The 144,179-nt window shown below is 37.4% G+C and overlaps 1 long non-coding RNA gene across 1 annotated transcript; it reads left to right on the plus strand.

The window, feature by feature from the left end:
• Nucleotides 1-48,221: 48,221 nt before the first annotated feature.
• LOC118620830 lies at nucleotides 48,222-71,007 on the plus strand. Its single transcript, XR_004957542.1, has 3 exons — nucleotides 48,222-48,337; nucleotides 70,245-70,414; nucleotides 70,799-71,007. It is a non-coding gene; the product is annotated as an uncharacterized LOC118620830 (long non-coding RNA).
• Nucleotides 71,008-144,179: the final 73,172 nt, after the last annotated feature.

Below are 144,179 nucleotides of genomic sequence, written 5' to 3' on the forward strand. Positions count from 1 at the left end.
TAGTCACCATGAGCCATAGGTTTTAGGGCAGAAACATTGGAGATTGACCATACCACATTAGTCTCTACTCTGATTAGTTATATGCACATCTAGGATCACAAGCGTATATTTTACCTGGAATGCCACTTGGATACTTTTCAATTAATTACCATTTATTTATTTATATTAGTGAGAGGGAGAGAAGGAGGAAGAGAGAGAAACATCGATGTGAGAGAGACACATTGACTGGCTGTCACCCACATGATCCCAACTGGGTCCGGGGACAAACTGGAGCCAAGGTACGTGCCCTTAGCGGGAACCAAATCTGGATCTCTGTAGACTGCAGGCTGATGCTCTAACCACTGAGCAACTGGCCAGGGCCAATTAATTACATTTTAATTTCGAAAGCCCTACATTAAAGGTACTAAAAACTGTCCTTTAAGAGAGAAAAGAATGCCAATTTAATTATGATATATTGGCAATCGAATGATGCAAATTGATTATAGAGATTTTTTTTTAAAAAGATCTTAGCACCTAGAGCCTATAAAATATAGTACCTGGACTCAGTCAGTTCATTTTGACACTAATGTTTGGATAAGTATTAATTTGAATGAGTTGTCGAGGATGAAATGTACCCTAAAGGTTTTTCCTGCTGGTACCTAAATAGTCATCAACCAGATTGGACATTGTCATATCAGTGCGGTATGTAATATGATGTCAAACAGGCAAATTCCTTTCTAAGATGAACATGGGATATATTTTTCTTCAAGTGTCACACAATGTTAATCCTTACCTCTCAACAGCATCAAATCTGGGAAAAGGAAATTCGAATAAAGTTACTATGACTTGTTTCCTATCCTTTCCTTTTAAATTATGTTTGTGCTACTCACTACCATCCATCATCACCACTGCTTTTCTTAGCATCCCTGGCCATGTAGGCCAATGATTCTCAACCTGACTACACATCAGAATTATCTTAGCAGAGATTTTTGAAGAAAAATGTATTCCTAAATTTCAAAAGCTTGATAGCACACTCTGTTGGCCAGACTGTGGAGACTCTCCCAAACATTACTGGTAGGAAGGCAAAATTCATATAACCCTTATGGTGGAAAGTTTGGCAATATCTATCAAAATGCCTTTGACCCAGAAATTTTACTTTTAAGAATTTACCCCAAACTGCTGCAAATACAAAAAAAAAAAAAAAAAATCATATTCTAAAGGATATTTATTGTGGCATTATTTGTCATGGCAAAACATTGGAAACCACCCATGTCTATCCATATTAGGCAGATTGAACAAATTCAACCACATCTATAAAATGGAATACTGTATAGTAGAGCTATAAAGAATGAGGATCATTGCTCAGAAAGGATATGGAGTGAAAAAAAAGACGAAGTGCAACAGAGTATGCTACCATTTATATATATATAATGTTTGTTTTGGTGAAAAAAATAATTGGAAAGATAAACCAGAAACAAATATAAATGACATAAGTGGTTCTGTATCTTGAGTCAGAAAGAGAAGGATTGGAGTGGTGACAGGAATTGGAGGTATCTGAGACTTCTCTGAGTACAACTTCTTTTTATAGGTTTAGGAGTTTATAAGGCATGTAAATATTTCATATCTCCAAAACTAAAATTATATTGTCATTGGTTAGAAATAAAACCTAAACTTTAATTCAAGCAGAAACAAATGAACTCAATTTTATATTACAATAATGTAAGCACACTTTTTTGTAAAAGGATTATTTAAATAACCCTTTTTTATTTCAAATAACTCTTGGTAAAAAAGTATCATGAACATTACTTAATAGGATTGTTGTTGTTTCTTAAAACTGCTTTTTGTGGATTGCAGGGTAAAGCAAATGAGCGAATAATTTGGTGGTGTTAGGAGGATTCAGGGTTCTCATTGTGGGAGAAACAATGTATAAACATGGAATGGGGAAAGTAAGGAGGTGTGAATATAAAGTGGAGTTGTTAGCATGGACTGGTGATTCTGAAAATATATACATTCCTATCTCTGTCCACTGAGGGAGCCCAGAAGCAACATCACCCAGAGGAAATGAACATACTAGTGCTAACATCTTGGTTTCAAAATACTAATCACCTGGGGTAAAAAATCACCTGGAGAAATGGCTGATTCTGGATCAGAGACAGAGAATGTATTAGGAGAGCCTGGGACATCATATATCAGAAAACAAAGGAAGGGCCCAGAGAATGAAAGTACATGTCAAAAGGACAAAGCAGCGAGCATGAAGGGCCAAATGTGGGTCGGTTAGGACAAGTTGGGAATTGTAAAAATTGGGCAGAAAAAAAGAATTGAATTTTTAAAAATCCATTTGAGCCCTTAGAGGTACTGGAGAAAAGGGTTCTTTTCTTCACAAAAGAATGCCATCTAATAAATGTAGGAGTAATAATAAAACTGAGCAATTACTTGAAGATGGGGTATGGAATACTAAGCCATAAAAAAGATGAAATATTGCAATTTGTGGCGACATGAATGGATCTTGAGAGCATCATGCTTAGTGAAATAAGTCAGATGGAAAAGGACAAGAGCTTTTTGCTGTCACTCATACAAAACAAAAAGCAGCAAATAAAATAAACAAACCAATAAATACAAACAACAGAATGGTGGTTACCAGGGGGAAAAGGAGTGGAGGAGGGCAGAGAGGGTAAAGGGGGACTAATATAGTGGCAGAAGACTAGACTTTGGGTGGTGAGCACGCAATGGAGTATACAGATGACGTTTTATAGAGTTGTGCAACTGAAACTTATGTAGTGTCATTAACCAATGTTACCCCCAATGCATTTAATATTTAAAAATTAGGAAATCACTATATTCCAGTATCCAGTGTGACTCAGACAAGGATCATCAATCATGCTAACACTACTGGGTGAAGGTGTGTGAATATAATATTCACATAGTATCAAGATGTCATCTTATAGATTTTAAAACTAATTTTAAAGGAAGAAAATACCTTTAAAATGAAAAAATAAAATCAGCAGACATCTTAACAAGGTGACCAAACTTGGCACAAAGTAGCATACTGTGTCTCCTGAAGTGATGAAATGGAATGTATACTATAGCACATGTGTAGTATTCTTACTAAAAATGTTTAACCTGATTCTAATCATGAGAACATAATCAGACAGATTCAGAGACATTAAAAAAAAATAATTGGTCTGAACTCTTTAAAAATGACAACTTCATGCCCTGGCCGGTTTGGCTCAGCGGTTAGAGCATTGGCCTACGGTCCAGAGAGACCCGGGTTCGGTTCCCACTAAGGGCATGTACCTCAGTTGCAGTTTGTCCCCGGCCCTGGTTGGTCGTGCAGGATGCAACCACTCGATGTGTCCCTTTCACATTGATGTTTCTGTCTCTCTCTCTCCCTCCCACTCTATCTGAACAAAAAAATGAAAAAATGTCCCTGGGTGAGGATAAAAAAAAAAAAGACAACTTCATGAAAGGCAAAATATAGGTAGGAAGATGACTTGGACTAAAGAAGTCTAAAAAAATAGGGCACTATTTAGTGTGTATGAGGCGTGTAATCCTTGATTGGATCTAGAGTTTTTAAACCATTTAAAAATATATTACTAGAAAACAAAAACAAAAATTACTGGAATAATTAGAAAATTTTAATATGAAATGGTTATCTTATTCTCTGTACTATATAGCACTATTTAAAGAAAAAACAAAAAAATTATTGCCCTACCTAGTGTGGCTCAGTGGATAGAGTGTCAGCCCGCACACTGAAGGGTCACAGGTTTGATTTTTGTTCAAGGGCACATAGGATTCTATTCCCGGCCCGGGTTAGTGCACATGTGGGAGGCAACTGACCCATGTGTCTTTCACACATCAATGTTTCTCTCTGTCTGTCTGTCTCTCTTTTCTCCTCCCTCCCTTCCACTCTCTCTAAAATTCAATGGAAAAAATATCCTCAGATGAGGATTAACAAAAACAAAAACAAAACCTTATTTCAGGAGCTTAAATAATATGGTTTGTATGAAGTGGGTGTCAAAGTTTTAATGATCAAACATTACTAGTATTTGAACATACAAGTCTTCTAAATGATTTTATTTAGTACTTTTAAAACAGATTAGAGTATTTTATTCATCACAAACATACAATTTCAAATATGGAGATTGCTTTACATTTGGTAAAGATGAAGGCTGAGAGTAACATGAACTCTCCTGTTCCTCTTCTGCCCAACCAATTTAGAATAATTGTTTTACAGCTAGTTGACCACATACAAACCCACCATAGAAAGAAAATTATAAAGTAACCCACAGAACAAAATAAGCAAACAAAATAGAAACAGACTCATAGTTGCAAAGAACAGACTGATGGTTGCCAGAGGGATTTCAAGGGCTGAGTGAAAAGGTGAAGGAATTAATAAGAACAAATTGGTAGTTGCAAAATATTCACGGGGATGTAAAGTATAGCATAGGGAACGTAGTCAGTAATATTGTAATAACTATGGATGGTGCCAGGTGAGTACTCAAAATATCAGGGGGATCACTTTGCAGAATATATGATTGTCTAACCCAGTGGTTCTCAATTTGTGGGTTGCTACCCCTTTGGGGGTCTAACAATCCTTTCACAGGGGTCGCCTAAGGCCATCAGAAAACACATATTTCCTAAGGCGATTCAAAACAGTAGCAAAATTACAGTTATGAAGTAGCAACAAAAATAATTTTATGGTTCAGGGTCACCACAACATGAGGAACTGTATTGAAGGGTCACGGCATTAGGAAGGTTGAGAACCACTGGTCTAACCACTACTGTACACCTGAAACTAATACAAATAATGCTGAATGTAAACTGTAATTGAAAAATAAAGTTTTAAAAAGAAAATTAACCATAGAAAATAACAAGAGAAAAAATAAAATGGAAACAATTTGTGCATATGGATAGGGACCTTAACTTTTAATCTTTTCTTCTCTCATAATAATTAGCACAAGGCCTTTATTATGGAAGGTGCTTGTCATAGCTCAAGACCCAGCCAGTTAAATGAAGGTAACTAATATTGACTCAGAAACAGGTACAGTGTGGGGATAAAGTTCCCAGAACATGAAACAAGACAGAGAGCACTGGTGATCAGTAGTGCACAGGCATGTAACTCCCAATGTACTGCAACTCCACACTACATCCCAAAGTGTGGGTCACTAGTGGGCATGGCGAATACCTGGTGCTCTTCTTTTTTCTAAACCCATGGCAAATATCAATTGTTCATGGATATATTCTTTCCCATTGAGTTGGAACTTTATCTCATTGTCTTTTTCAATTCAGTGCTCAATGTCACCATCAACAGTCAACTGAAATGCATTTCATATGAAATAAGGAGTACAATTTAATTTTTTTTTTTTTTTTTTTTTTTAGATTAGACTAGAGTTGCAAGCAAAGGAAGGGACATATCCCCATAGCTTTGAGAGGAAGCTTGCCAGACTAACAACCAGGTAGGGATAAACAATGCACAATAACGCAAATTAGAAAATGAACTAAAGTATGAAAGAACAGCAAAAAGTAATTTCCTTCTGCATTGCAGCATGTATCATGTCCTCAAAATACAATATGGAAATATTTATTTGGTTGCAAACTAAGCAAAAGCAAGAGGGCTGCCCCACTTCATAAAGGCAAGTTGCTGATTGGGATATTAGAAACAAGTTTGAACCAGATGACTACAAAGATGTTATTTTAGGGTTTTTGTGGGACTGGTGGTATCTGCTAACCTGTGGTGTTTGAAATAAATTCAAGGGAATTCTTGGTTTTGGTTTCCCTATCTGACTCCTTTATAAATAACACCCATGCTTTTTCATTCTTTGAAATTCTACCATTATCAAATTTTTTTCAAAACTAGGCTTTCAGGCACAAAATAGGATATACCATAGAGAGGTATGAGGTTGTATGTAAAATGACATGTTTTTTGAGAAGTTTTTAAGAAGCATTTCTTATTTGCAAAATATTTTTTATTGCAAACATACCAACTAATTACCCCTCCTAGTTATTCAGGGACTGGCTTACCCTTATATTACATATGTGAAAAACAAGACGGAGAGATAAGTTCAACTTGAATTAACTAAACTTTGTATGCTTCCTAACCAGTGGAAATCAAAATAACTTACCAAAATTATACAGTAAATCAATCATCCAACCATGATTAAAACCTTTAGGCTCTGAAGTTACAGCTTAGTTTACTGAACCATCCAGCCTTTCATAAGGATTTTATTACTTTGTAATATATTGATTTTTTTTAAATTAGTCTTTCAACTTACATAGTAAAATGTGTAGTTGTCAAAACTATAGTTGTTCACTATTTAGGAAATAAAGAAATCATTTATATGTTCTGTATCTTTTTATATTCCCAACATTGCCATATTTTCTCAGAGCTTATAAGCAAACATGCCAAAACATGGAGATTCTTTCCAATTTTATGAAATCTCCTGACTCTACGACCCCATTGTTATATTATTTTATTATTCCTCTTTTCAGTTACACTTTTTGACAGAGTAGTTTCTATTCACTGTCTTCATTCTGGCACTACCCAATCACTCCTCAATCTACTGAAATTTACTCCCTGCCCCAACCAATCAACTGATAGTTTCTGTTCAATTGTATCAATAGATCTTATTCATTTTGCATAACTGAAACTTTATACCATTGCTATAAAACATAGCACCTACAGTATTATGCTGTAATGTGAACTTAAAAATGTATTAATAGAGTAGATCTTGTTCGAAGTGTTCTTAACACACACACACACACACACACACACACACACACAAATTAAAAGGGACACAAGGGCACTGGCCAGTGTAGTTAAGCGGTTAGAGCATCAGCCTGTGAATAGAAGAGTTGCGGGTTTGATTCCTGGTCAACGGCATGTATTTGGGTTGCAGGTTCCATCCCTGGTCCCAGTTAGGGCTGTGTGGGAGGCAACCAATTGATGTGTCTCTCTCACATCAATGTTTCTCTCTCTCCCTCCCCACCTCCTTTCCACTCTATGGGGGAAAAAAGCGGGGGAGGGGGGGACACAGGAATCATTTGGAGGTGATAGATATGCCTTGTGATAGTGATAGCTTCACAGGTGTACACATATGCCCAAACCCATCAAATTGTATACATTAAATATGTGGAAATTTTTGTATATTAGCCTCAATAAAGCTGTTTTTAAAAAGTGTATCTACTCTTCCCAACTCTCCAGGGCACTTTAAGACTTTATCTATCTTCCCAGATCTGACTGATGCATCTGACTTTGGTCTCTCTCAGCTCTCTGTTTTTGCCTCTGTCCATTCATTATTTATCTCTTTCATGAACTCCTCCTGACTTGTGTCTCCTCTAAAGTTGGAGAGTTCTATTTTTGGTCCACTGCTCTTCTCATGGTAGAGCCTCTCTGTGGATTCTGATCCAGTCTCAGAGCTTTAACTACCTTTTGTATCCTAGTGATTTCCAAAACTAAATCTGATTCCATGACTTTTCCTCCAGATTTCAGACTCATCTTTACAAATACCCATTGGACATTTCTAATCTTGTGAGATACACAGGCTAATATTCAAAGTAAATTTTACCCTCAATTCTGTTCCTTTGATATTCTCTATGTAGTTTAATGAATCAACCTCTAATAAATCTTAAATCTGAGAGCTTTGTTAGTTTTCTCCTTGCCCTCATCCTCCATATTCATTTAATCAACAATCTCCTTCAATTATACCACCTAAATATTTATTTTTCTTACCATTTCTGCATCTACTATCTCCAACATAGGTTAGTCTCTGATCATTTTAATTCTGCTCAAGTTCCATTTCTTTTTTCTAGTCTTGACTTCTTCAAATTCATCCACTGCGCCTAAGCCATAATAACCTGTGTAAAATAAAATCTGACAATCATTCTATTTCTTACAGCCCCCAAAGATTTCCTATGGTTTACAGATTAAAGTGAAAGCTTACAAGAGTGGCTATAAGACTTTCATAACTTGGCTTCAGTCTACCATTGCTAAAGATGCCTGATATTTCCGGCTTCACAATTTATTTAGCAAGATCAAAATGTTCAAAATGTTTATAGTTTCCCATCCACAAGGAACTTTATAAGCCTTGGCTGTTGGCTCCATCTGGAACACTCTTCTGGTCTGTCCCCTGTGACAGTCATTAATACAATTCGCCACTATTTCCAAATATTCTCCTCTGATATGTTGTAGAATAGATAGCACTCCCTATCTTCTTGAAGTTAGCCATATTCATGCTACTTGCTTTAGCCAATGAAAAGTAAGTAAAAGCAATATGTGTCACATTCAAACAGGTGCTTTTAAGAGCAGATATATGATTTTCCATCCTCCTTCCTCCTGTCACAGCAACTGGCAACATTCCAGATAGTGGAGTGTCTTTCATTCTCTGTCCCTGAATAAGGGCAATGTCCTGAGGCAGACATGAAGTATAAGAGAGAAAAAATCCTGTATTGTTTTAAGGCCTTAAGAATTTTGAGATGTCTATTACTTACTGCAGCATATTCTAACCTATCCTGACACAAACTCCTTATTCTAATATTTTTATCTGAATAATTACTACTTATCCTTCAAATTTTACTTGGTTATTATCTCCTCTCAGAAAGTTTTCCTTGAATTTCTAGAGTATTTCCTTCCTCAACTGCAAAATGGAGATAATAGGATTCAAAGAGTTAATTCACATAAAATGCTTGAAGTGGTATATATCTCAACATTGCTTAATAAAATGTTCCTGCTATGTGGTCATTATTATGTCAGTTACCTGATCCTCTTCTCTTTGCAATTTGCATTTAACTCATACATAACTTATATTCTTTATAAAAGATTAAGCTAGCCAATATCTTTTCCAAAATAGCTCTCTTTATATCAAAATGCCAACATTATAATTTCCAGTTTGAGGACTGGAAATGTCCAGGATAAGAAAAGAGAAGGTAATGATACTATAGTACAGCTTTAGCTACACTGAGTGGTCAGGGTTTGTTCTTGCAGTTAATGTCTCTGAGCTTCATTTTCTTCATTTGTAATATAGAAATAGTAACATGTAAAGTTGTTTTCAGGATGGAAGTAAACAGTTTAGCATTATATCTGGCACAAAGTAATTTTGCAATATGTGTTTTCGTTTCTAGTTACAGTTATGTTTATCACCTATCCTCATGAATCCTGAGGAAAGGCTGTCACTCTAGGGCTGTGAATAGTTTATAATTTTGTCTTGCCTTTACTACAATTTATAAGATTAGAAGCTACCCAAGAGCAGGTATTCCTATTGCATTTTATTCATCCAATGTGCCAAATATGGTGCTCAGTAAATATTTATTGGATTCAGCTGAAGTTTTAATAAAATGTCTTGCTTAATAACCCAAACCTATGGGTCTTAGTGACATGTTGATGACAAAGTTAAGGTTATACTTGGAGATGGCATGAATTCCAGTCCTCTCTCAGCTGGGAGAGACCTGCCATTGGCATGCTATTGGTCTAGGAATTGCCCCTCCATCTGAACTGATAGAGTTGCCACCTATGATATTGGTGGTGGTTCAGAAATATAAAGCACACATTTGTATCAAGAGAACAATGGCTGTGTCTTCTGGACAATGAGATACTGAGTACATTATCTTCCAGCTTCAGCTGACTGAAGAATTCAAAATATCTGGGGGTAGAAATCTCTGTTCCTCTTCCGATATGGCAGTTGCATGATTGTGCTAGTGCAGCAACACTCACAAAGTTTCTGGAAGAATTTGTTGAGCTTCCACAGGAAGGCAGCCTGTGGAGTGACTGACAAGAGGTTACATTACAAATGGAAGAATTCTGTCATTCACTGTAGAACACCTCATGGAAATAATGAACATCAGAATTTGAGAGTTTTGGAATCTCACTGTAAAGTATAATATATTTTGTCTATATTTCATACTTTGATTAACTTTCAGCAGAGAATGGGAGTTCTAAAACAATCTGTGGAAACACGGTAATCTGCAGAACAACCACAACCAAGAGGAAGAAAAAAGGAGGACTAAAACTTTTCAGAATACTGGATGCAGTTTAATAAGCCACATAGAAAAATTAATCAATAGGTTCTGATGAACTAGTATTGAACAGAGAGAATTTGTGATTCTTTTTCTGTCACATGGCCTGCAATAAATCCCTAGGACTACGGTCACATAAATATCATGACAGTCATTTGGGAAACAGACTATTTTTCTTTTTGATGTGACTCCTGACTTGTTCAAGTTTGCCCTTTGGGTGCTGTATTCATTATGGGGACCTCAAATGACCACGAGAAGTGAAAAACAAAGACTAGCCTCATCCTACACAGTGAAAATTTGCCATTTGGCAACACACCTGCCCCCCGACCACACTTTTGGTGTATGATCACCCATGACAATGCTGTCAGTGACAAGTGGCAGAGTATCATTCAGTCCCGAGGAGTCCCATGTGATCTCTGTGTTCTGCTTCCTTGTGCAAATACATTTGTCTCCTAGCTACGTGCTCACAAGCAGTTTTCAATTAAAGTAGCTGGTATAAAGACTTTGGATTTTATATAAATGTTTTCATTAGCCAAAATAAATACATTCATGTAGTAATATTTTAAAGTACATTATTATTTGTCTAGTTTGCATTCTGCTTATTTTGTTGGGCACAAGAAAAATTCTTTCTGGCCAAAAAGAGAAGAATTCAAAAAGAAAACACAGAAGAAAAAAGAAACAGTTGCTAGAACATTTTATTCAGACCTCTTCCTGAAACTTTATCTGAAAAGTCATTTTAGAAAACATAACACATAATCTACTAAAAAGTTAAAAAGTAAATGGGAATTTTTATTATCAATCTCAATGTGCTGACCACAACTTTCTTTTCTAGCTCTAAGGACCAAATTCTGTACTGACAATTGCTTTTCTTCCCACAGCCTTTCTGGATTTCATGGTGAATAAAGTTATTCTAAAATTTTAGAAATATAATGACTGTTTGGTTCATAATGATTTTGTGAAAAATGGTATTATCCTGTGAAGAGAATTGGACTGAGAGCTAATTTCTCCAGTGACTTTTCTTTTTCTGACCCAAACAATTAATAAATTTGTTGGCACCATAAAAATGTTTATTTGCTACCTGTGTTCTTAGTGTGGCAGAATGGAAGAAGAAGGGGGGGGGGGGGGGGGCAGAGAAGAAGAAGCTGGGCTTTACAGTTAAACTGAGAATTGGGCTCTAACTCAACCTCTTACTGGTTGCTTGAAAGCTATATAATTCTAAAATCTAGTTTTCTTTCTTTTCCTCCCCTGTCCTCTTCTCCCCTCCCTTATTTCCCCCTCTTCCATCACTGTCTATCCTTTCTCTTTCCTTTCCTTTACCTTCCCCTTCCTTTCCCTTCCCCTTCCTTTCTCTCCCTTCTTTTTCTTTCCTTTCTTCCTTCCTTCATTCCTTCTTTTTTCCTTCTTTCTCTCCCTCCCTCCCTCTTGTCCTTTCTTCTCTCTTTCTCCCCTTCTCTCCCTATCTATCTTTTAATCTGTTATCTATCACCTGTCTAAGTTATCTAGATCTACCTACATCAGAGGATTGTTAGGAAGAATAGCATATGAGAACCACCTTGAACAGTGCCTGGAATGTAGTAGGTCCTTTATAAATATTAGTTTCTATTCATTTCACCATTTTACCATCTGAGCAACCCCAGTTTTTTGATGTGCAGAAAATCTAAGTTGGCATCTCACACTTTGTCATGCATCAGAATCACCTGAAAGTTTTATTAAACACAGATTCCTAAGCCCCGCCCTCAAAATTCTGATTCAGTGGGCCTTTGGGTAGGCCTGAAAATTTATAGTTCTAACAAATACCCAGGTGATGTTAATGCTGCTGGTCCACAGACACATTTTGAGAGCCACTGATTATTTTAACAAATAGCAAACAAGCTTCATCTCTTGGGCCAACTCCAATTTATTGGTGTGCTTTGTTAGAGATTATGAAGCTGTGTCAGGCCTGAGTGAGATGGTTGTCTTTTTGAAATGCTGAGTATTTAACATCTCTATCCTCTATGCACTAACTTTTTTTCTCTTTCTTGCCATTTGCCCATCTCTCAGTCAAAATGCTAAATCAACCTCAAAATTCAGCTAGCTCAAACCATATAACCAATCTTCACATACCATCATGAAAGTGCTGAATTGCTCCATCCACTTCCTGGTACCAGACCTTTTTTCAACCCCAAAGATACCTGTAGGGCAGTCAGGGATAAATATCCATACATGCCCATCAACCACAGAGAACTCAAAAAGTCCAGAAAAATAAATAATAACAGCAGCAACTTATCTATGAGCCAGACCCTAAGATGGATGCTTTAATATACATTATTTTATTTAACCCAACAATTCTATGAAATAAGTATTACCATTTTAGAAATAAATAAATGATGCTTAGTAGAGTTTTCCCAAGTAATTTTTCCAAGGTTATTCAGAAAATATAAAAAATATTTCTAATTCCAAAGGCTGTGGGTTTTTTTGTTTGTTTGTTTGTTTGTTTTTAAATCCTCACCCGAGGAATGTTTTTCACTGATTCCAGAGTGAGAGGAAGGGAGAGGGAGAGAGAGAGAAACATCTATATGAGAGAGAAACATTGATTGGTTTGTATGCACCCTGACAGGGGATTGAGCCCATGCCCTTCGGTACACAGACAATGCTCTAACCAACTGAGCCACACCAGCCAGGGCCCAAAGGCTGTGTTTTTAATCTCTACAGACTAGGAGGCGGGGACACTGACATAATTTCTCCAGTTGTTAGGAAAAACCCGGTTGTCTATTTGACATTAGGATTTGTTTTTGTTCTTTCAAAAAAAAAATGGATGAGAACCATCATTCTCATGTGTCATCCAAGTGAAGTAAGTATTCAAAAAATATATAAATGGAGTTCTGTGCAATTGTAGAGCCACCTCTCCTAAATATAAATTATGTGTACATGCTCTGGCTGAGTATTCTTCATTAGTTTGTCATCAACTTTTCTTATTCACATAAAATGCAACACATCTTAATTCAGGTCTAATGATTTTTGTCCATCCTTAGGTTTTAAATTTAATGTACTTCCAGTGATTTGATGGGATTCAGTATTAGATGTCTTTACTTTTTACTTGTAAGGCACCAAGGTCATTTTTTATTAAAGATTTCTGGCTTCTGCACCTTCATTATCAAATTAATTTAATTTATGTATATAAATATATGATTCACTCCATTTTAAAGAAAAATAATATTTTTAAGTGAATCAGTTCACTTGTGAATTATATATATATGCGGAGAATAATTAAAACAACTGCCTAATAAAGAAAAGCTGCTATAAAATTGCTCTCTCAAAACTCAAGAGAGCTCTGGCCAGTTTGCTCAATAGTTAGAGCATTGGCCTGTGGTCCAGAGAGACCTGGGTTCGGTTCCCGCTAAGGGCGCGTACTCGAATGCAGTTTGTCCCGGGCCCTGGTTGGTCATGCAGGTGGCAGCCACTCGATATGTCCCTTTCATGTCGATGTTTCTCTCTCTCTCTCTCTCTCTCTCTTCCTCTCTCTCCCTCCCACAATATCTGAACAAAAAGTGGAAAAATGTCTTCGGTTGAGGATTAAAAAAAAAAAAAAAACTCAAGAGAATTTAGTTAGCCATAAGAGCAGGAGTCGCCACCCCCACCTCATTCCCCACTGCCCCAGGGTGTTGTTATGTTTATGAAAATGGATCATCAAAGCCACTTTGAAATGTCATTTATTCTATTCCTTTTATGTTTGGAAAAAACTTTTTTAGAAATAACATATTTGTTTGTGTTGATGGAAATTAATTTGGCACTTTCAAATGTTGATTTGAGGGTACTATCAGTTTTTCTTCAACCTTCTTATTCTTTTGGACAACTCATACCGTCATGAGCACCATGGTATTTGTTTTGCTCTGCACCTTACAGAGCTGTCTTTGAGATCAAAGAGATTCCTGTGTGAGAAGGAGGTCCACAGAGTACAGGGTGAGCAGGCAACTGATGCCAAACAGGCAGGGGAGTCTGATTGCGGAGATCAACTTCCAAGTCACCAAAAATATCATCAGCTGACTTACGGAAACAAGAATCACAGGATTATAGAGTTTTGAAGCCCAATGGTACATTAGAGAAAACCTAGCCTGACATTTTTATTTCACAACTGATTATAGTGAGGGAGAGAGAGAGCATCCAAGGCCACAAAGCCAATTGCAAAAAAAAAAAAAATAGTTTATTAAAATAATCACAAATAATGCTACCAGAAACCCTTAGAGTCTTGGTCCAAGCCAGACTTTTCCAGAATAAAAATCAAGTGATTCATTTACCGTGAAGCAGCCAAGTAAGTACAGGTGGGGAAGAGCTTCAATATGCTAAATGGAGGAAGAAAACCAAGAATTAAGAGATTTTGCAAAAAAAGAAAAAGAAAAGAAAATGAGATTCATCATCATACTCCTTTTACTTATATCTGCAAGCATCTTAAGAATGAACTAGAGAAACAGTCACTGAAAAATTGGGGAAAAAAACAAAAGCAAAAAAACTCCTTTTTACTAGAACATCTTTTGTTCTAATTAGGAACAACTAACCAAAGTGTGCCTGGTTTCCATGCTGACTTCCCGGGAGTTAAATTCAGCAAAGGGTCTATGGAAAGATGACTCTGGTCACCAGGAGAAAAGAAGCATTAAAATAAGATCTTTTGTGGAAAGGCAGAAATTTTGCCGACTTTACAACTTTACACTTTAATCCATGATGTGATATCCAGTACTAACTGTGGTATCTCATACCCGGTTTAACTACAAGACAAACAAAGTTGAGAAGATGATTTGAAAAAAGACCTGATCCAAGCAAATCTGTAGAATTGGCTCTACAAATTCAGATAAATATAGTAATGTAGAGTAAAGCTACAAGTTAATACACACATATGAAGCTACAAGTTAATAAATACACACATACTGGCAAATAATGACCATAGAATTAACTCATAATTCTACAGAAGGAAACTTAAATTGTCATATTCACCTGTCCAGTGAGTAAATATTTGTCTTCTTGGCTAATTAGTGGTGAAGGTATTTAAACAGTATAACAGTATAGGTACTTGTTTAGTCATAAGGCTAGTGTTGATTCCCTTGTTGCTATGGGAGATGGTTGAAGTTGATTTCACACTCTAACCAAAAGGTTTCATATCTCTACTCTGGGAGGAGTAGATGGCTTCTATTACTGAAAACCAGGGTGTTCTCTATGTAGTCAGGTCCTGCCAATGTTAGCATTACTCTAGATAACCAGGAATTGTTTTCTTTTTTGGATATCAAACACATTTATCCTGGCATGTTCACCAGTATTCAAGGGGGGGGGGGGTGATGATATAAAATTAACAACTAGGTGCTTATGCCAGGTGGCTTATTCACTATTTCCTGACCATCCATGCTCTTTCACACCTATGTTACTTTCACATTTCATCCTAGCTGCTTAGAATACCCTTTCTTTTTTCAACAATGCACTCCTATTTACCCCTGAAGAGTCAGGTTCCTCTATCTTTCCTTTAGTATTAGAGAATACTATATGTATAGCATTACAAACTGCTTTTGTCATTTAACAGTATATTTAGATTATTCTATACCTCATTATTTTATATCAGCATATAGGGATGTATTTTAAATCCACTACCAGTTTTCCATTGAGATACATAACATTATTTAACCAATCTCTTATTGAAGGATATTAGTTGTGTCTACATTGCAATTATACAAAAGGCTGGAAAGATTGTGAGTTTTTGCTTATGTATCTGAACAGATGTGAAAGTATATCTAAAACCTGCTGGGTTAAAGAGCATATTTATTTTAAAATTTGGTAACAATTTCCAAATTGCTCTATCAGGTGTTTACAACAACAGAAACAAGGATTCAAGAGTGCTTGTTTGCCCACCCAAAACCAACATCCTATTACCAATTCTGTTTATCTTTGCCCATCTGACAAGTGAGAAAGTGTCATATCTTACTTTAGTTTGCATTTCTTTAAATATGAGTAAGGTTAAATTTATTTTTTTAAACTTTTTAAGGCACATGTATTTTATTTTAACTCCTCCAAACCCATTTTATAAAAGTTGAATAATAATCTAGATTGCAATAAAAATTATATTGTGTCCTATCCCATCCTATCCTATCCTATCCTATCCTATCCTATCCTATCCTATCCTATCCTATCCTATCCTATCCTATTTCTCTCCCTCCCTCTTCCCAGTCTGCATCATGTATATATTTCATCTGTTCATTTTAGCTGTTCTGCCAGCCTGTTTCCAGATGCCATCATTTACTACATTAAACCCCCTCCCACTCTCAACCTTGTACTTTTGTAAGCTGTCTTGTTCATTCAACTTTCTGGTCTTATTATGCAAATAGGCAGGGCCTGTCTTTGGATCCTATGGCCCTTCCCATTCTGATAATATCCCTTGTGGCCTCTTTGTGCTCAGCTTTCTCTAGATGCTCAGTTTCCCACCTCTGAGCTCTGAAAGCTGCCTGGGAGAATTCTTCTACATAGGAGCTATAAATGGGGATGTTTCTGCCATATTTAAATAAGTGTTGTTCACCCCCACTTCTCACCACTCATCCTGCCTTCTCATGGCTGTTTTTGTCAGCTGTATAATCATTCCTGGTGAGTCATATCTTAACTACTGAGGAAAAGGAGATGAAGGGAAAGCTGAGGAAAACATATTCCTGATTTAGTCTTATAAAATCTACTGACTAAATGAATAGAAGTTCCGGGTTTGTTTTTCCCTCAACTGATAATTGAATGTTAAAGAGTCAACTGATTTACCAAATATATTTGCAAAAAAATTTTTTCCTTTTATTCAAAGTGGTAATTTTATTTATCAAAAAATAAAATTGATCAATTGAATGAACTCAATCCTCTTTGTTCTTCTCTTCATTCCTTATTATGCATATCTCATTTTTATCTGTATATGATTCAAATTTATTCTAATTCCTTAGCATATCTTTTCAAATCTTTTCTCAATTTTTTTAATTGGGTTGTGCTGCCTAAGCATATGCACAGCACTCTGTCCCGCAGCAAAAGGTATATCCAAACCCCTCTCCAGACAGCAAAAGGGTGGGGTAGGCAGGAAGGAATAAACTGCTTCAAAATCACAGCATGTCTAGACTTATGCCCAAATACATCAGTTCATGATAAAGTAGTAAGTAGGACTTTTGTGGAAAAATATATGGTAGAGAAAACAACACAGAAGCTTACATCCTTTGAAAATTGGACATAGCATAGGGTTCAGGAATTGTCTAGCCACAGGTTGTTTACATGTGGTCTGAGCATTTTCTTAATGTGATCCTGTACTTAAGTGTATATAGGTTCAGCCAGAAAAGAGAAAGATGAACATCAAAGTTGTTGCAATGCCAAAAGAAAATTACAGGGTGTTTCCATGTTTGAAAGATCACTAGTTTTCACTATTGGTTTGGAGCAATGAATTATCCATAAATAAAACCTTAGAGCCCTTTGACCAAAAACATATACTGTGTTTACAAAAAGTACAAGTTCAATGAGTAGCCACTCCTATCACAAAAGATCAAGTGTACTCAATTAGGAAAAAGGACAGGAAGCAAAGGCCTTGAAGTAGCCTTGGAAACATTCTGCCAACACATTATACAGTTTTCTTTTCAATATTGATTTATTTCTGTTACCAAAATGAAAAAGAAAAGGCTTTTAATAACTAGTTTTATTTTGAAAAGATCTGTGAATAATAATGGCTTTCATTTATTGCTTGCTTACTCTGTTGCTGGGCACTATCAGAAGTTTAGATGCATCATCTCATATGAGCCTCACAATAATTATGTTCATTGGTCAGCACAGACTCTGTAGCTGTGACAGATAAATTGGGGTATCTCAGCACAATTAACAACACACAAGTTTATTCTGGCCCAATGTGGGTTACGTGAATTTCCAGAGTGGTCATCCTCTGCTTCCAGATCACTCCAACAGGAGACAACTAAAGATTGCACAGTAGCTAGAACATTCTTTGGACTGGAAGTGACACTCATCACTTTTATTCACAGTCTATTGCCAGAATTAGTCATATATCTAGGCATAACTGCAAAGGAGCTTGGGAATGTGAAGAAGTACATGAATATTTAGTGAACAGCAAATGTCTTTTTACTAGTCTGTAGAATAGATATTATCTCCATCTCATAGATGAATAAATTGAAGCTTATCTATAGATCCTAAACTAAGGAGATGTAAATCTGGAATTCAAAATCTAAATTTTAACCACCTGCTGAACCTGGGAGCCATTTTTGCTTTGCAAATGGTAGTTAATGGTGCCTTATTCATCACTGTATATTTTATAATAAATTCTGCATAATGAGAGATTCAAATGAATTGAATGTAGATATAGGATGACTTTTTCATAAATTAAGTCATGTAATTTATTTTTTAAACCCTCAATTAGATCATAATTAGCTGAGTCCCATATTGTTATCTGTACACAGATAACAATTTCAAACACAGAGTTCATAGTAAATGCTTGATGAATGTGTTCTTTTTAATAAATTAGTTACTTTCTTAAAATTGGCAAGGTAATTAGCTAAAACAATTTTAGCTTCCCATTTTGGCTAGATATTTTTATTTTTACCTTCTGATATGAGAGAGATAAGTAAAGGCAAAGGCCTTTCCAGAAAAAGAACAAATTTATTTATTTTTGTTGTTTCAGGATTGCTTGAAATTTTTATAAAGAAACAGCATTTAAAAGCTATTGATGGCTGGCACATGCCAAAAGTAGCAGAAAAGGAAACTTTACTACCAATCATCATGATTTTATATGATTTAGTTGTTCTGTTTTTATTTTTTGTACAGATAGAGTGGGAGGGAGAGAGAGGAAGGGAGAGAGAGAGAGAAACATCGACGTGAAGGGACACATCGAGTGGCTGCCACCCGCACGACCATCCAGGGCCGGGGACAAACTGCAACCGAAGTACGTGCCCTTAGCGGGAACCGAACCCGGGTCTCTCCGGACCACAGGCCAACACTCTAACCGCTGAGCCAAACTGGCCAGGGCTATAACACATTATTTTATTTTCCAGGATACTTATGATTCTGCATGTTGTTGTTGTTATTGTTGTTTTTCACCAGATTTCTTCCTCTCCCTTTGTATACTTTTTATTTTCTATTTTTAATAGTCTTCTATTCTCTGATTTTACTTTTTCACATTTCTCCCACTCTCTTCCACTATATTATTTTTTATTTTTAAGACAATATCCAATCTAGTTTTTATACATGATTTTGTAGTTTTTTCCTTAATCTTTTCTTTTTTCTAAGCTTTCCAGATGTTTTCACTTTACATCTTCAACTGAACCTCTTTGTACCCCCCAATATCTCTAACATTGTTCTTATTGCCAACACATATTTAAGTGATACTTATGATGTAGAGGGTAGTGGCATCAACTTTTTATTACCTCTTTCCCAATCTATGTTTATTTTCTTTGTTTTTTCCAGGTTTTATGATAACGTGTTTTTTTTTTCTATTCTCTCAATGAGATCATACATTTTCTCTAACATCCCATCTTTTTTTTTTCTTTATTGACTTTAGAGAGAGGAAGGGAGAGGGAGAGAGAGATAGAAACATTGATGAGAGAGAACATTCATTGGCCGCCTCCTGCATGCCCCACACTGGGGATCGGGCCCATCACCTGGGCATGTGCCCTGACCGGGAATCGAACCAGTGACCTCTTGGTGCATGGGTCAATGCTCAACCATTGAGCCATACTGGCCAGGCTAACATCCCATTTTTAATTATGTAATAACTTAAACACCCTGTTTGTGATATGTCTTTATCACTTACTTTCTATATAACTTCTACACAATTATTTGTTAATGAACAAATATTCTTTATTGCTCTTTCCACTATGTCTTTTATATAAATTCATCTATACTTATACTTAAGCACTTTGAATAAAATGACCAGGTAATCAAATCTAGTTGAGCATAAGTTGTTTTGTTGTTATTGTTTATACATTCAAGCATGATTAATGTTGAAGACATCAATGATGTCACAATAAATTTCTTTTTAACAAATGAGTTACTTCCTTAAAATTGGCAAGTTAATTAGCTAGAATTTCTGCACTGTCATGATAATGGTGGCCATAAAATAAGTCTTTAAAACATTTTTAACGAGTTTTTATTGGGTGCCTCCCAAGCCCAGGCATCAAGTTGTGCTCGAGTCACATCAGAGAAAAACATAGATGAAAGGAAGACTTTCACAGACTTACATTCTGGGCAAGAGGAAAAACAATTAAAAATGAAGCAAACAGCCGTGAGAGACCTGAGATTGGTTCCCACTAAGGGCACATACCTCCGCTGCAGTTTGTCCCTGACCCCGATTGGGGTTGTGTGGGTCACAACCAGTCAGTGTCTCTCTCACATCGATGTTTCTCTCTCTACTTTCCTCCCTCACTTCCTCTCGCTCTATCTGAAGATAAATGCAAAAAATGTCCCTTGGTGGGGATTAAAGAAAAAAAATGAAGCAAACAGTTGCAAAAGATAACCAGTCACAAAGTTATATAATTTAAGACAAAATAAAACAAAAAATTTAAGGCATCTGTACTCTGAAAGTGGAGTCAGGAAAGATTTCCCTGGGGCAGACACATTTAAGCTTCTGTCTAGTAAACAAGAAGGTGCTTAAAGTGGGAACAGCACGGGGTCTGGAGGAGGGAAAGAACTCAGTGTGTTTGTATTATTTAGAGTAGTTGAAATTTTATTATGGTGGAAATGGGAAATTCTTGAGCTTTAAGCAGGGAAGGAGCATGATTCTATTTATGTTTACACTGTTCTAGCACTGGGGATGCAGCCATGAATGAAATGGACACACATATCTGGTGGCATGAAGATTTAATTCTGGTATTTTACAAATATCCCGGTTATTTTGCCCAGTGGAGAAAGGAGTGGAGCAGGTAAGATGATGAAAAGGCTAATAAGAAATTGAATGAGGAATCCAGTGGGTAGATGATGAATGCAGGAGTCTAATCCACCCTGGGATGATTTTATGAATAAAATGCTTTGTGTACATATTCACTGTCTTTTAGAATCAAAACAAGGCAAAATTGCGAAGTACAAAGGTACAAAGCAATATACAACAAAGAGTGTACACTTATCATTAAATCAAGATACATTTAGGCACATATAAATTCTAGATGGATTGAAGATTTTAACATAGATAAATAAAACCATAAAATATAGAGGACTATTTCCCCTGCAGTAGGGAAAACCTTTGTAAGTATAACATAAAACACATAAACAACAAAGGAAAACAATGAATGGTTTGACTACATAAAAAAACAACAACAACAAAATCTTCTATAAAGCCAAAACACCATAAATGTAGCTTAAAAACAACAAACTGGGGAGGAGGAAAACTGACAACACATACAAAGTTAAAAGATAATACAGAAAGACCTCCAAAAAATCAATAGAAACATTTTAATTTCTGTGAGTGTTAACGGGACATATTCCATCTAACTTATATGCCTATGACTGTGCTCATTCAACAAAGTTTAACCAATAATTATTTAACTGCTAATACGTAATAAGTGCTAGGGAAATCAACATGAACAAAAGAGATGTGTACCACTCTCTCATGTAATTTACAGGTCAGAGCTGATACTTATATGATAAAAATATTTAATAATAATAATAATAAATTGTATATGGTCAACTCACTACATCCCCAATATTAAGAAATAATCTCAATGTCTTTTTTTAAAACTCATCCTTCTATAATCATTTCCAGTGTTTTTGGAAATATAATTATCACATTATAGAGTCAAAAATGGGGTTAAGGTTATTTTTTAAGGATTAATTTCTGTTTCCTAATTAATATCTTTTTAATAAATTTATTGAGTCCACACTCTGTATCAGGCTGTATGGTTCTTGCTCTCAATGAACTTACACGTTAGGGGACATAGACTAATAAATCAGTAAGTATGGAGTGGTGGGTATACTCTATAATAGAGCATGTAAGGGACTGGATGGGAATATCAAGAAAGGAACATCCAAATCCTACTTAGGGGTAAGGAGATAGTAATGGATTGATGGTGGTAAAGTTTAATCAAAATATTGAAGTATAAGTAGGCTTCAGCCAAGTAAGGAAGGGAAGGGGACATTTTTAGCAGAGGGACTAGAATGTGCAAGGGCTCACAATAGTGAAACAACATGATGTTTTTGGGAAACTGCTAAATAACAAAGTGTTTATGACAATGAGTTCAGTAAATGAGGTTAAAAGGCAGACACAAAAGCTGCTGTCCTGAGGGTTTTAAAAAGTATTCTGAAAGCTATGGGAACCAATAAAGAAATTTAAGCAGGGGGTTGACAAGAAGAATTTAAATTTAATGATTACTCTAGAAGTAGTGCGAAAGACTAATTAGGTGTCAATTGCATAAATCCATCTCAAAAGTGATGGGAACTGAATGAAAGTAAGGCTGGATCAGCTGTGATAAACATAAGAAAATCTTAAAATGTAATTGATGATTTATTATGTGAGAGGGATGAAAAGATAAATGAAAGAGAGGGGTTCAAAATGACTTCCAAGTTTTCTGACCTTGATGCTACAGTGAATAATTGTTCCATTCATGAAGAAGAACACTTTTGGAAGTAAAGAAGATAAATTCCACTTGGTCACAATGGGGTTTAAAGTGACTTGACTGTCTAACTGAATGTACCCAAAAAGTTACTGAATGTTTGGGTCTGGAGCTCAGGAAAGATGACTAGACTGAGCATTCAGAATTATTACCACACAAATTGTAACTAAAGTCATTGGTTAATATAAGATCACCCATGGTGAATATGTTGAGTGAGAAGAATGGATATATTAATAGGAAATTCTATGAAGCCAACTTAAGGAGAGTGGAAGAAAAGAGACTGAAAAGGAGTAGCCAGAGGGATGTAAGAAGAATCAGAAACCTCTAAAGATACAAAAGCCAACAGAAGAATTTTAGGATGTGCCACTGATGCACTACAAAGTAAATGAAGATATACATTTGTCTCTTCATGATGTCTCTGAGCAATGTCATTTAGTTTAATAGATTTAACTATTCCTTGTATGTAGATAATTCCCAGATGTTTAGCTATCTATGGTCTTTAACTTTATTCGAAACCTCTATTATGCATTCAAATTACCTTCTAAAATTGTCTGTCTTTTAGTCCCAAAGCATTAGAAAGCAATATGTCTTAGTAATAAGACTGTGGACTTAAGAACCAAGTTGTCTTTGTTTTATGCCTTTTTCTTCACTTAATACTATATAGAGCTTAGGTCAATTATTTAGCCTTTGTATGCCTTTGTTGCTCATCTGTACAACTAGGACAATAACAATATCAAATTCACAGCACTGTAATGCGTATTACATGAGTTAATATATGGAAAGTGATTAAAACAGTGCCTAGCACAAGATGAGCACACAATAATTATGTACAAAATTAATATATCAACTTTTCTCTGAAACTTTCTATTTCTATATTTACTATCTATATTAATAGCCTCACCATCTTCTAATCACTTAGGTTGCAATTTTTGTATTCTCCAGTGAAATGTGAGTTCTGTGAGGGTTAAGAGTATGCTGCCTTGTCTACTGCTTTGTTGACACTGCATAGAGTGTGCCTCACACTGAGTGCTCAATGAACATCTGTTGAATGGATGACCCATAATTATTCCTTCTTTCCCTCACTCTTAACACCTCAGCTGTTAATACCTATTGATTCTGCTTCTACAATATCGGTCACTTTTCTATCTTATTCTTTGTCCATCTCTACTCTAATTCAGATTCTTATTACCTTTAGGGTGGTTACTATTAAGCCTTCTAACTGCTCCTTATGTTTATTCTCCCTCTCCACTTAGGCTCCCCTTCCTCCTTTTTATCCTTCTCTCTCACTCATTCATACACAACTGCATGGAATGCATAGCCACTAGATTAATCTTTCAAAAAATCTGATTAAAACACCAACTTGTTACCCTAGAATTCAAGGCCTTTTCTGATATCATTCAAACCTACTTTCTAGTCTTGGGTTCTGAATTGAATCAGAAAACTAAAATGGCCATAAATAAATCAATAAACAGTATTCATTACAATGTATGATAAATGAAAAAATGTAGTAAAGAAATAAGTATCATAGCATCTTATGGAAGAGATTCCTGTACATTGGTACAACTGGGGAATATTTCTAATGAAAGATAGTTCTGGATTAAGCCTTTAGAAAAGGATAGAATTCAGATAAGCAGAACAGTAAGAGAAGGTTATTCTAGGAAGATAGAAAGCATATGCAAATATAGAAATGTACATGGGTATGTACATGGACCTGTAGTATATCTGAGATGTTTAAAGAAGGCAAGTTAGGAAGCATGAGGTTTGAATTATGAGTTAATAGTTAATTGAAAAACTAAGTAACATATCAGAAGAAGAATTCGTTGGTCTTAGTGGTGTATCTAACGTCAATAAAAAGAAGATAGAGAGATCTCAAATAAATTTGAGTTATTGGAAGCATTGATAAATATGAAGCCAGGTTGACAGATAGCTGTTTGGAGGCAAAAAAAAGATAAGCACTGATTCAGTGAAGTTCCAGGAGAACAGGGCCCCAGTGGAGATATCCAATGGGGAAAAGCTTGAGCTCAAGTGAGTATAATGGACTGAACTAAGAATTTTGAAGACATATAAACATGAAAATAGGTAATATCCAGAGAAAGAAGTTGAGAAATTTTCAACAAAAAGTGTGCCCATATTGAGGACTTAAAAGACAAAAGGAATCTATTATGGAAGACCAGATCCATAGCAGCAGAGAGAACAGTTTTATCTATATCAGTGGAGAAAAATAGTTATAAAGGAATCATCAACAGTGTCAAAATTATTGGGTAGAGGTAGGAGAAGCATAGCAATGGAGAGGTCATAAAATAAGAGCTCAATGGTAATCTTGAAGAGAACAGTGTATACGGAAACTAAATTACATTCATTTATTCTATGAATAACTATTGAGCATCTACTGTCAGGCACCTAACTGAATACTAGAATCATAACAGGGAGCAAAATAGGTAATATCTCTAACTTCTGAAATCTTACACTGTAGATGGTGAAATGAGCATGTAACCAGATAATTAGAATACAGTGTAATAGGTGGGGTTAAAGGTAGGGATAGGTTCATGCCCTTGAGAGCCCACAGAAAGGCTTGGGGAAGTTGTTAGTGGTGTGTTATATTGTGTTGTGTTGTTGTTTTGAGAAAGTGATACCCAAGTCAGACAGCAGAGGATAAATTGGAGTGATGTGAGTGCTGTGTTGATGGCAGAAAGAAAAAAGTAATCCAGGAAGAAGAAATTATGTTAGAAGAAACTGAGACATGAAAGAATATGATGAGAGCATAGAGTGGAGAGATATGACATTAGATGAGGTCAGATTATATAGGGCCTTGTGAACTGAGTTAAGGATTTTCAACTGCTTTTATCATAAGACTAACGAGGAGCCATTAAGAGTGAAGATTGCCACAATTGGACTTGGGGTTCAGAAATACTCCTCCAAATGCATTGTGGCAAAATGTCTATAGACGAGTAAGACTGGACAGGGAATGAGAAGTGGTAGACAGAGAGGCCACTGACTGAGGGCAAATATTGGGTTGGATTGAGAACAGAAGTACATGTTCTAAAAGTTTCAAACATAGTAGAGATACCATTATGTTGTCAACAAGATGAGCATGGATTGTGTTCTGCTCAGTAGGATCCAACTAATTTTAGGTAACCTGAATATATAATGGACTATTGAATAAATGCTATAAAACTTTATCTAGCAATGCTAAATGACCTCGGAGGATTAAGAATTTAGGAATGCTCTGGATTAGTACCACAATCAGAGTGGAAGGTTATGATTCCTCATAGATAAATAGTTACATTGGAACAGCCCATCTTTGGCTCCCATCATCCAAAGATGAATTATCTAATATAATTTACCTGGAATAATGGTCAAAAGCTGGTTTGGGGGAGAGAAGAGGTGAGGCAGAGCAGAACTAGAATCCCAGCATTCCAGGGTATACATGGAAGCAGACAGGTAGGACAGAATATCGACCATTAGAGGCTGGTCACTTAGACACACAGAAGATTCTACAACATAAATTGAGGTATCTGGAAATATTGCATTGATGCAGAATATGATGATGATAACGGAATTTTGTCTTTTTTCTTCTTCTTCACTGATCCATCCCTAGCAATAGTGGTATACAGTATGTTTTAATAAATGTTAGCTGAATGAATGACTGGATTTATTAATAACACTTGACAGAACAATCCATGTAAAGGAATAAAATTACTGGAAAAAGGTCCAGAAGAAGAAAATTTTTCTTTAGCTTTAATTTTCAAAGGTAGTGTTATGGAAGTTGCTTGGAAAAGAACATCTAGTACAGGGTCCAAAAGGGAAAGACTTTTTGAAACAATATACAGAATGTTAATACACCCCCAAGAGCTCCCAGTTTGACATATCTTCCCTGGTCTGTACGGCAATACATAGTATTGGCTATATTTAATTGGAAAGGCTCAAAGAAAACAATATCTTCCTCTTCAGCATCATGTGTGTCAATAGACTTTGGCTTTAATCCTTAGCTTTGTATTTTATACTCTAAGGCCTGTTAGGAGATATTTAACTACATACAATCAAACAAATATTTAACTGTTTTAATACTATCTAAATATTAGTAATTATAAACATTGATAGTAATCTACATCTCTTTAACCCATAAAATCTACAAATACTCTTCATTTCTGTTACCTCATTTGCTGATTGGAACAACTCCCTTATAGGCAAGACAGAGGTACATTATAGATAAGTACCTATAATCCTTTGAACTCCCTGTACTACAGGATTGACTCTGGATCCCCTGATTAGAGGCCAAGCTGGGACTAGAAATCAGTGTGCCCAACTCAAACTAGCATTTTTCCCAGTACCCCACACAGACAAATCTCAAACCACAGTTGAGTCACATTTGAGAGCATGGCTATGGCCCTTGATGCACACGCTTTCAGTCTAGTGGTTAAAACGTTCCTTGGCTTCAGCACAGACCTTCAGCCCAGTGACCCAGTACTGAGTCTCAGAGTGTATTGTGGAAATTTGGTATGAATCCTAAGACAAACATTGCTGTTTTCCAGAACAGTAGGCACTGGCATTCCTTAGTGTGCATTTTGTTCAGAGAAGGTAATTGCTGAGGTCAACACAGAGCAACTTAGCCATAGATTTCTACCAGCTTTCTTTTATAGTACTGATCCTGGGGAAGATCACTGGGACAAGCCAAGCAATCCAATTTTAAGTGAACAATATGAAAAAGTGCAAGTAGCCTCTCCAAAATTACTTCATGAAAGAATTAAAAAAAATATTGTGATAAATAAATAAAACCCCTTTCTATCCATCTGTTATATATCCCAGAAAACTGATTCACTGTGATTTTTCTAAGGGAAAAGACATTTTATCCTATACCAAGAAGTTTGGTTTTTATTTCTCCTTTGCCACTATGAGACTTTGATCAAGGCACTTGCTTTTCCTGAGCCTCAGTTTTCTTACAAGTTGAAAAACAAACAAACAAAAAACTTCCAATTCTGTGATGTCGTCATTTTGGTATTTTAAATACTGAGATTTGATTGAAATATCTTTTAAAAGTTGAACACTGAAAATAAGTACAGAATAAGTCATAGAAACATTGAATCATTATAATATCTGTCAAAACTGGGGGTCAGTAGAAATACATTGGGAGGTATGATTTTTTCATATTTTTTTTATTTCCACTCTGAGGTTTCTTGGGTCCTTATTCAAGAAAGCTTAATTTAGAATCGGCCTGATTCAGAGTCTTTAGGATTGGTTAGAAGAGGCTTAAGGGCCACTTAAATGCCACCTTCCATTTCCTGGGCAAGAGTGCCTGGGTTGGCACAACCCCACAGCCCAGCAGGGCAGCAGTAGTTGTGGTAGAAGCTGTGGAGGGGTTACTGTTTCAACCCCTGAAATTAGTGCCTAGAGAGCTGGAAATTCCAGTAGTCTCTGATCAGATGGTCCGGAACTGGAAATAACAGGAGTAAGAAGTTCATGAAAGAAAAGGCTACAATCCTAAGGGAAATTTGCACAAGTGCTACGCACTGCTTTCAGCAAAAGGGATTTTTACTCCCTTCCTGGCTGTCAACCTCCAGTCTTCTGTCTTCTCCAGGCTATTGATATTTGTACTAAATCACATGGTACTTATGTCTAGACCTACTCAGAAAGAATACCAACTGTCCTCACCCCACCTCTTTCATCCTTCTCTTTCTCTCCCTCACCTTCCTTCTGTTTGTTTTTCTTTGTCACTTCCCCTCCTCTCTGATTGTAATTCCCCTAATACAATACATAGCAATTCTCACACACTTTTTGAAATATGGGGCAGGAATAAATACAAAACAAAATGTGCAAGCTGAATCTTTAGTGTCAACATTGCCAGAGGAGGGGACATGATTTCTGCATAGCAATCGTCAGTGATCCACTCTCTATGAAGACCCCAGATAAACCCTGGCAGGTAGAGCAGCCAGGTAGAAAGATTCGACCCCTTAAAAGCTATGTGAAACTACTTGTCATAGGCATCAGCATCTTTTTTTGTTATTGTTACAGATGTTTCTCCCTTTTCTCCCACTGACCTGGAAAGTATTATCCTAAACGAAACAAGCCATCAGCATCTTTTTTTCCCAGGTGCCAGGTTCTTATGGTCACTCATTCCAGTGACTGATTAGGTGACTTGTAAAAGTACAATTTTCACGTAAAAGAAGAGACTATGTATGGTCAGTTTTTGCTAAAATGTACCTTTTATTTTTGGAAGTAAACTAAATTATGATTTCCTAAATTTGTATTCAAAACTGACACATAACCACCTCTGCCTGGAAACTGACAGCTAGTGATTCTAGACAGTGAGGCCAGGAGCTGGTACATGGGAAATGCTGATAGTCTGATTACACGGCCACTGAGCCCAGTAAGAGGAAGGCCTGGGGTTATCTACATCAGGATAAAGAGCTTGGGGAGAAGATTAACCAGAGTCAGTGTTTGAGAAAAGGAACATCAGTTAACTGACTTTCCTAGCTATCTTGAGAGAACAGGTACTAAGCAAAAGAGTGAAAAGGACAGAAGACATATTTGTTCTTACCAATCTTCCAGCTGTACATATACATTCAGGAAAGCAGGATAACCTATGTTTACATAACAGTGGGAAGCTAGTCAAATCTTTTAGACTTTAGTCATATAGCTTCCATTCTGACTACCAATTTTCGTATCTTCTTCAAACCAGCCTGGCTCCTTGGCCACCTCTAAGCCTCTGATTGCACTGTTACCCTCCCTTGTCTGAAAAGCCCTTTTCCCCTCCCAGGTTTTAGTCTGCTGTTACCCATTCCTCAAAATCAGCTCAAATGCCCTTCATGAAACCTTTTTTTCAACAGACTACCCTAACCAGGGTGAGAAACTTTTTCATGGGAATGGTTCACAAAATTGATTTTTGTCCCCTTAGAGAATCAAGTACATTATAGTATAACTAAGTGGGCAGGTGTCCCCCCTTCCCATTTCCCCCTCCCCACATTATCTGAGAACCTGAGTTTAACTGGAGCAAAGCCATCTATTATATTTTTAGTCTCTAGCACAAGTCTGACACATCGTGGGTGCTCAACAGATACTGAAGAATGAGTGGAGAATGCAGCGGAAGTGAAGTTAGAGATAGGTTGGAGATACCAGGGGCCCAGCAAGTAAATCCACACAAGTTCATGGAGTGGGGAGGCTTTGGGTAAAGCTCTCATATCTTTGTAATACTGTATTAGACAATTAAGAGGGAAGTAAGTAGTATGTTTGTGCTGTGAAATCTTGAAGGCTGCTGTATTCAGCAAAATGAGATGAGCTTTCTATAACTTTACAAAAATAAAGGCAAAGAAACAATTCTTGAACATGCCTCAATGATAATAAAAGGAAAAATATGCATTCTAAAGTCTCAGATAAGGACTAATACATATTTCTAAATTCTGGGTTAATTCAGACCTTCAAGTATCCAAAATTCAGGAATGGAACATTTACAAGGAAAAAAAAATCTATAACTGAAAGTGGAGCAGTGATGAGTACCTCACAAACATTATAGAATTGTAATCTCTAGTTTTCTGTCTTTTTAAAGAAAGCTTGCAAATGCTTCCACCCTGTGTCATTAATGTAATGGTATGAAGAGATACCACTTCTAACTTCCCATAGTTGACAAGATGGGGAGATGTCAGGAAGGCTGGGAAAAACTTACTGTTACCTTATACATTCTGGGAACAGACCTCTTTAATCTGTATGACTGCATGTATATTGGACTTGAGTCTGAAGAGAAGCCCAAGAGAGGAAACTCAGAATTTTTTAAAGAAGAGAAAATAGCCCTGGCCAGTTTGGCTCAGCGGTTAGAGCGTCGGCCTGCGATCTGGAGAGACCCGGGTTCGGTTCCCGCTAAGGGCATGTACCTCGGTTGCAGTTTGTCCCCGGCCCTGGTTGGTCGTGCGGGTGGCAGCCACTCGATGTGTCCCTTCACATCGATGTTTCTCTCCTCTCTCTCTGTTCCTCTCTCTCCCTCCCACTCTACCTGAACAAGAAAAAATGGAAAAATGTCCTCGGGTGAGGAAAAAAAAAAAAATTAAAGAAGGGAAAATAAAACATCATCCATGCCTGGGAACGACCACTTAGTCCTCAAACATGGGAATGATGAGTTACGCGTTTGGAAGAGGCAGAAAAAAAAAAAAATATATATATATATATATATATAGTGTGTGTGTGTGAGAAAATATAGCAATTATATTTATGTATTTTTATGTACAGAAATTTGTGAGCCTTGACACAGAAGGGAAAAAAAAAGTCAAGACAGCAAAGCTATTCCACAGTCTCCTCTGAAGTGTGACAAGTGAAAATCTAAAGGTGAAGAGACCGGAGCTGAGTATCCACTGAGTGGGGCAGGCATGGCTCTCTGGTTGGCTCAGCCACTCTAACAAGTCTTATCTGCAGAAATCCACTCTCAGAAGACACAGCTGCAAATGCTGCTGGTTCACCAGAGGACACGAGGACGAGCAGGTTTGACAGGAATGGCATTTGTGCTGCTGACGGTTCTGTTGTGCTCTGTGTGGTTGCAAGGCTATCAGGGAAGCAGGACAAAAGGGCATTGATGCTCTTTTGGCTCTGTCTGAATGAGAGAAAGTTGTGTAAGGGGCCAGCAGGCAGGCAGAATGAATGGGATCATTTAGAGCCAGAAGTCAAGCAGAAGGGATGGGGCAGGAACATTTTCATTTGTATGTCCCATCCACACAGTCCCTAGGATTGTTCTTCATATACTTGGGAACTCAGTCAATATTAATTAGGAAGAAGGAAGAGGCACACTTAGAAGCATGAAGTACCATTGGAAAAGACTGAAGATGGGTAAAAGAGATAGAAAAAAAATGGGGAAGGCATACTCATTATGAAAGTTGGAGTCAAATCTGTAAGCTTTCAGCCCAGTTGAAAAGCTAAATCCAAGCTTCTTACATAAATTCTGTTTTAGGATCTTAAAGCAGACAGGATTGAGTCAGTAACTACAGCAAATAAAAAAAATTTTTTTTGCTTGTTTATTTATTTGTTTGTTTTCTAATGAGAAAAAAGAAAAAAGATAAGGTCCAGAACATCAGGCATTGCTGAAATGCTGTTATTAATGAACCAGGGGCCTGGAAGGCAAGAAGCTCATTAGTGGCTTCTGTGGAGAAGTCTGGGGCACTTGATGCTAGAAGGAAATGGAAAAGCTGCCAGTTAACAGCAGGAACATCTAAATCATCACACTTAGAAGGGGAACTGGAAAAACAAGACAGCATTTTACCCTCCACAGAAAAATAATAGTGAAAGAAAGCCTTCATTGAGTTTATATATGGAATGTTTTAAATCAGGCTGCTAAATAAATAGCTGCTGTTGATGAAGGCAGAAGATAAACAGGCATTCATAACGGTCAGAAGGGCAGGGATCATTGACTGTGGGGTAGAGGGCACCTTCAAGGCTAGATCACTAAATCAAACATACCCCGGGCACCACTGACTCAGATCATCTGATTGCCCCTCAGCCTGTGGCAAAAACCAGGTTCAGCCTATTAAAATATAACACAATTTAGTGGCCTGAGTCATATCAAACAATCAATATTTATTAAACATTTACTATGTGCAAGTGCTGTGCTAGTCAGTGTGGAGGGACATGAAAACATGCATCCCTCTTCTAAGAGCGTCTCCCATGTATTTGGAGAAACATGATCTAAACACATGGAAGAATGGTGCGCAGTGCAGCTCCCAGCGCAGCACTGAAATGCCCAGGTGATAAATATTTCAGGAGTTAAAAGGAGGACAAGATTGCCAGGGTGTGAGGTGTTTAAATGGACTGTTCATTAATGTAAAGTGCATTTGAGCAGAAAGGAGGTTTAGAAAGTAAAGCTTTTTAGAAATGATAAAATGAAGGTTCTAAGAAGTCATAGTTTGCCCACAGTATTACAGTGACTATGAGTCTTTCAGAGGGATTTAATATTTAAATCCCAGCTAGCTGTGTATTTCTGGCAAATTAGTTAACCTGCCTGCACTCAGTTCATGAATAAAATATGCATAATAATGCTAAGTACAAGCTAGAGGGCGAATACAATTATTTTTCCGTCATGACGTCCTTTTCCTCTAATCTACACTCAGCCTCAGAACCCTTTCCACACAGGGCACCCGGCAGTCAGCCATCCCTAAGTGAACAGAATTTCCTGTGATACTAAACATAGTTTTTCAACATATTAAGGAGGTTTTTACTGCTATTGATGACACATTTCTACAGACAGATTAACAACTACTATTTTTTTAAGTTTGTAATCTAACTTTCTTCTTAAACCTAAATTATTTCTTGGTTTGATTTGTAATTTCTAAGCCCCACTATGTCTGTCCATTAGTTCAAACCAATGACACAGAGATTCTCTGAAGTACCTGGACAATTCCCTAGAGGCTGCTTCAAAATGCAATTTACTTTTTCATATTGGGGTATGACAAACGGTGGTCTGGTTTATGTGTATGTGGCATGTCATGCAGTGGACATTTATTAACTCCTTTGCATTAAATGACTGGAAGCTGAGCTTTCCCCACCTCAACCTTTCAGATGAGGAGGAGGATGCCAATTACAGTCATGCCCAGTATTTAGATACTCCCCTCTACCATCAGTTAGCTATTTTATACTTAATGGGCAGAGTAAATCTAGGGGTCACCAAATTAGGTGTGGGAAAGGACCTTAGAAGTGATTTAGTTCACTGTCCCTTCTGATGCATAGTTCCCTAACACGGAAGGCCACCATCTGAGGCAAGCTGGAAGTTAGCCAGACCCTTTATTCAGCAACACTGAATTAAAAGCATATTTGTCATTAAAAGCATGAAGACAAGTCAAAACAGCTGGAGCAGGGGTATCTGTGAAAGAGAGTTCCCACCTATTCAGTAATCTTCTATAGGGAGACCATCAACTTCTTACCCAATTCAGTGCAATATTATATCTGTGTTCAATACTGTGATATCTGAGAGGCAGGACTGAAGAAACCCTAATTCTGAGTGATCAATGTCCTACGTAAAAGAAAGTAGACATGTGAAAGTAGTTGAGACTAAACATGCCTGCCTTACATGGCACAGATGGCATGTTTGCAAAGCAGGAACACCCAACTCCAGAAATGGGGAGATGTTGGGATGGAACCAGGCCTGGATGATGGTTTCCTCCAGACTGTTTAATGGGAAGATTATGTGTTGTATCCAGCTTCATAATGGAGGCTGGATCTAAAGGGCTTGCCAATAAGATGCTGATGGAAGTGCTCAGCAGCAGACCATTATTTATCTCCTTTGATTCACCAGAGTATAAATAATCAAAATGATACATAAATTTAATTGCCAGTGTCATGTAGTTATTTTTGAGGAACAGCCGCAAATCTGAGATCTAGTATTTAACAAACAACTCAGGCTACCTACTCAGACTAAACACATAGTGTGTTTTCCAGGCTGTAATTTTATAAAAACAAAATATCTTTAGAGAGAGAACAAGCTAGTACTATTGCTTTAAAAATCACTTTAGGAAAAGTTTTCTTACTAAACTAAAATAAAACATAAACGATCTAATCCATTTTGCTGGCTGGCCCTGATCCACCCTGATGGGCCATGTCATTACCTTCATTTTATTGACATGCCACACGAATGTCTTTCCTCTAACAGTCTCTGGGAGTAGGTTAATTCCTCTCTTCATATGGTGGGGCTTTGTTTCTCCAAGAATAAAAGTTTGCAGAATTTTTGTTCTGGACTACTTTACACTGTTAAGAATTATCAAGTCCCTAAAGACCTTTGTTATGTGCATTATATATATCAATATCTACTTTATATATTGGAAATTAAATATATTTTTAAAAAATAACTATGTTTCAAACCAAAACAAAATTTAGTGAAAAGAGTAGCACTGTTTTACAGTTTTGCATTTATCTTTAATATCTGATTAACAGAAGGAAGCTGGATTCTTATATTTACATCTTTGTTCAATCTGCTGTGATATGTCATTTTAGTCAGTGTGTAAGAAAATTCAGTCTCACAGATATGTAGATACAAAAGGGAAAAGTATTCTAATGGCCTTATCAGAGAATTATGGATGTTTTTCTACCATTCTATTCAAACTCAACTAGTAGTAATTTCTCCAGACCGCAGGCGGACGCTCTAACCGCTGAGCCAAACCGGCCAGGGCTGTAATTTCTTAAAGATTAGTTGCAATGTGGAATCTGAAATATTATCAATGAACTTTCCATATTCTGTCACACTAAAATCCATCAGTTTGTCTGGTATTTTGAATAGATATTTTACTCATATGTCATTTTATAAGATCATACATTGGTCATTTACAGTTGTTATCATACAATATCTAAACATCCCATACATCTACAAGATCATAGTCTCACAGAAAAGTTGAAGTATTAGGGACTTTCCTTCTGGAAGATGGCGGCAGGCAGGACCAGAGGGAGGGTGAGTATGTGAGAGAGTGAGCGAGTGTGTGAGAGAGTGTGAGTGGATGTGAAGGTGGACAACCAAACCCGAGCGGTGCAGAGCCATAGAGCAAAAACTTCCTGTGCTCTGGACAGCAGCAGCCAGCTACCATGGTAAGTGGCCCTTCAGAGAGCTTCTCCCTGCACCACAGGGAGGTCCCACCATTTTGGAAGATCCCATGTCTTCCCTGGGAGGAGGCAGTGGGAACAGCTAGGGTCCAGCAACCTGAGCCCACCAGCGCACCAAGCACCATTGGACCAGTGGACACTGTGTCAACACAGACCAGTGCACAGTAGTGGAGCTCCCAAGGTGCCTGTCTCAGATGCCTCAGACAGCCCAGAGCCCAGCACCATCCCCCATAGTAGCAGCCTGATCAGAATCCAGATATACCCCCAGCAACAGAGGCTGGGGAGCAGACATCCATCCCCAGGCAACAGAAGCACAGACAAGCAGCTGAGACCCATCCACCAAAACTACAGCAAAAGCTGAGCAGAAGTTGAACCCCACAGGGCAGCAGCACTCCCCAGCCATAAGCTGCAGGACCTAGGGCTCCACAGAGGCCTGTTCGGTCCAGTAGCTCACAAGAACGGTGGGAAGTCTGAAACGTAAAGAGTCTGGTGCGATCCAGCTGCCTGCCCGCAGGAACTGCAGGGTGCAGGGGCACAAGAGAGGCATGTGGGACTCAGCAGGGACAGTGCTATCCAGTTACCTGTGGGGTGCTGAAGCACCAGAGAGGCCTGTGCGACCCAGCAAGGACTGTGCCATCCAATTACTGACGGGCCCTGTGAGGTGCTGAAGCACCAGAGAGGACTGTGCCACCCAGCAGCCCATAACATAGGCATGGAGCCAGGTCCCCAAAGGGACTGTGCTATCCAGTTACCCACAGGACCTGCAGGGTATGGGGGCACCAGAAAAGCCTGTGCAACCCAGCTATTCACAAGCTAGGGTTAGAAAATGTGAAAATGGAGGTGGAATGAATATAAACTACCCAGAGGATCTCTTGGGAACAAACGGGAATTAAAACTAAAATGAAGACAAATTCTCAGAAAAAAGTAACAGAAAAGCAGCAGGACAGGACCATATTACTAGGGACACTGGTAGGATCTGTGGAGGCGCAAAAGGGAGACTGGCTAGGAGCCCAAGGACAGCAGCAGTCTTAGCTGTGAGCAGCGCCCTTGAGGAATAAAAACGAAGCCTGCTCCACAGAGCAGGGAGCAAGGACAGAGACTTAAAAATAGCCACAGCCACTCACCTAGGGGCTATGGCAAAGGGAGGGCAGACTGGGCTGGAACTCTGTGGGGACACCCGGGATTTGGAGGGCACTCAGAGTGTTTGCTGGGAGTTGCAGCCACAAAGGACAGTGGCCAGTGTACTCCTTTCCAGAGCTGTGGGGAAAATCAGCAACACTCCCCCCCCCCCCCCAGGAGATTCAGCTTTTCCAAGGTGAGGCAAAGAAATGCAAATTGAGGCTCATTAATAACCAGCATCTATCCCACTCACTGGAAATCCTCTTATGCAGAACACCAGGGTTATATTCCAAGGCACTGAGTAACTGAGACTACTAGCCACTAGGAAAAAGCTAGAGGATAACTGAACCTTTCCTGGGCTTGCAAATCTACCCAGGAAAGTAAGACTTGACAGTGGTGTTAAACATGGGCCCACCCAGGTTCATCCAAACCCAGTAGAGGGAGCCACAAACAGCAGGACACCAACACCCAAAAGGCAAATTTCACAGGCTCCAAAACCGACTGAGATAGCCAAAATGGTGAAACAAAAAATACAAATCCCAAATGAAAGAACAAGAGAACTCTATCGAAGATGAGCTCAATGAAGTGCAGCTAAGCAAATTATCAGAGGTAGAGTTCAGAGCCATGATCTTCAGGAAGCTCAACAGTATGAGGAAGGACATTAGCACAGAGAGTAAAGATATAGAAACATAGAAAACCAACCAAGTGGAAATGATGAATGAGAGCAGAAATTAAGAACACATTGGAAGGACTAACCAGCAGAGTAGAGGAAACTGAGGACCAGATCAGTGAATTAGAAGACAAGGTAGGAAAAAATCAACCAATCAGAAAACCAAAACCAAAAACAAAAACAAGAAGATAGCTTAAGAGAACTGTGAGACAACTGGAAATGTAATAACATTCGCATCATAGGAGTCCCCGAAGAGGAAGAAAATGGGCAAGAGTTAGAGAATATATTTGAAGAAAACTTTCCTAACTTGATGAAGGAAGAAGGCATTCAAGTTCAAGAAGCACAGAGAGCCCCAAGTAAGAAAAAAATGAAACAGGCCCACACCAAGACACATAGTAATTAAAATGCCAAAAATTAAAGACAAAAATAGAATCCTAAAGGTAGCAAGAGATAAGCAATAGGTTACCTACAAAGGAACCTCCATAAGGCTCTCAGCTAACTTCTCAACAGAAACACTACAGGCCAGAAGGGAGTGGCATGAAGTAATCAAGGTCATGAAAAACAAGGATCTGAATCCAAGACTACTCTACCCAGCAAGGCTATCATTCAAAATAGAAAGTCAAAGAGCTTTCCAGATACACACATAAAAAAAGGCTAAGGGAATATATTAACACCAAACCAGCACTGCAAGATATGCTAAAAACACTGCAGTAATTAGTAGAAGAAATAGGAAGAAAAATATAACCACACTAAACAAAAATGGCAATAAATGAGTCCATATGTATCAATTATCACCTTAAATGTGAATGGTTTGAATGCTCCAATTAAAAGACACAGAGTAGATGACTGGATAAGAAAGGTGACTCACATATATGTTGTTTACAAGAGACCCACCTCACAACAAAAGACTCACCTTTGTTGAAAGTGAACGGATGGAAATAAATCTTTCAAGCAAACGGAAAGCAAAAAAAAGCTGGGGTAACAATACTTATATCTGATAAAACAGATTTCAAAATGAAGGCCATAACTAGAGACAAAGAAGGCCACAACATAATATTGAAAGGATCTACCCAACAGGAAGATGTAACCTTGGTAAACATATATGCACCCAATATAGGAGTACCAACATATATTAAAAATCATTTGGAGGACTTCAAAGGAGAAATCAACAGCAATACAACCATAGCAGGGGATTCAATACCCCGCTGACATCACTGGATAGATCTTCTAGACAAAAAATTAACAAGAAAACACTGACTCTAAATGAAGCACTAAATCAAATGGATTTCATATCTACAGAGCATTACACCCCTAAACTGCAGAATTCACATTTTCTTCTCAAGTGCATATGGGACATTCTCAAGGATAGACCACATGTTAGGGCACAAACTAAGTGCCTACAAGTTCAAGAAGATTGAAATCATATCAAGCATCTTCTCAGATCAAAATGGCATGAAACTAGAAATCAATTGCAACAAGAATATGGAAAGACATTTGAAAACATGAAGGTTAAATAGCATGTTAATGAAAATAAATGGGTTACCATGGAGATCAAGAAAGAAATTGAAAACTCCCTAGAAACCAATGAAAATGAACACACAACAACACAAAATCTATGGGATGCAGCGAAAGCAATTCTGAGAGGGAAGTTCATAGCACTACAGGCCTACCTCAAGAAGCAAGAAAAATTTCTAATAGACTATCTAACCTCACAACTTAAAGAACTAGAAAGCAAACAAAAAGAAAACACCAGAGCAAGTAGAAGGAAGGAAATAGTAAAGATCAGAGCAGAAGTAAATGACATGGAGACCAAAAAAACAATTCAAAGTATCAATGAAACAAAGAGCTTGTTCTTAGAAAAGATAAACAAGATTGATGGACCCTTAGCTAGACTCACCAAGAAACAAAGAGAGAGAACCCAAATACACAAAATCAGAAATGAAAGAGGAGAAATAATAACTGACACCACAGAAATACAAAGGATTGTTAACAAATATTATGAACAATAATATGGCAACAAATTCGACAATCTAAGCAAAATGGACAAATTTCTAGAAACACATAGTCTCCCAAAACTAAACCGGGAAGAGATAGAAAACTTGAACACACCAATAACAACTAAGAAAATTGAGGATGTAATCAAGACTTTCCCAGCAAACAAAAGCCCAACCCCGGACGGCTTCACGGGGGAATTTTACTGAACATTCAAAGAGAACCTATACCCATTCTCCTCAAATTATTTCAAAAAATTCAAGAAGAAGGAAGAGTTCCAAAATCGTTTTATGAGGCCAGCATAATTCTAATTCCAAAACCAGAAAAAGACATTACAAAGAAAGAAAACTACAGACCAATATTCCTGATGAACATAGATGCCAAAATTCTGAACAAAATACTAGCAAATAGGATCCAGCAATACATCAAAAAAATTATTCACCATGACTAAGTGGGATTTATCCCAGGGATAAAAGGCTGGTACAATATTCGCAAATCAATACATGTGATACACCACATAAACAAAATGAAGAAAAAATCATATGATCATATCAATAGATGCTGAAAAAGTATTCGACAAAATCCAGCACCCATTTCTGATAAAAACGCTCATCAATCAGGGAATAGAGGGATCATATCTCGACATAATAAAGGCCGTATATGAAAGACCTACAGCCAACATCATAGTCAATGGGCAAAAATTAAAAGCATTTACCTTAAGAACAGGAGCAGGACAGGTATGCCCACTTTCGCCACTGTTATTTAACATAGTACTGGAAGTTTTAGCCACAGCAGTCAGACAGGAAGAAAAAATAAAAGGGATCCAAATTGGACAGGACGAAGTGAAACTATCATTATTCACAGATTACATGACACTATACGTAGAAAACCCCAAAGACTCCATCAAAAATTTATTAGACTTAATAAATGAATTTGGCAAATTAGCAGGATACAAAATTGATGACATTCCTATACACCAATGATGAACTTACAGAAAGAGAAACTAAAAAAACAATCTCATTTAGCACTGTGGCAAAAAAAATTAAGATACTTAGGAATAAACTTAACCAAAGAAATAAAGGACCTATTCACAGAAAATTACAGGTCATTTAAAAAAGAAATAGAGGAAAATATAAAAAAAGTGGAAGTACATACCGTGTTCATGGATTGGAAGAATTAACATTATCAAAATGTCCATACTACCCAAAGCAATCTATAGATTCAATGCAATCCCCATCAAAATACAAATGACATACTTCACGGAACTAGAACAAATAGTTCAAAAGTTCATATGGAACCAAAAAAGACCTCGAATAGCCACAGCAATCTTGAAAAAGAAGAACAAACTTGGAGGGATCACATTACCAGATTTCAAGTTATACTACAAAACCACTGTAATCAAAACAGCCTGGTACTGGCACACAAACAGACATATAGACCTGTGGAATAGAACAGAGAACCCGGAAATGGAACCAAGGCAATATGCTCAATTAATTTTTGACTAAGGTGGCAAGAGCATACAGTGGACTAAAGACAGCCTCTTTAATGGTGTTGGAAAAATTGGACAGCTACATGCAAAAAAATTAAACTAGACCATCAACTTATACCATAACAAGAATAAACTCAAAATGGGTAAATGACTTAAATATGACTCATGAATCCATAAAAATCCCAGAAGAAAATGTAGGCAACAAAATTTCAGATGTCACATGCAGCAGAATTTTTACTGGTACAACACCTAAGGCAAGAGAAACAAAGGGAAAAAAATAATTCATGGGACTACATCAAACTTAAAGGCTTCTGCACAGCAAAAGAAACAAGACTCAGAATGGAAAAGGAACTCACTATATGGGAGAACATAATTGCCAACAATAAATCAGTTAAGGGGTTAATTTCCAAAATATGTAGAGTACTCATACAACTCAACAAAAGGATGACAAAGAACCCAATTAAAAAGTGTGCAGAGGAGCTAAATAGACACCTCTCCAAACAGGACATACAAATGACCAAGAGACATATGAAGAAATGCTCAACATCACTAATCATCAGAGAGAGGCAAATTAAAACAACAATGAGGTATCACCTCACACCTGTCAGAAATGGCTGCCATCAACAAATCATCAAACAACAAGTGTTGGCAAGGGTGTGGAGTAAAGGGGACTCTAGTAAACTGCTGGTGGGAATGCAGACTGGTGCTGCCACTATGGAGAACATTATGGTGTTACCTCAAAAAATTAAAAATTGAACTGTCATTTGACCCAGTGATCCCACTTCTATGAATATACCCTAAGAAGCCTGAAACACCAATCGGAAAGAATATATGTACCCCCATGTACATAGCAGCACTATTTACAATAGCTAAGATCTGGAAACAGCCCAAATGTCTATCAGTAGACGAATGGATAAAAAAGCAGTGGTCAGCCCTGGCCAGTTTGGCTCAGCGGTTAGAGCATCGGCCTGCGGTCCGGAGAGACCCGGGTTCAGTTCCTGCTAAGGGCACGTACTTCGGTTGCAGTTTGTCCCCGGTCCTGGTTGGTTGTGCGGGTGGCAGCCACTCGATGTGTCCCTTCACGTCGATGTTTCTCTCTCTCTCTCCCTTCCTCTCTCTCCCTCCCACTCTATCTTTACAAAAAATGGAAAAATATCCTCGGGTGAGGATTAAAAAAAAAAAAAAAAAAGCAGTGGTCATATACACCATGGAGTACTATGCAGCTGTAAGAAAGAAAGATTTCTTATCCTTTGAGACAACATGGAGGGACCTAGAAAGTATTATCCTAAGCAAAACAAGCCAAACAGAGAAAGAGAAGTATCATGTGATCTCACTTATTTTTGGAATATAATGAACATTACAGTCTGAGGAATGGGGTAGTCCCAGAGACGTGGAAGTGGGGTACAGACTGACAATCCCCAGAAGAGGGGGTGGTGGGGGTGAGATAAGCCACAAAACTTATATGTATGTATGCATGAACAATGGACATGCACAACAAAGCTGGGGTCAGCCCTGGCCGGTTCGGCTCAGAGGTTAGAGTGTCAGCCTGCAGTCCAGAGAGACCGGGTTTGGTTCCCACTAAGGGCATGTACCTGGGTTGCAGTTTGTCCCTAGCCCTGGTTGGGTTGTGCGGGTGGCAGCCACTTGATGTGTCCCTTTCACATTGATGTTTCTCTCTCTTCTCTCTCTCCCTCCCACGCTATCTGAACAAAATATGGGAAAATGTCCTCGGGTGAGGATTAAAAAAAAAAATGCTAGGGACAGGGACAGGTAGGATGGGGAGGGGGGAATCAGTGGGGGAAAAGGGGGAAACATCTGTAACAAAAATAAATTAATTAATTTTAAAAAAGAAAAAAAAAGTTGAAGTATTAGGAAGCATTCAAGCACATGGTGGTGGATATGTTTTCCAAAATTTTTGGTTTTGCTTTAAAACTTGCATTTTATCATTGACAAGAAATATTGTCAGTTATTTTTCTTGAAGACACAGTTTTGCTTTGTTCATTTTTGAGAAGACTTGCTTGTCTATCAGACATTCTTTCAAATAAAAATAGTGTTCTTTAAAAAAAAAAAAGGAGCTGGTTTAGCCTATACTCAAACAATTGCAAAGTACTTTTCCTGGAGATAACCACCATTCTTTAATATGCAGCAGAAGTGATTTTTGTGTACTGCTCATAGAATATTACAATGATGTGTACTTAAGGGTCAAGACAAATTTAGTAATTTTGCTGCTTCAGCAAGGACAATTTAAGTGAAACTGCTTTTTTAAACGTCTGTTTGTTTGATTATTTATATTTATTTACTGTGAATATTTCTTGGGAAATATACAGTCACAATGACTACACTTTGGAGCCTCTGCCTTGATTTGTGCTAAGGCAACAGCAGTCTTACTCCCTATTGTTTTGCCCCACCACTGCAAATGTTACTCAGTGAAAAATGCAAGAAATGCCTTAAGTATTGTTATGAAAATAATTTTAACCTGGCAGACACCCTAAAAGTGTCTCAAGGACCCTCAGGAGTCCAAGAAACAGAGTTTGAGAATTCCTGTCCTAAAGAACTTCAATAAATTTTGCAAGCAAGTATAATTAAGTATAAAAGGAAGACTGTGCAAATGGTAGTGATTATTAAAAGAAAATTCATAAGTGCTTTATAATGAAGCCAATGAAAATCTCAAGATATAGGAATGTTATGCACTCAAAACAAAACCTGTTCCCCTTACCTCACAATTTTTGCTTATAACTTGACTACTTAAATCTCTCTGGGCCTCAGATCTTATAGTTTAAAAGGAAAATAATAATAGCACCTATCTCATAGGATGATTTGGAAGATAAGATATCTCAAGCCAGGAGAATAATTAGCACAGTGCCTGGCACATAGTAAGTGCAAAAGAAATTTTATTGACTACTATTTTTTCTATAATTCCTCATTAGTCTTTATTTTTCTCATTGTTGCTCAAAATGGATATCTTCCTTTATGGACATTCCAGACATCCCCTCTTCCCCAATTGTAAGCTCTTCATTGAGGACATCTCTTGACTCATGAGTGTGAAGTTACTTACAGTACTTTTCTGTGATAAAAATGTAACTGATTTCTCCTTAAGCGATCTCACATCACAACACCATTTGATACTTTTCTCCTGAAATATTTCTTAAAATAAATTTTATACTGTCAAGGCAAAATCTGAAACACATTGCAAAGAGTCTACATAATTAATGCCTACTATACATTATCTCTAGGCAAAGGACAAAGGGTAGCTCTAGGCGCTTGTATGGTATGATTGTTAATTTGGACTGACGAAAGTTATGGTGAGTTTGTGAGTTTCATTGTACAGCTCAAGATTTTAATGGCTGAATGGCATAAAATATTACTCTTGACATGACGACATTTTCATTTATTAGAAAACATTTTTAAATAGTTAGGGAACAAGACCATTAGCAAAAATATTTAATTTTGTAAAATATTACTCTGGGTGCCGGCTGGCACAGGATGAGACATACCGTTCAGTACAAATTCCTCAGGCTGAATGAAGGCTTTGAATTTGAATGAATGTTCACATACTTCATAAAAATGTTGCCTTCCTTCTGGCATGGACTTTGAGAAATACCTCTCTCAGTGTTTACACAGTTTTAGGAAGGCTCCATGGTTTATGGTCAGATTAGCCTGTTTTGGCTCTTTAGTCCACATGTGGGATGTGTTTCTCCAAGAGCAGTAATAAGTGAAGCCTGTGCTTTAAGAGTTCCTGAAGTCATGAATAATCAAATTCTAATAAAGGCAATCAGTTTGAGAAAGACTAGATTTCAGTTGGGATGTTATTTTAGTAAGCTAGGTGATAGGAAGAAAGACTTGGATGTTTATACTTAAACAGTATCTGAAAGTATATCCTTCTTACCCCACTCTCCTCAAAACCAGTAACATATCTATATGACTTTAAGCAGCAATGGAGACATTAAAAATGAAAGCCAGATATAGGATTGGGACAGTGCAAAATGTGGCTAGGTCACCTTCTGTGTCTCTGCCACATGCTTCAGAGCTGTTTATGGCCTGGAAATTGAGCAAAACTGAGCCAATAGGAAGACACCCAGCAGTCTGGTGGTTGTGGACATGTGTGTGTGTGGATGATGATGTGTTATCTAATTAGTTTATGGATGTTGAGGCACTCGGGAATACGTTTGGTAGAATAATATGAAGAAGAGCTATGCATAATGAATATCAATGTCTAGAAAACATTGGTGGGAATATATCTGTCTAACACAGTCTATCAAAAAGTCTTAATGTGCACTTGATTGTAGTCAATGCACCTAACTCAGATCATTGGATGATAATGTTCATCACCACAAGGGGCAATACAGGGTGGAGCAAAAATAGGTTTATAGTTGTTCATATGGCAAATAATACAATACTAAACAATAATACAAAAATAAACTCTGTGTTTAATGTACTCACAACAGTAAACCTACTTTTGCCCCACCTTGTATGCACCACAGGAAGAATGACCACTGGGCAGGTTGGTCTTGGCTACAGGGAGGGAAAAAATCACAATATGAAGCTTTGCAATCCACCTTTAGCAAGAGCAACAACATTTTTTCTAATATATACATGAAGACAAGTGAATGAGTGAGTGAATAAGTAGACAAATAAACAAAAGGATCATGAGTAATCCAGCACTAGAAAACCCAGGCATCTTCTGCAACTTGCATAGGTACTGTAATGAATAATTCAATTTCTTATTTAGTTTCTGAGGCCACTTGAGCTCAACTTAATTCTTGCATAAAGTGACAGCTGGAAGTAGTATTTCAGTTTTATAACTTTAAGAACATTTCTTGTAGTCAAGTATTTGGTTTTGTGCCCATGTTTGTTTTTGCACCTCCTTGTGCTACACAGCAACCCTGCCTTCTCCAAGCCAAGGCCAGACAGAGTCTGGGAGGCAAGTTCCAAATGGCTGACAGTGCCAGGTTCCAGATATAAGAAGGCATCTCTCCTCTGTCTCTCTCTTTTCTTTTCTTTTCTGGTAATAGGGAGAGTGATTTCTGTGCAATCAATGCAATATGACATTTGAAATCATGCCTAGCATTTGCTAAAGATAACCAAGCTTGCCAGCCCTGAAAGAATTGGGAGGACACAGGATTCAGGAACCCAAGAAGTATTGGAAGGCTTACTCCTCATCCACTGTGGGGTTCTTGTAACAGCCAACCACTCCCAGTCACCATCTCTCCATTTCCAGAACCCCTGGACTTTACGATGACGGATGACAAAGAAGAAGAAATAAAGACAGAAGTAAAATAAAACAGTCTAGAGTGGTTGATAGAATAAGAGAGGTGGTTAGAACTTCCAGTAAAGAGAGTAAGAAGGAAAACCAAAGTCATATTAGATATAGGCTAAATATATTAGCTCATTCTGTAGGTGTCAAAATTAAGACCACACAAATTTTTAAAAACTGTGGAAGACTTTAAGGTTAAAATTTAAGGCATAACCTTTTTCTTTTTCAAATAAGTTGGCTTCCCTTCTGTTGAATTTACAAAGTATTTAATAACCCTGCTTTCCACACTATATTAGCATTAACTATAGTAGGCCTGAGTTACAGGGAGAATTGTTAAAAATTAAATTCTGGGAGCCCAAAACCATAGTCCTACAGCTTTTCATTTCTTCCCATTCTTACTATCAAAAACAAACTTCACACCATCTCTAGAAAATTTCAGGTTATTTCTCCCTTCCTTTCTAATTACCCTCTGCAAATATCATTTAGATATTGCTACCTTCAGAAATGTCTATAATGGCACCCAAAAGTTCTCCAGTTAAAAGCAAAGATTATCGTTATGGCCTTCCAGATTCATCGGTTGGTTAATTCATTCACCATTTATTGCCTACCTAATGCATGTCAGGCATTTGAGAGATGTGGGGATGTAGAGATGAAAGTCGGGCTTCTATTGAGCAACATACAGCTTTAGAGGAAAAACTGGTATGTACATGGTTTCCCACCAGTGTTTTAAGTGCTATGGGACCTTGGAGACAAAAACCTCTAAAATCCAAATCTGAAGAATGGGAAAGACTTTTTAGGAGAGATAATGATCAGGTTGATTTTGAAATAAAAAGTAGACATTATCTAAGTGAATAAAGTCTATATTCAGGGGACAGCATGTACAAAGACATAGAGGAGAGAGAGAACGTGGTTCAGGGAACTGAAAGAGAAATAGCGTGTCTGGAGTGTAAAGGACATGCAACAGGTGATGAAGCCAGTCAGTTACATAGGGGACAGCTAACAAGAGCCCTGCAAAGAGTTGATATTTGAATTCTAATGTAATGAGCTGACATCAAATATTTTAAGTAAGAGAACATAAATATGAAAATTTTTGTATTGTAGAAAGATTTCTCTAAAAGTTCCATGGAGAATGGATTAATGGGGGAAGACCATTCCAAAAGCTATTAACAAACCTGGTAGATAAATGATGAGGACATGGAGTATTAATGATGGGAGAAGAATGTGAAAAGAAAGATATAGGAAGATGAAATTTAGAAACAGAACTGATAACATCTGGTCACAAAATGTATTGGGGAGCCATCACTGAAACAGAGAGAAATAAGATTCCCAGTTAATAATTTTGTGACTGAAAAATTATCCGGTCTGAGAGGAGAGATAGATTCAGTTGTGGACATGTTGCCTTTGAATGACCTTTATATGTACAAATCTATGCTGCAGGGCATGTACTGGAGCAGGAGGCACATACTTAATAGTCACCAGCATATTAACTACATATATATTAGTTAAAAACTTGGAGAGTAAATGAGATTTATTTGAGTTATATACCTGAAATCCATAATCAATAATCTGCCCAGTTGGTGTGGCTCAGTGGTTAAACATTAACCCATGCACCAAGAGGTAGGTCACTGGTTTGATTTCCTGGTCAGGGCACATGCCCAGGTTATGAGCCAGATCCCCAGTGAAGGGCATGCAGGAGGCGGCCAATCGATGTTCTCTCTCATTGATGTTTCTATCTCTCTCTCTCCCACTCCCTTCCTCTCTCTCTAAAAATCAATAAAGAAAAAAAATTGTAATCAATAATCTGAAAAGTGCTTTGAAAGAGTGATGTCATGGGAGCCAAAGAAAAGAGTTTTAAGAAAGAACTGGTTAACAGTGTTAAATACAGCAAAGGTGTACAGTGAGCTAAAGCCTGAAACCATCTTGTGGCAACTCTGTAACCTTTCCACCACAGCTTCATTTGAAGGTTAGAGGTAAATATCAGAGTGTAGGGAGTTAAGTGACTGAAAGGCCAGATAGGGAGAAAATGTGAGTATAACATTTGAATCATCCAGGATAGACTAGGTTATGCTGCAGGAAGAAACAACTCTCAAATTTCAGTGGCTCAACACAACAAAGGTTTGTTTTTCATTGTGCTACATGTCTAATTCAGATTATCAGGGTGCTCTGCTCACCACAGTAGGCTCCACTCAAAGTACACATTTACAATTGTTGCAACAAGAAAAAGAGAGAACTGCTGTCTAAGAACAATTAAGTGCTTTCTCCTGGAAGCAGTACCAGTCACTTCACTCTTATTTCACTAGCCAAAGCAAGTCACGTGGCCAGACAAGGCAGAGAAATACAACTTTACCACATGTCCAGAAAGAGACCCAGAGATATGTGTACTCAACAGCCCTCATGAGGGAATTACAGCACCACTAGCTATAAAGGGTTGTTAAGTTTGAGAAGAGATTTTTGTTTGGCTGGTTTTAAGATGGAACACACAATGGTACTGGTGAAATGCATTTCCACAGCTCACGCTCTGTGCTCTAGTTGTGCAACACACCCAGTAAACACCATTCATGTCTTACCTCTCTTCAGGAACATCCTTCCTACTATACTGCATTGGGTACAACTTGCTTCAACTTCAAAACTCTGCTCAAGAATCACTTCATGCATGAAGCTTCCCTTTGATGAGGCTACTTGTGTCTGATTTTATTTAGGTAAATATTTTTTTTATATTTCCATTGATGACTTATTTGTATCTTTCTCATGGGTTTTGAAGTTCTTTCCCCTAAGTCTTTAAAGGGCAAGAATGTTCTATTTTGTTTTCTTTTCTTTCCGTGGGGTAACCAACCAGAAGGTATATGCTCAATCCCCGATGTTGGCCAAATAACTGGTTTCTCCATGAAGACCTTTCTGCAGAGTTGTTTGGATCTGACTACTCTGGGCCTACAGAGTCATTTATACAATGGTTTATGAAGAAAACTACAGCTTGTTTTTTTCCATGGCTGAAGAGGCAGGAAAGTGAGCAGTAGTGTCCTAACTCTATGGAAACTCCACCTGTGTACCAGCACCATGGCAATTTTGTTTAATCTGCTCACTGGGACTAGCCCAAACCTGTGAAGTTCTCACTTTAAAAATTTGCACATGCATCCACCGCATATTTATGCACTCACATTCGTATGCAAAGAAGTTGCTATCAAGATGAGACACCTCATCCAGAAGGCTTAAGGCTGTGCTGTTTACATGGTGACAGATTTATTCTGATTCGCCTTCCTTCTCTCATCTGGTCCTCCAGGACCATGGCCATACATTTGCTGGGCACCTCTCTAGGTTCAGAATAGAGTCAGTCCTGTGGGACATTGTGTGCTAACGGGCACCAAACTAAGCATCAAAACCATAACCTAGACCTCATTACACAATCCAATCTACTGAGCTAAACAACCACAGATATGCAAACTCAGGAGGACTTTGGAGGTAAAACAGGTGCATATGCATTTTGGTAAGGATTTCCATTATGCTCAGAGCTGAAAATTTAGACTCAGTCATTAAATTTTTGAGCCAGAAGTAGTCACAGAAACCACCCACACACAGAATAAATAGGTCAATACATAACCCAGACAGACCAGAAAGGCTTTTTTAAGAAAGGAAAAAATTTATTGAGAATTGTGTTTAATGAAAAGATGGGTTAGGCAGCAAAGACATTGTATGATTAGGGAAAAGCTCAGCAGTAGCTATTTGGATGTGTCCTGAGGACAAGTATCTATTGTGGTCCATTGAATTTACTAAATACCATTTCCACAGAGGTGAGAAAATGCAATTTTTGATCCTGCTCATTTTAATTCTTGATTCAGGGTAGCAGAAACACTAAAAAAAAAAAAAAAAAAAAGCTTGCAGCCAAATTGTAATCATAAATAATTTTCCTCTCAAGTGAGTTGACTCCAGTTGGCACTTATCGGCTTACAGTTCAGCACAAATGTTTTTATAATGAGCCATAAAATGGGGAAAGTATAGTCTAGACTGGCAGTTAGAAATCCTGCTGCTTTCTCTCAGCAACTCGACTGAGTAACTAGCCAAAACTGATAATATCAGCTCCCTGACGCGTTAGGTGGGGACAGGATCTTACATTTTAAGTGGTGCAATATGTTGTAATAATGGGCAATGTGTATACTTCAGGGCTGGCCTGTCTGGGCCACTGAGTGGCTCCCAACACAATTGCTGGTTGCCCCTCCCTATCTCTACCTCTACTCACTAAGCACACATTTCTTTTTATTCCCCTCCACTCCTGCCTACTCCTCCAACATTCTAATTCTCTCAATTGTTCTCCAGTCTAACATATAGTTTCCCTGCTAGTGGAACCTACTATTAAGCTTCTTAGGAGGGTTAAAGAGACCACTGTCCGATTTTCTATAGTGATGATGCTACTGAAAAGGAAGCTCTATCGGGGCAAAACCCATGTCTGCCTTGCACATAGTAAGCATTCAATGGATATACGCATGTCGCATTTAATACATTTTCAGTAGTTGAAACACATTTCTCTTAAGTTTTCTGATGAAAATATTGTCAAAATGTGTCCCTTCTGCATTCCCCGATATCCTAAAGTAGAAAGAGCAGAAATCAGCTTGTTATAAACTGAATGTTTGTGTCCCCATAAAAGTTATATGTTGAACTCTAATCCCCAGTGTGATAGTATTTGGAGTGAGGCTTTGAGAGGAGATTATTAGGTCATGAGAGTGGGATTAGTGTCCTTATTAGAAGAGACTAGAGAGCTAGCTATCTCTCTCTCTACCACACAAGGGTATGGGAAGTTAGAAGTCTGAGCTCTCACCAAAACTTGACCATGCTGCCACTCTGACTTCATACTTCCAGCCTCTAGAACTATGAAAATAAATTTGTTGTTTATAAGCCACCTAGTCTATGGTACTTTGTTACAACAGCCCAAACAGACTAAGACACTGTTTATGGAATATCAAGACCTCAGTTTTTTCCAGCCAGCCTCTCAATCAGTGGTTCTATTTCAGTAAAATCAAGAGAATATAAATGGAAATAGAACCAGAAAATAGTTTAAATGTCCCCAACTTACTCATTTAGAACCAGACTTCACAGAATTTTGGAAACTCATGTTGTCACTGCTGTCTTTCTAATATTTTCCCCTGCAGCTAAAAATCTCATGCCATTAAACAACATCAAAAAAAGGTAACTGCAGTATGAAGTCTGTGGGAAACTCTGAGACATGGGAGCCTTTTATCAGAGAGGTGCTAGGTTGCAGATCAGCAGATTTGCTGAAAGAGAGCAGGTCCAAACTGTAACAGAAGGAAGTAGGCAATATTCGGCACTTCTGATCTATAAACAAGGAGAGATGTTTTCCAGTTTTGCTCTTCCAGTACTAAATGTTCTGACGTATCCCTCCAAATTTCATTGACTTGTAACCAGAACAGGCCAGTCAACAACTACTTACTAAGCACTACTATGGCCAATGAAGCCCTTTAAACCATTATTCAATTTGTTTATTCCATGACATGTTTTTAATTTAGAGACTAAAATACTAAAATCACCTACTATAAATTCAGGCTGCTATTTTAAATTTGAGGCTGTTTTTGCCAAGACCAACAGAAATTTTAGAATAAATCATCATTAGGACAACCAGCATCCTACCTTCCAAGTCATCTTTAAGGAAAAGGTCTACAACACTGCTGTTCTTTGAAAACAGAAACACAAACTACTTTTACAGGAGGGTCTTTGCAGACCATTCCTGCAATTTAAATTTAAGTAGAAGAGAATAACTTAGGAAATACAAAGATCTGTAATGTATTATAGTTCAAGAAGGTAAAACTAAGTCTCACATCATTTACCAACGGGGTGAAAAATACTTTCGCTTAATATCACAATTTAATTTTGTGACATACCTTTTGGCCACCATATTTCAACACATGGCCCAATGGTACTTTGCCCAGTTCCTATGTTATCCACGGAATCCTCATCACAACCTGCACCTCAGGGAGGGAAGTTAGTATTTATCAAGGAAAGAGAGCCCAACAGAACGATGTTATGACAACTTTACCCAATCCCAACATGTCCCCCTATTCAATATTAGATAAACCTTTAAATCTAGAAATGTAATGGCCACATCATACTTTAGCATATTGAAGAATCCCTAAACCCCAAGGGCCAAAATTATAAGGCAGACAGTAATCTTTAGTACAATAATTTGAAACCAAATTTTATCTCCTCCCAGGCACTTTAATGTGAAAAGAAAAAAAGAAAAAAAAAACCTTAAAAAGTAATGAAATAGTCTTATCCACAGATAAAAAAAATCACCTAAATCATTAGACTTTTTATAAATATATAGAGCCTGAACAATATAACAAAACAAAAAAAATCATTTTTAGAAAACTGATAAAGTGAACACTGGCTGGTTTGGCTCAGCAGTTAGAGTGTTTGCCTATGGACCAAAGGGTCTCGGGATTGATTCCCAGTCAAGGGCATGTACCTGGGTTGCCAGTTCAGTCCCCAGCCCCAGTCAGGGTTATGTAGGAGACAACCAATCAGTCTGTCTCTATCACACCTCTCTCTCTCTCTCTCTCTCTCTCTCTCTCTCTCTCTCTCTCTCCCCCCCACCACCCTTCCCTCCCACCCAATCTAAAAATCAATGGAAAAATATCCTCAGGTGAGGATTAACAACAACAACAAAAAGAAAAGAAATAGATAAATTGATTAACTTTTTTTTATCCAAATCTTTCAATCTGAGAAAGAATATGAAATAACACCCTTTCCCCCCTTTTTAAAGTGAGTTCTCTGATTTGGGAAAACTGTAATGTCCCTCCCTCCTAAATAAATATTTTTGTTTATTCTTTTGAAGTTTAAAAATTAGTATTTTTATTATTACAATACTTAATATCATTAGCAGATGTAACAAAGTATATGCAAAATTGGCTTAACAATTTTCAGACAAAAATACATTATATTTAGGTGGTATACTTTTCAATAAAAGGGAGAATAGTTTAAAACAATTTAGAATCTAACTCATTAAAAATAATGCTATTGAATTTTTTAAACTCTAAAAAAATCATGACACCAAATTATTAATAAGTTTATCAACTGCCACATGCGGTTCATGGAAACATTCTGCTCTACCGTAGACAACCTTGTAGTTTCAAATAGTAAACAGTAAGACATGAAAGAGATTGTAATGCACTAACCCATGGAACACTGCAGAACTTCCATCCAAGTTAAGACAAGGCACATGATGGACACTGAAAAAGAAAGAAGGAAATTAACTATTCTATAATGCTAAATATGAATTAGGAACACTCTGAAAAAGTATCTCACTTATCTTCACAGCAAACTTTAAAATCTATATTATCCCCATGCAAAATAGGAGGAACCCAAAGCTCCATGAGGTAAATAATTAGCCCAAGGTTTGTCATTAAGTGATCACTGGGGTCCTAAGTTATTTTCATGTGAACTGTACTGCACAGCCTCACTAGTATAGGTCTACATTTGTGTTTTAAGATCACACTTTTTCTGAGCCCTCCCTGGAGACACAGAAGGCTCGGTTAGTGCTGGCATGCTACAGAAGAGCTCAGTGAGTTTGCATCCAGATCCTGAGGCTCAGCTTTGCATATGTGAGTAATAAAGCTGGTCAGAGGCAAAACTGTGAAGTTGGCAGTCATGGTCTTTACTGCCTCCACCCTACTTTCCCCTGAGGCACCCTGATGCCTTGCAGATGCCTGGCACCTTCAGCTGGCCCAAGTGCTGAAATGGATTGACCCTCCAGTCTTGCTTTCTTCTACACACTGCAGATTGTCTTGAATTATAATCACCTGCGTGCCCACCTCACCACACTCTCAACTAGATTGTGAACTTGAAGAATACAGAGAGCATGTCATTTTCCTCTCCTCTATGGTACTTACTACAGAGTAGTTGCTCAGTGAATATTTGTAGGAAAAAAAAAATGATGAGTCTTAAACTGGGCTTCCCTTCCAAGACTAATCAAAATACTCTAGGCCTGTATTTCTACCCTATAGTTCTTCAATCTTTGCTTCTTAAGGTGACAGACAACTAATATTATGTACTGTTAACTTATTAAGAAATGACTCACTGCTTGACCCTCTCAGATCCTATGTAGCAGTATTGTTGTGTGTGTGTTTATGTGTTTTAAAGTCTTTGCACTATACCCATTAGTTATTTTAAACTTCGCCATTTTGACTCAGGTTATTAGAGAGAACAATATCTCAGTGAGATTGAATATGGAACAATAACAATGTCTTAGGGGCACAGCCAGCATTCCAATGCCTAGGCTGGTCTGGTTAACACTAGAAAACAACAGACAGAAAGAGGAATGAATGCTAATACTACAACTTGACACGTCACCTCATTTAATTCTCACAATATTCTTTAAGACAGGTACTATCTCAAGTTCATTGAGAAAAAAAAAAAACGAGGCCCAGAGAAGTTATATATTTTGCCAAGACCAAATATGGAGTTAATTGTAGAGACAGGGTTCATATTTGGTCTGGTGATAACTTTTTTTTACTATTCTTGAGTCCCCTGCTTCTAAAAATCCATGCAGCAGCTGGAAGACTGAAGAAGTAATCTATTCCAAGGAAGTTTACCATGAGGACTAGAACTGTCAACCTTCTATTCATATAATAGAGTTTCAATTAATTATGGATTTTATTATATTAGAGACTCCTATATATTAAAAAGAGGTTGTTATTATTTTATTATTTTTTTTTTTTTTTTTTTTTTTTTTTTTTTATTTTTATGAATTTTTATTTATTTTTTTGTTACAGATATTTTACCTTTTTACCCCATTGGCACCCCCCACCCCACCCCCTCCACCCTGTCCCCGGCTTAGTTGTCCATGTCCATTGGTCATGCATACATGCATATAAGTTCTGTGGTTTATCTCTTCCCACCCCCCCACCCCCCATCCCCTCTTCTGAGGGATGTCAGTCTGTGCCCTACTTCCATGTGTCTGGGTCTACTGTATTCCTCAGACTGTTATGTTCATTATATTCCGTATATAAGTGAGATCATGTGGTATTTGTCTTTTTCTGCTTGGCTTCTTTCACTTAGGATAATACTTTCCAGGTCCCTCCATGTCGTCTCAAAGGATAAGAGATCTTTCTTTCTTACCGCTGCATAGTACTCCATTGTGTATATGTACCACAGCTTTTTGATCCATTCGTCTACTGGTGGACACTTGGGCTGTTTCCAGATTTTAGCTATTGTAAATAGTGCTGCTATGAACATGGGGGTACATATATTCTTCCTGATTGGTGTTTCAGGCTTCTTAGGGTATATTCCCAGCAGTGGGATCACTGGGTCAAATGGAAGTTCAATTTTTAATTTTTTGAGGTAGCACCATATTGTTTTCCATAGCGGCTGCACCAGTCTGCATTCCCACCAGCAGTGTATTAGAGTTCCCTTTTCTCCACACCCTCGCCAACACTTGTTGTTTGATGATTTGTTGATGGCGGCCATTCTGACAGGTGTGAGGTGATACCTCATTGTTGTTTTAATTTGCATCTCTCGGATGATTAGTGATGTTGAGCATTTCTTCATATGTCTCTTGGCCATTTGTATGTCCTGTTTGGAGAGGTGTCTATTCAGCTCCTCTGCCCATTTTTTAATTGGGTTCTTTGTCTTCCTTTTGTGGAGTTGTGTGAGCTCTCTGTATATATTGGAAATTAACCCCTTATCTGATACATCATTGGCAATGATGTTCTCCCATACAGTGGGTTGCCTTTCCATTTTGATGATCGTTTCTTTTGCTGTGCAGAAGCTTTTTAGTTTGATGTAGTCCCATGTGTTCATTTTCTCCTTTATTTCTGTTGCCTTAGGTGATGTATCAGTGAAAATTCTGCTCCGTATGATGTCCGAAATTTTGTTGCCTACATTTTCTTCTAGAATTTTTATGGATTCACGGGTCACATTTAAGTCTTTTATCCATTTTGAGTTTATTTTTGTGTATGGTGTAAGTTGATGGTCGAGTTTCATTTTTTTGCATGTAGCTGTCCAATTTTCCCAACACCATTTATTAAAGAGGCTGTCTTTACTCCACTGTATGCTCTTGCCACCTTTGTCAAATATTAATTGAGCGTATTGCCTTGGGTCCATTTCTGGGTTTTCAGTTCTGTTCCACTGGTCTATATGCCTGTTCTTGTGCCAGTACCAGGCTGTTTTGGTTACAGTCGCTTTGTAGTATAACCTGATATCTGGTAATGTGATCCCTCCAACTTTGTTCTTCTTTTTCAAGATTGCTGTGGCTATTCGGGGTCTTTTTTGGTTCCATATGAACTTTTGAAGTATTTGTTCTAGTTCTATGAAATATGTCGTTGGTATTTTGATGGGGATTGCATTGAATCTATAGATTGCTTTGGGTAGTATGGACATTTAATTATGTTAATTCTTCCAATCCATGAACAGGGTATGTTCTTCCACTTTTTTATATCTTCCTCTATTTCTTTTTTCAATGACCTGTAGTTTTCTGCAAATAGGTCCTTTACTTCTTTGGTTAAGTTTATTCCTAGGTATCGTAATTTTTTTGGAGCGATGGTAAATGGGATTGTTTTTTCAGTTTCTCTTTCTGTGAGTTCATCATTGATGTACAAGAATGCCGTCGATTTCTTGACGTTAATTTTGTATCCTGCTACTTTGCCAAATTCATTTATTAAGTCTAATAGATTTTTGATGGAGTCTTTAGGGTTTTCTATGTACAATATCATGTCATCTGCAAATAATGACAGTTTCACTTCCTCCTTTCCAATTTGGATCCCTTTTATTTTTTCTTCATGTCTGATTGCTGTGGCTAAGACTTCCAGTACAATGTTAAACAAGAGTGGCGAAAGTGGACATCCCTGTCTTGTTCCTGTTCTTAATGGAAATGTTTTTAGTTTCTGTCCATTGAGTATGATGTTGGCTGTAGGTCTTTCATATATGGCCTTTATTATGTCGAGATATGATCCCTCTATTCCTACATTGCTGAGCGTTTTTATCAGAAATGGATGCTGGATTTTGTCGAATGCTTTTTCAGCATCTATTGATATGATCATGTGGTTTTTATTCTTCATTTTGTTTATGTGGTGTATCACGTTTATTGATTTGCGAATATTGTACCAGCCTTGCATCCCTGGAATGAATCCCACTTGGTCATGGTGAATAATTTTTTTGATGTATTTCTGGATCCGATTTGCTAGTATTTTGTTCAGGATTTTGGCATCTATGTTCATCAGGGATATTGGCCTGTAGTTTTCTTTCTTCGTAGTGTCTTTTTCTGGTTTTGGAATTAGAATTATGCTGGCCTCATAGAACGTGTTTGGAAGTCTTCCTTCTTCTTGAATTTTTTGAAATAGTTTGAGGAGAATGGGTGTTAGTTCTTCTTTGAATGTTCGGTAAAACTCCCCCGTGAAACCATCTGGGCCTGGGCTTTTGTTTGCTGGGAGAGTCTTGATTACCTCTTCAATTTCCTTAGTTGTTATTGGTCTGTTCAAGTTTTCTATCTCTTCCGGGAATAGTTTTGGGAGACTGTGTGTTTCTAGAAATTTGTCCATTTCGCTGAGATTGTCGAATTTGTTGCCATATAGTTGTTCATAGTAGTTGTTAACGATCTTTTGTATTTCCGTGGTGTTGGTTGTTACTTCTCCTCTTTCATTTCTGATTTTGTGTATTTGGGTTCTCTCTCTTTGTTTCTTGGTGAGTCTAGCTAAGGGTCCATCAATCTTGTTTATCTTTTCGAAAAACCAGCTCTTTGTTTCATTGATCCTTTGAATTGTTTTTTTGGTCTCTATGTTATTTATTTCTGCTCTGATCTTTACTATTTCCTTCCTTCTACTTGCTCTGGGGTTTTCTTTTTGTTTGCTTTCTAATTCTTTAAGTTGTGAGGTTAGACAGTCAATTAGAAATTTTTCTTGTTTTTTGAGGTAGGCCTGTAGTGCTATGAACTTCCCTCTCAGAACTGCTTTCGCTGCATCCCATAGATTTTGTGTTGTTGTGTGTTCATTTTCATTGGTTTCCAGGAAGTTTTTGATTTCTTCCTTGATCTCCTCGGTGACCCATTCATTGTTTAATAACATGCTATTTAGCCTCCATGTGTTGAAATGTCTTTGCATGTTCTTGTTGCAGTTGATTTCTAGTTTCATGCCATTGTGATCTGAGAAGATGCTTGATATGATTTCAATCTTCTTGAACTTGTAGAGATTTAGTTTGTGTCCTATCATGTGGTCTATCTTTGAGAATGTCCCATGTGCACTTGAGAAGAATGTGTATTCTGTAGTTTTGGGGTGTAATTCTCTGTAGATATCTATTAAATCCATTTGGTCTAGTGCTTCATTTAGAGTCTCTGTTTCCTTGCTAATTTTTTGCCTAGAGGATCTATCCAGTGCTGTCAACGGGGTGTTGAAGTCCCCAGCTATGATTGTATTGTTGTCGATTTCTCCTTGGAAGTCCTCCAGAAGATTTTTAATATATTTTGGTGCTCCTATATTGGGTGCATATATGTTTATCAAGGTTATATCTTCCTGTTGGATAGATCCTTTCAATATTATGTAGTGGCCGTCTTTGTCTCTAGTTATGGTCTTCATTTTGAAATCTATTTTATCAGATATGAGAATTGCTACCCCAGCTTTTTTTTGCTTTCCATTTGCTTGGAAAATTTTTTCCATCCCTTCACTTTCAACCTATGTGAGTCTTTTGTTGAGAGATGGGTCTCTTGTAAACAACATATAGATGAGTCATGCTTTCTTATCCAATCAGCTACTCTGTGTCTCTTTATGGGAGCATTCAGTCCATTTACGTTTAAGGTGATTATTGATATGTACTTATTTATTGCCATTTTTGTTTAGTGTGGTTCTATTTTTGTTCCCATTTCTACTGCTAATTACAGCAGTCCTTTTAACATTTCTTGCAGTGCTGGTTTGGTGCTAATGTATTCCCTCAGCTTTTTTTTGTCTGGGAAGCTCTTTATTTGATCTTCTATTTTGAATGATAGCCTTGCTGGGTAGAGTAGTCTTGGATTCAGATTCTTGTTTTTCATGACTTTGATTACTTCATGCCATTCCCTTCTGGCCTGTAGTGTTTCTTGTGAGAAGTCAGCTGAGAGCCTTATGGGGTTCCCTTTGTAGGTAACCTGTTGCTTATCTCTTGCTGCTTTTAGGATTCTCTCTTTGTCTTTAATTTGTGGCATTTTAATTACTATGTGTCTTGGTGTGGGCCTGTTTGGGTTCTTCTTACTTGGGACTCTCTGTGCTTCTTGAACTTGAATGCCTTCTTCCTTCACCAAATTAGGGAAGTTTTCTCTCACTATTTTTTTGAATATATTCTCTATCCCTTGCTCCTTTTCTTCTTCTTCGGGGACTCCTATGATGCGAATATTATTACGTTTCCAGTTGTCCCATAGTTCTCTTAAGCTGTCTTCCTGTTTTTTAATAGTTTTTTCCTTTTGTTTTTCTGATTGGTTGATTTTTTCTACCCTGTCTTCTAATTCGCTGATCCGGTCCTCAGCTTCCCCTACTCTGCTTTTTAAACCTTCCAATGTGTTTTTCATTTCGGATATGTCATTTTTTATCTCTTCTTGTTGGTTTTTAATTTCCATTTGGCTTATTTTCAGTGTCTCTATGTCCTTACTCATGCTGTTCAGCTTCCTCAAGATCATGGCTCTGAATTCTAGCTCTGTTAACATGCCTAATTGCTCCACATTGATCTCATCTTTGGTGGAGGTGGTTTGCTCTTTCATTTGGCTTCTGTTTCTGTGTTTCACCATTTTAGCTCTCACTCTGGGCTTTGGAGCCTGTCAAGTTCTCCCTGTGGGTGTTGGTGTTCTGCTGTTTGTGGCTCCCTCTCCTGTGTTTAGATGAGCGAGGGAGGACCCGCGTTGAACACCACTGTCAAGTCTTACTTTCCTGGTTAAAGTTGCCAGCCCAGGAAACGTACTGTTATCCTCTAGCTTTTTGCCTGGAAGCTAGCAGTCTAGGTTAATTGATGAGTTTTGGGTTGTCAGTTGATTGAAAAACTCCCTCTGGTGCTCAGCCAAGGGGCTTTCACGAGGGTGGGGCAGATGCTGGTCCTTAGTGAGCCTCAATTAGCACTTCAATGGCCCACAGGGTGGGGTTGGATCTCCGAGGGAGGGGCTGCTGCCTCTCTCAGAGCCCTGGGAAGAAGCAATGTGGCCACCGTCCTGAGTGGCTGCACTCAGCCAAAGCTCCGAGAGCCCTCCAAACCCCGAGTGTCCCGACACAGTTCCAGTCCAGTCTGCCCTCCCTCTGCCGGAGCCCAAGGTGAGTGGCTGTGGCTGTTTCAGCCTCTGTCCCGGCTGCGCTGTGGGGCCGCCTGGGAGTGTAACCCGCGGGCGCCGCTTACAGCTAAGGCCGCTGCCGAGCTGCCGACCGTGCGCTCCCAGCCCCGTCTCGCGCCTTCGCAAGCCTACCGGGATGGAGTCAGTGTCCCTCGTTGTATGGTCCTCGCAAGCTGCTTTTCTGTTGGTTTTTCCCGTCGATTTGTCTGTGTTATAGTTGTAATTCCAGTTTGGTTCTGGGAGACGGTCTGTGTAGCTCCGTTCACTCCGCCGCCATTTTTCGATCGAGGTTGTTATTATTTTAAAAGAAGGTTGTGAATACTGACAACCAACCTGAGACTCACTAAGAGAAATTCATACTAAAATAACCTCAATTGTTTTGTGATAATCAAAATACAGTTGAATCTTACAACGAATGTCACAAAGTCTCTCATGATTATCATGGGGGAATGAATACAACAGGGATTGTTAGGGGGTCTCATTGCTATTTAAAAAGTCATATTCAATATTATTATATCTCAATATACTAATAAATATCTAGTGCTTTGTAAAGGCCTTGCTTAATTTTTAGAAATGTGTTTTTTAATGAATGCAAATAACACATGTTCATTGTTGAGAATTTGAAAATCCTAAACATTATATGGAAGAAATTAAAATCACTCCAAATTCCAATATTAACTTTGGGTTTATGTCCTTCCAGTCTCTCTTTTTTTAAGTGTCCAAATGTATGTGTGTGTATGTACATATGCATTACACACACAACAAATTGGTTTTGCATTATACATAAACTTTTATAACATGCTGTTTACATGAAATATTTTATGACTATTAAACATTCTTCAAAAACATAATTTCTAATGGCAGCCTCATGTTTCATTTACAAATTTATTTTATTTAACCAGTTCTTAACTGGAATTTTGATTTTGTTTTTAGAATTTTATAACTTTAAATGTCAGTGATGAATATAAGTGTAGACAAATCTTTGTGCATATTTCTTATTATTTTCTAAAATAATTTTATTTTCTCTGGCATTTATAAGTGTGTTAGGGAAAACAGAATGCACATTTTCATGGCTTTTAACGAGTTTATTATGGTAGGAAAGTTAGGAAGGGATTCAGGATAGAAACATGATCAATTAAGGAAGAGCATTTGGCTGAGATGAACTTGAGCTGCATTTTCTAGGTAACTTGAGCTTAGTAATTAGCAGAATTGCAGAGGAGAAGACCCAAGTCACAAGGTCAGGTCATGTCTAAGAAAGGTATTCAGGGCTGAGTGCTACAATTTAATTAGAGAATGTGATAAATCAGGGAACTTATAGAAGAGGGGGACTGGGGATAATAAAGGATCTAAAAACCACATTCTATGAGGAAAGGTTTATGTTTATGTTATGTTTAGTCTGCAAAAAGGTGAATTGGATCAGAGGATTCCATGTCTATAAGTGTATGAGAAGCTTCCACATCTCTAGTTTCAAAAGGATGAAACAAGAGGGAAATGGTACAAATTATAGGGTGGCCAAATATACCTCTAAATTAGGAACAAAAAACAATTCTAAAATTAAAGAGTTGCCTGATGGAGTAAATGAGAGCCCATCACAATTTGTGTTTAAGCAGAGATTGGAAAAGATTATCTTATAATTCATAAAAATAATTCATGTTGTTTCTTTATTATTCATTTATTTTATGGGGCATCAAATGTGGGCTAGGCCTATACCAGTTGCTGGAGGGACCAAGAGGAATAAAACATGGTCAGGCAAATAAAGAGTTCTCATCTACTGGAGGATATTGATAAGAAGGGTAATGGGAAGGAAGACAGCAAGAGGAGAACTCATGTAGACTGGCAGGACTTGACTTAAGAGGTAATTCCAGGTGCAAGGGCATAGAAAAGATGCACCAGGTCTCAAGAGCAGAATCAGTCCACCTGTGTTTCCTCTGCAATTTGAAACTTCTAAGGCAGTCCCTGAGGGTCCAATGTTCTGCCAGAGGGAGAATTCCCCAGGTCCAGGAGGGTATTTCTGAAAGTGGTGAGATTATAGGCCTAGAATCTTAATTGAGGTCTTCTCCTGAGCCCCAGTAGTATCAACATATAACTAACCAATTTAGTCAGTTAAGTGCTGATGGCCTTATAAAATGTTGAAAATTATATATATATATATATATATATATATATATATATATATATATATATAAATGTAACCTTCACTGGATGCTCCAACAGTTTACATTCACCAAAGTGCCTAGCTGTCATCTCAATAATAGCATCTGCATAGGTGCAAAGAGGAAAATAAATTCTAAATTGATTTTTGACCTTGTTTTCGCATAAGGAGAGCCCTCTGAATATGTCAGCATCAGCCTCATAAAAATAACTGGGCATGTGGGGAAGAAAAGGAAAAAAGAAAATGGGCAGAGTCATAAAGGAAGATAAGGTTAACTACATATTAACCAGCATCTATTTCCAGTACAATATATCATAATTATTTTCCATTAGTAACACTTTCCAGTCAGCTACTACCCACAAGGTAAGATGGTTAAGATCAACAATGTGGGTAGATGGAGTGAAGCCCCAATTGAGGGCATTTCAGTACTCTGAGTTCTTGCTCTCTCTTCTAATTCTACTTCTAGAAAGATAATAGATAGATGATAGATATAGATAGGTAGATAGATGATTGATAGATAGATAGATAGATAGATAGATAGATAGATAGATAGATAGATAGATGATAGCTCAGTAAGCATTTGTGGCCTCAGACCTTTATACCACTCTTACTTCACTTTTTTGGTCACTATTAAAATGTATATTCTTTGGAAAAATTACGTATTATTCTATCAGACATTGATACTCCCTAGGGCTAGGGATGCTAATGCAGTATCACTACACTTTAAAGCTTAACTTGAGAGTTACTGAGGAAATGAAATGAGAATGTATTGGCCACAGTAAGTCCAAAACTGATAAACGTATTGGCCGCACCATAGGTGTTCAATGAAGGCTAGTTTCCTCCTTCCACAGCCATACCTCTTACACCTTGCTTCTCCCCTAAATAGAGTAAAAGAATCACATGGCTAAAGTCATGCTAATTTTCCAACTGAATGGTCCAGACTTGGAGTGATAACAAGTACAAACTCCTCATGTGCTTCGGTTCTTTGCCATAGCACTTTATTTTACCAACTATGTACCATTCTCTTTTTCTTAGCATGTAAGTCCTCAAAAAATGCTGATTTCCTCTGTTTCTCCTTCTTCCAGAGTAAATGAGCTTTCTCTTCCATTTAGTTCAACTTTATTACATTCACCTCAATGGATATAGTGTCTTTTAGATACTATATGCTACATTGGGCTCAGCTACCCAAAGTTACAAAATGCACAGTATGGTGTTCCAGAACGCCTAATACTTCTGAGAGGCTAAAGACTGGCTGAGGTGGTTGGAGGGTTTCTCATAGATGAGTCACACTGCACTTCGCACTTTTAACCCAAATTTCAGGAGAGATGCTGTGAGTCAGTCTTCACTGGTAGACATTGCAGAGTCTAGCACATGCTCAGAATGCTTTTTTCCATCGAAATTCTAGATTTGAATGTAAGAGCAACATGTTGCCTTTGGAACCCAGATTAACCCAGTTTGCTGAGACCATGACTAAGCTTATCTAATATCAAGGATTTGACAAACATGTTTAAAATTAGGCACATTCTTTCCTGTAGGCATTGGGTGTGGCTAAAGAAATAAACCTGCTTTATTTCCAAGCATGACTAGCATTTTGACAAAACGGCTTATGTTTACAAAATCAACAGCTCAAGGATCATTTTTGCCTTTCAGGCATCTTTTCCAATGACCCCCAACAAGTCTTCATTAAACTATATATCTCTCATTTTGAAAAGGCTTAAATGATGTGATTAGGAGAAATATGCAAGACATTATCTAGAGTAGTTCCAGAATTTTCAAAAATGTAAAGGATGTGTATTCTTATTCAACCTTCAGAGAAGTTAAGAGGTGTTAGGTCCACAAGCCCGTGGATTTGTTCTCACGTGATCTCACATCAGCTAAAGTCTTTACCCTCTCATTCATGTGGAGCATTTTTCCAGGAAGGCAATATAACTCTGATGCCGTCTCCAGAACAACACACTATGCCTGTCTTCACAGGAAATTTACTTGATAAATCCAAAATTTTAACTCCTAATACCTAACATTTACTGCATCTGTGTCATATGTCTGGCACTGTGCTAAGTGCTTTCCATGAATTATCTCATATGACACAGAGAATATGATGATGTCCACTTTACAGATGAGAAAATGGGTTAGAAAGTCACTGAATCAATACCACCAGTAAAAGGCAGAGCAGGGATTTGATCAGACCTCACTGGACCTAGACCCGCATTCATAATAGCTGTGTCTAACTTCCATGAATAGAAGAAACTCTTTAGAGCTGGAACAGCCTGACCACTGTGATCTCCAGCATAACCAATCTCTCTTCTTATGCCAAAAGCCAGATTGTTTGTTTGTTTGTTTGTTTTTTGATCAAGCAGAATATAATGGACTCATACCCCTACACATACACTTTTCATATAGAAAGTCCTCATGAACGTATACAGAAAGTAAAGATATTTACTAACAGCCATTAAAAAAAGAAGTGCAATCTCTATACAGAGATCATCTAAATGTGAAGTGATATGATTTCTTGCAATTTCTTACAATTTGAAGAATTCTGATAAATCTCTTTTCTCAGAAAATTTCACATTCAGGTTTTGGAACGCAAACACTATGAGGACTATTCTTTTGCTGAACATTACCCTTTTTGTGCTATCCCTATTTTAAAATACAAATATTACTGGAAGAGTAACATAATAAGTCATGAACAATTTTGTGTAGTTTTATTATAACCCTCAGTTCCCATGAGTTGGAGAAAGCATTGGGGAAGCATGAATACACAGTGGGCCTTAGCAAAAACAGAACAAAAAAATCCAATAAGCATCTAGGGGTTGTCTGAAAGTCAGTGAACAAGTATGCAGACTGACCAACACACAAGAGGGTGATGATATATCTTCTGTTTTAGGGGGAGCTAGATTATTCTGTTTGCTAACATACCAGTAATGTGATTTTGATATCTAAGTTATTTCCCAACATTATTTGTGGCCTCTGGGCTTTCTTAACATTCTCATATTCTATACCTAATGATTACTTTGCTTATAATAAAACACCCCAGGATACTTTCTAAACATTCCTAGTGAATAAAAAGATAGACAAGGACTTTCACTTCTGGGAAGATAGAGCAGATATGCCTTTCTCTTTTCCTCCCACTAAGTACAACTAAAAACCATGGATATTATATATAAAACAAACATAAGAGACTCTGAGAGGTGGAGAGAAAAAGACAAACTGGCTGTGGAAGTTGGGACCTACGGAAAAACACAGCAGTGAGTTCTCTGGATTTGTTTTTCCTTCATATATCCCAGAATGGAAGCTGAAAAGGTCAGCAACCCAGAAATGCCAGTGGGTACAGATAAAAGTGCCCTCCAAAAGTTTGCTCTCTCTAGCCTAAGGATTATAAAAGGTAGCAAAGAAAGAAAGATAACAAAAAAGAAAACACTCACATATCACTCTCTTCCAGCCAAACATCAGAAAAAAAATTGTAGCACCACCTATTCATACCAGCTAAGGCCAAGTGGAAGCCTGAACTGCCACCTTCATGAGGCTTTAACAAGGCACCTTAATACCCCCACCAGGATGGTGTCACAGTAGGCTAAATACCTAACTGGGATATTTGTCCCGGCCCACCAGTAAGGAGCTGCTGGCTTAAGCCCATGGTGTCCACCATTTGTGAAGTGTGAACTGCCACCCATACATAGTAGTGATGAAGTGCTCCCTCAGAATGGTGGGATGATGTAAAAGGAATAAAAATGGGAACCCAGGTCTTTTACGATTGTCAGATGTAACAAAGCCACTAGGACAACAAAACGCTAAAACTCCTCTCTCCATCCAGAAACAGTGAGGAGCCTCTTCCCCCTCCCCAGTTCAAGAAAGGATGAGTGTGAAACCTGGACTTTTACCTCCACCTGATAGTAGCAAAGTGAGATTTCCCTGCTGGAGCAATTTCATGGAAACAAACAAACAAAACAAGCTAAAGAAAAATGTTTATATAAGATCCAGAGTCTCATAACACAATCTGAAAATTTCCAGGTTTCAATAAAAAAATAAATAAACAAAAAACACTCAACATAGCAATAACCTAAAAGATCTCAAACTAAATTTTATAAAAATAAAGAAAACAGAGATGCTAGAATTATCTGACAAAGATTTTAAAGCAACTGTAATAAAAATGTTTCAGTGAGTACTTACAAATACATTCAAAACAAATGAAAAATTAGAAAGTCTCAACAAAAAAAAGTAAAAGATATAAATACAAGCCATATATAAATTCTGGACATGAAAAATATAATAACTAAAATGTTTTTTTAAACTCAGTAGATGAGCTCAGTATCAAAGGAGAGGGCAGAGGAAAGAGCCAGTGAACAATAAGATAGAACAATAGAAGTTCCCCAACATGAACAAAAAGTTTAATTATAAAAAGAATACCCAGGAGCCTCGAAAACAATATAAACACAGTTTATTTGAAAAATATACATTTTGAGTTACACGTGTATGCTATTTGACATCTTCTACCAGAGCTTTGGAAACTAAGAAATTTGATCATGGAGATTAAATAATTTATGTTAATTTTTTAAAAAAATTTTATCCTGGAAGAATGAGAACAAGTTGAATTGCACGTGGAGATATTATTGATGGTGCAGAATGCTATGATGAAAGAACAGTGTTTGTCATGGGCCCCAGAGGTAGGGGAGTTGCAGTCTATATATCACCATTCCTAACTTGGAGTTTCAATCTAAAGGTTTATCAGTACGATCTCTGACAGCTTGGGAGTTTCAGAGACTGGAACTTCCCAAAACAGCATCCATTTTAGATTCAGTCAAACCCTAGATTTAAAAGCTGCTAAATCCCCTGAGCTGTCATTCTGGCTATGTAAAGTGCAATCCCTGGGGTACAGATTTGGCTGTTCAGCTGATGTTCAACAATGATCATTTGCTGCCCCACAAATACATTATGCAGTTCATTGCTCAGGAAAATTTTCCCTTTGTTTGAGTTATAGGGATTAAAAGCATTACAGCTTAATCCCTTTGCTGCATCCAGGCCATTTTGAAATTGAATGTTTTTTCTATTAACTCTCCTACTGGGAACCAATTCACTGCCACTGTAGCAAGGAGCAGGCAATCCTCATTAATTACAGAATTTCTGCCCTTCTGCCTCTGTGAGTCTTTCTAAAATACCTAATAACAAAAGCACTTAAATAAATCTATGGGGTTAATCAATGTTTCATGTAATTTGGAATAAGAAATTTCAAAGCCTTTCAATAAAAATAGTGGGAGAGAGATATGAGAACTAGTAGATTAAAGAAACCAGTGTTTAAAAATTCATATGTATTAAGGGCTCAAGCCATATCAACTCTCTAACCAAAACAAATCCATGTTAGAAAATCAGCACACATTTGGTTTATTACAATTCTTGAAATGGAGAACATGAGTTTATCAATTAAATTAATACATTCAGCTCTGGCCAGGTGGCTAAATTGGTTAGAGCATTGTCTCGTACACCAAAAATGTTGCTGGATTGATTCTGGTCAGGGCACATGGGCTCATACCTAGGTTGAGTGTTCAATCCCCATTCAGGCCAGAACATGTACGAGAGGCAAGCAATTGATGTTTCTTTCTCACATTGATGTTTCTCTCTCTCCTCTCTTTCTAAAAATCAATTGACATATCCTTGGGTGAGGATAAAAAAATTATACATTTAATTTAGAGGCTATAATGTTGCTGTCAGATTTATAGCCTACAGTTTACAGAGACCAAGGTGTAATAAACTGTCAGGAAAGGAGGCTGTCTGTCCATTGGATCTGCTTTCAGTAGATGGGTTAGACTAAACGTTCTTCATATGGGGACCACAGATGAATAAGGCCTTCAACTTTGATTTCCTTTGTCAGTGGAACCCATGGAGAAATATATATTTGAAGAACATATCTGATGGAAAAATGAATATTATACTTTATGTACTATAGAAAATGGAAGAAATCAGAGCCGGGGAAAATGTAAGCATCTCAAATGTAAACTAGCACATGTTGATAAATAAATCTGCCCATTGAGTAATAAAAGTGATGACTTCAGAATAATCAGCATCACAGGAAGACCACTGAAAGGAATGTTTGTTTCTATGCTTAAAAAACAGAATTTGTATAAAGTTAGTATTCACAACCTACTTCAACATATTATTTATCACTGGCAACCTTGTTACTATTTGGAAATTATTTCATACATCAACGAGAGTCAGCTCTAGTTTACACTGTATATCATGATTGTTTTATACTGTTTTATTTCCTTACACCCTGAAATGAGATTTATATTATAGACCTATTCTAAAGAAGAACAACGATGCTTGCGAGACATTCAAGGATGTTCAAGGGAAAAGCATTATGCTGGATACATTGTGAAATTATTATATGGGGCCAATACACACAGACAGAATACTTAGAATAAAATTAGCTATTTTTACATGTGCAGTGAGATACACCTCTTTGAAATTTGAAAGCTGAAATCATCATTTCTGCTTTTCCCTAAATATTTCCCTAGGTGTTGTACCCTTTCCTCAAGATAATCTGTGCATTCAAATGTTGTACATTCATTTATTTTATTTAGCAAAATTGGATTCATTCTGGATATCACAGACTATTCACAGGTGTTCCATTTTATTTTCTAATAAATATCTTCTTCCCCTGTCCCCTCTGTATATGTTGTTTACTTTTTGTAATTTGAATGTAATCATTGTCACCTGTATTACTGGGCTTCTATGTTTGCCTAAGGCATTATGCTAGATACTAGAAGAGATACATAGTTATGAGTCCTGATTGTCCCACTCCAGGTAGCTTGCATTCTAGTGGGAGAAAAAGACATAAACAAAACCCACAAGGAGCACACTGAGGGCCTGCTGTTCAGAGGGTGGCTGTCAGACAGGAATTCTCATCTGGGAGTTTTTTACAGAGACAGAGGAAGAGGCCCCTCACCAGTCCTACTGAATCAGAAACTGCATTTTAACAAAATTCCCAGTACAGTATGAAGATTAGACAATGGGGTTGGTGTTGAATATGAATTGAATATGCTAAAAAAACAGCCTCAAATTTCCACACAGTGCCCTGGACAATGTGGCTCAGTTGGTTGAGCACCATCCAGAACATCAAAAGGTCACCTGTAAGATTCCTGGTCAGGGCACATACCCAGGTTTCCAGCTCAGTCCCCAGTAGGGTGTGTGCAGGAGGAGCTGATTGATGTTTCTTTCACATTCATGTTTCTCTCTCTCTCTCTTTCTCCCCCTCTCCTTCCTCTCTCTCTAAAGTCAATAAAAACATATTAAAAAGATATAAACTTCCACACTAGCATTGATAGAACAATTTTGTAAGAACTGCTTCACAGTCATTTTCTAGTGTTGTATTTTGATTTTGAATTTTACCTGGGTCTGAGGATAGTTGAGCAAGGCAGGTGGATAGGGATCCATTTAAAAATAAATAATTTAAAGGCTTTGAGAAATTTCTAAAGTTAAAAGATGCCCCAATTCTGCTTGTCATTTTGTGCGTCAGATTTTTTAAATGTAATTCAGAATTCTCCTGACACCACTGGCTTACAAGTAAAACAAAGGTCAGATTTGCTGTAATATTCAAATTACATAGATTTCTAGCTCCCCTGTGGTCAGAGGAGCAATGAATGCAGTTATTCATCTAGATAATCTTTAACACCTTACTCTTTTTAAAAAATGTTTATTGTTGTAAATTATAGATAACATTAAATTTACCATTTTAATCATTTTTAAGTGTGCAATTCAGTGGCATTAAGTACATTCATATTGTTGTGGAATCATCACTACTACCCATTTCCAAAACTTTTACATCACTCCAGATAGAATCTCTGTACCACTGAACAGTAATTCCCTCTTGCCCCTCCCCCAATCCCTGACAACCACCATTTACTTTCCATCTCTATTAATTTTACTACTTTAGGTACCTTACATAAATGGACTCACAGCATATTTGTCCTTTTGTGACTGACCATTTCACTCAGTATAATATCTTTATGGTGCACCCTTATAGTATGTGTCAGATGGTTATTCCTTTTTAGGGCTGAATCATATTCTATGATCTGTATATAACACGGTTTGTTTATTCACTCATCTGTTAATGGACATTTGGGTTGTTTTCACCTTCAGCTGTTGTGAACAGTGCCTCTATAACAGCTTTACTGTTTTTATGTTACAGAGTGTAAAGCTGTGGAAAGCTATCTTTGCCTTGCTGTCCAACTGAGCAATCTCGGCACCTTTTATGGAAGCTGTCACCACAACATAATAGAACCCCTGGGGGACATGTACCCCATTACACTTCACTGTGGCTGAAGTGTAACCTCACTGCCAGAATAAAGACACTCCATTGTAAGTTCTAGTCATTACTGCTGCTGCTAACTTTTACCAAAATGCAGAATTCCTCATGGGAAGGACGACATGTCCTCCCTTTGTGTTAAGTTTACACCCAAAATTGACCTTGCTGTCATATACACAGTGTGGAGTGTCATCTGTTCCTGTCATTCGAAGGCAGCTACTTCCCCAAAGCTCATAATAATGGCACTCCATGGGTGGGTTAGAGGTGATCTCAGTACCAGGCAGAGCATTCCAGAACCAGTTCTCCCCACCAACAACCTTGCCCTGGGATGCAATCTAAGGAGCCAGTTTTCCTCAGTTATTTCTTAATGACTTTAATTTCAGGGGAGTTCATTAGTCTCTTTTTGTTTGTTTGTTTCTGTCTCACCTCCATTACAGTTACTGTCAGTCCCTTGAATGTGCTTTTAAAACTTTGAATCACCAAATGAAAGAACTGAGATCTGCAGTGTTTCCATCCCATGAGCCTCTGTGTAGCAGGCGCTTTTTCAGAATGTGGACCTCATGGCCTCCAACATCTGTAGCACACTGGGTTCCGTGGAGGGGCGTGAGGACTCCATCTGCCTGCAGAACCAGAGCCAGGCCCTGGCTTATTCATCAAGTCCCATTATAGTGTCTCCCAGGAGAGGAGTGAGTATTTGCCTTACACCTCTGTGTTACTAAATGATGCCATTCAAGTGTTTTTTCCCAAACTAAGGGAGTCCACCCAAACAAGACTGAACAGCTCTTCCCTAAAACTTGGAAAAGACATATTTTAAATGATTTTCCAGCCTAAAACAATTTAAAGCTGATTTCTTCTGGAGACTCTGTTACACAATTGTGCACTTACTTTTGGAGGTCTGGTCAGACAGGCCCACAATAGCTCTCATTAAATCTAGGAGTAGCCCACTGGAAAAAAAAAAAAAAAAGTCATCCTTGGGGGGAAAGCAAATCAGGCAAATAAGTTTGATCCACAAACTAAACCTTAGGTGTGAGAGGGTCATGGTGGTTCTGAGTGCTGCACGTGTCCACCTCTCAGGTCTGACTTCACATACAAATTGCTGAGTGCTAGGGAGCAGGGGTGTTTGGAGAAAAACTGGAAGGGCTCTCTTCTTAAGGACTCTGTAAGGCACTAGAAACTTAGCAAATGTTCTGGTGAGATAGATAGATGATAGGTAGGTAGATGATAGATAGATAGATAGATAGATAGATAGATAGATAGATAGATAGATAGATAGATGCCAGTATGTGACACAAAAGTACTGGTTTGGGGGAGGGATGGGTCACTCCAGTTTTGCAAGGAATATGGTAAAGTTTAGGTATCTGCATGGCTTGTGCGCCTTGGTGGACCAGCACACAGCTGCAGTGTCTGGAGAAAGTGTGCAGGTGGAAGTAGTGTGCCTGGAAAAGGATAGTGGCATGGGCATGACTAGGAGCAGTTTCATTGTCTGCACAGGTATGAGTGCCCATAGTCATGTTGATGCCAGCTGATAGAAGCATCGTTTCTAGAAAGAGCAGCTTGTGGGGAGGTCACAGAGAGGCAATTTTGTACATTACTAGCCGTGGCCTTTAGGGAACTGGGCAGAAGAGTAGAAGATGGCACATGCTGTGATGTGCCTTATAGGATCTGTGCCTGATCATGGATGACACACTCCTGAAGATGTTCAGGAATATCTGGAGAAACAGCCTCAATGATGGTGAGATAAAATTCTGACTCATACTGTCAGAGGGCTACCATGACTTTACCATGGTTTTCCTCAGATTTAGGAGGCCCCTTAAAGTATGTAAATTTGAAAATGTTTCTTTAGGATAATCAGATGATCAGATTTTTACTTCTTATCTCATTTCTTAGGATATTTTTTTACTATGTTATTGGTTTCTAATAATGTCCTATATGTATTTAATTCATTAATTTTTATTAAAGCACAGTTAACATACAATATTATATTAGTTTTAGATATACAACAGAATTTGACATTTATATGCCTTCGAAGTGGTCATCACCACAGTCTTATCCCAAATTTATGGATGAGGTAGCTAAGGCTAGAGTCACACAAGTGGTGAAGCGAAGATTCCATGACTCCAAAGTCCATGATTTTAACCAAAATGTAAATACTTATGATAAAGCAAGAGTGAGTCAGCAGTTCAAGGATTATGCAATCAGGTGGAGGGAAAATATTGAACATAGCTAATATTTAACAGAGATTTATTGTCTGCAAAGATAGACCTTGAGAACATTATAGAGAAAGTAACAGTGCTATGTCCAGGGGATTTTAGAAAGGAGCTTGGTGGTGGGAGGGGAAGGTCATGGGACGGGGGTGGAATGTGGTCAGACCAGGGACAGGTGGAGATAGCCATGAGGCTGAACTGCTCTTCTACCATAACTTCTCTCTCTCTCCACCCTTCTTCAGTCTGCTTACACAAGTTCCATCTAAAAGAACTAAACTAAAACTTAGAAAAAATACTCTATTTTGTATATTTAAAGCACATTTTATTTTCTCTCCATCTACCAGTCCCCCTGGAATTCGGGCCTCTATCAAGTTAGGAAAACAGTAAGCTTTAGTAATGTGGAAGAAAGGACAGAGTCTTCCCCCTTCATATTACACCAGAATCATGTTCTGGGGGTGAATTTGTTTGTATCGTGGGTGTTTTCTTCTGAGGAAAGGGCTGGAAGAGATCAGAAAAGATGAATCCCAACCCCCACAGGAGCTCAAGAGACAGAGCAAAGAACTACTCTGCCTCTTGTCTGGACTCTATATGTTGGGGTGATTTCTAATACTAACATTTCTGACAATGAACAGAATCTTCCTATACTTTCTAATGTCACTCTATCATGGTTAATTTTATGTGTCACTGGGCAAAGTTATAGTACCCATATATTTGGATGTTTCTGTTGAGGTATTTTTTAGATGAGATTCACATTTAAATAGGCAGACTTTGAGTTAAAGCAGATTGTCCTCCACAATGAGGGTGGGCTTTATTCAGTCAGTTGAAGGCCTTATAGAAAAAGACTGACCTCCTAGAAGGAGAAGGAATTCTATCAGCAGATCACCTTTGGATTCTGCAACTCTCCCCTGGGTTTCCAGCATGCTTATAAACCTCTATAATTGTGTGAGACAATTTCTTAACATAAATCTCTAGATCTATATACATATCCCATTGTTCTGTTTCTCTGGAGAAACTTGACTAATACACACCCTATTTTATCAATTCTAAAATGTACATTTTTTTCACATTTTAACATCTCTGAAATCATACGGTATCTTAAATTGATATTGTTTTCAATGAAATACGATTGTTCTTAGTATTTGACAAAATATTCATATTCCCCCAATTAGATCTTAATTTGAAATGTGCAGGCCAATAATTTGCTGTATTGAGCCAACTCACTGTAGTATAACCATCATTATTTGTAAAGCCATGCAATGACTTCTCTCCAAGAATCTAAGAACTCTGCAATTTTAAATAATTATTTTCTATAACCCTATTATTCAACTACTATATGTAAGCTCTGAAAAACACATTTTTCCCTCTCAGGGATGCAAAATATAAACCTTATGATGTAGAGAAAAACTAAAAAGGAATGTTTAGAAAGGGGAGAATAGGAAAAGAGAATAGAATATATTTGTTCTCAAGTAAGCCTCATTGTACTGTTAAGCCCCACTTTTCTTTCAGTACAGGTTTATAGCATTTACCCAATAACTGTGCTTTCTTGATTCTGTCTCAAGTGGCAGTTTGCTTTTCTCCCTGGCACATTTTCAAAAGAACTGGACAGTTGGCCAATATGGCAGCAATTGTTTGACATATCTATTTCTTACACCAAAAGGTAGGATTAGGTCTTAGCTGTATGTGTATCCCAAGAACTTAGCATGTGCACAAAGTGTATATGAAGAGTCATCAATATATACATGTCATTGGAAGTGCACACTATAATGCAAAGTGTTGATAAATGTCCAGGTATCCAAGGGAGCCCCCAGAATCTAGGTAGTCCAGGTAATCAAATAAACGAAAAGTATTCCTTCCTCTTTTATATATTTATGTGTCACATTCTCCCTCATATCCTGGGGGTAGGGGAAAGAGAGAGCAGTTGAGTAAATGAGAGAGTAATTGTCTTTTCTAGGTTATGACTACCTATAGCATAGGTTTGGTGCCATCTAAACACTCGCTTGAATATTGGTTCTGTCAGGCAGGCTGTGTGACTTTGGAATATTACTTAACTTTCCTGATCTTCAGTTTTTGCCCTAGGAAAGCATGCACTGTAATATCCATGTTGAAGAGTTTGGTGAGGCTTGCAGGTAACTCTTGAAAGAAATGGGCACTTCATACTCTCACGGGAATGGTAGCTCTCCTTGTTCTGTCACTACTCTCCTGCTGTTCCTGCTCCAGCGTTGGGCATGATGCCTTGAACTTGAAAGACGCTCGGTCATGTTTGCTGAATGATCACAAAGAAGTGTCTTGACTAAAAGCACACACTATTTTTGACTTTCTATACAACATGCAATAAATTTTATAGCCTGACTCTTAGGAATACAAAGAGTCATTCTTGATGTGATCTTTTTCACTCCCAGTTTTCAATATTTTCAACTTAGAAGCCATCAGCCACATTGTGTGACTCGTGTTCTAACTTCCCTCATTTATAAATATCATCTACACTTATATGAAAACAACCAAAAAACAAACAGGACTACAGAAACTTTAGTTAAACCACACAACTTACCTAAAGTTTATATACTGTATTACATTTGAATTTTCACATAGGAAACCAAAATGCTCACTTCTAGTTGTGGAGGTAATCATAACACAGACATGTTAGTGCCAAATTATTTCCTCTCTCACATCTTTTTTTCCTTCCTTTTTCTCCTGTCTTTTCCCCTACCCACCATCTGTTTGCTTGGGAGATCAATAAATGAATCATCCAACAGGCAAATGAACTCTGGATGACACAATACTTCAAGCCACATCTGAAACAAATTGAAAGTTTAAAAGGTCACATAACATTCATTGGTGTGCATGCTATTCTTGTTGAAATACGATTAGCTGCCAGAAGGGCCTTTTGTAACACACTGTCCCAGGGACCATCAATTCCAACATCCACACATGCGTTCCTCGTGTAACACACTGGTAGCCATTTTGTACTTACTGTTGTGCCCTCAGAATCCTTCAGATAAACGATTCACCATGTATGGTGGTGTTAATTCAGAGAATCTAAAATGATAGCTAGAAGAAAGTGTCAAAACCACATTTCAGGTGGCAATGGGAAGAGCAAAGCCTAGATAGACTGCAAGTTAAGAGCAGAGAGATGGAAAGAAGGTAGGAAAGAAGGAAGTGTAGGTGGATGGATTGGGGACCAGATTAGTTCAAAAGCCCGAGGCAAATTTGAACTCTAAACTGTGGAAATTGAGTGGAAGCTGGAATTCAAATAGAAACTTTGTTTATCAATGGAACCATTCAATACTCTTGTGTCAAGAGATGTTCTAGATACTAGGGATACATCATTGAACAAAACAGAAACTTGTGAACTCTTAGAGATTTTACTCCAGTCAGGAAAGATACAAAACACAATTAATGTAACCAATAAATAAATTATAAAGTATAGTGAAAGAAAGAGGGGAGTACCATAGAGGAAGAAAACATCAGAGGAAAAAGGAATTTCAATGCCAGGGTGCCAGAGTAGAAATTTCTATTTAAATGATGTAGTCTTAATAAGATGGTTATTTAAAAATCTATTATTCACTGGAAAAATAGCGGAATCACAAAACTAAAAAGAAGCCTTTTTTAACATGACACAAGAGATGAATTTTATGACATATATTAAAAAACTATTCACAGTTGTCATCAAATTATATACTATTTATGTAACACCAGAATAGCTGAAAACATTTCAGAAATAGTTACTTGCCCATTTTCTTCTTTAATAAAGCACTGTGCTATTAAAACAACACAGATATGTGGATTATACTTACTGTCAAGCAAAGTCCTTTAGACACAGTTTTATCTCATCATTTTCTATGTGACCAATACCCTTATCCCTATTTTACAGGCGGGGACATTGAGGTCCAAAAAATGTTTATGGTTAAAAACAATAAGTCAGTGGTAAGAATTATGAAAAATGAATGTCCCAGGCAGCATGCAAATAACGTCATCTTACATGGGTTTGGCCATGTAAGAAGTTAAATTATCTCAGCAATTTTGTGAACATGACTTTCTTCACAATTAGTTCTCTTCCTGTCTGGCAGTCTCCAAAGCCCCAGTTATTGAGTAAAACTCTCTGAGAGCTAAGGATACATGCAAATGACTGAAAAACACCATAGCAGTATGCAGAAGGTTCTATACTACGGTTTCTCTAATAAGGAAATTCAGGGAAGGCTAAATACTGCCAAAAAGTTTGTTTCAAAGTTTTTTATTTTCCTCCTAAAAAAGTGCTTTTTCTGGTTCTCACTTCATAGAAAAATGAGAAAAACTTCACAGTAAGTCTCTTGTCTCCTTTCACTCTTTAAATCTTAAGAACATGGTTAATACTACATATTTGTGGTTCAGCTAATGAACTCACTGATTATGCTTGGCAAATGACAGTAATGGCAGCAACCCCACAAAACTTAGGCAATGATGATTTCTTTAAATTTGGAATTCACAAAAAAATTGGGAAATTTGTCAGGAAAAGTGAGCTTTTTAGGTTGTTCTATCACATAATCTGAAATGTGTGGCCAAGAGAATGCAGCTAAATATTTATTTTATATAACTTGATCATTTTGAAAGTTTTCCAAGTTACTGCAGACTAAACTTAAAGCAGGATATTGTGTTAATTGGCTCAAATATTAATATAACCCCACCAAACTGGTTTCCTGGAAACCTCTTTTATTCGTGTTATCCTACTATTTTCTCATGTAAGAGATGAAGATAAATGCATTATGCTGTTAATCTTTTGTGCTACTTGAATTATTATGTTCACACATTTACACACACACACACACACACACACACACAGTGTCTAATTACACAGGAAAAAGGCCACTTAATATTCAAACTATTTTTACTCAAGGCTTACTTGTTTTTAAGCTTCAGAACTTATTCTAAGTGCAACCAGAAATCACTGAAATGTTTCACATTCTGAGTTATGTTATCTTATTTATTGTTTTTTTTCCTTGTTTTATTCATGTTTATTTTTTATTACATTTATTTGGGTGACATTGATTAATGACATTATATCGTTTTCAAGTGTATAATTCTGTGATACATAATTTGTATATTGCATTGTGTGTTTATCACCCAAAGTCAAGTCTTCTTTCATCACTATATATTTGACCCCTTTATCTTCTTCTACCTCCCTCTCACCCCCTGTTCCTCTGGTAACCACCATACTGTTGTCTTTGTTTTTCTTATTTGTTCACTTGTTACATTCAGTTTTATATTCCACATGAGTGAAATCATATGGTTCTTTACTTTTTCTGTCTGATTTATTTCACTTAGCATGACATGTTCTCAAGATCCATCCATGACTTCTTAACTTATCCACCTGTCACTTCATTATTGGCCATTTTCTTTCCCTTGAAAGGTGTCAGTATTAAAACTCCAGGAATTCTGAAATGAGTAAATCCTCTTTCACTCTGTCATCTTTGCCCTGCTGCTTCTGACCTTGACCCTGAAACCCAATCGTTGGCCAGTTTAGCTTTAGGTTAAGGTTGATTTAATGAAAACTTGAGTGTGCTATCAGGTGTGTGAATTTCCCTCCTTTTAGAAAGAGGCCAGAAACCTGAGGATGGAACCCCAAGAAGTAGACTGGTCTGGTTTAAGAGAAAATAAGTTGGCTTCACAATGACCACTGTGACATCTGGTAGTCTAATCTCTCAGTTGGATTACAACTAGGTGCCCTACATACAGCTACTCTCAATAACTACACAAGGCTACCAGTAGGAAACTCTAACGGGTGAGAATGCTGGAGCTGCCGCTATCCAGGAAACTGGAAACAGGGTGACATCAGCTGGGCTTCAGAAGTATTGAGGCCTTCTACTTGGCTTCCAGGAATAATCTGAGGTGTTAATTCTGATTTCTAAAGCTGTGTTTTAGATTCTAGTTAGAATCCAAATCTTAGAAATCAGCTCTAAGGTTATAGGTAAGGAGATCCCAAGTTTACACTTGAGCTACCCAGAAACAATATCCTTCCAGGAAGAACCAAGACAGCTGGAGTTAATTAATGGCTGCCTTAATCTGACAGAATCCTACTTTGTAAATTCAACCCCCCCCCCCCCACCATCACCACCACCACCTTCCCTTGCTGAGTAGAAATATGAATGTGGAGGAAATACCACTTTGAAAACTTTGGCAAACAACTTAATATTGCTAAGTGTTAAACCATTTAAAGTATAATTTTAAAAGAATATAACAACAAATCCCAGTGTATATTTTAATAAGATTCCTGTTTATGACTCCATATCACATATTTATTGTATTAGATCATATATTTAAACCATTATCTTCTCATTGGCAAGCACACATTCCCATGAGAAATGAGATTTGAATAAATTAGGTGTAATCATCTGTAAATACATTTTTAAAAATCTGCCTTTTATTTATACTGAGTTTTCAAAAAGTTTGGGAAGACTTTTTTTCTTAACTTTTTTGTGAGATTGATTTAACCTACATATACTTGTATCATTTCTGCTATATCCTAATTACTCAGCTAACATCTCATTTTTCCCAGAAATCCTTTGAATGAGTCAGTGAACTGTTGAGGTTGTCTGGTATTTTAACATAAGGATTCTGGAACTAGCAGCATCATCAATGCTCAAAGCTACTCCTTTTTAATATTTTGCAGTGTTAGGATCATTCTGTGACATTCCTTTCACCGGTAGGTTGTCTTCATAATATTTTTTTTCACAGAGAAGAAAAGAAAAGCAAAATGGTTAAGAAGCTTGCCCAAGGCTACCCAACAGATGAATAATAGGAGTAGGATTCGTATACTGTATCTTCTTGAAGAAAGCTTTTTCTTTGTGTCCATTTCTCTACCAACTAAATTACCCTGTATACTATCAGTAAACAGTAAAGTCAGTCTCAAGACAAACTGTTCTTGCTGTATCCTGAAGGCCATATAAAAGGAAAAGAAATGAGTAGAGTGAGAGTAATTCCAACATTTAAACTTGAGTAAAAATACATAAATTATGTACAACTGAAAGTGCATGGCTTTGAAACTGGGTAGTTACTAAGAGTCTCTTGCACGGGTATTAAAAGCAGAGAAAAGCTGTGCTAAAATGCTGGGAAGACCAACAGTTACTCATTCCTTTTTATAAACTCACCAGTACAGTCACTAGCATAAAAAATACAGATTGTTAGCAATGCCTAACCACCTAATTGCCCAAGTAACTGTCTTTTCTTTTCAAGCCTCATTATCTTGAGCATGAAGGAAGTGGTAAACCAGTAGGACTGTAATCTATTATCTGTTACCACTGAGAACAGTGATGTGTTGTAACACCAAGAGAGAATAAAACTAGGGAGACAGATATAAGGGAGACCCATCTGAGAAAGACCTGGCTAGACACTGCCTTTTTCTTCCTTAAATGACTCACTATAACTGTGGATATTATATCGGGTGTGCATGTGGGCCTGTGGGAAAAAGGAAAAGGGAAAGATTTGATAGAAAAGCTTGAATTGGGTGGACAAGAGATGACGACACTATATAGGTAGGCTCCTCATGCTGGCCCATATGCCTGTGAATCCATTACACTCACAGGTACACACACCTATGAGCTAGTTATTTCTACAGATTATTGAATGGAGAAGCTCACACACTGGGTAGCAGAACACATGATGAATCCACATGTCAGGCCCCTTGGATGGTGCATACAGTGGAAATCGATAGACTTATCAAAGGCACTCTTGTTCTAGTCACAAGAAAGCACATGAATACAAGTAAATGCAAAAGGAGCTGCAGTTGCAACACTGTCTTACCAAAGCTAATCTGCTGCCAAGTATGGTCAAATTTTTATTTGCTTGTTTTAAGCCCTAAAGTTTGTAGCTGTTGGCATTATGACTAAGATATCAATTTTTAAGAAAATCCTTTAATTGTTATGCTTTTTAAATCGTAATGCCTGAATACTATTCTAAAGGTTCCTTTCCTCACTTCTGTCCTACACTCTATAAAATGTCAGCTTCACAGTTCTTCCAGGATCCAATACAAAGCTGGATAGATAGATCATAAAACTAGATGGCGGGAAAAGTAAAAATAAAATAGTTATTTCTTTACCCATGAACCAGAAACTAGTATAAATTTTATATAATTTAAACTTAAAGTTAAGTTTCAAATAATCCTAGAATCAGTCAATATAAATTATGGTATAATAGCAGCGAATAAATCATGTTTTTATAAATACTTTGGTTCTGTAGAAAAAAATATCTGAAGATTCTTAATGAAAGTTTCAAGAACCTAGATTGGAAGAAAGAGAAAACCTTATTTGAAGTATTTATGTGAAGTCTGGTTGAATGATTTTACTATCAATGAGAAATAGAGATAGGTATATGTATAGATATCAAAATATTAGATATCAGTTAGCTATAATTTGGTGTGCTATGTAAATTTATTCTGATTGGATTCTAGAAGATCCATAGATGGACTTCAGACCATTAGCATATCCCTTAAAATTGTATGAAAAATCATGCACCTATTTCCATCAGAATCTCAACTGGATCTCTGATATATGTAAGACTAATTTAAAACCACTGACTCAAAGGATATATCTTACATAACTGAAGTCTTTTTAGTAACCAGAAGTGCTGTGCTCTTTTTAATGGTTCTTCTAATTTAAGGTTGTTATATTTACCCAACTAGTAAGGCATTATTGCACACTTTTGTAATATTTGGTCTGCGCACTCATTGTAAACTAAGTTCCTTTTCATCTTCCACAGTATAAGAGAAAAGGAAAGAAGTGTCTAATAAAATAAAAACTAAATTAAGAGTGGAATTAAACCCAGTGATCCCACTTCTAGGAATATACCCTAAGAAGCCTGAAACACCAATCAGAAAGAATATATGTACCCCTATGTTCATAGTAGCACTATTTACAATAGCTAAGATCTGTAAACAGCCCAAATGTCCATCAGTTGATGAATGGATAAAAAAGCTGTGGTATATATACACAATGGAATACTATCCAGCTGTAAGAAAAAAGATCTCTTATCCTTTGAGATGACATGGAGGACCAGGAGGCTATTATGCTAAGCGAAACAAGTAAAGCAGAGAAAGACCAATATCATATGATATCACTTATTTGTGGAATATAATGAACTAAACAAACTGATGAATAAAATTGACCCAGAGACAGAGGTAGGATACAGACTGACAAACCTTAGAAGAGGGGGTGTTGGTGGGGAAGATAAACCACAGAACTTATATGCATGTATGCAAAATCAATGGACATAAACAACAAAGCTGGGGATGGGGTGGGGGGGATGGGGAGGAGGGTGTCAATGGGGAAAAAATGAAAAACATCTGTAACAAAAACAAATTAACAAAAATAATTTTTTAAAAAAGAATGGAACTAAAACCTTAGAGGATTTACTTTTAAAAAAATTTAACCTACATATATACTGCCCAATTTTATTATTCATAAATTTGAAACCTTTTCTTTTTTATTACATTTCATAGAAAAAATAAAAATTTTCTTCCTCTGCATTTGAAAGATATTCATAGGAAATATAAGTATCTTATAAGAGGTTATTTGGCAATATGTTTAATTATTTGAATATTAAACACTAATCTTTAAACCATACAGACTTTCTTAAACAAATCGGCAATTTTTTATTTCTAGAACAGTCTCATAAAAAATCGAATAGCTTCTCTTCTTTACTGCCCAGGAAAAATGAGCAAAGGCAAGGATATTTTTGTTTATACAAAAGAATGTATCGTCCTTCTCTAGACTTCTATGCCTCAAAATCTTCTTAACTATTGGGACAAAAAGAAAGTTTTCACAAATTTGATAGTACAAAATTCTCCTTTCAATGGTAAAGAGTTTGTCTACACAATTAGGTATAAATGCTCAGTTGTTGTAAATATACATCAAGCAGATGAAAGGAAAGTGTTTCTTAACCTGTTTTGTTAACTTTATTATAAACATAACTCAAGAGATGTTTTAGAAAAGCCACAGAGTCCCAGTAGTAGTATCTCTATTTATATTCTAATTAGTATAATCAGGTTTTGAAAGTTGACTACATACTTACCTAGCTTGTAAGGCATTATCTCAAGCTTTTGCATTATTTGGCTTTTGCATACATTATTTCCAGCTAGTCATAAATGAACTCCAAAATCAAAAGACAAAAAATATCAGAGGAGGAAACAAATGGATGTTTGGACATTTAACTTTTGGGCCAAACTTTCAAGGATTTGGTTATTGGTTTTCTATATAATATTACCCTGCAAGACAAGATCTGAATATTTATTCTTCATATTCAAAGTATTTATAACTTTATCCTAAGAATAACATGTATAGATTTGCTTCCCAATTCAGCAATGTGCCTAAGGTCATGGACCAGAGAAACCTTGATTCCAGCCCCAGCTCCACTGTCTACTGATTGAGAGACCTCAGCCACTTGTTTTATGTCTCTAAGCCTTAGTTTTCTTGTTTATGAATTGTGTGTTATCTGATTTAATACTCCAAGTAACCTGACTCAAAGTGTTTCTGTGAAGATCGAATGTGGTAATCTCTATAAAGCCATGTACACTGCCTGGCACAGAGTAACTGCCTAGTAACTATCAGCCACAACTCTTGAACTATATTTCCTGCCTAGTTGTTTACTATTGTTAACTAAGATGCATTCTGCCTCATCTGTGTGCCATCTCGAAGGATGCCACCCGTCCAGATGCCACCCATCTATGAAGTCTCTGATAAAACTCCTCATAAAATCTTCTCTCAAAATTTCTTTTCTTTTTTCAAACTCTTTTCTTATCAGGTAATTATTGACTACACATTATTTTATAGTTAATTCCTAATTGACTCTCTGTTATCTATAATAGACTCTCTGTCTATATTTTTCTAAACTATTATTTAACTATTATTTCTAGCATGTGTGGTTTATGACATCAAGGACTTACATTCAGTTTTCCAAACCAGACTGTAAATTCTTCAAAGGCAAGCATTAATTTACATATTTTTTTTAATTCTCCATAATACCTAGCAAAATGTCTTGGCCTTGTACATAATATATATATATATATATATATATATATATATATATATATACACACACACACACATACACACATATATATTATATATATGTATTGATTTAATTTTTAAGTTTGTAGCAGAGAGAGAGAGAGAGAGAGACTATCTAAAATGATCTTAGATATATTTATTTGTACAAAATCTAGCACTTCAGACTTGGGAGCATGAGAAGTAGTGTGCTAGAGCCAGACTGTACTATTACAATGGGCATCTCTTTCTCAACTCTACATGTAATTATTTCTCATCAGAAGCTTGAAACAGGCCATGTTAGGAGTACAGGAGTATTTATACCACAGAAATTGGCAAATACTTTGAGTCAGGGACTTTTCTTTCTCTTTAGCTATTCTCTTTCTTTCTTTTTTTCTTTTTTTTACTTTCTCTCTTTTTCACTCTCTCTCTTTTTTGGAGAGTATGTTTATATATATTTACCAGCACATCACTGTTTATAACCCATGTATAGATTTAAATGCATCTGAACTATTGAGCAAAGTCAATCTATACTTCTTTGCCAAAATCAAAGGGCATTCTGTGTACATAGAAAAGACATATTCATATTATTAGTGGAGAGAATCTGTAGTTACCATTTGACATTAATTTCCTTTGCAAATGAAATGATCTTGATATTTAGAAGATAGCTCATGTGTTTGTATAATGCAGCTATGGTCTTAGTAGTTATTTTCCAGGGATTTTATGCATTTATAACTTGTAATTCTTCTAAACTTTGAGTTCTTCATTGGAATTTACTGGATCAAAGACAGTTGTAAATCAATGGCTATACTAATGACTGCGCTAAGCTCACAATAGTCATTCAGGGGGGGAAATCAATTTATTGCTTAATTTTAAAATCCAACATTGTTGAATATGAGTGGGAATTCAATGGGAAAATAATATATTCTATAAACTAAACAATTATCAATGCACAAGTAATTCTCAGCCTTGGAAGTGCAGGGAGAGATTATAGCAGCTTTTAAAAAACTATTATTGTGTCTTTTTTTGTCATTTGTTCTGTAATTTAAGCTTCAGTTTTTTAATGAGTATATGCATTATCTGCACTAAGCCAGCAATATAACCCCTGTGAAATGTATATTTGTTCTTTAAAACCATCAGTTTGATTGTCTTTAGGTCATTGTGAAGAATGAAAGGAACAAGGGAGGGCACATTAATAAAATCTTGGTTTGCACATGATATACTTTCCTGACATGAAAATATTTTTCCTGTGAAGGCAAATATAAAACACCACTGAAGATAAAAATATTATTCCACACCAAAATCACATACTAAAAGTCCAGTGATCCATCAAACACACTCAAGACAAGACTTTATTGTATGTGAACATAGAATTCATATACTATTTCAGGAAAACCAGAAATGATTTCTTACCACAGAGGCACTATAGTAAATCACCTTAACCAAGAAATCTAAAGCAAAGCTGAATCCCCAGTACTATAAGTCCTCACTTACTATCGAGGATAGGTCCTGCAACTCTAAGTGAAAAGATGTTTAACAGCCCTGGCCTGTTTGGCTCGGCGGTTACAGCATCAGCCCGTGGACCAGAGAGACCCGGGTTTGGTTCCTATTAAGGGCACGTACCTCGGTTGCAGTTTGTCCCTGCCCTGGTTGGAGTTGTGTGGGTGTCTTTCTCACATCAATGTTTCTCTCTCTCTTCTTTCCACTCTCCCTCCTGCTCTATCTGAAGATAAATGCAAAAATGTCCTGGGGAGTACCCCAGGGAAGAGTTTCCCATCCATTTGGAGGATTAAGTGTGCTTGGCTAAAGTTTTTTGGAGTATGTGAATGAGCCTGTTGACCAGTAAACTAGATCCCTACTACCTGCTGCAGCTTCCCAGATAGATGAGAACAAGTACACACAAATTCTGTTTTACAAAATGGAGATAAGCAGTTCATCAGATGCAGAGTTCAGAAAACAGGTTATAATGTTGCTCAAGGAACTTGGTGAGACATTCAAGGGACTTAGTGAGACCTTCAAGGAACTTAAGGAGACCTCCAAGGAACTTAATGAGAACATCAACAACATAAAAAAGGACCAGTCAGAAACAAAGGATGCACTAACTGAAATAAAGAATAATTTACAGGAAATCAGTAGTAGAGTAAGTAAAGCCAAGAAGCAAACCATCGATTTGGAATGTAAAGAAGCAAAAAACACCCAATCAGAACAGCAAAAAGAACAAAGAATCCAAAAAAATGAGGCTAGTGTAAGGAGCCTCTGGGACCACTTCAAATGTGCCAACATTCGCATCACAGGGATGCCAGAAGGAGAAGAGAGCAAAAAAGAAATTGAAACAATAATGACAGAAAATTTCCCTAACTTGGTGAAGGAAACAGACATACAAGTCCAAGTAGCACAGAGAGTCCCAAACAAGATGAACCCAAAGAAGTCCACACCAAGACACATCATTATCAAAATGTCAAAGGTTAAATACAAAAAGAGAATCTTAAAAGCAGCAAGAGAAAAGCAGTTTGTTACCTACAAAGGAGCTCCCATAAGACTGTCAGCCAATTTCTCTAAAGAAACTTTGCAGACCAGGAAGGAGTGGCAAGAGATATTCAAGGTGATGAAAAGCAATGACCTACAACCAAGATTACTCTATCCTGCAAAGCTATCATTTAGAATCAATGGACATATCAAGAGTTTCCCAGACAAGAAAAAGCTAAAGAAGTTCATCACCACCAAACCAGTATTATATGAAATGTTGAAGGGTCTTCTTGAAGGAGACAACAAAAATATGAACAATAAAATGGCAATTAATACATATCTATCAAAAATTGAATCTACAAACAAAATGAGCAAGCAGAACAGAAACAGACTCATAGATACTGAGAACTTTTTGCTGCTTGCCAGATGAGTGGGGGTTGGGTGAAAAAGATTAAGGAATTAAGAAGTACAAATTGTAAAACAACTATGAGGTATCACCTCACACCTGTCAGAATGGCCAGCATCAACAAATCATCAAACAGCAAGTGTTGGCTGTACTGACCTGCTCCTATCACTTTGTCCTGATTAAATAAACAAAAGGCCAACGATGAAGCTTTCAGAGGCAACATGAGGAAGCACCAGCTGGCCTGGTACTCCTCTAAATGAATTTGTTCTCTAAGCGAATTTGTTAGTTTTTAGAACTTAGATAATAGAATAAATAGCAGGATAGATGTATGCTGACCCAGTTCACCCAGTTCCCTTTCACCTCAGCTCCCTTCCACCTTTGTTCCCTCCTGCTTATTGCTAACTGCCTCCGCTTCTGTACTTGCTTGCTTGCTCTTCCCCAAGGTCAACAAGAAATGCCAGCTGCAGAAGTTTGTAAGAAACCCCCTATAAAATAAAAAATCAGCTGAAAGTAGGGGCTGCTCTCCAAGAACTGGGGATCAGTCGCCGGCTGGCTTTGCTCTCTATTTGGCTTTAATTTGGCTCTGGTGGTCTCTCAGTTCTCTTGCGCCACAACATTGGCGAGGGTGTGGAGAAAAGGGGACTCTAGTACACTGTTGGTGGGAATGCAGACTGGTGCAGCCACAGTGGAAAACACTATGGTGTTACCTCAAAAAGTTAAAAATTGAACTGCCATTTGACCCAGCGATCCCACTTCTAGGAATATAAAGAAACCTGAAACACCAATCAGAAAGAATATATGTACCCCTATGTTCATAGCAGCACTATTTACTCTAGCTAAGATCTGGAAACAGCCCAAGTGTCCATCAGTAGACGAATGGATAAAAAAGTGGTGGTACATATGCACAATGGAATACTATGCAGCTGTAAGAAAGAAAGATCTCTTATCCTTTGAGATGGCATGGAGGGCCCTGGAGAGTATTATGCTAAGCAAAACAAGCCAAGCAGAGAAAAACAAATATCACATGATCTCACTTATTTTTGGAATATAATAAACTAAACAAAATGCTGAACAAAATTAACTCAGAAGACATAGAGGTGGGGTACAAACTGAAAAGCCTCAGAGGAGGGGGATTTGGGTGGTTTCACAGAACTTACATACAGGTATGCATGACCAATGAACATAGACAACAAAGCTGGGAATGGGGCGAGGGGGAAGTGAGGAGGGTGTTGATTGGGGAAAAATGAGAAACATCTGTAACAAAAACAAATTAATAAATAAAAAAGAAATTAAATAAATAAATAAAAATAAATAAGAAAAAAAGAAGTACAAACTGGTTGTTAGACTAATGAACCTCAAAGGGAAGGGGGAAGGGATGGCGGGATGAGATAAACCAAAGAACTTCTATGCATATATGCATAACCAATGAACATTGACAATAGTGTGGGGAAGGCAGAAGTGGGGCAGGATTGGGGAGGAGGGGGCTCAATGGGGAAATAGGGGGTACATCTGTAATAGATTCAAGAATAAAGATAAGTCAAAACAAAACAAAACAAAATGTCCTCAGGTGAGGATAAAAAAAAAAAAAAAAAGATGCTTAACAAAACCAATTTTACTGCAGGCTAATTGATATAAGCAAGAGTTAAATTCCTATGGCATCTCAACATTATAATCAAACAACGTTGAATAAACCCATGTCATTCATTCGAGGACCTACTGTATACAGGTGGAACAGACATGGGATTCTAATTCCCTTGCAATAAACTTTAATGATTAGATTTCCTCCTTTTGCAACTTCCCAATTTTGCCATTTCAGGATTTTAGTCCTGGAATGGTCCCTGTGATCCCTACCAGGAGCTCAGTTTCTCATCCTTCCCTATGCAGCAGCATCTGGCTACAGACAAATCAAATCTAGAGCCTACTTTCTCTATTAAAGTGGAAACTTACAGGTGTGAAAGACATGTGGTATTTAGATGCAGGTCTCACCTAGGAGAAACTAATGAATATTTGGACAGTAATTGTGCATTTCTGGAATATATTTTGTGACAGTAGCAAACATTTCAAATATCTGCCTTTTGTGGGATCACAAGAACCTACTCACATACATTCTAAATGAGGAGAGTATCCACTATGGGATGTCTAAATAGAGACCCAAGATTATGGTGCTTACTAGGGCAAAGCAGCAAGGAAAAACATCCAAACTAAAAGGGCAGTTGACTCTGTAAACAGTAATTTTAAATTGACATTTGACTTTAGATAAGTTGAAACATCTGAGCCTGAGTCCCATGCCAAATTAAAACATACATAAAAACCATACTTGGAGGTTGCAAAGCCTTCAGATGAAGTGGTAATGTAAGAATATTCTTTACACAGACCTGTTACTAATCATGTCTGTTCCATGTTTTAAACACTTCAATTGTTTCCTATTACATGTAGGATCAAGTCCAATGCCTCAGAATGGCGTGCAAAGCCCTAATAATCTGATTTCTCCTGCCTCACAGTTCACTCCTAGCCTCCTCCCCAAACATTTCTCTGTGTCACTCATACTGCATTTCTTTCAATTGTCTAGTTTTCGGGACTTTAAACAAGTTATTCTAGAATTTTTTTCTTTATTGATTTTAGAGAGAGAGGAAGGGAGAGGGAGAGAGAAATTGAAAAAATCGATGAGAGAGAGAACATTAATTGGCTTCCTCCTGCATGCCCCTCACTTGGGATTTGGCCCACAACATGGGCATGTGCCCTGACCAGAAATTGAACTGGTGACCTCTTGGTGCATGGGTCAATACTCAACCACTGAGCCACACTGGCCAGGCTAAACAAGTTATTCTGTATCCTACACTCTATCTAATTAATTCCTATATGTTTTGGGGATCTCAGCCTGGACCTTTCTCCTTCCGGGAAAACTTTTATGAGTCCTAAAGGCATATGTGGGTGCCCCTCATATGTTTTTCATAACATAAGTACTTCCTGCGTTAAAACTTTCTCTAATCTCATGATGTCCATCAGAATTCCTTGCCCTGGCCTCAGGACATTACTTTCTATACAAATTAATCCTTTCTGTTTTTTTTTTTTTTATCCTCACCCGAGGACATTTTTCCATTTTTTGTACAGATAGAGTGGGAGGGAAAGAGAGGAAGGGAGAGAGAGAGAGAAACATTGATGTGAGGGGACACATCAAGTGGCTGCCACCCGCACGACCAACCAGGGCCGGGGACAAACTGCAACCGATGTACGTGCTCTTAGCGGGAACCGAACCTGGGTCTCTGCGGACCGCAGGCCGATGCTCTAACCGCTGAGCAAAACTGGCCAGGGCAATCCTTTCTGTTTATATAATCTTAACTAAAGGATAGCCCTTTACTGATTAAGAATGTCCCTTTTCCCATCATCAGATGGTTTTCACAAGTCAAGAAGGAAGAAAATATAGCAAAATTAGCCCAGTGAGCAAGAGGCAAAAACTGAAATTCTGCCTTGGCTTCTCTCAACTTTTACATCACAGGATGGCAGCCAGATTAGAAACATATACTCGAGGAGAAAACACACTGCAGTGATAAAAGGTGAAAATGCCTGACTAAGTGTACCTAGGGCAGAAATAACCATAGCTGACCATGAGTCCATTAAGTTTACTTTTAAATCTGACGTAAACATTTTTTCAACACTTCTTTCCACCGTTGAACCTGTATTCAAGGAATCTGTAGCCTTTGATTGTTTGTTTCTGGTTTTCTGAATACGTTGTGTGTGTGTGTGTGTGCGCGCGCACGTGTGTGCATGTGTATGTGTTTATTTTTTCTTTATTGATTTTAGAGAGAGGAAGGGGAAAGGGGGAGAGAGATAGAAACATCAATGAGAGAGAGCATCAATAGGCTGCCTCCTGCATGCCCCCCACTGGGGATTTGGCCCACAACCTAGGCAATGTGCCCTGACCAGGAATTGAACCTGCTCTTGGTGCACGGGTTGGCACCCAACCACTGAGCCACACCAGCTGGGCGAATATGTTTATTGTTTTCTCATACACATGCCTTAGTCTTCCCTGTTTCTGCTGGGCATGTCCTATCTCTGTCTCTACCTGACAAAATCTTACACATTCTTCTAGATGCTGCTTGAATGTCTAAAGTATTCCCTTTCAACCACAGGGATTTCCTCACTTCTTCAATTTTCATAGCTCTCAGTCTCTCATGCTTACTATATTCATTACATTCTGTGCTGGGTTAAGAGTTTCCTGTTTCTATGTTTATAGGGTTTGCTCCTAGTGATTATTTAATAAATGTTTATTGACTTTAAAAGAAGCAAGCATTCTTCTCTTATATATGGGCACAGAACATACATGCACACATATGAGTTACACAAAACAACACTATTTTTTTTAATAGAGTATTATGCCCAACTAAGAAATTCAGAATTCAAAAAAAAATTGTGATACCTATACACTAAGACTCCATAGAGAAAGTGCAGGGATTCAAATCTATTGGAGACCTGGTCACCATGTAACATATAGTTTCATTCTCTAAAGTCTGGTCAAAACCATCTTCTTGAAAAGACTCATATCTGTAAATGCTTTCAGAATCTTCATGAAAACTACCATGTAGTCAAAATGAGATAAGACAACTGAGATTATCAAAAAGTCATGTGAAAATCATATTTTGGCCATTCACTCATTCTAATGAAGTCCATTGAAGCTGAACATAGCAGCCAGGGGCTTTTCTTTTTTCTTTATCAGAAGGATAAACTGCAGTTATTTCGGAAGGAAATCTTCATGGCAAGGTTTGTTTTGTTTCCTTAGTAGTGGTTTCATAAGTGACTTAGAGGATTAGGTCAGAATGAGAGTGAGCATTGAAGTCCTCTTAACTTAGAAACACTGGCCTTTAGCTCTCTGGTTTTCAAATAGTGCTGGGTCGGGTGCAGTGGGGGAGAATGACATATTCCACATGGCCTTGAAAGTACACATGATCAATCCCTCCCATAATCAACCTTTGCATGGCTTTCAATTTTAAATGAAATTATGATAGTCCTTTTTCTAAAAAATCATCCATATTCCTTCTCCAAATTAATAATAATAATAATAATACACAGCTAAACCACTAATCTTTTTTTATTTTATTTTTTTTTATCCTCACCCGAGGACATTTTTCCATTTTTTGTTCAGCTAGAGCGGGAGGGAGAGAGAGGAAGAGAGAGAGAGAGAAACATTGATGTGAAGGGGCACATCGAGTGGCTGCCACCCGCATGACCAACCAGGGCCGGGGACAAACTGCAACCGAGGTACGTGCCCTTTGCGGGAACCGAACCCGGGTCTCTCTGTACTGCAGGTCGATGCTCCAACCGCTGAGCCAAACCGGCCAGGGCTAAACCACTAATCTTTATTCTGCCACAGGTGTATAGTGAAAAGAGAAGAGCTAAGAATATGAGAAGATTTGGGTTTCAGTTCTAATTCAACCTCTGGTCATGTAAAGTTTGGTGAAACACCTCACCATTTAAATATTCCATCTCTAGTCTATAAAATAAAGGAGTAATCCTGTTGACTTACCTATTTCTTGGTGAGACTTGAATGCAATAAATACAGGTAAAAGGAAAGCACTTTGTATATTGTTAAACACCCAAGGCTCTGATGATACTGATATCAGTTCTCATTAACCCTCCACTAAGCTCCATCCAGCAACTCTGCAGTGGAGCCAGCTGCTTTCCTGTTTACCTCACCTGCACCTCTCCAGACAGATTCTTTGGTTTCTAGTGACCCATACTTTAGAGGGTCTCCAGCTTTTCTTGTCTGCCCATCTGAGTCTTGTGTTTTATTCAGACTTTATTCTTTCATGGAACATTCATCCCTAATCAACCCAATAGTATCTTTGTTTTAAGAATTATTTTCAGCCCTGGCCAGTTTGGCCCAGCGGTTAGAGCGTTGGCCTGCAGTCTGGAGAGACCCTGGTTCGGTTCCCGCTAAGGGCATGTGCCTCGGTTGCAGTTTGTCCCCGGCCCTGGTTGGTCGTGCGGGTGGCAGCCACTCAATGTGTCCCTTTCACGTCGATGTTTCTCTCTCTCTCTCTCCCTCCCACTCTATCTGTACAAAAAATAGAAAAATGTCCTCGGGTGAGGATAAAAAAAAAAAAAAAAGAATTATTTTCACACTTATACCCTCAACCTCAAAAGAACATTAGTTTATGACTTTATATACTTAGGTTATTACAATTTCATGTCTTGGTGACACTACAGTGTGAATTTTCATGTATAAAGGCTGCATTATCTACCTCTTTTATATGACTCAAAGGGCCTAGCTCAGTGCTAAGAAGCACACAGCTTCTTAAAAAGAATGACTATTTATTTTTCAACTTTCTTTTTCCAAAGATATTAACTGAAGTATACTTTGACCACCTAATTTATGATATCTAATCAATCATCAAGTCCTCTTTGTTTTGTCATCAAAATGAAGTCTCAAATATGCTCACTTCTATCTCCCCTCTTATTCCCAAATCTCATCTGCAGCACTACAAAAACTTCTGCACTCTGTTCCCACATCAGCAATAGCTTTCAACTAATACAGCCACAACAATCCATTTTAAAAATAAAATTATGCCTGCTTTATACTTAGAACCATATTATACTTAGAACCCTTCAATAGTTTTTCAATACACCTTGAATAAAATTGTAATACCCAAGGCCATGTGTGATCTGGCCATCATCAACCTCTTCAGCCTCATCGTGGGCCACTCTCCCCTTCTCCCTCCACTCCAGCCACATGGGCCTCCTTTAAGTTCTTCTCAAAGATCCTGATCATTTGCCCAAAGACCTTTGTACATGGTGTCCCCTCACCACCCACCCAAAGTACTCTTCCCTGGCACTTTGCATAATTAGTTTCTTCTCTCCATGTACAGAAGTATAATGCCTGCTTCCCCCCCCCCCCCCGCCCCAATTCCTTCACTTCTTAGCACTATTTAAGCATTTCTGTACCCTGTTTATTACCTTCATCTTATTTATTATGATGGGTAATTATTAGTTATTTTTAAGTTTCCTTTAGTATTATTTTTTTCTTTCTCTGGATTATAAGATGCATGAATAGAGGGACAATGGTATGTTTTTTCTGTCATTGTGTACTTAGTGCCTAGCACAATTGCCTGCAACACAGAAAGGCACTCAAAATTAAACAAGTGAGAATTGAGTATTTAATATATGCCAGGTGCTAGAAATACAAAGAAAAATAATGCCAGTCCTCTACTTAGCTAGTATCTTCCTAACTCCATGTTTACTTAGGTAAGTAGCTTGGATTTGGCCATGGTGAGAGTATTTCACAAGAGAAATCAGCAAACATTAAAAATCAAACTGTTCCACCATCCCATACCCTACTCCTTCGTGAGAACAAATTTATAAGCACTTCACTCCAGATAGGTAAATACATAATTATAAATACATGTGCAAAATGTTATGGGAGTTTTCAACAAATGTTGCTGGGGAAACTGAATATCCATGTACGAAAAGTAAAACTGGATCCTTACCATATATCATATGCAAAAAAATAATTTTAAATGGATCCAAGAGTTGAACATAAGAGCTAAAGTTATTAAACTCTTAGAAGAAAACATAGGGGGAAGACTTCATGCCATTAGACCTGAAAAGTATTATCCTAAGTGAAAAAAGCCAAGTAGAGAAAGACAAATATCACATGATCTCACTTATTTCTGGAATATAATGAACTAAACAAACTGATGAACAAAATTGACCCAGAGACATAGAAGTAAGGTACAGACTGACATTCCTCAGAAGCGTGGGGGGGGGGGGGGATAAACCACAGAACTTATATGCATGTGTGCATAACTGATGGACATAGACAACAAAGCTGAGGATGGGGTGGGAGGGGATAGGAAGGAGAGAGTCAATGGGGAGGGGGGAGAAAAAACATCTGTAACAAAAATAAATTAATAAAAAAAAAAAGGAATTACACACACACACACACAATAATGAGGGGCACTGAGAGTGGAAAGAAACAAGCAACAGAAGAGAAATTCTGAGAGAACAATCAACTAGATTTGGAGATAGGACAATGGGGATAAAGAGAGGCAGCATAGTACAGTTTCCTCATCTGCAATTTGAAAATCAATGAATAATTTCTTATAAAGCTTAAAAAATGCTTTACATAAGGCTTGGAAGATATGCTAATAACTACCAAATTCAGGCCTCTGTGCTGAGATCCAGATTCTCATTTACACTGTCTGGTAGTAGATGACTCTACCCCAAGTACATATTCATGATGGAGCTCTTTCCCATACACTTTATCCTGCCATATGTCCTATGTCTGCTGATCACAACAACCTCAGTCAGCTCTAATGTCTACAGTGTCATTCAGAATCTGTGTGATTTAAAGAGCTAAGAAGCATAGGCTGTAACATAGCTGATGAGTTGCCCCAGCAACCAGAGAACCCTGTAATAGCTGGAGGTGAACTAAGCTCCCCTCAGCCACCCATCCACTGAGCACCCTATGTGCTAGGGAGGTACTGTGGACTCAGACACAGTAAGACACCATCTCTGCCCCTAAAGAAGGCTCACTGTCTACCAGCACAGACCAGAGCACCAGACAGTGCTATCCCTGACAAAGGGGAACAGGAGGAAAGCCAATCAAGAAGCCAGGGAAAGGTGATGAGATTCAGATGACAGTGTCACAAAAGGAAAGGGGAGAAGGAAAGTTTCTAGAAAGCAGGCAGGGATGGTGGGTCAGCAGTGAGAGGTGATGCAGAAGCAGGATGAGGATGGAGGAGACCAGATCAGGGAGCGGCAAAGAACACCCTCCACCTGATTGGTCTCATTTGTACAACATGGAAATCCAAGCTCTCTCAAACTGCTCTTAGTTCTTATTTAATTGAGCCCTTTAAGGCAAATTTAGTCACAAACTGGACTTGGGGAATTAACACTTGAAACCATCCAAGGTCTTTTCCCTCTGAGCTAAAGGAAAGTGAAACTGGTAAGAAGCTATTTCAGCCATTTCTGGAAGACTGGACCCATTACTTAGTAATAGCCTCTTCTTGTCAAAATAAAAATATATATTAATATTAACAGAAAAAGACTTCATGCCATTATATTTGTTCATGATTTCTTGGACATGACACAAGAGCACAGGCTACAAAAGAAAAAAATGGCAAACTGGACTATATCAAAATTAAAAATTCTGTGCATCAATATATACTTAAACAGAGTAAAAATACAACCCTTGGGAGAAAATATTTTCAAATGATATATCTGATAAGGGGTTAATATCCAGAATATGTAAAAAGTGCTGCGACTCGACAACAACTACAAAAACCCAAACAACCCAATTAAAACATAGGCCGTGAACTTGAACAGACATTTCTCCAAAGAAGAAATACAAATAGCCAATAAATACATGAAAAGATATTGAACATCACTAATCATTAGGAAAATGTAAATCGATCAAAATAACAAGATATCACTTCACACAAATCAGGATGGCTACTATCAAAACCAGAAAATGAGAAGGGTGTGGAGAAATTGGAACCTTGTACTTTACTAGTGGGAGTGTGAAATGGTGCAGCTGCTATAGAAAGCAGTATGGCAATCCCTCAAAAATTAAAAATAGAATTATATGAACCAGCAATCCCACTTCTGGGTATATACCCTAAAGGATTGAAAGCAGCGACTTGAACAGATATTTGCATACCAGCATTCAAAGCAGCATTATTCACAATAGCCATAAGGTAAAAGCCGCCAACATGTCCATCAAAGGATGAGTGGATAAGCAAAAATGTGGTCTGTACATACAATAGAATATTATTCATCCACAGTATGGAAGAAATTCTGACACATGCTATAACATGGATGAACCTTGAGGACATTATGCTAAGTGAAATAAGCCAGTCACAAAAGGACAGATATTGTATGACTCCACTTATATATGGTACCTAGAGTAATCAATTGTATAGAGATAAAACGTATAGGGTTGGTGAGGGCTAGGAGAAGAGAATGAAGAGTTACTGTTTAATGCATATGGGATTTCAGTTTAGGAAGATGAAAAAAGTGCTGGAGATGGATGTTAGTGATGGTAGCACAGCAGTTTGAGTATGCGTAATGCCACTCAATTGTACACTTAAATGTGGTTAAAAGAGCAAATATTATGTGTATTTTATCACAATAATAGATAGTTACAAAAATAATATTGGAATGTGAAAGGGAAATCATCTGGATTGGGACATTCTAGTAATGGAACTAAGGACTTTACAGAAGAGGTCACTTCTAATCTGAAAGAAAAGATATTTCTGGACAAAGAAAAAGCAGGTACAAAGGAAAGAAGTATAGAGTGCAGGGTATGTTGAAGGGATGGTAATTTGGTGAAGGCTGGTCATAAAGCCCAAATTGTCACCACCAAAATATCTCAACAGCTCTGAATCAAAAAATGTTAAGTTACATTCTACTACGTGAAACCTGACAGCCCACATATGTTGTGTTTTGTTATTCACCAGACTATGTGCTTAGTCAGAATACCCACTTTCCCATTCCCACCAGATTTCCATTTATTCAATTTAATAGTGAACTTGAAGATGAGAATTTTGCCCAAGGAGTAGAGAATCTGGTTTTAGAGATGGTAGGTGGAAGAGATGCAACCTCCTTCTATCAAGTCTGAATCCAGATTTCAACATTGAAAAACCAGAGCTACAAGAATGAATGGATGCCAGCACATCCCAGAATTGACACAATTAGCCCAAACCTGAGAAGAAGTCTTAATTCTCTGCTTAAAATGCATTCAAGAATTATTTATTAAGAGTCTCATTACACTATTTTTCTCAGTAATCTAAAAAAAAATAATAATGTTATTTTAAGTCTAAGGCCAATGCTTTATCTTGCATGACTGATTGTACAGGTTTATTGTAAAGTAGCCAAATAAAAGTCACCTGTTGACACCATTCGACACTTAAAAGTTGAGCACAGTGAAGAGAAGTAAAAATCATAATATTGTCTCAATATGATTCAGCATGGGTCCTGTCAATACCATAAAAGTGTGAAACAGTGTTTCAACACATAAAGCAATTGGATATGTAGACCTAAAAAAAAAAAACCCTGCTTCAATTTACCTGAATGGATTGAGAGAGTTCACACATCAGAGATCTGTCCTAAGGTCCAAATGTTTTTCCATATATGATCTCACCCAGATAAGGTCTCATACACCAAAGGGTCCAAATGAATAATCAAAGAAATGGGTTTAAGCAAAAAAGAGAGAGAGAGATTTTGAGACAGTAGAACCTCTTTTGTCTGTTTCACATTAAATATGGTTAAATACCTTCTGAGAAGGTAATTTGCAAGTCTTCAAGTTGAAAGTAAAGACATTTCTTCTGGACAAAAGAGTTGTCAGGTTTCATCTTTTTCTCCCTTTCATATGTCATCTCACTCGACCCTGTTTGTTCTTTTTTTCTCTACTACATTATAATCTGCATGAGAACCTCATTTAGTTAAACTTTCTCCACCCAGTGCCTTAGGAGAATGGAGGTTGCATGTGTCCTTTGGGTTTGGTTTTTCCCGTAAGTATGTTGTAAAAACTATATTCTTCCTTCATATCAAAACCCATGCAGTTTCTTTCTAATTTTAGTTTTCCTCTGTGAACAGAAACCTGCAATCAAAATTTTGGCAGATAAATATATTATAGGGCTTTTCATTTTATGAGTGCTGCTGTTGAACTTGGGCATATAATATGGGAAGTTAAACAACATTTTTTATACCAACCATTAATCTCCTCCTCCTCTTCACTCCCATCACACTATAACCCCACCTCTATTATTGCATATACAAGTTCTACTCTGCTCCTATGATATTATCTTCTCCATGAGGGTAAGATTAAGCTTCATTTACTCTTTTCATTCGACAATCATCTATAGAGTGGCAGCTGTAGGCCAAGCACTAGACAGACTATTGGTTGGAAATATATAAAAAGAAATCAGATAGAGTCTCTCTACTCAAGGAACCTAATTTTTTTTCTATTCCATCAATACAGTGAATACATAGATGTTTGTTGAATTAAATTAAATCACTAGATAATGCCTCAGCTTGAAGATGGCTGAGAAACTTTGGCCTGGTTAAATAATCAAATGTTCTTGTAATCCTCTCAGTATATAACATCACATACTTAGTTCCTCTCAAGGATCTTCAAGAGCAAATATTAGAGGTACTGTGGCCACAAAGAGGACAGAAGAGGGGAAGGGAAAAGGTCATCCATGCAGTAATGGAGGTGAAGGAAGAGCCCAGGGGGGGAGTGTATAACAGGAATTGACCACATCCTCTTGCATCTATGTCTGTAGTGATGGCTCTACATCATACATTATTTTTCTACTGTTTGAACTTGATTAAACTCAGAATTTATTTATTTATTTATTTTTTTTTGAATAATATTTTATTTATTTATTTTTTTGTTACAGATATTTTACCTTTTTACCCCATTGGTACCCCCCACCCTAACCCCCCTCCACCCTGTCCCTGGCTTAGTTGTCCATGTCCATTGGTCATGCATACATGCATATAAGTTCTGTGGTTTATCTCTTCCCACCCCCCCACCCCCCATCCCCTCTTCTGAGGGATATCAGTCTGTGCCCTACTTCCATGTGTCTGGGTCTACTGTATTCCTCAGACTGTTATGTTCATTATATTCCGTATATAAGTGAGATCATGTGGTATTTGTCTTTTTCTGCTTGGCTTCTTTCACTTAGGATAATACTTTCCAGGTCCCTCCATGTCGTCTCAAAGGATAAGAGATCTTTCTTTCTTACCGCTGCATAGTACTCCATTGTGTATATGTACCACAGCTTTTTTATCCATTCGTCTACTGGTGGACACTTGGGCTGTTTCCAGATCTTAGCTATTGTAAATAGTGCTGCTATGAACATGGGGGTACATATATTCTTCCTGATTGGTGTTTCAAGCTTCTTAGGGTATATTCCCAGCAGTGGGATCACTGGGTCAAATGGAAGTTCAATTTTTAATTTTTTGAGGTAGCACCATATTGTTTTCCATAGCGGTTGCACCAGTCTGCATTCCCACCAACAGTGTATTAGAGTCCCCTTTTCTCCACACCCTCGCCAACACTTGTTGTTTGATGATTTGTTGATGGCGGCCATTCTGACAGGTGTGAGGTGATACCTCATTGTTGTTTTAATTTGCATCTCTCTGATGATTAGTGATGTTGAGCATTTCTTCATATGTCTCTTGGCCATTTGTATGTCCTGTTTGGAGAGGTGTCTATTCAGCTCCTCTGCCCATTTTTTAATTGGGTTCTTTGTCTTCCTTTTGTGGAGTTGTAGGAGCACTCTATATATATTGGAAATTAACCCCTTATCTGAAACATCATTGGCAATGATGTTCTCCCATACAGTGGGTTCCCTTTCCATTTTGATGATTGTTTCCTTTGCTGTGCAGAAGCTTTTTAGTTTGATGTAGTCCCATGTGTTCATTTTCTCCTTTATTTCTGTTGCCTTAGGTGATGTATCAGTGAAAATTCTGCTCCGTATGATGTCCGAAATTTTGTTGCCTACATTTTCTTCTAGAATTTTTATGGATTCACGGGTCACATTTAAGTCTTTTATCCATTTTGAGTTTATTTTTGTGTATGGTGTAAGTTGATGGTCTAGTTTCATTTTTTTGCATGTAGCTGTCCAATTTTCCCAACACCATTTATTAAAGAGGCTGTCTTTACTCCACTGTATGCTCTTGCCACCTTTGTCAAATATTAATTGAGCGTATTGCCTTGGGTCCATTTCTGGGTTTTCAGTTCTGTTCCACTGGTCTATATGCCTGTTCTTGTGCCAGTACCAGGCTGTTTTGGTTACAGTCGCTTTGTAGTATAATCTGATATCTGGTATTGTGATCCCACCTACTTTGTTCTTCTTTTTCAAGATTGCTGTGGCTATTCGGGGTCTTTTTTGGTTCCATATGAACTTTTGAAGTATTTGTTCTAGTTCTATGAAATATGTCGTTGGTATTTTGATGGGGATTGCATTGAATCTATAGATTGCTTTGGGTAGTATGGACATTTTAATTATGTTAATTCTTCCAATCCATGAACAGGGTATGTGCTTCCACTTTTTTATATCTTCCTCTATTTCTTTTTTCAATGACCTGTAGTTTTCTGCAAATAGGTCCTTTACTTCTTTGGTTAAGTTTATTCCTAGGTATCGTAATTTTTTTGGCGCAATGGTAAATGGGATTGTTTTTTCAGTTTCTCTTTCTGTGAGTTCATCATTGATGTACAAGAATGCCGTCGATTTCTTGACGTTAATTTTGTATCCTGCTACTTTGCCAAATTCATTTATTAAGTCTAATAGATTTTTGATGGAGTCTTTAGGGTTTTCTATGTACAATATCATGTCATCTGCAAATAATGATAGTTTCACTTTTTCCTTTCCAATTTGGATCCCTTTTATTTTTTCTTCCTGTCTGATTGCTGTGGCTAAGACTTCCAGTACAATGTTAAATAAGAGTGGCGAAAGTGGACATCCCTGTCTTGTTCCTGTTCTTAATGGAAATGTTTTTAGTTTCTGTCCATTGAGTATGATGTTGGCTGTAGGTCTTTCATATATGGCCTTTATTATGTCGAGATATGATCCCTCTATTCCTACATTGCTGAGCGTTTTTATCAGAAATGGATGCTGGATTTTGTCGAATGCTTTTTCAGCATCTATTGATATGATCATGTGGTTTTTATTCTTCATTTTGTTGATGTGGTGTATCACGTTTATTGATTTGCGAATATTGTACCAGCCTTGCATCCCTGGAATGAATCCCACTTGGTCATGGTGAATAATTTTTTTGATGTACTTCTGGATCCGATTTGCTAGTATTTTGTTCAGGATTTTGGCGTCTATGTTCATCAGGGATATTGGCCTGTAGTTTTCTTTCTTCGTAGTGTCTTTTTCTGGTTTTGGAATTAGAATTATGCTGGCCTCATAGAACGTGTTTGGAAGTCTTCCTTCTTCTTGAATTTTTTGAAATAGTTTGAGGAGAATGGGTGTTAGTTCTTTTTTGAATGTTCGGTAAAACTCCCCTGTGAAACCATCCGGGCCTGGGCTTTTGTTTGCTGGGAGAGTCTTGATTACCTCTTCAATTTCCTTGGTTGTTATTGGTCTGTTCAAGTTTTCTATCTCTTCCGGGAATAGTTTTGGGAGACTGTGTGTTTCTAGAAATTTGTCCATTTCGCTTAGATTTTCGAATTTGTTGCCATATAGTTGTTCATAGTAGTTGTTAACGATCTTTTGTATTTCCGTGGTGTTGGTTGTTACTTCTCCTCTTTCATTTCTGATTTTGTGTATTTGGGTTCTCTCTCTTTGTTTCTTGGTGAGTCTAGCTAAGGGTCCGTCAATCTTGTTTATCTTTTCGAAAAACCAGCTCTTTGTTTCATTGATCCTTTGAATTGTTTTTTTGGTCTCTATGTCATTTATTTCTGCTCTGATCTTTACTATTTCCTTCCTTCTACTTGCTCTGGGGTTTTCTTTTTGTTTGCTTTCTAGTTCCTTAAGTTGTGAGGTTAGACAGTCAATTAGAAATTTTTCTTGTTTTTTGAGGTAGGCCTGTAGTGCTATGAACTTCCCTCTCAGAACTGCTTTCGCTGCATCCCATAGATTTTGTGTTGTTGTGTGTTCATTTTCATTGGTTTCCAGGAAGTTTTTAATTTCTTCCTTGATCTCGTCGGTGACCCAATCATTGTTTAATAACATGCTATTTAACCTCCATGTGTTGAAATGTCTTTGCATGTTCTTGTTGCAATTGATTTCTAGTTTCATGCCATTGTGATCTGAGAAGATGCTTGATATGATTTCAATCTTCTTGAACTTGTAGAGATTTAGTTTGTGTCCTATCATGTGGTCTATCTTTGAGAATGTCCCATGTGCACTTGAGAAGAATGTGTATTCTGTAGTTTTGGGGTGTAATTCTCTGTAGATATCTATTAAATCCATTTGGTCTAGTGCTTCATTTAGAGTCTCTGCTTCCTTGCTAATTTTTTGCCTAGAGGATCTATCCAGTGCTGTCAACGGGGTGTTGAAGTCCCCTGCTATGATTGTATTGTTGTCGATTTCTCCTTGGAAGTCCTCCAGAAGATTTTTAATATATTTTGGTGCTCCTATATTGGGTGCATATATGTTTATCAAGGTTATATCTTCCTGTTGGATAGATCCTTTCAATATTATGTAGTGGCCGTCTTTGTCTCTAGTTGTGGTCTTCATTTTGAAATCTATTTTATCAGATATGAGAATTGCTACCCCAGCTTTTTTTTGCTTTCCATTTGCTTGGAAAATTTTTTTCCATCCCTTCACTTTCAACCTATGTGAGTCTTTTGTTGAGAGGTGGGTCTCTTGTAGACAACATATAGATGAGTCATGCTTTCTTATCCAATCAGCTACTCTGTGTCTCTTTATGGGAGCATTCAATCCATTAACGTTTAAGGTGATTATTGATATGTACTTATTTATTGCCATTTTTGTTTAGTGTGGTTCTATTTTTCTTCCCATTTCTACTGCTAATTACAGCAGTCCTTTTAACATTTCTTGCAGTGCTGGTTTGGTGCTAATGTATTCCCTTAGCCTTTTTTTGTCTGGGAAGCTCTTTATTTGACCTTCTATTTTGAATGATAGCCTTGCTGGGTAGAGTAGTCTTGGATTCAGATTCTTGTTTTTCATGACTTTGATTACTTCATGCCATTCTCTTCTGGCCTGTAGTGTTTCTTGTGAGAAGTCAGCGGAGAGCCTTATGGGGTTCCCTTTGTAGGTAACCTGTTGCTTATCTCTTGCTGCTTTTAGAATTCTCTCTTTGTCTTTAATTTGTGGCATTTTAATTACTATGTGTCTTGGTGTGGGCCTGTTTGGGTTCTTCTTACTTGGGACTCTCTGTGCTTCTTGAACTTGAATGCCTTCTTCCTTCACCAAATTAGGGAAGTTTTCTCTCACTATGTTTTTGAATATATTCTCTATCCCTTGCTCATTTTCTTCCTCTTCAGGGACTCCTATGATGCGAATATTATTACGTTTCCAGTTGTCCCATAGTTCTCTTAAGCTGTCTTCCTGTTTTTTAATAGTTTTTTCCTTTTGTTTTTCTGATTGGTTGATTTTTTCTACCCTGTCTTCTAATTCACTGATCCGGTCCTCAGCTTCCCCTACTCTGCTTTTTAAACCTTCCAATGTGTTCTTCATTTCTGATATGTCATTTTTTATCTCTTCTTGTTGGTTTTTAATTTCCAATTGGCTTATTTTCAGTGTCTCTATGTCCTTACTCATGCTGTTCAGCTTCCTCAAGATCATGGCTCTGAATTCTAGCTCTGTTAACATGCCTAATTGCTCTGCATTGATCTCATCTTCGGTTGAGGTCTCTTGTTCTTTCATTTGGCTTCTGTTTCTGTGTTTCACCATTTTGGCTATCACTGTGGGCTTTGGAGCCTGTCAAGTTCTCCCTGTGGGTGTTGGTGTTCTGCTGTTTGTGGCTCCCTCTCCTGAGTTTAGATGAGCGAGGGAGGACCCACGTTGAACACCACTGTCAAGTCTTACTTTCCTGGTTAAAGTTGCCAGCCCAGGAAACGTACTGTTATCCTCTAGCTTTTTGCCTGGAGGCTAGCAGTCTAGGTTAATTGATGAGTTTTGGGTTGTCAGTTGATTGAAAAACTCCCTCTGGTGCTCAGCCAAGGGGCTTTCACGAGGGTGGGGCAGATGCTGGTTGTTAGTAAGCCTCAATTAGCACTTCAATGGCCCACAGGCTGGGGTTGGATCTCCGAGGGAGGGGCTGCTGCCTCTCTCTGAGCCCTGGGAAGGAGCAATGTGGCCACCGTCCTGAGTGACTGCACTCAGCCAAAGCTCTGAGCGCCCTCCAAACCCCGAGTGTCCCGACACAGTTCCAGTCCAGTCCGCCCTCCCTCTGCCGGAGCCCAAGGTGAGTGGCTGTGGCTGTTTCAGCCTCTGTCCCGGCTGCGCTGTGGGGCCGCCTGGGAGTGTGACCCGAGGGCGCTGCTCCCAGCTGAGGCCGCTGCCGAGCTGCCGACCGTGGGCTCCCAGCCCCGTCTCGCGCCTTCGCAAGCCTACCGGGATCGAGTTGGTGTCCCTCGTTGTATGGTCCTCGCAAGCTGCTTTTCTGTTGGTTTTTCCCGTCGATTTGTCTGTGTTATAGTTGTAATTCCAGTTTGGTTCTGGGAGACGGTCTGTGTAGCTCCGTTCACTCCGCCGCCATTTTTCGGTCCTAAACTCAGAATTTAAAAGAAGCTAAAGTTGAGCTCATAATTTAAACTGTTTACAAAGTTTGGGCAAGTCATTGACTAAAATGATTTTTTGTGTCTTCATATGGTTACCTATGATCAGACATATCATAGACACAGGTATCAAGACAGAGATAGAGATGAAGATGGTCTAAGACCATTGTGGCCAATTAATATCACAACAAACAGTTTATGGATAAGAAAACTTACAGTCTCAATAGGAATCTTAAATGCTTATTTATATTCTTGGTTGTGTTACAAATGAAACCAAGTTTATTTTTTCATGAATTTTTATTTGAGAAGTCTTTTATAGAAAATAATAATTTTCATCATTTATTCAACAATTATTGAGTGTCATTCTGTGCCAGGCCCTATGTGGGGTGCTGCAAGCACAGAGGTAACTATGACATGTTCTCAAGACGCTCTCAATCCAGTGAAGGAACAAACAAATAAATGTGTTGATGGGGACCGATGTTTAATATCCCTTCAACTCACAACTGCTCTAGTCATATGCATCCTCCTTACAAGTACAATTTAGAGAGTATTTGCTAACGTGGTTACTTGACCTTCTGAGATACAAAACTGGAAAAATAGGAATAAGGAAGAGATAGAAACTGGTAGCAGGGAAGGGACAAAGAGGTTAAATCAGACAACATAAAGAATGATGTGGAATAAAAAGAAACAGCCCACCCTGGCTGGGTGGCTCAGCTGTTTAGATCATCCTCTGTATACCAAAAGGTTGTGAGTTTGATTCCCAGTCAGGGCACATACCTAGTTTCAATCCCTGGTTGGGGTGCATAAATACAGAAGGCAGCCTAATTGATGTTCTCTCTCTCTCTCTCTCTCTCTCTCTCTCTCTCCCTCCCATCAATAAAAACATCCTCAGGTGAGGATTTAAATATAAAAAAGAAACAAAACAAATATCCCATGGTACTAAAACTGAAGAGAGCATTTTGGAGGCTGGTATATAAGCATCTCTGGAATATAAGAGTTGATAATATGGAGTGTAACAAAACAGGATAGAGAAAATAATTGAGTAGAGTTGTGAAGTTAGAGTTGAATCCCCTTTGTTGGTTGGTTGGTTGGTTGGTTGGTTGGTTGGTTGGTTGGTTGAGAGAGAAGAGTAAAGTTAGACTATATTATGAAATCATTTTTGGCCTGCCAGACCAGCTTCTGTATGAGTGATTCTTTACAGACCTTGAGGCACACAGGCCCCCAAGACAGTATGCATTTGAAACACTCTCCATAAGTGTCAACATTGTTTAGCTGAGCAGAACTTTTCTCAGGCTGACAGGTCCTAATGGGTGATTTATTTCAGTGTAGCCTTATATTGTCAAGTCAGTGAAGGCTCCAGGAAGCAGGTAATGCATGAATAATAGAGCTGATTAAAAACAAACAAACAAACAAAAGGCAAGATAAGTAATCAACAGTAAAAAGATGTCCAAGGGGGAAAAGGGAGGGACATCTGTAATTTTAAAAAAATTAATAACTATTTATAAAAAGATGAAAAGGGGATGGGATGGGAAGGAAAGAGCAGAGCAGAAATTCAATAGCTGAATAAAGTTGGAGGAGGTAGGAAAGAACTCAGAGTGGGTCAGCCTAGGAGCTGGTATTTGTCATCCTCAGCTCAACTGTCAAATACTGCAATCATGACCCTTCTTCAGGCTCTCCCAAGAGAAAACATTTACAGTTTGATTTTCTATTTTGATGAATAACAGTTGATATTTACACTATTACATTAAAAAATATGATTTGCCTTTCACTATCCTCATAGTAATTATAAATACTTAATATCTGTCATGTTTTCAACAAATACGGAATTGTTGGTGTTTTTTTGTTTTGTTTTGTTTTTTCCTTTAGGGAAGTTAGCAGAACATGTTACTGCCCCTGTTCCTTTCTTGGTAATACAATGTTATGGGAGTAGACTATTCTAGACCAATGGCAGATCAACATGAAATGTCATCGCATATACAAGAAATTGCAAGTCTCCTGTTGGAGCTCTGACAGGAGATGAATCAATATATATGGAGCAGTTACTGTGGACCAGACACCAGGCTGAGCCCTTTACTCATAAACCTAATAACAATCCTAACATAGATACTATTACAATCCTTATTTTATAAAATCAAGGGATAAAATAACTTGCCCAAGATCATGCAACTAACAAATAACAGAATCAGGATTTAAATAGGCAATTAAATTCCAGAGCCCAGGCTCCCAGGCACTTGCCTATACTGCCCCCTCATGAATTTTCTAGAGGAGGTCTGAGCTTTATCCTCTAGGTCTGTGCATCTCTAAGTAGGTCATGTGTGTCAGGGGTATATAAAGCCAGAAAATATGGGCCCATTTGCCTAGTAAATAAATTGTACATAAGGATCTAGGAGAGAAAATTCTACTCAATGGGTGAGGAGATAAAATAGTAAAAGCTAAAACTTTTAAAGTATCTCATAGGAAAGTATAAAAACATTGTGGATTAATATGCAAAAATTTTATGAATTGTAAAGGGAAATCATAGATTTTGGGGGGAAAGTTTCATACTTGTGGTCATTTTAGCATGTGCTCCCTTTCATCTAGGCTTACTCATCTTCACTCTTTCTTTGTGGGGGAAGATTTTAGGGGAGAACAGATATTTTTGTAAAATACTGCTGTAGCATGGAGTTTCAGCAGCATTGTGGTCAAGTTTACATTCTAGAAAGTTTCTCACAGGTAAAGGAGGAATACAAGAAGAGCATCAGGCTTCCATGGTAGAAAGGGGCCATGGGTTATAGAAAGAGAGCACTGAGCTCACTTTCAGGCAGAGTGAGTTTGAGGAGCCTGGGAAGTCTAGGAGAACAATTGCATATGAGTCTGTAACTCAGGAGAGAGGTCTTTTCACCAAGACCTTTTATCACCTTCTTATACTATCAGCATTCAAGACAGGGTTCCCATCTCATTCCTAGAACAACATTTGGTACGAATAGACACTTGAAAACTGTTGAAAGAATGAAGTGGAAAAAAGAGAGCAGGTACTCGTGTTTGATAAGAGATTCTGTTTATGCTGAACAACAAAAAATGTGCAGGATTAAATAAACTTTTATATCTTCACATGTACATATTAAATTAATAAATGCATAATAGGATTCATATGATTTAATTTTTATCCTCTAAGAAAACTGCTTTTAAGAGAACAAAGGTTTCATGCAGTCCTGCAGTATTATAAAAAAAAGAGCTTTGGATTTAAAAATGTCAATTATTTGATATTTCTGTAATGTAGAGAGATGTTACTAAAGATGGGTGTTCATAAGAACTTTCCAATAAATTCTGTCAGAGAATAAGAGCTATCTTTTGCCTCATCTCTGAAAGGATGCTTGGCTGCCTCTGCCATGGGTTTATGTCAGACTTTGGCCTTTCTAAAATAACTAGACACATACATAAATACATATCTACATGTACATTTGCATATATCATATAATATATATGTACATATGAGTGCATATATAAATATTTTTATATATGATATATATGTATATATCTGTTTATGTATACACTTGGATATACAGTCAACCCTTAAACAACACGGGTGTTGAAACTGTCATTATTTGCAGATGACATGATATTATACATAGAAAACCCTAAAGACTCTATCAAAAATCTACTAGATTTAATAAATGCATTTGGCAAAGTAGCAGGATACAAAATTAACGTCAAGAAATTGACAGCATTCGTATACACCAATGATGAACTCACAGGAAGAGAAACTCAAAAACACAATCCCATTTACCATTCTGGCAAGAAAATTAAGATACCTAGGAATAAACTTAACCAAAGAAGTAAAGGACCTATTTGCAGAAAACTATAGGATATTGAAAAAAAAAATAGAGGAAGATATAAAAAAGTGGAAGCACATACCTTGTTCATGGATTGGAAGAATTAACATCATTAAAATGTCCATACTACCCAAAGCAATCGATAGATTCAATGCAATCCCCATCAAAATACCAATGACATATTTCACAGAAGTAGAACAAATACTTCAAAAGTTCATATGGAACCAAAAAAGACCCAGAATAGCCACAGCAATTTTGAAAAAGAAGGACAAAGTAGGTGGGATCACAATACCAGATATCAGGTTATACTACAAAGCCACTGTAATCAAAACAGCCTGGTACTGGCACAAGAATAGGCATATAGACCAGTGGAACAGAACAGAGGACCCAGAAATGGAAGCAAGGCAATATGCTCAATTAATATTTGACAAAAGTGGCAAGAGCATACAGTGGAGTAAAGACAGCCTCTTTAATAAATGGTGTTGGGAAAATTGGACAGCTACATGCAAAAAAAAAAAAAAAAAAAAGAAACCAGACCAACAACTTACACCCTACACAAGAATAAACTCAAAATGGATAAAAGACTTAAATGTGACCTGTGAATCCATAAAAATTCTAGAAGTAAATGTAGGCATCAAAATTTCGAACATCATACGGAGCATAATTTTCACTGATACATCACCTAAGGCAACAGAAACAAAGGAAAAAGTGAACACATGGGACTACATCAAACTAAAAATCTTCTTCACAGCAAAAGAAACAATCATCAAAATGGAAAGTCAACCTACTGTATGGGAGAACATCATTGCCAATGATACATCAGATAAGGGGTTAATTTCCAAAATATAGAGTACTAATACAACTTAACAAAAGGAAGACAAAGAACCCAATTAAAAAATCAGCAGAGGAGTTGAATAGACACCTCTCCAAACAGGACATACAAATGGCCAAAAGACATATGAAGAAATGCTCAACATCACTAATCAGCAGAGAGATGCAAATTAAAACAACAATGAGGTATCACCTCACACCTGTCAGAATGGCCACCATCAAAAAATCATCAAACAACAAGTGATGGCAAGGATGTGGAGAAAAGGGGACTCTAGTACACTACTGGTGGGAATGCAGACTTGTGCAGCCACTATGGAAAACATTATGGTGTTATCGCAAAAAATTTAAAATTGAACTGCCATTTGACCCAGTGATCCCACTTCTAGAAATATACCCTAAGAAGCCTGAAACACCAATGAGAAAGAATATATGTACCCCCATGTTTGTAGCAGCACTATTTACAATAGCTAAGATCTGGAAACAGCCCAACTGTCCATCAGTAGATGAATGGATAAAAAAGTGGTGGTATATATACACAATGGAGTACGAGTACTATGCAGTTGTAAGAAAGAAAGATCTCTTATCCTTTGAGACGATATGGAGGGATCTGGAAAGTATTATCCTAGGTGAAACATGCCAAGCAGAAAAAGACAAATACCACATGATCTCACTTATTTGTGGAATATAATGAACATAACAGTTTGAGGAATAGGGTAGACCCAGAGACATGGAAGTAGGGTACAGACTGACAACCCTCAGAAAAGGAGGTGGTAGGGGAAGGGAAGAGATAAACCACAGACCTTATACGTATAACCAATAGACATGGACAACAAAGCCGGGGATGGGGTGGGGAAGATGGGGAGGAGGATGTCAATGGGGTAAAAAAGGAGAAACTTCTGTAACAAAAATAAAATTAAACAAAGAAGAAAAAAAAACAACATGGGTGTTAGTACTGCCAATGCCCTACACAGTCAAAACATGCATATAACTTTTGGCTTCACAAAAACTTAACTATTCATAGCATACTGTTGATAAGAAGCCTTGCTGAAAACATAAACAGTCAATTAACACATATTTTGTATGTGTGTTATATACTGTATTCTTACAATAAAGTAAGCTAGAGAAAAGAAAATGTTATTGAGAAAAACATAAGAAAAAAATACATTCACAATATTTATAGAAAACAAATCCATGTGTAAGCGGACCAGCACCATTCAAACCTGTGTTGTTCAAGGGTAAACTGTATGTTACATATGTACTTATGTATATACCACAGGACACAGTTCTCTTTGTCCCAATCTGACCTATATGCAGCACAATAAATCATTCGAATGTTTGTTTTACCTCAACAATCTCTCTCAGTACCTTCATTACTTTCTATTCTTTTTAACTCTACAACCACATTTCCTAAGAGATTTATTTACGTTTGAGTTTCCCAGTTGTAGCTTTATAGATTTCTAGGAGGTCTGGGTCCTTTTGTTACTATGAGATTGAGTTCCAGCTTTCTGATTCACTTACTGGAAATCAATTTTCTCAAACGAGAATCCATTTAATTTCACTGGCCATTATAATTTGGAAATAAACCCATAGATGCCCATAGGTAGTACTTTAGAAACTACTACCAGCTTGGGTTTTACACTGAATTCCATTTTATTTTACTATATTTTTTCTTCAATTGATTTTCAGAGAGAGAGAGATAGATAGAAACACTGATTAGAGAGAACATCCACTGACCACCTCCTGCACACCCCCCACTGGGGATCGGGCCCATAAGCTGGGCAGGTGCCCTGACCAGGAATTGAACCAGTGACCTCTTGGTGCATGGGTCAATGCTCAACCACTGAGCCACACAGGCCGGGCTGAATTTTATTTTACTGTTCAAAGTGGGTTTTATAGTATTTGCTACTTTAAAGATTTTATTGGGAAAATAACATTTTATTTTGCAGTAAACTCATCGTAAAAGGGTGCGTGTTGATATGGTGTGACTGAACATCGCTACTGTTAAGTCTCACACGTGTGTCCTTCCTTCTAATAGTAGTTGTTACATAGCTATGTGTGGTTGGAGAACACCAAGTAGCCTGCAGCAATTCTCCTCTGAAGCAAACAATTAGTGATGTGCATTATGCCGGTGTTCTGTGACTTCCTTCTGACCCCAACCCCTAACCGTCCTCCCATTTTCAGTATTTCCATTATGCTTCGTGGATCCCTCAGTCCTTGGCCCTATCACTAAATTCACTTCACCTTTTTACCTAATTAAAGCCTCAGTCTACCTTAGAACACTCACTGCTTTCCCAGAAGCCGCCTACAGTGGAGAAGGTGGCACTCTACATCCTTAGTATCTCAGAATGAAAAACACAGCTCAGGTCCTCCACATCCAGTGGTTTTCCAAATCAATCCTCATGTGAAATCCCCCTCTCCTTGGAGGTCCAAGTTTTCAAGCCATACCATATTCCATCCTCTCCTCTCTCCTTGTACCCAGAACACCTCTGATTTAATGGACAATTCCCTCATATTCACTAAACACGTTTTGCCCAACACGTTTGTCTTCCTCTCCATGACACTTCTTGCCATCATTTTGGGCAACATCCTGTCCATGCAATATGCATGTTTCACAATTTATTGATCTTTTCATCTTCAATTACCTTCTTCTCCACTTTATTTTAGCCACTCTCTGTTATGGGCAAACCAGGACTGTGGCATCATGAGTCCACCTCTGAAAACCTAAATTCAACTATTTTATTCTCTGACCACAACTTATTACCCTTCGCCTCCAGCTCTCTCATTTAGTGATTCCTCAGTAAATGTTTTTATTTACTGAGTTCTCCAACCACTTGATGACTCTACTTTCAACCTACCTGTACCTTCCTGTCTTTACCTCCTTCCCTATCCATCTAAGAATCCATACATAGTTCAGTACATCAACATTTTCCTGTCAATATTCTCAACACAGTAACATTAACCCACTGTTCTTCCAGTTGTCCTGGACTAACAAAACCCCAATCCTGGACCAATGTACGCATCTACCCTAAGTATATTCTAAGGCTGAAGAACACAGCTGAAGAAAATCCTGAAAACATATCCACTGGTGCCAATGCGAAGTTGTAGTCTTCACCCCCAACCAGGTTTACAGTGCTGCCATAGTGGATTTAAAATCTTCTGTTATATCACATCACTCTTGTCACTCTTAGAATATGTCCTCATCTCCTGCTTCACAGAGAAAATAAGAGCCATTGCTCAATAAATCCTTGAGCTTCCTGCCACAAACCCATATGTATATTTGTATTCAATTTTTTTCTGTTTATATTCAATTGTAGGATTTTTTTTTTTTCTCATTTAAAAATTTTGTTTTGCCCTGGCCAGTTTGGCTCAGTGGTTAGAGCATTGGCCTGCGGTCCAGAGAGACCTGGGTTTGGTTCCCGCTAAGGGCACGTACCTCGGTTGCAGTTTGTCCCTGGCCCTGGTTGGGTTGTGGGGGTGGCAGCCACTCGATGTGTCCCTTTCACGTCGTTGTTTCTCTCTCTCTCTCTCTCTCTCTCTCTCTCTCTCTCTCTCTCTTCCTCCCACTCTATCTGAAAAAAAAAAAAAGTTTTACTTTTTCTATACGTACAAACTTTGGTACAAATTAAAAGGTAAACTCAAAGAAGTCTCACTTCTACCCTATCCATTCCATCCCATTCCTACCCACACCCTTATGGATAGCCATTTTCATTAGGTTTTGGTACATCTTTCTTGCATTTCTATTTTGAAAAAATATATACATATATGTTATACCATGTGTATTAGTTATACTTACTGTGTTTCTTTCTTTATGTAATATTTCTTTGCTTTTTTTTTTAACTATTTCTTTTGATATTTAAAAGGTTTTGCTTTTCTTCTAATGGTTATATTTTTTCTGTCTTTTTTTTTTTAGTCTACTTTTCTCTTTCTGAGGCTCCTAGAGTTTTGTCAACTCTAAAACTCTAAATAATATATTTTGACTGCATGTATTATCTGTACAGCTATGAGTTTATTATACTCTACCTTCTTTCCCAGGTTTCCCTATCACTTGTGAGGGGTTAATTATTTCTATTTTATTAGAACATATAATGCTTATGTACCATATCTCTACCCTTTGTTTTAATCTTAGATCTACATTGAAATGTATTTACTATTTAACATGATTCATTTTTTTTTTTTTTAAGTTCTCACCCAAGGACATTTTTCCATATTTTGTTCAGATAAAGTAGGAGGAAGAGAGAGAGAAACATCGAATGAAAGGGACACATCGAGTGGTTGCCACCTGCACGACCCAACCAGGGCCGGGGACAAACTGCAACCAAGGTAGGTGCCCTTAGTGGGAACCGAACCTGTGTGTCTCTGGACCATAGGCCGACGCTCTAACTGCTAAGCCAAACCGGCCAGGGCTAACATGACTCATTTTTTTAGGGTTTCTCCAGTCTCCTCTGTGTTGAATAAAGCTCACCTTTTAGTTATATTTGTGAATACAGTACTTTTTTAAAAAAATTTTTTTCCTTTATTGATTTTTTAGAGAGAGAGGAAGTGAGAGAGAGAGAGAAATCAATGAGAGAGAACATCGATTGACTGCCTCCTGCATGCCCCCCACTGAGGTTTGTGCCCACAACCTGGGCATGTGCCCTGACTGGGAAATTGAACCAGTGACCTCTGCTCAACCACTGAGCCACACCAGCCGGACAATACAGTACTTCTTGAGTTCTCACATTTTCAGCACTGTGTTAAGATAGCCTTGGTACTTGAAGGACAGCTTGTCTAGATATAAAATCTTTGACTCACACTTCGTTCTTGCTTTTTAAAAAATTTTCTTCCAAAGTTGTCTTGCTTTCACAAACTCTGATTTTAATTTGATTTCATTTCCTTGTAAGTTATTTGGTCTTTTTGCCTGAAGGCCCAGAGATTGATTGATTTTTTTTTTTTTTTGTCTTTATCATTAAAACCTAAGAGTTTTACGAGGACATATCTCTAAGTTAGGTAATGTTTTGAATTATAACTTTAAATAACATTTCTATTCCATGATTGTTTTTCTTATTCAAGGACTCCAATTATATGTATGTGGGATCATCTTTGCCTATCTTCTATAGTAAGCACTTTCTTTGATTGCTTTTCCCTCTATTTTATTTTCATGCCCTTGATTATTTTATTCATCAGTGCCCCTTATGCTTTCCATTGATTCTGTTCTCTAAGTCACCTTATAGTCTAGTCTTCATTCCTGAGATGATTTTGTCTTTTTTGTTTGTTTCTTTCTTTCTGGAGTTTAATTCAAACATTCCTTTTTCTCCCTTCTTTTGAATTTTTGAGTTTCTGATTGGGGTGGGTTATTTAGTATAAAAATGTTGATTTAGTGATACTTGATTCAATATCTCTACCCTTCATGGTCTTTTTTTTTTGGAATAATTTTCATCAACAGAAATGTATTGATTCATATTTTCCATCTTCTTATATGGCTGTTCTCAACTCTTTGCTGTTTACTTTAAATGTCTAATATTTTCTTTGATTAGCAAAAAGAAATAATTCTATGTAGACAGGTGTGAGACATCTGGTGGTATACTAGTTTTCTTAGTTCAAGAGCACCCTCTTCTGTTGGCATAATGAACTGTAATTTCTTTAATAAATGGTATCTTTTATGAAGAGAATTGATTTGTTCTTTTATTTAGTGATTCTCTTTTATTTATTTGGGTCTTTATTTTCCACTGTGTTCTCTCTTGTTTTCTTTACTACAAAATTCTTTCAATTATGTAGGGGTACTCTATCAAGATTTCAATCGTAGTACTTTTGAGCCACTACATTTTTACTTTCATGAGTTAGTGTTCTGATACACAAGGTAATATATGTTGTTTTTTTTTTTAATCTTCACCCAAGGATATTTTTCCACTGATTTTCAGATAGAGTGGGAAGGAGATGGAGAGAGAGAGAGACATTGATGTGAGAGAGATAGACTGACTGGTTGCCTCTCACATGACCCCAAGCTGGGGGATCAAACCTGAACCAGGGTACAGCCCTTGACCAGAATCGAACTTATGACTCTTTATTCCATGAGACAACACTCTAACCTCTAAGCCAAACCAGCCAGGGCCACAAGGTCATATTTTTAAAGAATCTATATTGCATCACCACTAGACTAACATTACCTCCTCTTTTCCTATAAGACTCTACCTGTCTCTCTGCTTTGGTGTGTGCTCCAGAGTCGCCTTTGCAACTATTTGTTTCTTTGTGTCCTTTCATGTAAATAAATATATGGCATTTATCTCCTGGTTAGGTTGTGCACATGGGTCTGTGTGGTTTTACTACTCTCTTTATCTGTATAGTGTTTGAAAGATGTATGTAGAGTTTGGGATTCAGGTAGTTGCAATTATTCTTAAATTGTTGTTTTGTTATGTTTTCTCAGGGTCCTATCTTAGATTATATTTTTCTTTTTACTTTTTAAAGACTCCAAATGACCTCAATGACTTCTGTTCCTTTAAATTAGGTTCATAGACTGATGACTATAAAACTGCACTGTATTGCCGAGCTCCTTGTCTTTTATTAATGACCAATAAAGAGATCTTAACAGGTCACTTCACAGTTATCACCCCCTAAACATGTATATTATCTTTTACTCTCCACCTCAGCCCATATCTATTTCTCTTCCTGTGTCCCTCACCTTAGTCAGTGGTACCATGTTGCCTCCTCAATGTGACCTGTCACAGTCACATAAGACAGAAAGCCTCCTGTCACTCCTGGCCCCAGCGGGTCTTTGAGTAATAATGACCTGCCCTTCGAAAGATGGCACAACTCTCTCCCACCTCTCTCCAACTTCCTTGGTTCAGAGCAGCATCGCTTCTGGGCTGGATCACTGCAGCAGCCTCCTCACTGTAGTTGCTACTTTCACTTGTGCCTCCTCCGCTCTACAGCCCACATAATCTTGAGGAGACTTTACTTTAAATATGTTACACACACTTCAAAAGGCCACATTGCCTTTATGAAAGAATGAAAGAGTCTTTTATTTAGTGATCGGTGTGGCCTAAACAATAGTTCATAACCTGATAATGGTTTATTTGTCTGGAATTCTCTGTCACCAGTCCTGGGCTCACTTCCCGCCTTCCCCATGAAACAGAGGAATAGAAACACTGCATCAGAGTCATTTCTAAATTTTCCACAGCATTAATTATAGTACCACACAATCTTCCAGAAGAATACCACTACCCTCAAGGGTTCAAGTCTAACTGAACCTTCCTCCCCCCACTTCTACCCGTCAATATGGCCCAGCCTTAGTGACTCGCTCTAATAAATGAAATGCTGTGGAAGTGAGGCTGCATGACTTCCAACTCTGTCATAAAGTCATTACAGCTTCAGCCTAGGCTCTCGCAACCCTCTCTCTCTTTCTCTGTCTCTCAGGACCTCTGCGTTTGGAACCTGAGTAACCAAGTAAGAAACTCAGCTACTATACTGGAGATACCATACTGAGAAACCATGTCATGATAGAGAAGGATACACAGGACCCCAGATTTTTCGAAATTTGTGTCTTCCCAATCTGAACGTCAGACATGTGAGTAAACAAACCTTCATATGATCCCAACTCCAAAGCTTTCAGCCGAAGCTATAATGAATGGAGCAGACACAAGCATTTTCAGCAAGCATTGCCTGACTGCAGACTCATGAGTGAAATAAATGTTGTTATTATGTAAGGCTTAAAATTTAAGCCATGAAGTACGGTGGTTAGTTACACAGCAATAGAGAAGTAACATAGGCAATCATACATAACCCAGCTGTATTAAATTATTTTTGATTCCCAGATATTTCTTGTTCTATCTTAATGTACCCTGTAGCCGGAACATTCTCATTTTTTCTCCCACATCCTATCCCTTTAGCTACATAATGCTTTTGTTTCCTTCAAGTTTCATAGATTGTGTTGAGTACCTGCAAATAATATCTATATTTGCCCCAAACATTAATTATAATTTTAAATTACATTTAAGTGGATTTATTCCTTATAAATTTATATAACCCGTTAAGTCTGGGACATCTTTGTACCTTTAGGATGTAGCACATTGTATGAGACCAAAACTATTGTAGGATAAATAAATTAAAATAAATTGGATGTGAAACTGAGTGAAGAAATTCAAATCATGTTTTTCTCTATACCAGGATAAAAGCTTTTGCCTAAAATTAATAACACTGATTACATCAATGGAATACCTATTATGTGTCAATTGCTATCCAAAGCAAAAGTTAATGATAGCTGGCATCATCAACTGAGCATGAACTATATGCCAGTTGTCAAGTAGAGCACATCATAAGCACTATCTCACTTAAATCACAATACAACCCTGTAAGAAGTGACAGAGTTTTAAGTACAGTCTTTGTTATCTTGGTTTAAATCTCAGCTTCCCTCAACTTTTCTAGCTGTGAAACAGTAAACTAGTCACTTGAACTCTCTGAGCCTCAGTTTTCTCATGTATAAAACAAAGATAAAATAATTTTGATATGAAATTATGTTTATATTATGCTATATATTATGTCTGGTATATGATAGGTATTCCATAAATTATATTTACTAGTATTCTCATTTTTATCTACCTTTGTCTTGAATGTTTTTCTCAATTACAGTTTACATTTAATATTATTTGGTATTAGTTTTAGGTGTACTGTACAGCATAGTGGTTAGATAGTCATATACTTTGCCAAGTGTTTTCCCTGATATTTCCAGTACCCACCTGGCATCATACCTACAATATTACAATATTATTGACTATATTCCCTATGCTGTACTTTACATCCCCATGTCTAGTTTTGTAACTACCAATTTGTACTTCTTAATTCCTCCATCTTTTCTTCCCAGTTCTTCACCCCCCACCACTGCAACTATAAGCCTATTCCGTGAGTCTGTTTCTATTTTGTATGTTCATTTATTTTGTTCTTTAGATTCAACATGTAAGTGAAATCATATGGTATTTGTCTTCCTCTGACTAACTCTTTTCAATTAGCATAATACTCTCTAGGTCTATCTATGCTGTTGCAAAAGGTAACATTCCATTTTTTATGGCCCAAAAATATTCCATTGTATATATGTACCACAGCTTTTAATCCACTCATCTATTGATGGGCACTTAAGTTATTTCCATATCTTGGCTTTTGTAAATAATGCTGCAATGAACATAGTGGTGCATATATTCTTTTGAATTAGTGTAGTACTGGTGTAGTATTTTTCAAATGAAGAAACTGAAATGTGTAAAGATATTTAGAAAGTTAAATAAGTTTCCCAAGGTCATATGGCCAGTAAGAGGCATAACTGGCATTTCATTCTAAGTCTGTCAGTCCTGAGCCCGTGCCCTGAACTATAATATACATGGCATTCAACTCATCCTTTTTTATTTTGCCTTTTGGCATTCACAAGCGTTTTCCAGTAATTTACTCTTTTAGATAGCAACCTAATTGAAAATAAAGAAAAAAACTGAACAAATAACGAGGACTTTGTTATCACAGAAACATTAACTCATTGAATGAGGGACTATAAATGAAACTATTTTAGTATTACATCCAAATAGGGATGAGGAACAAGCAAAACTGTCTCTATTTGCAGATGACATGATATTATATATATGACACCCTAAAGACTCCACCAAAAAACTGTTAGAACTAATAAACAATTCAGTAAAGTTGAAGGAAATAAAATCAATATACAAAAATCAGTTGCATTTCTATATACTAATAATGAAAAATCTAAAAAAGAAATTAAGAAAATAATTTCATTTACAATTACATAAAAAAATAAAATAAAATACCTACGAATAAATTTAACCAAGAAGGTGAAAGTCCTGTACATTGTAAGACATTGATGAGCAAAACTGAAGACGATACAAATAGATAGAAAGATACTTTGTGGCCCTGGCCGGTTTGCTCAGCGGTTAGAGCGTCGGCCTGCAGTCCAGAGAGAGCTGGGTTTGGTTCCCGCTAAGGGCATGTACCTCGGTTGCAGTTTGTCCCTGGCCCTGGTTGGTCGTGTGGGTGGCAACCACTCGATGTGTCCCTTTCATGTCGATGTTTCTCTCTCTCTCTCTCCCTTCCACTCTATCTGAACAAAAAATGGAAAAATGTCCTCAGGTGAGGTTAAAAAAAAAGAAAAGAAAAATACTTTGTGTTTATAAATTGGAAGAATTAATATTTTTAAAATGTTTATTCTACCCAAAGCTACTACAGGTTCAATGCAATCCCTATTAAAATTCCAATGGCATTTTTCACAAAATAGACAAAATAATCCTAAAATGTGTATGGAACCACAAAAGATACCAAGTAGCCAAAGAAATCTTGGAAAACAACAAAACTAGAAGCATCATAGTTCCTGATTTCAAACTATATTACAAAATCATAGTAATCAAAGCAATATAGTGTTGGCATAAAAAAGACACTTAGCTCAAAAGAATAGAATCCAGAGCCCCGAAATAAATATATGGTCAATTAATTTATAGAAACTAAGAATATACAGGTGTGAAAGGACAGTTTCTTCTATAAATGGTGCTGGGAAAACTGAACATCTACATGCAAAAGAATGAAAATGAACCACTATCTTACTCATATACAAAAATCAACTAAAAGTAAAGACTTGAACTAAGACCTGAAACCATAACACTCTTAGAAGGAAATATAGGGGTGGGGTAAGTTCCTCAACATTAGTCTTGGCAATGATTTTTTTTATTTGACACCAAAAGCAAATGCAGAAAGCAAAAATAAGTGGGATACATCACAATAAAAGTCTTCTGTATAACAAAGGAAACCATCAACAACAAGAAAGAGCAATCTGTGGAACAGGAGAAAATATTTGCAAACCATATACCTGATCCTTAAGGGGTTAATATCTAAAATATATTTAAAAACTAACTCATACAACTCAATAGCAAAAATAAAGTCTGATTTTTAAAAAATAGGCAGTTCTGAATAGCTATTTTTTTTTTCAAAGAAGACATACAGATGGCCAACATGTACATGAATAGGTGTTCAACATCATTAATCTTCAGGGAAATGCAAATCAAAACCAAAATGAGACTTCACCTCACACCTATTAGAATGGCTATAATCAAGAAGACAAGAGATAACCATTGTTAATGAGGATGGGAAGAAAAGAGAACCCTTGCACACTGTTGGTAAGAATACCATTGGTACAGTTACTGTAGAAAACAGTGTGGAGGTTCCTCAAAAAATTAAAAATAAACTACCATATGTGATCCAGCAATCTCACTTCTAGGTATAAATCTGAAAGAAATAAAATCACTATGCCAAATATATCTGTACCCACATGCTCATTGTGGTATTATTTATAGTAACTAAGACATGGAAACAACCCAAGTTTCCGCAGGTAAATGAATGGATATAAAATGTAACATTATTCATACATAAAAAGAAGAAAATACTGCTATTTGCAACAACATGGATAGACCTTGATGGCATTATGCTACGTGAAATAAGAAAAATAAATACTATATGATCTTATATGTGGAATCTAAAAAAAGTGAACTCACAGAAACAGAATAGATTGGTGGTTGCTAAAAGGGAAGGGGTTGGGGGAGGGTAAAATGGCTGAAGGTGGTCAAAAGTACAAACTTCCAGTTATAAAATAAGTCCTGAGGATGTAGCATACAGCGTAGTGACTATAGCTAATAACTCTGCACTGTATATTTGAAAATTGCTAGAGAATAAATCTTAAAAGTTCTCATCATAAGAAAAAAGTTTACAACTATGTGAGGTGATGGATGTTCACTAAATGTATTGCAGTGATAATTTCACAATATTTACATACATTAAATCATTATGTGGTACATCTTAAATGAAAACAATGTTACATGTCAATTATATCTCAATAAGAAAAGAAACAAAGGCTAAGCATAGCTGAAATTCTGGAAGGTGAATGACTGTAGGTAAGAAGGAGAGTAGAAGAGAGGCATAAAGAACTAATATTTCCATTATAAACTTTTAAAAAATATTTGACTTTATAAAATAAATGTGTTTGACTTAAAATAATTAAAATAAAATTTTTTCATATGAAATTTATATTTGTGAGTAAAGTGAGATAGAGATCTAACGTCATAGTTTTCCAACTGCCTTTCCAGTTGTTATCTAGGCCAATGTTAATTACAGAGAAAAGAGCTTTGTTTTAAGACTGATAACATCAAATGGTAATAAGAGCTGGGGACAACCAGGATTCTCATAAATTTCTAGTAGGGATGTAAAAGGGTATAACCTTTGGAAAAGTTTCTGTAAATTTCCAATGTAATTAAACATACATTTACTCCTGTGACCAGTAATTCCACTCCTAGACCTTGAGGTGAGATAAATTAAAATATATGTTCACAAGAAGACTTATACAATAATGTTTAAGTTGCTTTATTTACAATAGCCCCAAACTGGAAGCAGCCCAGATGTCCATTAATAAAAATAAATAAACTGTGGTATATTCAAGTAATGAAATACTACCCAGGAGTAAAAAAGAATGAGCTGCTGATACAAACAACATGGATGAATCTCAGAAACATTCAGATAATTAAAAGAAGCTATTATGGACAGAACTCTGTCCTCCCAAATTCATATATTGAAGTCCTAACCCCTAGTGCCTTCAGTATGTGACTGTATTTGGAGATAGGATCTTTAAAAGGTAAATAAGGTAAAATGAGGTCATATGGGTGGGCCTTAATGAAATATGCTGGTGTCCATTAAAGGAGAGAAAAATAGGACACAGACAACACAGAGACAAAGAGACAACCATGTGACGACACAGTAAGAATGTGGTCGTTTGCAAACCAAGGAGAGAGTGCTCTGAAAAACAAATCAACTGACACCTTGATCTTGGACTTTTAGCCTCCAGACCTGTGAGAAAATCCATTTCTGTTTACACCATCAATCTGTGGTAATTTTTATGGCAGCCCTAGCAAACTAAAACAAAAGACTTACACAAAAGAATACATTTAACGTTATTACAATTATATGAAATTACAGAATCGACAAAACTATTTTATGATTTTTAAAAAAATAATAATTAGAACAGTAGTTGCCTCTGAAGGGTGGGCTAGGGCATTAACTAATTGGGAAGGGACATGCCAGAAGTTTCTGGGGTGATGATAAAGAGGTTTGGTTTATATAAGTATGTGCATTAATCAAAATTCATAAATGTGTACTTAAATTTTTTTTAATCCTCACTTAAGGATATTTTTCTATTTATTTTCAGATAGAGTGGGAGGGAGAGAAAAGGAGAGAGAGAAACATTGACTTGAGAGGAACACATTGACTGGTTGCCTCCTGCACGACCCAGACCAGGCCTGAGGATGAACCGCGACTGAAGTACCCTTGGCCACAATTGAACCTGTGACTCATTGATCCATGGGCCAACGCAGGACCACTGAGCCAAACTGGCCAGGGCTGTACTTAAGATTTGTGCATGTCACTACACATAAATGCTACATCAAAAGAGAAAAAAAAAAAAACTGTAAGCATCCAGGGGGCCCCACCTCTGACATTAGAAGCCATATTGTTCTCATGCCTTCCTTTCCACTGCCATTATAAAACTAATCACCATCAGTGCTACTGTATTTGGCATTTTTCACTGGGATGTTTGTTAAAACCCATCAAAGTAAAATTTACTGGTTGACATGCCTCTGCTATGCTTATTAGCCAAGAGAGATTAGTTGAAGAATAAAGTCGAGTGGAGAAGAGACTTATCTTTTTATTCCCTCAGTAGGAAAAATAAGCTCAGTTGCACCATTGGCCAAAAGTTTTTTTGATCCTCAGCTGAAAAAAATTTGATAGATTGAAAAACATGAGTCTTTAATATTTAAAGCACTGATTTGAATATTACTGGACTGAGAGGGGCTAACTCTCAAAATTTTTTCAGGAGCAAGAAAATAGAAATTTGCAGCTATTCCTGTTCATGGTGAGTTGTCTGGCTTCTTCTGTGTTCAAAATGAGGAAATTTTTGGTTCAAAGTTCAGGTATATTTTGTATAAAAGGGGAAGAAAAATTCTAGTATTCTACCCATGTCCTCCTGCTTATGGGTTGTTTAGCCTGTAATCTAGATACTAATATTTTACTTTTTGAGAAATTCTACCCTTTGTGCCTTTTAGAAGATTTATATTAATTTCTCAAATTGCCTTAGGATATCAGCTCCTTGGCATTTTGACTGTTCTTGACCCAGATATCAAGTTTATTTGCCTTTCAGTGAGTCATATATTTTTGCATCACTAAGCCTTCTTTTCCAGCTAGAAGGAAGTGGGTAGAAAGCCGTGGTTAGAATAACCCATGGAAGTAGGGCTCCACAAATCTGGTCTTAGAAGAGGGGAACTAACTCTGGTCCTCCATCTATGAGATTTAAAATGAGGCATTATATAGGATCTTCATTTATATTATTAGAGTCCTTCTCATAATTGTCAGCTTTTGCAATAAACCTGAAAAAATTTGTCTAGCTTTCAACATAATACCACTTCTGAAGAAGTCAAATATTGTTTGAACTCATTTTTCTCCTATTTATTCTCCTGTAAATAAAAAGAAAATTGTTTTTTTACTAGAATTGGCTAGATCTTAAGTATGGGCTTTAGAATGAAGGCTGCTCTAAATTTGTGGGATTACCCCAATTTTCATACCATTGAGCTGTGGCAACCAACACCCAGTTATAATTTAATATACTCTTTACATTCAGCCGGTGTGGCTCAGTGGTTGAGTGTCGACCCATGCACCAAGAGGTCTCCTGTTTGATTCCTGGTCAGGACACATCCCCAGGTTGTGGGCCTGATCCCCAGTGCGGGGCACACAGGAGGTCAATCAATGTTCTCTCTTATTGATGTTTCCATCTCTCTCTCCCTCTCACTTCCTCTCTCTCTAAAATCAATAAAAAAGGGACTTCCAGTCAAGATGGCGGCGTAGGTAAACGCGGTATCCTGTCCTCCCACAACCACATCAAAGTTACAACCAAACTACAGAACAACCATCATTCAAAACCGCCTGAAATCAAGCTGAATGGAAGTCGTACAACTACGGAATTAAAAAAAAAAAAAAAAAAAAGCAGCTACATCCAGACCGGTAGGACTGGCTTGGCGCTAGGGGTGGTGCGGCGCGGAAGCGGGCCCAGCGGTGGTGCGTGGCGGATAAAAATCAGGAGGCTCCCGCGGCTGGGAAGGTCCTTCCTGAGGACTGAGAGGTCCCCGTCCCACACCAGGAGCCCCGCTCAGGGTTCCAGTGCCAGGAAGAGAAGTCCCCATAACTTCTGGCTGGAAAAACCAGCGGAAACTGAGGCTCAGGGAAGCTGACCTGGCTGGAGCCCCAGGCAGCTCCTTAAAGGGCCCGAGCACGGACTTATTGGACTCTCTCCCTCTAAGCTCGGAGGGGAGGCAGCTCGAGGGGCGCCAGAGACATACAGGGAAGAACTGAGCTGTTTGGCACTGGAGAAAGCGCTGGAGAGGGGGCTTCCTCGGGGACAAACGTGCTGTAAGAGGCCTTTGTTCCTTTGGTGAGCCCTTCCCCTGGGCGGCAGACAGAAGCCATATCTGGTACCCCAGCAACCTGGCTCACACTGGTAGCCCCGCCCTGCTGACTCCCTGAGGCCCCGCCCCACACAACTTTCAAGCCCACCCAAGTTGTTGCCAGTTGCTTAACCATAGGATTGGCCGGTCTTGGATCCTGCTTCAGGTTTTTCCTAAATTCTTTCAAATGAGCAGCATCGGGTCTCAGCGAGCCCCATACCTCTCATTAAGTAATACACAGAAACAAACACAGGGAGGCAGCCAAAATGAGGATACAAAGAAAAGGTCCCAAATGAAAGAACAGAACAAAACCCCAATAAAAGAACTAAGCGAAAGGGAGATAAGCAACCTAACAGATACTGAGTTCAAAATACTGCTTATAAGGATGCTCAATGAACTTAGTGAGAACCTCAGTAAACTTAGGGAGGGCCTCAAGAGCATAAAAAAGGACCAGTTAGAAATCATGGATACACAGTTAGAAATAAAGGAGGCATTAACTGAAATAAAGAATAATTTACACAGCTTCAATAATAGAGTATGTAAATCCAAGGAGCAAACCATCGATTTGGAATATAAGGAAGCAAAAAATCCCCAATCAGAACAGCAAAAAGAAAAAAGAATCCAAAAAAATGAGGATAGTGTAAGGAGCCTCTGGGACAACTTCAAGCATGCCAACATTCGCATCTTGGGGATGCCCGAAGGAGAAGAGAGAGAACAAGAAATCGAAAACCTGTTTGAAACAATAATGGCAGAAAACTTTCCTAACTTGGTGAAGGAAACAGACATACAAGTCCAGGAAGCACAGAGAGTCCAAAACAAGATGAACCCCAAGAGGCACACACCAAGACACATCATCATCAAAATGCAAAAGGTTCAAGACAAAGAGAGAATATTAAAAGCAGCAAGAGAAAGGCAGCTAGTTACCTACAAGGGAGTACCCATTAGGCTGTCAGCTGATTTCTCAAAAGAAACTTTGCAGGCCAGAAGGGAGTGGCAAGAAATATTCAGAGTGATGAAAAGCAAGAACCTACAACCAAGATTACTCTATCCTGCAAAGCTGTCATTTAGAAACGATGGCCATATAAAGAGTTTCCCAGACAAGAAAAAGTTAAAGGAGTTCATCACCACCAAAGCGTTATTATATGAAATGATGAAGGGTCTTTTTGAAGAAAAAGATAAAATGTATGAACAAACAAAATGTCAATGAATACATATCTATCAACAATGGAATCTACAAACAAAATGAACAGGAAGAACAGAAACATTCTCATAGATACAGAGAACATTTTGTTGGTTGCCAGTTGGGAAGGGGGTTGGGAATGGGTGAAAAAGGTGAAGGGATTAAGAAACACAAATTCATTGCTAGACTGACAAACCTCAAAGGGAAAGGGGTTGGGGGGGTGGGAAGAAATAAACCAAAGAACTTATATGCATAACCAATGGACACAGACAATAGTGTGGGAAAAGGTGGGAGGGGGGCGGGAGTGGGGAGGAGGGGGTCAATGGGGGAAAAATGTGGAACATCTGTAATACATTTTACATCCAACAATAAAGATTTGAGAAAAAAATAATAATAATAAAATCAATAAAAAAGGTAAAAAATAAATAAATAAAATACTCTTTACAAGGTTCCCTCAAAATTCAAATCCTCATTCTTGTAGGCCTTGTTTTTCTATAAAGGACATTACAGAGAAGTATATTCTCAATCCCTCTTATGTCTAAGAATAGTCCGTAAATACATAAATCCTTAAGTAAATAAAACTCTTAAAAGCCTTACAAAACTGACCGAATTGTAAGATCTAAGTCAGAAAAATGATGTCATAATATAAGTATTGCTACCTGAACCTTCTAAACACATTGGTGACCTGTCCCATTTCACTTTGAGCACACACTGGAGTAGGCATTTTGCTCCATTTGTGAGCTCTGATATGACAACATTTAAAAGACAACCTATTTCTCCTTCTGGTTTTTTCCCATGGAGTTTCTTTCTGAATGGTTATTCCCTACTTCACATAGACTTTTATTAAACATCTCTCTCCCCATGTATGGATTATAATCAATTGATGCCTAAGCTAACTCATTTCAAATCTTTCTGCTGCTTAGATGCAATGAAATATGAAGTCCCTTAATTCCTTCAATAAAATAGCTGTGCTGTGATGCTCTATCTCAGTCCAAATCAACAGCACCTAAAAATCTTCAGAAATAGTAATGACTCAAAAAATAACCCAATAACTGTAGGACTTTATCATTCAAGCCCAGAGAATTAAATAAATGGATATTCTGTAAGCCTGATTATGTTCTTGGTCACATTTTTTTAGTGACTAAAAATTATGGCAATATTTCTCACAATATGGCAATATGGAAAGTAAACGAAAATATCTTAATATCTGAAGTGTCCATAAAAACAATTTTACCATGTGCAATCTCTCAGGACCCTTTAAAATTCAGGATAATAGAAAAATCATAATTTGGCACACCAAATTTTAATTAACCTCATAAAGGGAACTTTTGAGCTACTGAATCTTTATAATAAAATCATATACTTCTCAATCTAATTTCCAGAAGACATTAATGTGGTAAGTCTCTGTATGTGTATTGATTTATAAGATACAATTATTTTTATGTGGTATCAATTTGATGGATAATTTAATATTATATTAGCCAAATATTAATTAGATAATACTACATTGCTGGAAGGTATTACACACTTTGTCAGTGATTCATCATCAAGTTTTCATCTATAGGAAATCTAAATGTATTTGATCACTCTGCACATATTCTTTCTAGGCCTTTCTCTGTAGAGATAGATGGAAAAAGGAACACAGGTTGTTAAACTCATTTATTATCATAACTTACAATAATAAATACAATATCTGTGATAATCTAAATGTAATTTCACATATATTTAAGGGGTCAGCATTATTAAACATTCAAAATCAGTCTATTACAGTATTCTCACCTAGAGGTGCTAAACATGAAATGACTTCCTTCTAAAACTTAATTTGAACTTCATCAACACTCTTAAAATTATGTCACCACATCTTTATTAGGACAAGCAATATAAAAGGCATAAGCTGGCTAGGATGGAACAATAGTTTCTACCAGTAAATATAAATAAAAACAAAAGGAGAATTAACAGCATTTTATTCACAATTGTCTTGGGGGTAGTGTCTTTTAAATACACATATCAGGTAGAAGATAGGTTAAAACCACTCTTGACCATATCTATTCTAGGGAAATAAATTGGCTCTCCTATGTGTTGATTTAACAATACCTGTACAGAAGAGCATGGCCTCCCCTTTTTCTTTGAGCTGCTCCCCTGAAGCTATTAAATTTATGTTTACTTAAAATACTCAGTGACTCATCAAGTTCATATCTGTTTCTGAAAGATAGATTTGAACAGAAGGCTCAATAACTAGTGACAACAGTAAGTAAAATACTTTGGGAAATTGTTGCCCTTGATAAAATTTTTAAATAGAACTGATAGAAGCATAAATATCCATAGAAAACTAAACAACCCTGGGATATCAAAGCGTGAGCATCCAAATGGAAAACATGACAAGCAACATGAAAACCCAAACGAAAAAGTTCCCATATACCCAGTCATTACTATCTAGATGATGAGCCTACATAGGTTATGTGTAAATAAACATAAAAATAAAAATCTTTCATTAGTTCACATATTCCAAAGACTGTTAGGAAATATACCAACCTTGAAATTTAAATTATTTTTAACAGCTTTATTGAGGTGTAACTGATATAAACCAAAAAACCTGCACATATTTAATGAATATAATTTAACAGGTTTGAAAAATGCATATATCATAAAACTATCACCACAATCAGGTAATTAACATATTCATCATCTCCAAAGGTTTCCTCCTGCCAACCTAGTAATTTTAAACACCAAAAGTTTAATCACATTGGGAAATTCAGGGAAATAAAACTAGTAAGGGGGTTGTCAGCATTGCTATGGCTTCACAGTAGAAACCCTCTCAGTTGGGGATAAGGGAATGAACAGCCATAGTGTATGATCAACTTCATAAAATAAAAATGTTCCCAAGTAAAGATCTTTAGACATAGACTTGGTTACCATCTGCCTAAGATGGGTAAATGAAGCATTCCCAAACTGGTTTTAACAGTTCATTCCAAAGAGACTGTAAGTTTCATTTCCTGTCTGATATCAAATAGTGAATTCCTTTATTTCTCAAATTTAAGAATATTTGGTCCGTAAAATGTCTGTGAAAGAGTAGTCAATCTGTGAAAAGTCAATGTCACAATTTTAATTTCACTATATAAGATAAATCAAAACATATTTTTAAAAAACCAGCCCTGGCCGGTTTGGTTCAGCGGTTAGAGCGTTGGCCTGCGGTCCTGAGAGACCCGGGTTCAGTTCCCGCTAAGGGCATGTACCTCGGTTGCAGTTTGTCCCCGGCCCTGGTCGGTTGTGCGGGTGGCAGCCACTCGATGTGTTCCTTTCGCATCGATGTTTCTCTCTCTCTCTCTCTGTTCCTCTCTCTCCCTCCCACTCTACCTGAACAAAAAATGGAAAAAATGTCCTCGGGTGAGGAAAAAAAACAAAACAAAACAAAAAAACCAATAGCCCTGGCCGGTTTGGCTCAGCGGTTGGAGCATCAGCCTGCAGACCAGAGAGTCCTGGGTTTGGTTCCCGCTAGGGGCACATACCAAAAACAAACAAACAAACAAACAAAAAACTAGGATTGCTAGTTAACCTGTTGCCTTTACATATGAGTCTTAACTGATTACAAAGGCAATGGAGCTGATTTCAGAAACAAGCACTTACCTATTCATGTTTTACTTTATTAAACAGAATACACATGCCAAATTTGAAGTAGGCAGCAAAGAGACTTTGACACACACTGTCTGTCCCCCACCTCAGAGGTGCACATTCCCCACCAACCTGAGAACTGAGCAGGGTTTCTCTGTCAATGTTCAGCCAAATTTCTGAATCACCCAAAATATCAATTTCCATCCCTTTCAATACTCCCATCCAGTAAATCCATAAAACACTGAGAAATTATGCTGTGCATCAGAGAAATAAACTGTGAAACAGAAGAAGGTTCCATCTCATGCCAATAAGCCTCATTAGCGAACTGCTCTGGGGCGAGGCGTTTTGCATGTCACCTTGTCCTACAGCCAGAGATCTGAGAACCTACAATTCCCAAGTGGACAGTGAATAGCACAAACAGTGTACTGGCAAAAGAAAAAGAAGAAGAAGAGAGAGACCCTTAAAGCTCAAATAAATGTAATCTTACCCTCCTGAGTCCTAAAAGGATAAACACCTGAAACCAAGTTATAAAACCGGAAGAACTTTTTAGAAAACTGTGTGGAGTCCTCAATAAGATGAAACGAGAATGGTTTTTATGATAAAGGATCAGAAAGTAATAAGATGTGAATAGATAGAACCTTAAAGATAGCAAGATAAGAGAAGAAGGTAAGAATATAACAGGTTGAAATAAGAAATAGGCAATAAATAAAAAGTAGAGACAGGAAAAAAAAAAAAAAAAAACAGAATATATACAGTTTAAATCCAGTAATTGATGAGAAGAATAGGTTTGAGAAACTATTTCAGAATGCAGAAAAGAAGAGTAACTATTAAAATACTGAGTCAATATGGAAGGGGGAAAAATGTACCTATCATAAGAAGGCTAAATTTTCATAAGGCAGATACAAGAGTAGGAAGAAACAGGAAGTTAGAGACAAAGCAGTAACCAGAACTACAGTGAAAAACAACCTTCCCAAACTAAAACAAAATCATGTGTGAACGTACATTCATCTTATATATATGCACATAATTATTCAGGTTTCATTCTACAAAATACAAAGAGGATAAAGAAAGTAAAAAGGAACACTTGCCATATCCTTGCCTTTATAGATATTTGGAGAGACAGACAAGTAATATGAATAAGCATAAAATTACAACCAGGACAAGAAAGTAGATGGTGTCATAAGATCATGTGATGGGGGATTTTACCTAGTCAGCAGGTCAGAAAAAGTTTTCCTGAGGAAGCTATGTTTCATGTGAGGTCTGAGAGACAGTGGAAATTAAGCAACAAACTGGAGAGTCCCAGGCAGAGAGAGTATGGCATATAAAAAAATTTTTAGCAAAAGTGAGCATGGCATGACTGAAGAACTATAAGGAGGCCAGTGAGATGGGCTGAGAGTCAGGAGGAACATATATGAGGTAACAATAAAGATGCAGGTAGGACTAGACCATCTAGGGCACTGTTGGTCAGATACTTCAAACAGTTTTTTTAACCAAGATGTTTAGTAAGAAATACTTTTACATCATAACCTAGTACCCATACCAATGTGTACATATATAGAAATCAATTTCTAGATCATGAAATCATCAAAAAACATAAAATAAAACAGAATACAAATAGGACATATCAGAATGTCTTTCTCACAGTAAGAGTAGGTAATAGTTTGTGAAATTCTTTGTTTAGATTTATGGCATTATATATATTTATATATGTGTATATATACATGCATTCACACATGCATATTTGATGTATATAATGATTTTTAAATACTCTTATGATCTAACAAATTGATTTCATAATTTCATGATTTCATCAGTTGGTCCCCACCCATAATTTGAAATATTCTGTAGTAAATACATTTAGATATGTTGCTAATTCAAGCAGATTTATGAGGTGAACAAATCTGAATTTGGAGGAAAAACAATTTCTCTGGCTACAGTGTGTGGGTTTGTAGAGAAGTAAGCTAGAGGTGCTCACGGTGAGAAATAAGAACAGTATAATGGCTGGACGTTGGAGGGTGGCCGAGGAGAGTAAGAGAGAATCCAGAGATAATTAGGAGGGAGGAAATCAACAGGACTTTGCGATGAGATAAATATGGACACCATTGTCAAAGATAACTCTTAAGTTGAAAAGGGCCTAGAGTAAAATACTGAGAAAAAAAAAAAACCAAAGAGTGACAAAATATTGGACTTACAAGAATAAACAAAACCATCTAACAAGAAATCCTCCAGACAACATATTACTAACAGAGAAAATGAAATTGGGTTGGCTTCACATTATTCTTTTGCAATTGGAAAGGCCAAGAGGCAATGAAAAAATAAACCACAGAATTTAGAAGGAAAAAGTTGGTGGGTTAAATGTTATGTTAACCCAACTTGTCATTCAAGCATGAAGAAAATAGAAAGTTATGATAAAATATAGGCATATTGAGAAAAATTTATCATCCATGATCTTGAATAAAAATTATTTCAAGATATACTTCTAGTGAGAGATAAACCAAAATTTAAAAACTGAAACTAAGGAAATCGTAGTAACAAAAAGAAAGAAAGATTAATAGTTGATACTGAAACCAACTAAAAATAAAATTGAATTTAAATGGTCATTAAAAATATGATAAAACTGCATTAAAAGCAAGAAAAAAAATCCTGAAAGAAAAGATATATAAGCCCTGGCCAGTTTGGCTCAGCGGTTGAAGCATCGGCCTGCGGTCCGGAGAGACCCAGGTTCGGTTCCCACTAAGGGCACGTACTTCGGTTGCAGTTTGTCCCCGGCCCTGGTTGGTCGTGCGGGTGGCAGCCACTCGATGTGTCCCTTTCACATCGATGTTTCTCTCTCTCTCTCTCCCTTCCTCTCTCTCCCTCCCACTCTATCTGTACCAAAAAAATGGAAAAATGTCCTCGGGTGAGGATAAAAAAAAAATATATATATATATATATATATAAAATAATGAAATTACAACAATAAGAGAATAAAACACAAATTATATCAAAAGGGAAGATGATAAAAGCATGCTAAATTCCTCCCCTAACACGGAGAAAAATGACCCAGAAGACACAATTGCACTAGATTTTGAAAATTAGAACAGAAAATTTGGGGCATATTTTTCAATAAATACAGTCATAGCCATAAGTCAAGTGTAAAACACAAGGAAAATCTTCAAAGTCACTGAATTTTAAAATGTACCACAATATAAAAAAGAGTTCAAAATAGTAATACTCAGAAAAAGAGAATAGGTACATTAAAAAAGTAAATACAGGAACAAAACAAAACTTAACACAAGGCAGAAAACATTAAACATATCACATAAAAATAAGAACATTAAAGTACCTGGGTTAAGACATGTACATTTCGATTGTTTCAAATTCAATTATAAACTGACATAAACAAAAGTTTAAAAAATTATTTTAAATTTTTTTTAAATTTAATTAATTAATTTATTTTTGTTACAAATGTATCTCCTTTTCCCCCCACTGATACCCCCCACCCTCGCCGCTCTGTCCCCAGCTTTATTGCCCATGTCCATTGTTCATGCTAACATGCATGTAAGTTCTGTGGTTTATCTCTCCCCCACCACCCTCTCTTCTGGGGATTGTCAGTCTGTACCCCACTTCCACGTCTCTGGGACTATCCTTTTCCTCAGACTGTTATGTTCATTATAGTCCACAAATAAGTGAGATCATGTGGTATTTGTCTTTCTCTGCTTGGCTTGTTTCACTTAGGATAATACTCTCCAGGTCCCTCCATGTCATCTCAAAGGATAAAAGATCTTTCTTTCTTACAGCTGCATAGTACTCCATTGTGTATATGTACCACCACTTTTTTATCCATTCGTCTACTGATGGATATTTGGGCTATTTCCAGATCTTAGCTATTGTAAATAGCGCTGCTATGAACATGGGGGTACATATGTTCTTTCTGATTGGTGTTTCAGGCTTCTTAAACAAAAATGAGGTATCACCTCACACCTGTCAGAATGGCCGCCATCAATAAATCATCAAACAACAAGTGTTGGCGAGGGTGTGGAGAAAAGGGGACTCTAGTACACTGCTGGTAGGAATGCAGACTGGTGCAGCCATTATGGAAAACAATATGGTGTTACCTCAAAAAATTAAAAATTGAACTGCCATTTGACCAAATGATCCCACTTCTAGGAATATACCCTAAGAAGCCTAAAAAATTATTATTATTATTATTATTTTTATCCTCACCCGAGGACATTCTTTCATTTTTGGTTCAGATAGAGTGGGAGGGAGAGAGAGAGAAACATCGATGTGAAAGGGACACATCGAGTGGCTGCCACCCACACAACCCAACCAGGGCCGGGGACAAACTGCAACCAAGGCACATGCCCTTAGCGGGAACTGAACCCAGGTCTCTCTGGACCGCAGGCCTACGCTCCAGCCGCTGAGCCAAACTGGCCAGAGCTAAAAAAATTATTTTTTAAAAATAACTTAGGTGCAGTTTACCAGTGAGTTCTTTCAAGTATCCACGTTATATAAATCAACAAATCCCACGTTACACACATCGCTGTGTAAAGAAATATTGAAAATTTTTTCAATAAATTTTCTGACAAAATTTTCCTCACAAAATTTCTGTGACACAATTTAATGTATCAAAATTTTTAATGTCCAGACACATTACTTGAAAAACACTGATTTATAAAATAATGAGACTGATAATAAAAATAGAAACTTTGCATATGACCAAATTTATTCATGAAGGCAATTATTTAAACTAAAAAAAGTCAGAAGAATAATAAGATAAAATCTAAGAAAAGTTGGAAGAAGTAACAGTTAGAATAATTAAAATCATTGAATAAATTTGAAAAGAATAGAAATTGGTTTCAAAATTCAAAAGTTGTTATATCTAAAAATAGTACCCTTTGATAAGTTTAGCAGAGGAGAAAAACAAGCATAATTAATAACGATAACATATATATAATAAAAACATGGAAACATTTAGAATTATGAGAGAATACTTTATACAAATGTTCTATATAATTTTTTTTGTTAATCCTCATTAACAGATATTTTCCATTGATTTTCAGAGAGTAGAAGGAAAAGAGGAGGAAAGACAGAAACATCCATGTGAGCGAGACACATCAAATGGTTGCCTCCCACACAATCCCTACCAGGATCAAACCTGCAACCCAGGTACATGTCCTTGGCCAAAATTGAACTGGAGACCCTTTACCCCACAGGCCAATGCTCTAACCACTGAACCAAACCATCCAGGGCTTTATAGAAATTTTTATACAGATATTTTTAAAACAAAAATTCTAGATATATTATGTAACGGACAGTCTATAATAAAATATATATGATTGAGATGATGCAACAGGAATAAAATACCTTAATAGGTCCATAGCTAGTTACATTATTTTAAAACTTAAAAGTATTTGGAGTGAAAAATGGCGGCGGAGTGAATGGAAGCTACACAGACCATCTCCCAGGACCAAACTGGATTTACAACAAAAATAAAGACAAATTGTCAGGAAGGGGCAACTGAAAGGCAGCTTGGAGGACCACATAACCAGGGACACTGACTCAATCCTGGTAGGCTTGTGAGGACGCGAGAGGGGGCCGAGAGCCCACAGTCTGCAGTGGCCTGAGCTGGGACCAGCGGACTCGGTTGGGACCAGGGGACTTGGCTGGAAGCTACACCCTCAGCTGGTATGCCCTCAGCTGGGTCCTGTGACCTCGGCTGGGTGCTACACCCTCGGCTGGGTCTAGCTGCCTTGGCTGGAAGATGCTGCCTCCTCAGCTGCATCCTGCGACTGCTGCTGGATCCTGTGGCTTCTGCTGGATGCTACGCCCTCGGCTGGTGCCGCAGCCTCGGCTGCCCTTAGGTGGGAGCAGCACCCTCGGGTTAAAAGTCCCAGGCGGCTCCATGTCATAGAGTCCGGACAGAGGCTAAATTGGCAGCAGCCACTCACCTTGGGCTCCGTCAGAGGGAAGGCAGACTGCACTGGAACTGTGTGGGGACACTCGGGATTTGGAGGGTGCTCAGAGCTTTTGCTGAGTGAAGCCACACAGGGCTGTGGTCATCTTACTCCTTCCCAGGGTCCTGGGGCGATGAGGCGACCCCTCCCTCAGAGATTAAACCCCACCTGGTAGCCACTGAAATGCTAATTGAGGCCCATTAACAACCAGCAGCTGCCCCACCCTCGGGAAATCCTCTTCCAATTTGCACCTGAGGGAGTTTTTCAGGCAACTCAGAAACCAAGGTTCTTCAGGTGACCTCTACTAATAGCCTCCAGGCAAAAACGCTAGAGGATAACTACCATTCCCTGGGCTAGCAACTTTAACCAGGAAAGTTAAGACTTGACAGTGGTGTTTAAAGTGGGTCCTCCTGCCTCATGCAAACCCAGGAGAGGGAGCCACAAACAGCAGAACACCAAAACCCACAGGGAAAATTTGGCAGACTCCAAAGCACACTGTGATAGCCAAAATGGTGAAAAACAGAAATGAAAGCCAAATGAAAGAACAAGAGACCTCTACCGAAGATGAGATAAATGAGGTGCAGTTAAGCAAGTTAACAGAACTGGAATTCAGAGCCATGATCTTGAGGAAGCTCAACAGCATGTGTAAGGACATAGAGATGCTGAAAATAAGCCAATTGGAAATTAAAAATCACCAAGAAGAGATAAAAAATGACATATCAGAAATGAAAAACACATTGGAATGTCTAAAAAGCAGAGTAGAGGAAGCTGAGGACCGGATCAATGAATTAGAAGACAGGGTAGAAAAAATCAACCAATCAGAAAAACAAAAGGAAAAAACGATTAAAAAACAGGAAGACAGCTTAAGAGAACTGTGAGACAACTGGAAAGGTAATAATATTCCATCATAGCACTCCCCAAGGAAGAAGAAAATGAGCAAGGGTTAGAGAATATATTCAAAGAAATAGTGACAGAAAACTTTTCTAATTTGGTGAAGGAAGAAGGCATTCAAGTTCAAGAAGCACAGAGAGCCCCAAGTAAGAAGAACCCAAACAGGCCCACACCAAGACACATAGTAATCAAACTGCCAACAATTACAGACAAAGAGAGAATCCTAAAAGCAGCAAGAGATAAGCAACAGGTTACCTACAAAGAAAACCCCATAAGGCTCTCAGCTGACTTCTCACAAGAAACACTACAGGCCAGAAGGGAATGGCATGAAATAATCAAGGTCATGAAAAACAAGGATCTGAATCCAAGACTACTCTACCCAGCAAGGCTATCATTCAAAATAAAAGGTCAAATAAAGAGCTTCCCAGGCGAAAAAAAAAAAAGGCTAAGGGAATACATTAGCACCACCCAGCACTGCAAGAAATGTTAAAAGGACTGCTGTAATTAGCAGGAGAAATGGGAAGAAAAATAGAACCACACTAAACAAAAATGGCAATAAATAAGTACATATCAATAATCACCATAAATGTAAATGGATTGAATGCTCCCATAAAAAGACAGAGTAACTGATTGGATAAGAAAGCATGACTCATCTATATGTTGTTTACAAGAGACCCACCTAACAACAAAAGACTCATATATTGAAAGTGAAGGGATGGAAAAAAATCTTCCAAGCAAACGGAAAGGAAAGAAAAGCTGGGGTAGCAATACTCATATCTGATAAAGTAGATTTCAAAATGAAGGCCATAACTAGAGACAAAGAAGGCCACTACATAATATTGAAAGGATCTATATAACAGGAAGATATAACCTTGATAAACATATATGCACACAATATAGTAGCAACAAAATATATTAAAAATCTTCTGGAGGACTTCAAAGGAGAAATCGATAGCAATACAATCATAGCAGGGGACTGCAACACCCAGCTGACATCATTGGATAGGTCCTCTAGACAAAAAATTAGCAAGGAAACAGACACTCTAAATGAAGCACTAGACCAAATGGATTTAATAGATATCTACAGAGAATTACACCCCAAAACTACAGAATTTACATTCTTCTCAAGTGCACATGGGACATTCTCCAAGACAGACCACATGTTAGGGCACAAAATAAGTCTCTACAAGTTCAAGAAGACTGAAATCATATCAAGCATCTTCTCAGATCACAATGGCATGAAACTAGAAATCAACTGCAAGAAGAACATACAAAGACATTTGAACACATGGAAGCTAAATAGCATGTTATTAAACAATGAATGGGTCACCGAGGAGATCAAGGAAGAAATCAAAAACCTTCTGGAAACCAATGTAAATGAAGACACAACAACACAAAATCTTGGGATGCAGCATAAGCAGTTCTGAGAGGGAAGTTCATAGCACTACAGGCCTACCTCAAAACACAAGAAAAATTTCTAATACACTATCTAACCTCACAACGTAAAGAACTAGAAAGCAAACAAAAAGAAAACCCCAGAGCAAGTAGAAGAAAGGAAATAATAAAGATCAGAGCAGAAATAAACGACATAGAGACCAAAAAAACAATTCAAAGTATCAATGAAACAAAGAGCTGGTTCTTAGAAAAGATAAACAAGATAGATGGACACTTAGCTAGACTCACCAAGAAACAAAGAGAGAGAACCAAAATACACAAAATCAGAAATGAAAGAGGAGAAGTAACAACTGACACCACAGAAATACAAAAGATCATTAACAACTACTATGAACAATTATATGGCAACAAATTCAACAATCTAAGCGAAATGGACAAATTTCTAGAAACACACAGTCTCCCAAACTGGACCAAGAAGAGATAGAAAACTTCAACAGACCAATAACAACAGGAGAAATTGAAAATGTAATCAAGACTCTCCCAGCAAACAAAAGCCCAGGCCCAGATGGCTTCACGGGGGAGTTTTACCAAACATTCAAAGAAGAACTAATACCCATTCTCCTCAAACTATTTCAAAAAATTCAAGAAGAAGGAAGACTTCCAAACTCGTTTTATGAAGCCAGCAAAATTCGAATTCCAAAACCAGAAAAAGACACTACAAAAAAAGAAAACTACAGGCCAATATCCCTGATGAACATAGATGCCAAAATCCTGAACAAAATACTAGCAAATCGGATCCAGCAATACACCAAAAAAAATTATCTACCATGACCAAGTGGGATTCATCCCAGGGATGCAAGGCTGGTACAATATTCGCAAATCAATAAATGTGATACACCACATAAATATAATGAAAAATTAAAACCACATGATCATATCAATAGATGCCAAAAAAGCATTTGACAAAATCCAGCATCCATTCCTGATAAAAAAGCTCAGCAATGTGGGAATAGAGGGATCATATCTCGCCATAATAAAGGCCATATATGAAAGACCTACAGCCAACATCATACTCAATGGGCAAAAACTAAAAGCATTTCCCTTAAGAACAGGAACAAGGCAGGGATGCCCACTTTCGCCACTCTTATTTAACATAGTACTGGAAGTCTTAGCCACAGCAATCACACAGGAAGAAAAAAATAAAAGGGATCCAAATTGGAAAGGAGGAAGTGAAACTGTCATTATTTGCAGATGACATGATACTATATATAGAAAATCCCAAAGACTCCATCAAAAATTTACTAGACTTAATAAATAAATTTTGCAAAGTAGCAGGATACAAAGTTAATGTCAAGAAATCGATGGCATTCTTATACACCAATGATGAACTCACAGAAAGAGAAACTAAGAAAACAATCCCATTTGCCATCACAGCAAAAAAATTAAGATACCTAAGAATAAACTTAACCAAAGAAATAAAGGACCTATTCGCAGAAAACTACAGGTCATTGAAAAAAGAAATAGAGCAAGATATTAAAAAATGGAAGCACATACCTTGTTCATGGATTGGAAGAATTAACATCATTAAAATGTCCATACTACCCAAAGCAATCTATAGATTCAATGCAATCCCCATCAAAATACCAATGACATACTTCACAGAATTAGAACAAGTACTTCAAAAGTTCACATGGAACCAAAAAAAGACCTCAAATAGATATGCAATCTTGAAAAGGAAGAACAAAGTTGGAGGGATCACATTATCAGGTTTCAGGTTATACTACAAAGCCACCATAATCAAAACAGCCTGGTACTGGCATAAGAACAGGCATATAGACCAGTGGAACAGAACAGAGAACCCAGAAATGGAAGCAAGGCAATATGCTCAATTAATATTTGACAAAAGTGGCAAGAGCATACAGTGGAGTAAAGACAGCCTCTTTAATAAATGGTGCTGGGAAAATTGGACAGCTACATGCAGAAAAATGAAACTAGACCATCAACTTACACTCTACACAAGAATAAACTCAAAATGGATAAAAGACTTAAATGTGACTCATAAATCCATAAAAATCCTAGAAGAAACTCTAGGCAACAAAATTTCAGACATCATACACAGCAGAATTTTTACTGATACATCACCTAAGGCAATAGAAACAAAGGAGAACATGAACACATGGGACTACATCAAACTCAAAAGCTTCTGCACAGCAAAAGATACAATCATCAAAACGGAAAGGCTACCCACCTTATGGGAGAGCATAATTGCCAATGATATATCAGATAAGGAGTTAATTTCCAATATATAGAGAGTGCTCATACAACTCTACAAAAGGAAGATAAAGAACCCAATTAAAAAATGGGCAGAGGAACTAAATAGACACCTCTCCAAACAGGACATACAAATGGCTAAGAGACATAAGAAGAAATGCTCATCATCACTAATCATCAGAGAGATGCAAATTAAAACAACAATGAGGTATCACCTCACACCTGTCAGAATGGCCACCATCAACAAATCATCAAACAACAAGTGATGTCGAGGGTGTGGAGAAAAAGGGACTCTAGTACACTGCTGTTGGGAATGCAGACTGGTGCAGCCACTATGGAAAATAATATGGTGTTACCTTAATAAATTAAAAATTGAACTTCCATTTGACCCAGTGATCCCACTTCTAGGAATATACCCTAAGGAGCCCGAAACACCAATCAGAAAGAATATATGTACCCCCATGTTCATAGCAGCACTATTTGTAATAGCTAATATCTGGAAACAGCCCAAGTGTCCATCAGTAGACGAATGGATAAAAAAGCAGTGGTATATATACACAATGGAGTACTATGCAGCTGTAAGAAAGAAAGATCTCTTATCCTTTGAGACTACATGGAGGGACCTGGAAAGTGTCATCCTAAGTGAAACAAGGCAAACAGAGAAAGACAAGTATCATATGATCTCACTTATTTGTGGAATATAATGAACATAACAGTCTGAGGAATGGGGTAGTCCCAGAGATGTGGAAGTGGGGTACAGACTGACAATCCCCGGAAGAGGGGGTGGTGGGGGAGAGATAAACCACAGAACTTATATGCATGTATGCATGAACAGTGGACATGGACAACAAAGTGGGGACAGGGCAGGGATGGAGGGGGAGGGGGGAATCAGTGGGGTAAAAGGAGAAACATCTGTAATAAAAATTAATTAATAATAATAAATAAATATTTTAAAATAATAAATGTACACTCGAAAAACTATAAAAAAAACTTTAAAGTATTATCTTAGGGAAGGCTCTAGAATTCAGTGGTTGTATAAATAAGATCCTTCAAGTGTCAGAGAACAGGTATTTTCCATGCTGTATAAAGAATTTTAGATTATTTAAAAGTGTGAAATGCTATTTTTAAAACATTTAATGAAAGTGATACATTTCCAATATTAAAACTTTGACAAAATATGAGATGAAGATGTTAAAAGGAAAAGCTACCCACAATTTTGGTTAAAACACAGGGTGCGGGGGTGGGCGAGGAGGGAATTCTAACCAACTGAATGTTAACAGAACATCAGCAAACACCATCTCAGATCAGTGGGAAAAGGGTAATTTGTCAACAAATAGCGTTGAGAGTCAAGCTCATTTTGAAACAAAATAAACTAGATCTCAGCACATATAGTAAGTTAACACTCCAAATGAATCAAGTATAAGAAATGAAATTGTAAAGGAACTAGAAGAAAATTTAGAAACACATTCACAGAATTTTGGAGTGGTTTAGGCATTTTAAAGCATATCAGCATAAATTATATAAATATCTAAGCACTGTACTGTACACCTGAAACTAATACAAAATCATATTGAATGTCACGTGCAATTACAAAAGAAAAAGAAAGAAGTATTTTAGCAAAGAAGAAAACATAAAGGGAAAAATCTTACTAGTAGGATTTGGTACTTTATCCTTTCAGTCATATTTTTCCTCTTCAATAAAGTTATATCTTTCTGACTGGGATAATTTATTATTCTTATTAAAAATAATACTATGCCTAAGTCTAGGATTTAGTAAGTACAATCACCATTCTAATTAAACTTCAGCTTTCCAAAACTGAATAAATAACTGAATCTGAGGTGAAAGATATCATAGGCAAAAAAGCAAAGAACAAAATTGTAATGGAACAGATAAACTAAATAAAAATTAAGGCTTCCAATACCAAAAGATTAAAAGGCAAATCATATAATAAGAAAAATTTGCAACAAATATCACAGTTATAATATCCTTAATGAAATAAAAACTTCTCCAAAACCAAGAAACAATTGAATGAATTATGACTGATTCACATAAAGAATTATTAGCTATTAAAATATTTTTATAAGGAAATGGTCATGATTTACTATTAAACAGAAAACGTATGCAAAACTCTATATCTATATAAGCAGGTGTAGAATATAAATATCCCTCAGTTCTAAAATTTGTATACACTATATGTACACATTTATACATGCATACCTATGTGTTATACATAAATGTATATTCATATATTTAAATGAAAAAACTTCAAAATGGTGGTAAGTTGGAGATAGCAGAAACCAATTAATGTTAACTTTCTGAAAGAAAATGTTGCCTTCATGTCTTCAGTGTTGGATACCACCAGGTAACTCCTACTTAATGAGTTCCCAAAAAGTATGTACAATAAAATCATTATTTCCACAATCAACACATTTACATTCCGTTCATCAAGCATTGTTAAGCACCAACCATGTGTTGAGACTTGCTGGTCAGGGGGACTAACTGGTGACTAACAAGGGCACTCACCTTGCTGTGAAGAGTATCTTCTAGTAATTCTGTTCTCTATTCTGGCACTAAGTGGAATCTTAGTTAGATATTTTTCCCATCTACTTTATTATTTTTTATTTTTATTTTTTTAATTACAGTTGGCATTAATATTTTATTAGTTTCAGGTATACAGCATAGTGGTTAGACATTTGTATGACTTAGGAAGTTAATTTCCCCTCAATAATTCTAGTACTCACTGCACTACACATGGTAATTATGATATTATTGACTATATTCCCCATACTGTACTTAACATCCCCATGACTAGATTTTGCCTTACCATGCCTTACTTTCTATACCATGATGATGACTAAATTCTGGATCCAATAGGAATCAGATTTTAGATAATTCCCTAAATTATCTGCCAACCTCCCAATAAGAGTAACTAAAGGTGTCAGAAAAGTAGAATACTGCTTTCACATAATTAGCAAGATAATATATTTTTAAATGTATCTTTATTGTTGAAATTAATACAGATGTCCCCTTATTTTTTCCCCATGTACCCCCTCCATTAAGTTTTAGATTCTCTGGATAAAGTACATTGAATAACTTTAATCACTTTAAAGCTTTCACACTTAAACTTTTAAATTTTCTGTTGCTTTTATTTCTCTCTACTCACCCATCTCTTAACATAATCTGGTCCCCCTCCTGCCACTCTACTGAACCTGCATTCCCAACCACAAATCAGCCCCTCCTTGCTATCTTCAAAGGTCCTTACTTCAGGCCTTTCTCCTTGTACTCCCTGGGTGTTTCATCTTTTCCTCCTGAAGTGATTCTGTCAACCACTGGGATGAAGCAACATTATCCGATACTTTTCTTACTGTTTGTCTCTTTGGCGACTGCTCTTGTCAGTTCTTCCCCAAAAAATATAGGCTTTTTACAAGATTGGATCCTTTTCCCCTTCTTTCAACTATTAATACTTTCTCTTTTGGAAAACATATCAATTCTTATTAATACTTCAACTATCATGTCTACAAGTATGACTCTCAAAACTTTAGTTATTGTTGACTCTTCTCTGAAGACGTAGGCCCACACCTGCAAAGGCCCAGTGGATGGTTCATGTGAATATTGCTTCAAGCTCAAAAGACCTAAAATAAAATCCCCTGTCTCCCATAAACACATGTGCACTCACCTGACTTCATCTCAGTTCAAAGGACTCTCTCACACCCAAACCTGATATTTCTGAGTCATCAGTGAAACCTGCTATTCAAATCTTCATGTCTAGCTCTAATTCTCTTTGGATTCATTAGCTTGGTTATTTGAGTGTTCTTAGTCTTGGTTTCTTCACCTGTAAAATAAAGTTAAAGTACAGCTCAAATGAGAAGGTGACATCATGGATGTGGCTGTGGTCTGTAAACTTAGACTGCTGTGTGAACATCAGGTATGATTTTTTTCCCCTTACCCAGCCTAGAATGTGGCATTTAATAGACACTCGGTAAATATTTTCTGACTAACAAAGAATGCATGAACAGGTGGTTGAATTAATACAACCTGTGCTCCTTTTGAATACCTATAGCATTTACTATGTGCTGTATTATCCGTTTGGCTCAGATTATATATGTATATTACCC

This window comes from Molossus molossus, unplaced genomic scaffold (assembly GCF_014108415.1).
Source record: "Molossus molossus isolate mMolMol1 unplaced genomic scaffold, mMolMol1.p scaffold_m16_p_8, whole genome shotgun sequence".
NCBI classification, from domain to species: Eukaryota; Metazoa; Chordata; class Mammalia; order Chiroptera; family Molossidae; genus Molossus; species Molossus molossus.